This window comes from Trachemys scripta, chromosome 1, assembly GCF_013100865.1.
Source record: "Trachemys scripta elegans isolate TJP31775 chromosome 1, CAS_Tse_1.0, whole genome shotgun sequence".
In the NCBI taxonomy this organism is placed as follows: Eukaryota; Metazoa; Chordata; order Testudines; family Emydidae; genus Trachemys; species Trachemys scripta.
In genome coordinates, this window is record NC_048298.1 from 168,224,583 (window position 1) to 168,368,761 (window position 144,179).

The following is a 144,179-nucleotide window of genomic DNA, read 5'->3' on the forward strand; positions in this document are numbered from 1 at the left end:
TCTCTGCTAAGGGTGGCCCCCCCATTGGGAATAGGTTAAGCACAGCATTCCCTGCATTCCCACAATAATCACAACATTGATACCAGCATTTCACTACTCCTGCATTCAGTACTAACATGATTTGTGACCCAACACCAGCCACGTTGATTACAAAGAGCAAAACACTGCACCATCTGCTGAAGATCTAAGCAAATCTAAGCAAAGCAGGCGCAAACTGTATTTACATAACCACACCCAGCGTCTCTCCCCCTCCCAGCTATCTGCCAGAGAAGCATTCATTCAGACCCTGCTTACATCTATTATTAGAGTTCTGATGCTGCATGAAGATCTTTCAAGACAGCAACACACACACTGCTCACAGGCCCCTGCAAGGGATCACTCTGATAAGGGTTGCTAACTTTACAATTTCTCAAAACCAGACACTACAGCTATGGTCAACATTTTCTGCACCCAATGCTTAACCAGCATATACACTATCAAACAGGCACAATGCAGACTTGCCAGTAGCAAAGGAGATACTAGCAAGATACAATTACAAATGGGATGGATAAGTGGGACCAGGGGAGAAGGGAAACTGGCTTTGATTTGTCATTGTTGGTATATACTTCAGAGCAAACAAATCCTTCCAGTTGTTGCAGCACTTGCTTTCCAAGGCAGAATCCAAACACTGGGCTCTAGTCCTACATTATCCATAAGATCCTGCCCTGAAGTGCCACTTTGATAGAATGGCTTCTGATAGAAAGCACAGGGGCTTCCTTTAGCAATCCCACTCCCCGCCAGCAAAGCAAAACAAGGCTGAGCTGCTGGGACCAGCTAGGGGGGCTTTCCAGCACACAAGGAGCTGGTACCTTTGCCATTCACCTGAACCCCCACAACTGAAGTCTCAACTCACCATAAAGAGAAGAGGGAGACTGAAGAGAACAATGTCTCTCCTGCGCCATCCAGCAGTGGCTCCGAGGCAGGGAGTGATGGGGGCAGGAAATGGGGGAGCGCTTCCTGCAGCTGTGGGAGGTTCTCAGAGGTGGCTCTACCCCAGTCCTTGCAGGGGAAGAGGAAGTGTCCCTGGCCAGGACTAGCACCTGGGGCATTTCCAGCTCTGCCCCTCCCCAGCTCTGGGGACAATGCTCAGGGATTAAAGAAGCCTTGGGCTGGCTGGGATGTGAGATAACAGAACTGCAGTAACTGGACTTTTAGTGTCCAGTCAATACTTCTGACTGGAGACTGTGCAGATGCCCTTAACCGGACTTTTTAGTCAAAAACTGGTCACCTGGCAGCCATAACTTTGAATGCCCCAATCCTATTTTTAAAGGGGCAGCTCCCATTTATCTAAGTACAAAATTAATGTCTATTCACAGAAATACAAACAATAATGCAAAAATTCCAAATTACTACTAGATATTAACAAAAACTAATTTATATAACTTGATCTATTCCAGGAGCATACATGCATGTATTTTTCTAATAAAAGACACTTGCTCTTGTACACTATAAACTTAAAAATACTGAAAACATGATCTGTGCTTGTGTCATCTCAGTCTAAACTGCTCTGTGCCTGGGGACCAACTTGTGTTCCCATCCATCTTTCCTAAGCCTCTCTCCATATACACATTGCTAAGGAGAGGAAGGTAAGGAGAAGTTCTTGACTGAGCCACTCTGTTTCTTGCATGAAGCAAGAGGCAGATAGGGAATTCCCAGCTCTGACTATTATACTTCCAGCATGTTCTCATTTCCCCAGCCTGTGAAGATGGGAAGAGGTGGAGATCCACAAAAGCTGAGCATCTCTAAGCACAGATAAGAGAGGCAAAGGAAGAGGAACGCTCCCTTTATGTTGTGTTGTTGTGAAGTTGTAACAGGGTTCAAAAAAGAACTAGATAAATTAATGGAAGATAGATCCATCAAAGGTTATTAGCTGGAATGGGTAGGGATGTTGACCCTAGCCTATGTTTGCCAGAAGCTGGGAATGGGCGACAGGGGATGGATCACTTGGGGGAATACCTGTTCTGTTCATTCTCTCTGAAGCTCTTGGAATTGGCTAGTGTTGGAAGACAGGATACTGAGCTAGCTGGACCTTTTCTCTGACCCAGTATGGGCGTTCTTATGTTTATTTTTAGCAGAAGAAGTGTTGCTGTTCTCCCACTGGCTCCACTCTATTTTGATGCCTGTTCAGCATCATTAGTTAATGCTAGGACACAGGCCAGTATGAGGTGTTTTGGATCATACCTCTAACTTGATGAGATAATGTTAAGGCACAGATTTTTGTGAGGTCTATCATATAGCATCTATAGTTTTCATTGCTGATGTCAGACTATAGATCTTGGTGAGGTCCATGGCTCAACACCTTTAGCTGTCTGGGATGGTGCCAAAGTACAGAGCTTTGTGAGGTTAACAGCTATGTATCTCTGCCTTGCTGGAATAATGTGAAAGGATAAGCTTCTTTGAAGTTCTTAGCTCAGCATTTCTCTCTTGCAGGGCTGATGTCAGGATCCAACCATCTGAGCACACTCGTTTAATTATTTTATTGCCCTGGACTGAGGATAATACTAATCATAAGCCTTTATGAGGTATGGAGGGTTATAGTGAGGTTATCTCTACTGTGCTGGGATGAGGCCAAGACACAGGCATCTGAGGGTACTGGGCCAATGTCTAGACAGGGAATGCTCTGAGTTTACCTACTCAGTATCTCTAGCTTGCTGGCATTATGCATGTGGGTAGTAGTGGTGGGGCTGTGTGTACATGCACAAAGTGTAGAACTCGGTAGGAGAACATTTGTTCTCCCCAACACTCTCCCCAACCCACTCTTCTTCCACTCAAACACCAGTATGGAGAGCCAGGAAGGGAGAAAGACCTAATAACAACTCCCTTGGACATGGAGTAAGTAAGAGGAAACCAGTGGCCAGGTCACCATTTTCCCTAGAAGAGTTCAGGTGGTGGACTCTGCCTCTTTATTTTATATAGGGTAGCATGGTGCTTAAAACAGCAAGAGGATAGCATTCTCAAAAAATCCGGAGGCCTGGCCCAGAGGCAATAACATGAACTAACAAGGATCTGAACTCACCCTTCATCACTGGAACTATGCCTGTACAATTACTTTGTTTGAAAGTGACAAAATTAAATTAACTTTAAGCTCTGTAGTCAGTGACTCTTACAGCAGCCTAACTTTCTCTAGGGATGTCATCTCTGGCAAAGCCTGCATAGTACAGAAAGGGAAAGATTTAAAACTGAAAGCCCTCAGTCGTCCCTCAGCCTCTCTCTAAACGACTTCCTTCCCCTAAGAGATCCCACAGATCCACTTCCAGAGTATGTACCTAAGGTGCAATGGCTGTTGAGGGCGCTCATCAACTTGCAAGATCAGGAGCAATAACAGTTATGGTCAGCCTATCGGGGAGAGCAACAATACAGTACGACCAACAATAACTACCTAGGACAGCTCAAATTCCTAATATTGAATACTCACTGTGAACTGTTCAAGGGCAATGTATAGAATAAAAAAATAAAAATGATTAAATTCAAATAAATTTGAGGAGATTATGATCTGCTCGCAATATTCTGCAAGCAGAAAGAAGCTAAATTCATATTTGCTTTACATTATGCAGTCCAGCTCTGTTTTTAATCTAAAATTATCTTAAATCTATTTTAAAAAGCAACCAGCCAATGGCAAAATCTTCAGGCATAATTCAGATCTTCAGTGTAGATCTGGACTCTGATATCTTTCTGTCACTACATATGCAGACATTGCATTGATGTGAAGAGATCTGTATAGGTAGGGAGAGAAGGTTATCAGGGTTATCTACTGTGTGGATGTGAAGTGGTATTTTCCCCTTAGGTTAGATGTACTGCACTGTCATGCTAATACCCTCAGTTTCTGGATGTGCTAAATTATATTGATAGAACTGTTGGTTTATACAGAAATGAAATTCATCAAACCCAGGATTGTCTGTTCTGTCTTAAACAGTATTCAAAGGCTTCCAGAGATTGAAACCTTACCCATACTGCTTTGCCTCAGAATTCCTTATCAGAATCTTATGCAACTATGGAGCTTGTTTTCCCAACTGCGAGTCACAGGACTAAGCTATAGTGTTTCACTACTTGGTCACTAGGGTAACAAGTTGGAAAATGCTAACTGTTTTTGCCACTGCATATTGTTGGCTCATTTCATCACATTGTTATATTAGTTCAGGCCGTTGCATCTGTTGTTTGCTTTTCCTTCTGCATTTGCTCAACTCCCTGAAAGAACTGTAAACCTGCTATAAAGCTGCCAAAAAATCACTGTCCCACTTCACTGGTTGTGAGTTGGTGCAAATTGCTGCTGGATTGTTGTATTTTAACTTAATTTTTAAATGCCCCAAGGGAGAGTCTAAAATAGTTTATTTGAACATGCTTTAGAGCTTCAAACAAGTGAAAAGAAAGCACACCAGATGCCATTTTCCAGTCCTGAAAGCTCTATGGCACCAGAAAACCACCCTGAGGAATGCCAAAAAGGCAGATCAAGAAATGTCAGTTCACTCCTGGACAAGACAAGGATAAAACAATTTTTACAATATCCATAGACTGTGCTAGCCAGACTAGAAAAAGTGACATTCCAATTTCCTGTCAGCAAAGGTTCCACAAAATGGGAGGTAAAACAGTATAGTGAAAACTCAGTTACAACTGTTGGAGCTTCATGCTTTCTCCTGGGGCAGAGGCATTCCTCTATATGTGTGGGATAGGACTGGATGTGGCCTTCAAGATATGAGGTATCGAAGAGCTCATGAAAAAACCTGGGTTCTTCCCCCAAGAATCTGTGCAGAAAGGCAATTCCTTTCATGATACTTCTCTGGCTCTGCATCCAGCCCATGTGGCAGTACAGCTCACTCAGAAGCCATGCTGCTTGTGCTTTTCCCACTGAAGCATCACACCAGCCTCCTGCCTGAGGGAGGTAGAAGCCCCAAAAGGGAGAATTAACGTTACAGTTTAATTTCTGGATAGAAATTAACCAGAATTCTGCTTCACCAACCTTACATGTCCCCTCAAACCTATAGAGCTCCAAACGTGTAGTGTTTGTGCAAGCAGACATCTGCAGGTGATGGGGTAGTGAAGGAGAGGAGGAGTCTGCTGTAGAAGATCTACTACGTTCCACCATGAGTACAGGACTCTTTGTGCCCAATTCCTTTCTCCCATCTCTAGCATTCAGCAAAGAAGAACACAGATCTGTTTTTAATACTCTTTGCATATGGGGCCTGATTGATAGGTTCTCATTGACTTCAATGGCCTTAGGATAAGGCCCTTTGTGAGTATGTAGTAATTTCTGAGTCTAGATGTGATGGAGTGTTAATCCCTTTGGAACTGGTAGAAGGGGCCAATTAACTTTAAAAGTTGTACCCGATGGGAAGCCAATGGATTTATAATTACTAATTGCTGATGAAGTCCAGTTGGGGGAGAAGCTGGGCAAGGATTATAAAGAAAGGACATTTGTAACATCAGGAAACTCTAGGGAGAGAGTTTGTAGTCACTTGCTGGGAGTAGAGAGGTGGAGGGGAGAACTGGTAGGAGAATAAGCACTGGGGTCTTAGCTCTAGAAGAAGGGGCAATATCAGAGGGATTGTGGGGAAAGAATGCCTGAGATGGCAAAGTAGGAATAATCCCAGGGAAACAGCAGCAAGGGGGGGACTGTGTGGACCACAGCTACTGATTATAGGGCCTCTGGGCTGCAACTCAGTGTGCAGGGAGGGCCTGGGTTCCCTCTACTAGCCACTGGGAAATGGTGCAGGATCGTTGGAGGTGCCAGCTGGTCTGGTGAGATGTTGATACGCTAAAGGGAGGTCTATATAGAGACCTAGCCAGAAGATGGAGTTTCAAAGAGGGAGCACTGTGAATTATGGGAAGAGAAGCCCCTGCAGCAGTGAAGTGACCATTGGCAGGGGGCACAGTACAGGAAGAAAGCTACTATGCCACATCTGGCCAGGAGAAGGTACTCCTGTGGTGAATGAAACTTACACTAGCTCTAAAGGGAGGTGGGCTGCCTAACAGAACTAACAAACGAGGTGCTGGTTTAATTTTGGTATCTTTATAACAGAATAATTTATGTGTGTGCGCTAAAAAAACTCCTTGCACAACTGTTCAAGTCATTGCCTTGAGTTTTGAAATGAATATTTTATTGCTCACACTTACAAGACAATATCATAATTAGCTGGCTCTGAACCATGAGCATGGTTTTATTGCAATTACAACAATTGTAGTTAAATGAGTTTGTGCATAGGGGCCTGATCCTATGAGGTGCAGAGCATGCCCTCAACCCCCATTGGATTAAATGGGAATTGAAGGTGTTCAGCAATTACCTTTCAGGATCAGTCTGAAGTATTTGTATTATTTATGGATTAACCTTTTCCTTTCTGACTGCATTTTCCATATTAACAAATGTTTTCCCTTCTGTAACTTCTCTATTTTATTTCTTGAACAAAACTTGATATACAGACAACAGTCCAGAAATTATTGTATCCTGCATTGAACCACTTGAACTTAATTAAGCATAAGTCCTGATTAATTGTGTTTAAATTGGCCACCTTCCCTGGAAAAAAACCCAAATGTCTTATGTACACTACATATTGGATATTGTTCATTTCTGCTTTGGCTTCTAAAGTAACCTCTCTGATCACAAACCTCATTCAGCCTAAACATAATATAGTAATTTCTTGCCTACTAAACTATCCATTGTAAATAAAACTGTTACTCTTGCACCATGCAAATAATGTTTTAAGAGCTCTTGTGAGCATTCTTCTCTTTCTCCAACTGATACTGGCAATATATTAGGACAGAAAAAAGAAAGCCATGAGAATTATGTTCATATTATATTAAGTACAAACAGCAAAAGGACACAATGGGTAGGGAAATTGATTTTTTCCCCAAGTGTGTCAGATGGTATTATAAGCAATGAAGATTAAAAAGGGAGAAAATCATTCGGAAGCAATTTCCTTTAAAAAATGCTTCTACCCTCCATTGCCACCCCATGATCCGGTTCCCTTATCTCTTTAAATCCAAAGTAGCATAGGGCCCTATGTTTCCTTTGGTAGTAAAAGAAAATAGAAAGACTAAGATCAGCAAAAAAGGAGGGAACTGAGCTGCATAAATTAATATGTATCCTTGTACCCAGTCAAGAGAGAAGGTCTGCAGTAAGTGGTAGTGATCATGGCTCAAAACACCTAATCAAGAAATCGATTAAAAATACTATGTTCTGCAGTAGGGAAGATGAGAAACCCTACATTACTGAATGTAGGTGGTAGAAGGCTAACTTTAGAGCAATCTAGACAGTAGAGCATATACCAGACAAACAGGGCCGCCCGGGGGGGAGGGGGCAGTGGGGCAATTTGTCTCAGGCCCCGCAGCGGCCCCCATGATAATATAGTATTCTATAATATTGCAACTTTTTTTATGGAAGGGGCCCCCAAAATTGCTTTGCCCCAGGCCCCCTGAATCCTCTGGGTGGCCCTGCAGACAAGTACCCTAAATTCCAGGTCAGACTCTCACATACTATTAGGCATATCAACATCTCTTCCTGAATCAAAAACCTACTCTTCAACACAATTCCTTGTTCATTAGAAGGAAAATAAAACCTTTCCAAGACACAATTAATTTTTTTTGACACCTTGAAAACGGCCATAAAATGGAATTGTCATCTTGGGATCTGTTCTAGCTCACATATACAGCAATGTGCAGCAAGCCTTTCCAACTCCCCCACCTCCCTCAGAAGTTTCAGAAGAGAAGAACTTTCTGCACCTCACCCCTGCCACACACCCTATTTGTAGTATCTAAAATCACAGCATTTAGAGAGGGAGAGGATCTATAAAATCTGCCTGTGTCTGCTTTGTGTGATATTATCCCAGCAACATTATGATTTTTTTAAATTCTCCCTTATAAAGATGGAAACTTTAATCTGATGCCATCTGACGCTGCTTGGCCAGGCTCGATAGAGATGGTCCCAGTACTCTTAAACATCAGTTGAAAGACTTAACTTTTTTCTTACATTGAGGAGCACATTTCTTCCGATACTAAAGTTGTTCCCACTACCTTACTGGTGGTTTACTTTATTTCAATAATTCTTCACTTTTCTCCCAGAATCACGTGTCACATTTTGCCTTTGTCTTGACTGTGCCCACACTCTTTTGTGAGTTGGACCATTCTTGTTGTAAGAAGTTTATAAAGTAGTTTACATTAGCAACAAAGAAATTTTGTGGAGGTTTTGGCGTGTGCTGCTCTTTCTTGGTGCATAAGTGTTGAGAGTATATGCATGCATACATATAATTCCTACAATACCATTCAAGTGCAACCCACAACCTATTGTGGGGCGGAGGAGGGAGGAAGGTCTTTCTTTCTACTTGGCTACTTCAATATATGGTGGTCTTTTTTTTTTTTAATATGACAAAGCAAAATAATTGTCTGACTTGAAGGAAATTCCCCGTCTGTTTAAACAGGCCAGTGATTACTGTTCTACGCAAGCCAAGGTAGAACCTATTAATGAACACTGTCTCCCAACTGAGCCTTCAGTGACTTTTTTTTTTTTTTTGTGCAAGGATTACCTTGTGAAAAGAAGAATACTGTTAAGTTTCCTTTGAGTATATTAGGAGACTATTAAAATAACTATCTTTTCATAAGGGTCATGTTGGAACAGCTCCAAGAGTATGTCTATAGCAATCATACTACAATATGCACAATACTGTAAGAAATGCCTGCCTGACTTCAATCCCATTAGCAGCATTCAATGTGCTGAAGGTCTGTCAAGGGTCTTTAGCAGGTTGCTTTGAGCATTGTTTCTTATTACACCTGTCATTAGCTCTTGAGACTTTAGATCAAGAGGTCCTTTCAATCATTTCAAATATCGGAGTGTCTCTGGCATGACATTAATTACTTTATTCCTTATTTATTCCACTGATGCCTGGTTTTTTGTTTTGTTTTTTTTGCTTTTATTTAAGATTCATTTGCCCTTGTTCAAGGTAGTTATTGAGTTGCATATGGTGCTTGTTCAAGTCTCATCATCTTTGCGGTTTGCATGATTCCTTTGGCGTCAATTTTTAAGACTCTAAAATGTGAATTATTGCTGTTAAATGCTTGCAACATTCAGATCTGTGCCTCAGCACAAGTGTGAATGTGGATGTCACAGAATTTATTAACAATTAATGCTTTTTAATACAGAAATGTTAAAATTTGGCTCAAATTCATTAAAATCTGCTCTTGACTTTAAAGCTGTCTTTTTGGCAGTAATCAGATCGAATAAAACCAAGAGTACTGAGGGTCTTAAGAGACCTAGTTTTGTGATTAAAAAAAGCTCATGTTAATAGTGTTCATCCCTTTAATTAACAAGGAAGAAATACTGCTAGGCTATTAAAATTTTTAACATAGCCTGATGTCACATGCTTTTAGGACTCTGATAACTGCAACTCCTTCCTTATTTGACTTCCTCGATTAGATTCTGAAATCTCAGTAGATGGTAAAAATGCTGCTAAGAGTTTATCTTATACAGGTTATCTCTACCCATCGCTCTTGCTTTGTGCTACTTATTTAGCTTTCTGTTTGAAAATTGCTGACTGAACATGTTATTGCTAAATTGTAACTTGAACCTTATTTGGGGGAAAGGGAGGGAAGGGGGAAATGGAAGGGAGAAAAGAGCTCCTGAAAGCTTATGCTCAAATAAATTTGTTAGTCTCTAAGGTGCCACAAGTACTCCTGTTTTTTTTTCTTCCCTTATGTGGCTCACATAAGTGCTCCTCAGAGTTGCAGCCACAGTGCCATGGGGAATCACAAAGGTTGCTATTTGCTCCACCCAGGTACAGCTCAGAAAGAAGGATGATTACCATGACAGTAGCATCTAGTGGTCTGAGACAGGGATGAAGGTCTGTGAGTTAGGATTGTACATGTGTATGACAAAAAGTTGGCCCCTTCTCAAAAGAGCTTATAACTGATGTTGGCTGGCATGCGGGGAGGAGGGGTGGGAAAGGCTGATGCAAACCACTTTCCCCTACCCTGAAACACATTCGAGGAGCTTTAGGAAGCATCTGCCTCCAGCACAAATGCTGTGGATAAAACCATGGTCTATGCTCTAGGAATTTCCTTCATAGACTCCATTCAATCACCCCTTGATCATTACAACTTATTAATCCTTAGAAGTGAGTTTTATTAGCTACCATGGTATTGTTTCCACTCCCTTTCCCATTGTATTTGATACTCACTTGAAATGTGGAATGCATCTTATTACCTTTGGGAAATATTTTTGTAATGAATAATAACAAAAACAAAACAAAAAACCCTCCTATTCCATTTTGACTTTCTTTAATCATTACTACTTGTTCTAAATTCCTTTTCACCTTGTGCAAAGTGCTGACCCAAGAAAGTGATTGGTTGGTTTGCTAGCTGCTACTGCTACCAGTTATTGGTGGTGGTTTACTTTTGTCTAGAACCTAATTGCTCTATTTGCTATTTGGTTGTCATATGTGATCTGAATACATTTCCATCACTATACTCATCCTCATTCTCATTTAATCTGAAATGACAGGATTTGTCAGTTTGCCACCAGGTTCACAATGTCCTTAATTGACAAGTGTATTGAAATGTGTGATTCTCACTATCACAGGGAAGGGAGAAGGGAATATTATCTTGCATATCCTCTTTGCCATTTGGATCTTGTGCAGTGAATCTGTATCTTTCAAAAGACTTCACAGAAAAGTTTTTCCAATCTGCTTCCTGTGAGATCACTGTCATGTGGGATGCATCAAGAAAATCCAACCAATGATCATTCTCTCCTGTTGAGCAGTCTTTCCACATCCCTGGAATCCAGCAGTTTAGTTTGAAGTGAGTAAATTTTCTTGAATGATTATCTAAAGCACTCCAGAAGAATTTGTGTGGCTGATTGTGTTTGCTGATACAATAAACTTGTTGTTACACAGACTGAATTCTGCATTGTGCCCTGCTAAACTCTCCAGTATGCAAGTGATTTTGTTTTCTTTGCTATATTCACATACTCTTGGTTTCCACTTGCAAAGATCCTTGGAAAATTCCATGACACTCATCCAAGCATTATGCTTGCTTTAGTACTCTAGTGAAAATTTTGATATTACAAAAGTATATGGGATTGCTGACTGAGCAACTGGTCTGCCAATGTCAATCTCACGCTGAAGCCCCACGTTAACTCATTTGTGTATTAGTATAGATAAAAGTAATTGTTAATGTATAAGACATAAGAGTGTACTTCGTGTTTAAACTTCATGAAAACTAGTGGGTTGTTACTTGCATTATTTTCAATTTATCTGTATCCTGTTGCAATGTAAATGTTTGCTATTACATTATAAATTCCCCTGTAATGAAATAACCCATCAAACAGGATGAGGCCTTGTGGAATGCAAATGAAGAACTTAACATTTTTTTTTATTTCAAAGCAAGTGGTCATTATGTGATGATTGGAGGTTAAAGACTCCAAGTGCATTCCTCACTCTGTCATCAGAGGAAAATCCCATGTGAATAATGACTTTGTCATCTTGTTTTCTGTGTGAAGAAGCTATAAGAATGAATTCATGGAAAGATCCTTCATCTTTGAACTGTTAGACTAACAGGGTGGAATAACTGAAGGAGAAGACTGTGATCAACAGTTATTCTGGGTAGTCCTGAGAGACTTTTGGGAAACTGGCAGATTACTACATCTCTGCTACTATTTGGAATTATAAACTGTGACTCACCTATACATATATTTACCTACTTTAACATCTCAATAACTCTCTTCCTTTTCTTAACTAATGAACCTTTAGTAAGTTTACTATACAATTGGCTGCGGGCATTGTCTTTGGTTTAAGATCTGAGGTCAGGGACTGGTCTCTTGGGACCGGGAGCAATCTAATGTATTATGATTTTTTGTTTTTTTGTTTTGTGACCTTTTATCATAAAGTCCAGTTTGTCTGGGTGGCAAGATAGACTGGAGAGTCTAAGGGGACTGTCTGAGACTCCATGGTAAGATGGGTATTGTGATCCAGGAGTTGACATTTGTTACTGGCTTGATGAAATCTAATTATAGAACACACCACTTGCTTGGGGTCTCTGCCATGTTTTCTGACAGGCTGCCCTGCGGTCGGCACTCACAGTTGTGAGCCACTCCAGACAGCATGACTCTGACTACCTAGACACTGCTGCATTTGTCTTGGCTTGCTTACCCCTGTCACATTACAACAGAAGAAAGTGGTAATGAGATTCTTATGTCCCTCCCTCCTACAGTGGGAATGTCTTCAAAGGTCAATGTTCCATTGCATTACCACTTGCCTTTCAACAGAGGCTGGTTTCCATATAACTGTAGATTTCTGTGGGTTCATAATCTCTTAACATAAGGAAATGTTTCTTCTCTGTGCAGTGGAAGCATTTATATTCTCTACGTGGACTGTATTACCATGTGCATGTAGTTTGTTTTTTGTTATTTTGATCTATTTTTTTCCTTGAAATAAATAAAGTGGCTTGAGACTTTGAAATCTGCCTGTCCCAAAGCAATATGATATCTGATGTCTTTTATACTAACAAGGTCCATTCATTATAGCACAATTGACAGACAATTGTTTTGTTAATGTTCCTAATAAACTTCCACATCCGAATCCTAACCATTCCCTATTGTTTGCTACCAGGATCTTAGTTGCTCTTCCAGTTGCTTATGAATTGAGTGTTCTGTTTTATAATGAGAGGGTGGGGGAGAAGCAAATGTCTTTCTCCATTTAGGATGAACCTCAGCCTCATTTTGAGGGCTTAAGTGGGATTTAAGTGGTGCCTGGGCCTTGCTCTGGCCCCCTGCACAGGAGTGAATTTATTCCAGATAACACAGAGTGAAGAACTTTGAAGTGCTAGATCTCATTGACCTCTTATGGTATCTTCTCCTCACTTTTAAATTTCATACTTTATGGTGGTATCACTGACTGTCTGTAGCTTACATAGCAACATCTTTCAGCACAGAATGCAGGTAAATCTACACTAAATAAACATCAATCAAATCTTTATAAAGGCAGACATTGCAGAACAGGTGCAATCAACCAGAATGTTCTGGAATGGAAGTGAAATCAGGTGAAGAAAACTGAGAATTAACTGGAATCTGATTACTACAGCTGAAGCAATTTAAATCACTTCAGGCAACCACAGTCTCATGGGTAACATGTCAGGTGGTGTTTAGAAATCCAGTAATGATTGTTACTTCCATGTGCTTTTTTTAATATTGATAGACATGACTTTAAGGATCTTTCTTATGTATATAGTATCACCTGCTTTACTTGTTACTGTGTCTCTAAATATCCTTTTAGGTGCTAGGGCTGTATTCCCTTTCACCATATTGTTTTATGGCTATATATCACACTCCTAAACTAAGTAAGGAAATAGAAAGCCTAAGAGTTGCATTAATCTAAGTAAATATGAACTGTGCATGGTAACTAAGGCTTGAAACAGATTCATGTGGTAATGAGACACAGGACCAAGCATTGGTATATCTACATTCTAATTGTTCTGTTCCCAGCTCTACTACATACCCCTTGTGTGTTCTTGGTTACGTCACTCAACTTCTCTGTTTCCTCTCTGTAAATTGAGGATAAAATCTTACTGGTGCACATTGTACGGCTCAATTAACTAGATTTGTGATGCTTTGGAAATCCTCAGGTGGGAATACTATGGGAATACTAAAGTTTTTTATTCACCATTAAATACAAGAGATACGGTAGTAGCCATGCTATCTCAAGCTCTATATAACAGCTTATACCAATTACCTTATGTGTCTCAAGCAAGACACTTTTTTTAACAATAATCTGGGACAGAATTGCAAAAGTATTTAGCTACCTAAACATGCAGATAGCTACCCAGGTCCCAAACTCCAGATCTTTCTAGAAGTTCCGACTGACTTAACTGGGATTCTGCAGAGACTTATGTGGAGTGTGCTTATGTAAAACTGATTGCCGGTTTGGGGCCGGAGTGGCTGGAATGGACCTAGACAAGTCCTAGACAGACAAAAGGGCACAACGTTTATCAATTACAGTAATCCCGTAAGAAATTGGGATAACTTGCATATCAGAGCACTTAATGTAGACAAGTTCTAATGCCACATATTTCTAAAGGAGACTGCTGGCCTCAACAGGAATTAGACACAACTAATATAGAATTGTGCAAAAATGCAGAACTAGAACTAAAAAAGATAAATTTCCAGAGCAATGAAGGGGAACAGGAAAAAGCCAGATATGCAGATATCAGTCATAGGAGTTCTGTGCCTACTCTGGATTGATTTATTACACACTTCCAGCATTCAGTTTTGAGAGAATGTCCATCGCCATCAATCATTTAAGAGGATTTAGTCAGAGAAGTGCACAGATATACATATTGCTATAAAATGTTTCAAGCCTGGATTGCTGTGACTCAGCCCATTTATGCAGTTTTTTTCTTACCATCTTTATTCTGATCTATGTTCTCTAGCATTTTTCTCCCTATAGTAAATACTAAATTCCAGCAATTTATTTGTAGTGTACATTATAAAAAGCCCTTTTGGGATACAGGGGATTACACCTCATGATGTGTAAATGGCCTACAACCTTTTCACAAATCAAGCTGCTGTATTTGGGCTTACTTTAGTGTATTCGAGTTTTTAGTGGAATAAGCTTCTGTTTCCTGCCATTGGAAGAGTCACTGATTGTTTTGTGTATTTCATCTATGTACTCAGTAATGACCGATTCTAAGGTCACATGATAAAGGATATTATATAAACTATCTTCCTTTGATAATGTAATATTAAAGAATAATGGTTGATGTGTTACTAACCACTCATGTACAGTGTAAAACATTTACTAACGTTGGTAAGCCATTGTATAATTATGAATTGCCATGTGCCCCCTTCAAATATAAATGAACTAATTGTCAGTAACTTGTATCTAAACTCTGCCTGTTACTTTAAAATAAATGGCTAGCTAAAAGCTATGGGGCTATAAATCCATCCAGTGACAGCATAACTCAGAAAAGCACAGCTCATATGGTTTATGTAGTCACCAGAACCTAGAGATGGAATTATAGTGCCATAATTCAGTTCTCTTATATTTCATGTAATACATGGATCCAAGGTCTACTTCTGTGCTCTACATTGTCTTATGCATCTGCCTAGCACTGCTGCCAGACAGCCATTTCCCCACTGTACCCTGAATGGCCCCAGCTGATATCAAGGCAACCCATTACTCTGCTTTGGACATTTAATAGTGACTTTTGCCTCTTGTCCTCGTAGCCTTCTACTCCCTTCCAGATAGCAGTTGACTATCCTACTAAAATAGTTCTCTGTATATCAAAACAATTAATTGAATTGGTTAAATCTCACAGGGCTAGATTTTGACACCCTTACTTTGTGATTAGTCCCGCTGAAAGCAATAGGACTACATGTAGAGTAAGCTACTACTTAGCATGGTCAAGGGTGGCCATAATTCATGGTTGCAAGATTGATGTTCCACCCATAAATTACAAGTATTTTGTTTTACTTGGATGCAGTACCCTATTTTAAAACTGCAATCTATGCAGTTGTGTAATCTGCTCCTTCAAAGTATGTAAATACATTTGCTTTGTCCTCCCCCTTTTTTTTTTTGTTTACTTTAGTTCACATTCAATATTTTCCCTAATTTTTCTTCGGTCGCTTTCAGTGGCCACAGGATTGAAGTATTGTCACTGGAAACAAATACAGAATTATAAAATAGAGTACTCTTATAAACAGATTTTGTTGCCCTTGCAAGATAATTTAAGAAAATGATGTAGTGCAGGAGACCCACAGGAGCCTCATTGGTATATGGTTTTAGCATTCAGGATAAGCTGCCAGAAATAAAAGCACAACAGAATCAAACTGTACATCAGCATACTGTCACCTTGTTTAGTTGAGGAGACAGTGAAACTCTCAGCTTCAGGTAATTTTGGCAGACAATTTTCCTTGAACTTTAAGAGTAACTAAAATCTATACCCAGAATAATTAAAATATGCAAAACATCTATTGATCTCGAGCATCTGGTGCCTTGTCAGTAACCACAGAGACACAAAAAGGCTGCATAAGTATACTGTCAATTTTCTGCCTTTGATTAGGTAGATATTTTTGGTAAGTAACTATGTCTTTGCCTAATGGCTACTTTCTTCAGCTCTGCCACTCATTCCATTCTTTCTAGTAAACATCCTCAGCTTTCAACCCAGCAGGGAGGTTTGCAATAGTGAAAGTTCCTGTCAATTGAAAATTGATCTTTTCCAAGAGCTGTTCCATTTCTTCAGAAATGAGATTTGTAGGTCACCTCCATCCCACAAGTAGCATATCCCACTACTGGTAAGAATAGTATCTCTGACACAATAGTACATTGCCTCTTCCACTTATTTATAAGTAAGTATCTAACTCAGAAGTTCAACAGATAGATGGCAAAGCTGAGCAAACAGTGGAATGTAGATGGATAATGAGTATGTTCAAAACACCTGGAAATGATGATAAAATTATTCTATATAGAGATGTTTTCATATTCCATGTTGTATTGATCCTGGAAAGATTTTTTTTTCCACATAGTCTTAAAAGCTGTGGAAAACTGACCTATTTAAAGAAAATAATGATCTCATCAGAATGATGTTAGCCAAAACACATTTTACTTCAACTTTATTTTTTAAGCTTGAATCATAGTATGGAATGGAAAAAATAGTGTCTTAAAAATGAATAATTGTTGAGTTAGTTACATGCTAGGGATCCTTTTCATTTGAGTTGGGAACATCAAGTGATGAAAAAGCTTCAAACTCTGGGATTCAAAAAGTAACTGGAGCTGTGCAAGATATCTCACTGGAAACTTATCCACTTTAAGATTTTGTTACAAACGTGGAATTCGGAACAAGTTCACTGAAAGTTTGCATAGGTTCACAAATCTAGCAAATTTGAGGCCTTGTCTAAACTACATAGTTTTGTCAACATAACAGTGGAGGTATGCACGCAACAATGCTCCGCCTGCTGATTAAACTCTCCTGCAACACCAACGAAGTAAAACCACCTCAATGAGAGGAATAGAGCTTTTTGTGTCGAAGTTAGATCAATGTCAATGTAGATACTGAGCTTGGTTATGTCACCATAAATGGCCTCCAGGAGGTATCCCTCAATGCCCATCCTAACTGCTCTGGTCGGCAGTTCAAACTCCACTGCCCTGTACCTGGGCATCTCCCTGCACCTTTAAAGAACTGGGAATATTTGAAATTCCACTTCCTGTTTGCTTGGCATGGAGAGCTCACATCGAATCTTCTCAGCTGACCAGGGCAGCTCCACACACTGAATGATCTCCTGTGTGGAGTGCACCAGAGCTGTTGGATCTGCTGGCTCTGAGGGGAGAGGAGGCTGAACAGTCCCAGCTCCTCTCCAGCTGTAGGAACTTCAATACCTATGGTCAAATTTCTCATGGCATATTGGATAAGGGCTACAAACAGGACATGCATCAGGGCTGTAAGAAGATCAAGGAACTGAGGCAGGTACACCAGAGTCAAAACATCACTGCAGCAAAGACTTGCTGCTTCTATAAGGAGCTGGACGTCATCCTTGGTGGTGACCCCACCTCCACTGCCAAGAATCCTATGGATACTTCAGGAGAGGAGGGCTGGAGAAAGAGGCCAGGGGCCTCAAACCCGAGGATGAAGTGGTGGATGAGGAAGGGGAGTTGGAGGATGAGATGGGACAAGAGGGTCATCTGGTACCATGGTGAGTCAGGACCTCTTCTCGATCCTGAAGGGTTCAAGCCTGTCCCAGCACTCCAGCTCTGGCACACGTGATGTGAGAGAGAGGAGCACAGGTAAGTGCTCATTTTGAATTGATACTGCTCGGTTACATGAGGTAGAGATGTCCTTTGCTTTGTTATATGCTAGAAGTGGATTAAGGGATAGAAATGTACAAGACTAGCTCTGTTTGCATCTGCTTCATAGTCTCCTGTATAGCTAAGCAGTGGGGGCCCTACAAAAAGTATGTTTAATGCACACCGAGATTTCACAGGAATCCTCCAGAGAGATCGCTAGGAAACTTTCCGGGAAGTACTCACCCAACCTCTGCCAAAGGTTCCTTGGCAGAGCTGATTTGTTCCTTCCCACACTGTAGGAGACTTTTCTATGCCAACTGGCAATCACTTGTGCAGGGAACAAAGTGGCACACAAGTGAGCTGTATAAAGACCATTCTGAAACCATCTTCCCACAGGAGGTGCACTCTTGCATCCTTACTTGCTTACCCTTGGGAGTAAGATATCAGCATCTTCTGCCGCCACTTTCCACAAGTGGGGATCATTTTTACAATACTGTCCCTAATCACTTGCAGTGATTTCCCTTAAACCAACTAGAACCTTTGCCCCATCTTGAATGCCCCCTCCCCGAAGCAGAAATTTCCATTTTTAGGGTGCTTGCTGAGCTATGTGTTTGCCAAGGGACAGTGAAAGAGGTGGATTTTACTATTCTGATTGAATGCTGTGAGTGTACTAACAATTATGCCTCTGTTTTCTTGTGCTTCTGCAGATGTGCCCTTGAGGGGAACTTCCTACACAACAGCGGAGCACATCCGCCAGATAAAGAAGCAAGCAAGGAGCACATGGAGCCCTCACGCAACAATCCTCTGACACCACAGATCAAGAATACACAAATATTATGGAGTGCACAGCAGGCTGCTATGACCAGGGGAATATTTTCCTCATTGAAATCTAACCTGCCATAAAGGCAGTGCCAGCAAGTTCTTAATCTACCAAACGCACATTCAATGGTCATTCTACACCTGCTCACCCTACTGTTGAAGCGCTCCTTGCTGCTGTCCAGGTTTTCCCATGTAAGACTTCATGAGACATGGGAGTAAGGGATACACTGGGTCTCTCAGGATCTCTACGGGCATTTCAACATCCCCCCACTCCCACCCTCCTGGAATTTTTTGGTCTGGAAAGAAAGTCTCTGCTTACAGCTTTCTGTACAGGCCTTTGTTCCTGAAGATACTTGCACTGATGTCACTGAAACAACCCCGGTGATCCATAAGTGCCTGCAATACCATAGAGAAATATCCATTTCTATTGATTATACTGTCGCAAAATGGTCTGTGGCCAGTACTGGGATGTGTGCCATCTATCGTCCCACCGCAATGAGGGAACCCCATTGTTACATAGCCATCCACTGTTTCACATACATTTCCAAGAGCCACAATCCTTCATACCAGGATGCAATTAATCGCCCTGCATGCTTGGATGAATGCAGTCCCCACAATGGACTTCCTGACTCCAAACTGATTTGCGACGATGGTAGCAGTCTGGAGTTGCCAGCTTCCACAGAGCGATCACCACGTGCTTCTCAACCAAAAAAGTAGCTCTCATTCTGGTGTCCTTGCACTACAGGATAGGGGTGAGCTCCACATACAGTTCCTGGAAGGTGGCTTTGAGCATCTAAAAGTTCTGCAGTCACTGCTCATCATCCCAGACCTGCATAATGATGCAATCTCAGAGCTTGTTTCCCGAGTCCGAAAGCAATGGTTCACCGTGTGGAGCTGCTTCAAAAATTCCAAAAGTAGCCTAGTGTTTCTTTCCATGGCACATAGCAACGGCAGGCACCCCAAGTTCCTGTTCAGATTCGAAGCTCATGAAATACTGCGGGATCAGCCTCACTGTGTTCATAATACTGACCACAAAACTAGAGAGCAGTGCAGGATCCATGCTTTCAGGCAGAGAAGGTGGGCACATAGTATACAGGGCCCATGGAATGATGGGACAGGAAACACTGCATCATGGGATATTGAGCCTGTACCTATGATGCACTGCAATCCACTGTGACTTGCCACCTCCTGGAGCTAGGAGTTGTGGGGATTTACACAGTGGGATAGCTACCCACTGTGAATTGCTCACGCTTAATGCTAGAGCACCAACTGTGGATGCACTCTGCTGACACAAGTAGTGTTGTGTGAATCATAGAAGATTAGGGTTGGAAGAGGCCTCAGGAGATCATCTGGTCCAACCCCCTGCTCAAAGCAGGACCAACCCCAACTAAATCATCCCAGCCAGGGTTTTGTCAAGCTGGACCTTAAAAACCTCTAAGGATGGAGATGCCACCACTGCCCTACGTAACCCTGTGCTTCACCCCCCTCTTAGTGAAATAGTTTTTCCTAATATCCAACCTAGAACTCCTCCATTGCAACTTGAGACCATTGCTCCTTGTTCTGTCATCTGCCACCACTGAGAACATCCTAGCTCCGTCCTCCTTGGAACCCCCCTTCAGGTAGTTGAAGCTAATCCAATCCCCCCTCACTCTTCTCTTCTGCAGACTAAATAAGTCCAGTTCCCTCAGCCTCATAAGTCATATGCCCCATCCCCCTAATCATTTTCTTTGCCCTGCACTGGACTCTCCAATTTGTCCACATCCTTTCTGTAGTGGGGGCCCAAAGCTGGAAGCAATATTCTAGATGCGGCCTCATCAGTGCCGAATAGAGGGGAATAATAATAATCACTTCCCTCGATCTGCTAGCAATGCTCCTCTTAGTGCAGCCCAATATGCCGTGTGAACATGCACAAGTGATGTAATTATAGTTCCTTTTGATAGTCGATGTAACTTTTCAACTTAACTCTGTAGATTTGTGTGTGGGGTTTTTTTTTGTTTTGTTTTTTACTGAAGTGTGGGAAAAAATTATTTTGCCTAGTTATAGTGAAATACCAGGTGAAAATCTGTATTTCCTTTATTTAACAACTGAGTTTTGTGAGAGGCCCACATTCATTTGGGCTCATATAGGTTTCATGAACCTCCATGGAGCTAAATTTTGAATATTACCAAAATCTGTAAATGATCTGCTGCTGCATGCTACCCAAATGATGAATTCCGAATAAATGCCTCACAGAGACTAACTGGAGTTCTCAGTGAGAAATTTAATCTTGAAAAATTTAACACTGGTGAGTGTCTTTATGTAAGCCCATGGGATCTGATTATGTACCAAACAAATTTTGTGCACAACCCTTACTATGGTGGCATACAAATATTTGCAGAGGATATGCAATTCTTCACCAGATTCTTGATCTCTGTTTTAATTGCAGTTGTCAAAGCAACCTTAACTAGTGTGCCTGTGTAACATATGATACTATTTCATCATAGTATCTAAACCCGCAGACCAAGAATGTTCTCTGCACTATTCCAGTTCTGTACCAATCACAAATACAGAAGTCTGAAGGCTAGATTTGTCCCTGGATCTGTGGCAAGGCAGAAGGTTGGACCCCCAGTGAAGCATCAGATTAACAGTATTTTGACACACATTTAATTTGGCTAGTGAATACCCAGCTGTGGGAGCTGGAATGCTTATTGCATCAGTCAAGATTCTAGCTAGTTGGCTTCCTCAAGAGAAGTGACTAATTTTTTGTTGTCTTCTGTTACAAAAGAGTAGCAATTATTTTACTCCATCCAACTCTAATTCAAAGCACATTTTCTCAGTCCTCTGTACAGCAGTCTTCTGGGCTTCAATTACAGCATTAGTGTTTAGCTTTCCAGATTTGATAATAGTCTAATTTTATCCCATCTGGTTTATTGTGAGGATTTTTTCATGCCTGGAGGTGGCTTTTTCTTAATCATTATTTCTGTATGGGATTGCTGGTAGGAGCTTAAAAGGTTTTGTTAGCTACAAAGACCAACTGCTGGTTCCTTCTCCACCAGGACAATGTGTCAGCAGTTGTATGTACGAATTGTCTAGAAGGCAATCATTTGGAAGCTCTTGCCATACTAGGAAGGTCATAAATTGTGGAGAACTAGCTTTTGATCTCTTTTCTTAAATATAACTGTAGTTACATAGACATTATAGCTCCACTGAGACAGGTAGTGGTACAGAATGCCACTTCGTTACCATTGAAAATATATATATATATATATATTTCTCTAAATTGTGACATCAGATAAAACATATGACATTTCCACTGAAGTCAAAAGGAGGTGAATGTGTATATGAGGACAAACTGGCCTTAATGACAATGTAGAAAATTGCAAGAAATTGGAGAAAGGGGAAAACTTGATATTTTGTCCAGATTTTTATATTTTTCATGTTTAACCCTTTTTTCTTCTTTTGAGATGCCAATAGAAGTGCTAGCAGCCAACATTCTTGACTTGGACTAAGATCCAGTGGATTAATCACTCATAAATTTATATGGATAGACCAAAATGTTCAAACTTAAATGTTTAAGGTTAGGCCCCTGAATCCATAGTTAGGTATTTAAATAAAAGTGGTAATCAAAAGGTAACCTTTTCAAGGATATATTTTAAAGAAGAAAGACAACTCCTTATCCGTGCTCTGCTGGCTCACTCATCTCCTTAAGCTCTTCAGCAGTATGGCTTCAATGGAGTCTCTCTGTCAATTACTCCTCAGCATTCAGCTGTCAGGCAAGGACCTCTGCTGGAATGTTAATCTCTCCCATTGCTGTTTTAACTTCCCTGTAAATTCCCAATGAGGTTGGGGGACAAAGGGATAATATGCATCTGCACACACAATTTTCACCCACAAATGTTGGATCTCATAGAGATATATCTTTAGGAAACAGGTGGTAGGATGCATCTATGGTTCAGAATAGTCAATCTATTGACTATTCTGAATTATGTGAGTACAAGGATTTCTGTGTGGCGGATCCCCTCTGTAGCCAGGCAGGATCTATGTCTTTATTTTAATTTTGACTAATTGTGTGTGGAAACCATATATTATTTTAAGATGTCATTTGAATTTACTGCTTATGAATCAGAATGGATGCAAAGCCCTGAAGACTGAAATCCTACATTTACCCACAGGATAGGAAGAGCATAACCCTCAGTAACACAAATCTCCTGACATTGCTGCCCAAATGTATATTTTTTTTTAACCTGGGAGTACCTTATCAGTCTGTATAGATACATGGTCAAAAATGATATCAATAGAGCTGGTCAAAATTTTCAAAATTTAAATATTTTGAGGGGGGAAATCATAGAAATTTGAAGAAAATGTTGGCATTATTTAAAAAAAAGTCACTTTTTTTTAAACCAGTTGCAGACCTGGTTTTAAGTGCTCTGGAAAATAAGATATGTTCAGTTTTAGTTAGAAATAAGGAACACATTTCATTAAGACTTTTATGAAAAATAGTAATTTTTTGACCAACTCCAATTGGCAGAAATTTGAAAACTGAAAAGGTTTGATTTATAAATGCTAACCCTGCTGCATCTTAAGAGTTCTCCTCTGTGCACTGAGCTATCTGGTCAAACTTCATCTCTCATAATGCACCACAGTCTTGGATAGGACAGGAATTGCATCATGAGAGTCCCTGACCATGGTGCATCATGGGAGATGGTTGACTGGGAAAAGGAGACTGGGATATAAGTTCCCTTGCAGCACTGTAGCAGAATTTTCTAAACAAAGTATTTGCCGCCAAAATATTTTGGGTTGGAGGCATTTGGTTTTTTTTCAATGGAAAAAACAGCTTTGACAGGTAAGCTTTTGACCATCCTTACTCATTTTACATAGTTTATGACACTGAAAAAACAATTTTATTAATTGTCCATCTCTGTTCTTCCTAGGGAATTCAAGACACATCACAGTTGTTTCATTTAAATTCCTTATGTCATCCACAGCTTGACACACACTCACATTTCTTTCCTTTCAAAATGCAGCTATAAAAATGATATTTCTCCACTGTTTATCAGACTGAGCTCCTGTGCATCTCTCCATAAGTAACTCCACTGGCTTCATACAATTTCCCATTACTTTTCTTGTGCAGTCTAGTTTAAGATGTCCTCTTCCAGGGGATGTCAAACACTAAAACCGTGTATTACATCCTGTAGTCAAAAATTTATTTTCTGAGATTCAGTTTAATTTTCTCCTTGCTTTACTATTCTTAGAGTAAAATCACCTTGGACTGCCCTTAACCATTCTTGTTCGTCATGAGATTTATATTCTTCAAACACTTGCAGATTATTCTATTCTCTTTCGTAGTCTAGTTTGGTACATATTTTGTACAAATTAATGCCTCTGCTACTTCAGCCATTTTCTGAATTCCTTCCAATTCAGGATTGAGGTGCCCAGAAATAGACTATTCCAGATGTGGTCTCACCACAATTTTGTAGAGCGATCCATGATCATCTGCTTATCTAGCTCAAACTTTAAATTTAGTTATTGGTTTTTAATGCCACCTCTCATTGCAAGCTCATATATAATTTGTTCAACACTACCTGAATCTTAGCATTATGCTGTCCAAATTTCATCTTCCAAAATATCTGCATTTTGGATTACTATTCCTCAAATGTATTAGCATGCATATTTCCTGGGTTAAATCTCATCCTATTTCTGTCCCAAATTTCCCTGTAACACTTCTCCTTATTGATGTCCCAATTTAGTATCTCCTGTTAATTCATTACATATGCTGATTTCTTTATCTACCAGATTATCAATATGGTAAATAAACTTCAAACATGACAGTATTCCACTGGCTATCTACCCCAGATCAATAAATTGCCCTCTCCATTGGCACCACAGGTGGAAGGGAGATTCCTCTTCACCATTACTGAGTCTGACATTCTTACTCAGAAATGAGCTGTCCTTCATATGGACTAGGAGTAGTGCCATCAAGAGACTATGGGAAGCCTTCAGAACCAAACTTCCATCCCAACAGGACTGGCATTAGTCGGCCAGCAACACATCAGCCACCCATATTCATATGGAATGCTGAAGTGGCCGTCTAGGGCTACTGGGTCCACCACCTCACAGCCTGAGGAGCTGGTCATCACTACCAAGGAAGAGTAAAAAAAAAGTTGAGTTTCTCAAGGCTAAAAAAAACTTCCTCTCCAGCAGCATCTCTAGCTCAACCACAGATGCTGGAATAACAGGAAGAGCCAGACCCAGAAGTGCAGTTCCAAGAGGGCATCGCCTTGCCAGCCTCCAAAAGACCTTTGGTCCTCATCACAAGACAAGGCACTAACCTCAGCATCACTACTAATGGTAGAAGATTTCAAAACATTTTTAAGAGCTCCTGGTGATGGTTGCTGATGCCTTGGAGATTCAGAGTTCAGTTCTCTGGAAAAATCCCATAAGATGTTTGATATTTGTATCAGCTGCAGTGCCCACCAGAATCACCCTCCCCAATAAAGATTAGTATTAGGTCCAATGAGAACTCTGTGGCAAATGCTTGACAATGAAACGCCAACAGTTCAACATATTGAGAAAAAGTGCCACCTTCCAAGTTGGAGTACTTTTAATTCACACTTTAATCCCAGATCCCGAGTTTTGTCCTATAACAACCAAGATATTAATGGACCACTTCACATTGAATGGTCTCTTTGTTTAGCATAAGTAGTTTGAATATGTGCAATATATTCAAACTTCTACTGAGCTTTGAAACTTAATACTTTTTTCCAGACCTGGGGAAGAGCTCTGTGTAGCTCAAAAGCTTGTTTGTATCACCAATAGAAGTTGATCCAATAAAAGATATATCTCAGAAAAATGTGAACTGGATATCAGTGCCTGTGCCTATACCATCCAGGTTTATTTCCTAACTCCTTACCTCCACCCATTCCTCATTCATCTTTGGAGCTCCTTCTCAAAAGAGCCTTTTACCGGGGGGGGGGGGGGGGGGGAGCCTTGTTGCTCTGTGCAGCAGGGTGGACACCTGCTCCTGCCTGGAAGGGCCTGAGATAGCCCAGGGAGCAGGCAGTGTGAAGGCTGAGCTGATCGGGGGAAGTGGCTGCAGCTGGGGCCACGCCCCAAACAGATTCAGCTAGCCTGTATAAAGAGGCTGGGAGCCAGGAGCTCAAGAGTCTCTCTTTGTGCTTAGGAAGAGAAGGGCCTGGCTGCAGGGAGCTAGACATGGGCTACCTGTAGTGGAGCAGGGCTGGGGAAGGCTGGGGAGCTCCAGCCTGGAAAGCCCCAGGCTGAGAGCTAGTATTAGGCCAAGGGATACTAAGGGTTGCAGAGGGCAGCCCAGGTCTAGTCCAAGTCAGTGGGTCCAAACCCCCCTTGCCAGTGATGAGTGGCCTATACTGCAGTCTGCCCCAGGGAGTGGGGGCTAGTAGTTGACTGGCAGTGGCCTACTACTAAGGCAAGGTAGGGATAGTGGGTGAGGGTTCCCCAGGGAGGGGAGACCCAGATCTGTAGGGTACTGCCAGGGGGCAGCATCCTAGTAAGAGGGGCACTGGATCCTGGGAGGGACACAGAGGCCAGAAGTAGGGACAAGGTGGATCACTGGCCTGCAGAGGGCGCTCCAGACGCAGGGAGCTGATTCCCTGAAGCAACCAGTAGGAGGTGCCACAGGGGTGAGTCTGCACCCTTACACTCTGTCTTGGGGGTCTTAGAGGAGGTTCCTCAGGTATATAGGGAAAGGTGTTTACTCTTGGTATTTCCTCAGCATAAACAAAAAGTGGCTCTTTATCATATCTGAGACTAGAGGAGACTCAACAAACAGATTCAGGCTAGCAACATCTGCCTCCATTACTCAAGAGGAAGACTGTTTTTCTAGCTGCCTACTTTCACTTGGTTATTCACCCATATTATCCCAGGTGACAAAGTTCATAGGAGCCCTACTCAACTTCTGGTTAGAATATGTCGGTCTCCTGGAGGAAAGATTCAAGTCCCTTCAGTTGCTTGTATGTGAAATAAGGTGCATATGCACCTACAGTAGGATCCACACTGACTAAAACTTCTTGCATTAGTTACTGTAGGATAAGTGAATATTCTTTATCATTACTTTCTTCAGGATTCTTTAGCCACCTTTCAAGTCTTATTACATCTGTCTGACCTAATTTTGAATTATTTTTTAAGTAAACTTTGTGGCATTATATCAAATGTCTTACTGAAATCCAGATATATTCATTTACTGCATTTTGCCGCTAATTGTTTGACTGTCTCTTTTTACATTTGCTTCTTTAGTTTGCATCAACTATGGAACATCTTCTGCAAGGTAGATAATGAGCATGTTTCTTTTAATGAAACATTTCAATTTTGAGAACAGGTGGTCAAGCATCTATTCCACTGCCAGCAACGATGAAGCTGTCTTGACTAGAAAATAAAGCTGGAGATAAAATACTATAGCTGCCCTATCAAACTTAACAGTAAGTGCAGTTATTGGCCACCTTCCCCTCTGTAATCAATAAGCAGACAGATTCACTTAGGCTGTGTACTCTAATTAAATCATGTGTACAGCTTGTTTTGGAGGGGTGAGGGGTGGCTTTTGTTTTTTGGTTGTGAAATTAGATGGAAACCATTTCAGTGTCCTTCAGTGTTTCTAGCTAATAGAAACCACCCATCCACTTTATACACAGCATCTGGCGGCTTTGGGTGCAGGTATGAAATATGAGCTTGTGCAATCACATAAACAGTGATTAAGGCTGTTTCTTGCATTAATACCCCAAACTGGTCAGATATGCCTCACAATACTTGTCATGTCATCCAACAATGCACTGCTGACTTGTTTGGCCTTAATAGAAGTGAGGAGATTTACCTGATTCAACATACTTCTAAGTAATTATCTGAATCACAGTGAGGAGGTTAGTCATTATACTCATTAATGGGGCATCATGCCTCCTCCCATGTAACAGTTGCCCTGCAAGATATTTGTCATAGGTTTAAATCATCGCCACAAAAAGGCAGCCATTGAAAAACACCATCCCACCCCACATTTAACTTACCAAGACTAGTCAGTTTCATTGCTACTATTCAGAATGTGTGGGCTCTAACGAAATTATTTTTATAATTTATCTGTGATGACTTACTGTTTTGTAGGAGGGAAAACAAAAATGGAGAGTGGGGGGGGGAACCACAAAGAATAGCAGAGACCTATCTGCCAACAGGTGAGAGAGGTGGAGCAGCATGAAGAAGGTCCTTCTCTTTTTCCAGCAGATGGCATATGGGGTACTCTGTCTTTAAAACTTCACGTGCAACAGCATGGGGAATTTGGTAGAAGTCTTTGTGTGGAGGTAAAAACCAAGGAAGAACTTGGATCTAACAGACACATGCTCCTAATTTCTGATAATAAAGAGTTAGGACCCTATCATCAGCTGGTATAAACTAGCATAGTTCCACTGAACCAGTGGTGCTAACTCTAGTGACTTTTATCATTGTCTCACAATATTTTGGATCTGCTGAAGGATTCTCACTCTATTCTGACTTTTTGCCTTCCAATTCATTTATTTTTTGCCCTTATTAAAAGTGGTTGCCCTGTCCCTTTTTTTGTAGGTGAAAGTCAGGTTACCCCAAGAAAAGTCAGTGACCCTTATGGTTTCAATGTAGCCATCTGTCTTTCTAGTGATTCTTCCAGAGTTCCTAAACTGAAGTGACAACACCTCAAGCTGTAGCAATCCAAATATGTTAGAGTGTAAGGGGTAGATAGGACTTCAAATCCATCACACACTTACTAGCCTGAGGATGATATGGAAGAAGTTAACAAGCAGGGTGCAGGGACAATATCCTGGAATAAATGTTTATCCTTTCTATCTTTCCTAGCAGCTGTAGGATAGGCACTGGCATGGGACCTTATCTCTCATGTCACGTTGGCTGGAATGGCTCACGAGTGAGAATATCAAACTCAGGCCAGACTTTTAAGAAGCAGGGCACAAACCACATGCTGGTTGAGAATACTATACTTAGTTGGTGAAATCTAAGCAATAAGTGAAAACTCCACAACTACTGAACAGACACTTTGTGTGGGCCAATCTATCTTGCTACCCAGGCAAGCTTGATTCTGTGACAAATGGTCACAACTCACTTCACACCAAAGATCACAAAATATTCCAGTGATTCCCAGTCTGAAAGGGCCAGTCACTAATTCCAGGTCAATTTTTACCTTAGATCTCACACCGAAGACAACACTTCAATAATATGCAAACTCTGTATATCCTTTTGGGTTAACCTGAACTAAACAGCAGGGGATTTCGTGCTTATGGTTAGAAATCCTCACCCCTTCAGAGTTCAAGCAGCAAAGCAATAATAAGTTCTCCTTAACAGATATTTTTATGCCCTTCATCCAGCATTCAAGCTGTGATGGGATAAAGGCAAGTACAGTAACTCCTCATTTAATGTTGTCCCGCTTCAATGTTACGTCCCTGCTCAATTAGGGAACGTGGTCATTTAAAGTTGTGCAATGCTCCCTTATAATATCTTTGGCTGCCTGCTTGTAAGATTCTGTAGAAGAGCAGCAACTTTACAAGGGAGAATTGCACAGGTTCCGCTTCTCTGCCTCCTCCCCCTCCCTCCCACCACCAAACAGCTGTTTAGCAGTGTTAGGACTTTCTAGGAGGGAGGGGCAGGAGTGAGGAAGCGCTGCGTCTCTGCTCCTCCCCCTCCCTCCCAGAAAGTCTAAGTGCCGCCAAATAGCTGTTTGGCAGCCCTTAGGACATTGGGGGTGGGGAGGGATGTGGCATGCTCCGGAGAGGAGGTGGAGTAGGGGTGGGAAGAGGTGGGCCTGGAGTGGAGCGGGGACAGGAAGAGGCAGGCCTGGAGCATTCCCGGCAAAGTCTGAGCCTGTTCTTCTCCGGAGAAGCTGCTGCAAAGGTGCTTCCTAGCGTCCTTGCCTGCAGCTGGCTGTGCCTGTGTGGGGTAAGCCAGGGGCACTTCCCAACCACAGTACAGTACTGTACAGTGTATATAATACCTTTTGTCTGCCCCCAAAACATTTCCTTGGAACTTAACCCCCTGCATTTACATTAAATCTTATGGGAAAATTGGATTAGTTTAACATTATTTCACTTAAAGTTGAATTTTTCAGGAACATAACTACAACGTTAAATGAGCAGTTACTGTACCCTCTTCAGGGCTGTGGGGGAAGCAATCCATAAAGACTGTTTGACAATGGCCCATTTTAATTCTTGATGTGCAGGAGATAACACTTGTAGGAATCCAGCATTAAGTGATGTGTTTTTCCTCCCTGTTAAGTGAGTTACATGGTTTTAGAACAAACATTTTACAGTTATAGAGCAAACATGTAAATATTACCTTCTAGTATGGGATATAGACATAAGTCAAATTAATGCATGCAGCAACTTACAAGCATTCTATAAAGTCTGAACACGTTCTTATAATACTAGTATCTATTTTAACTATGCTAACTCACAGGTAAGCCAGATGGATTTCCAGTTCTGCATGTGTCAGTGTTCAGTTAGGACTGGGGCCTTGGCATGAGCTGGCAGCTGGGCCACCAGCATCACAACTCGTCTGTCACGTCAACCTCTGACTAGTAGATTTTTGGAGACACAAGGTGAGTGAGGTAATATCTTTTATTGGACCAATGTCTGTTAGTGAGAGAGACAAACTTTGGATCTTACACAGAAGTCAGAAGCTGAAGAAGAGCTTTGTATAAACTCAAAAGCTGCACTCTCTCTCACCAACAGAAGTTGGTTTAATAAAAGATATTACCTCACTTATATTGTCCCTGTAGTATCCTGGGACCTACATCGATACACCACCATTGCATATTGTAGGGTGTTTTTCTTTTTTCTATGCATTAGTAGGTGTGCATTATATTTAGTTTTCATGTCCTGTATATAAAATATAAAGTTCTCAAGATTTTCTCGGCTCACTCAAAGTCCACAGAGAAGAAAAAAACATTCAGTTGAAGTCAGTAACTTGAAGCTTCCTCTTTGTTTTCCTATTAGGCTCGTAACTACATTGTAAAGGTATTGAAAAGTGCTGTTGTGGGGTTCAATGCATGCATTAATTTCTCTCCAGCATGTGTCTTTGCTTTGTAATGCCCCCTTTTACAAGAAAAACCAGCAGTGCGCTCATTATGAACTCCACCGTAGCTAAGAGAAGTGATTCTGAAGTATATTAACCCTTTGAGTAACCTAATGGCATGCAGCATGCCCTGTAAAAAATGGGCACTTAAAAAAAGTGGTGGTTTTCCCATGAGAAACACTCTGTTCTGCTGCCATGCCACAGTGAAAGACTCCAAGATCACAGTAGCTGTTAAAATGGTTTGGCACTGGGTCAGCACTCAGCAATTTATTTTGCATGGATTTTTATTTATGAGAGTATACTCTGGGAATGCAAACATACAGAAGCATTTAGCCTTTCTTTTTTTCTTTCTTGTATGGACTAGGCTAATATTTAATATTAAAATAATGGGGTCACATATGAAAAATTAAAGGTGGTACAAAGCGACATAGCAGCAGTCTAAGGTATTTACATACTGAGCTTAGAAGTATTGCAGACCTGGTACCTTGAGTAATAAATTCATCCTAAAATGAATTTGTGTGTCATACATTTTGGTGGGCGTGAGAGGGAGGGTGGTGTTTTCTCTTAGTTGTAGATCGTTGAAGTATTTGTGATGCAGAAAGTTAGTTTTACAGCTTGAAGACTGCACCAGGGTAAAAATTAACTGGCCAGATTATAATGCTGTTAAGAAGCTGGTTACAGCTCCCTCTTTCTCTGCCTCTTTCCAGGCCCCAGGGAAGCCTCCAGGCTGCTCTAACAAACTGCATGTTTAGTAGTGGCCTTGCAAGTGGAATGGGACAAGAGAATCTGCTCCAACAGGTTCATGACTTGAGATAAATCTCTCTTCTATGAAATGCCATTTAAAAAAAAAAAAGAGGACAAGACTTGCTTCCCAAGAGCAGCACATGCAATGGACAAAGGTCTTTCATTTAGCTCTTTTTATTCACATACCAAATACTCAAGCTAAACTTTAGAATATAATTGTCACAGATCCTAGTGAGCATCCCTTCATGGCCACCCCAGGACTGCTGTGAAAGGAACCCAAGCTTCTGTTCTGTGGATTCTCAAGGGTGTTTCAAGCTCCTGGACAGTGCTTCACAGTGCTTCTATATCGTGATGCCAACTTTTCTCAACCTAGCACTAAAAATTTCCCAAATCTAGTGAAAAATTCCCAGATAAAGTTTTTTACAGTGCTTGTATATCCTGGGAAATTTCCCAGAACCTGGGAATTTGTGAGTAAAATGTTTCAACTTGGGAAATTGGGAATTTTCATTCAAAACATTTTACTCAAAAATTCCCAAATTTTGGGAAACTTCCCAAGATATAGAAGCACTGCTCCTGGAGCCCAAATGGAGTCCTCCAGTACCCCAATCTGTGCACTCAGTGCACAGACCTTTTGAGTGTGAGAACCGATAGTCTAGCCATGTTGGGCTCAGCGCTAACCCTTCATATTCCCCAGTACTTGAACACACCTCTCTGCTCAAACTCCATCTAAAGGTGTGAAGCTTTTGGTTGGCAGTTTAACTCTCTCCGAGGCAAACAGCAATTGAGAAGCAGCAAAAACACACAGGTACAAACATTGTCTGTCTTATGTCTTTATGCTCTTTACTTACAGAGAAAGCATGAGAGAGTACCGCTCACCCAAAACAATAAAACAGCCTATGCATGATGTCTGTCACTAGCTCACCCTTCCCTTGGGACATTGAATGTTTGGTCAGGCAGGCAGAGCCCACTCACAGTTGCTTAACCTTCACCTGCAGCAGCCTCCCTCATCTGAGGGAAGGTCTACCTATCCGGGGACATGTAGAGTACAGACACAGAACACAAAGCTAGCACAGGTATAAATAGAAGTGTAGATGGTGCTTAGGGAAATAAAGTACTGTCAGAACCCTAGGATATTTACCCTGCACAGCTGTCTACATGCCCAAACCGTTCCTCCCACATTTACACTGTTTAAAGCAGTAGAGTCCCATTGCCTCCCTGATGCTGGAGCCTTTCCTTGCTGGTGTGAAATACTCTGGCAGAGGAGAGCTGCCAGAACCTTTCCCCATGGCCTTACCCCTCTCAGAGCCTTTCGTTGCCACAAGTAGCTACGTGTACCATACACGTTGCCACAAGTATAGACAAAACCTGAATCTGATGCAAAATGGCTCTCTCTCCCCCAGCTTTCCCCCTGTGAGTCCATTTATAGACTCCTGCTGGGGCCACCTGCTTCTTTTGTTCTACCATTTGGTAATTTTCCATTACTCCCAAACCTACCTTCCCTTCAGAGAAGAGGAAGTGTCTTCTTCTACGATGAGCAAATCTGTTGTCCCAAACTGTTTTACATTGAACAGATGATTGTTCAGTGCTTCTCATTCACCACTGTCTCTAACATGGCGGAGACAGGACACGATCCTGCCTGGCCTGGCAGAGACATGATATAACCCTGTAAATTCTTTGTGTTTGATGCTCTGGTGTCGTGAGCAGAAAATATATCAATATAATGTGGTGATGAAGTCTGGCACTCTTATAAGTAGCTCTCAGATTAGGAAAAGGGTAGAACTAATTTATAGCTTACACCTATTTTGCAGTGTATGGATACTGTTCCTCACAAATCCTTTTAGAAGTAGTAAGACCATTTTCTTACTGAACAGTATATATAAAGGAATTTACATGTTGGGGAGGATCTTAAGTTTACTGAAGAAATTTCATGGGCTATAGACTTTTGATGATATGCTATTTCAGACTGCTTTTAGAGGTTTCTGTGATAAGAGTTTCTACAGTAAATATTGTAGTTCTCACATTTTTATGTTCAAGATAAAAAAAATCACAAGGATTGTCTTAGACCCTTTTTTAATGGTTTGAGATGCTATAATTTTTTCAGGAGTCATCTGGGAGATACATGCAGCTTATTCAAGTCTTTGAAATTATTCACAGAAGTCATTTATTACTACTTTTGCAGAGGGGTACTAGGAATCTCCCCCTTTCTTTTTGATTGCTTCGTTTCCTTTTTATTATTATTCCCCTGTTGTACAATTTTTCATGCTGCTATGAAATATAAAGCTATTTTTATCACAGAAGAATATGCATAATGATATAAAACATATTTCAATTTATTTAGCCTTTTCTGGGATAAAGTCCAATTACAGTCTTTAAAGTATACCCTAGTTGATATTCTTCTTCTGCAGAATTTTCAAGAAACATTTTAACATAAAAAGGGATTTAAATACTGTATCTTGGTGAGTAAAACATACTGTAGTGTTTTGTCAGTCATTGCTGTGTAATCATCATGTGCCTTTATGCCCAAGCTGCATTTTTTTTAATCAGATATCTGTGCATTGGTATTCATGTTTTCATATAAATGAGCTCTTCACACCCAATAGTGTGTTCCTGCTTTTCATTGGTGTTCACTAATTTTTAATTGCTCAGAACATTTGAATCCAGGTTAGGCCTGAATCCAGGAAAATACTTAATCATGAGCTTAATTTTACAGACATGAGTAGTTGTCCAAACTCTGATGGGACTAGTCATGTGATGAAGTGCTTTGCGGGATCTGTGCTTTAAAGAGCAGTTAAATTAAACAATGTAGTATTAGGTGCCTGAAAACTTGAAAATCTTTCAGTTTGTGCTAAAATGGAAAGCAAACCTAACATTTATGTTGCAAGGTACTGATATTCATTATATCCAACCATCCATAGGTAAATATGTACCAGGAGCCCCAGCTAAAATACAAAACAAAACATGCTATCCACACCTTGGATCAAAAGACAATATAGATGGCAAGCTGCCAGTCAGTGCTAGAAGAACTTGAAACATTTTGAAAAGGTTACAATAAATCCCCACACATTTAGATTCTCTCCGGATTTCATAGTACTTCTTATACTATGTGTAAACTCTACAGTTGAGTTTCTCATGGCTAAATAAGGGAGTTAGCCATACATTTAGCCATACAGGAGTTTGGTGGCTAAATCCCCAGTTGACTTTGAAAGTGTCTATCTATACCTGTCTATCATATTTGGTATTTGTATAGTACCAATGTATATATCAAGGAACAATATAAAGTTTGTGTATGGATCTATAATATTTCCTGATCTTCTTCTTCTTCTTCAGCAAACATATATGCTTCTGTATTTGGTCTCCCTGGCTATATAATTCATAAAAAAGTTTTCTGAAATACCTGCTGTGGACTAATCTGTCTACCATTCTGCCTTTGTTGTGATTGTTTTCCCCAACATAACTTTCCTTAGTCTCATCCATCTTGCTTCTCCTTATCTATTCTGTCTCCCTGGAGAGAGCTCTACTTTTTAAGATTCATCTGAGCCCAGCCATGCACTTCTAAATCTCAAGTTAGGCGTCCTCTAGTCCATAATATCTCCAGAATGGAAAATGCATACAGTAAAAAGAAGTACCGGTAAGTAAGAAGTTGACAGAGTGTGAACTCAAGCATAAGATGCTGGACAGGAGCAGTTTCTGGTTCAATAGTTTTCAGCTTAAAAAGTTAGAGCCACATTCGGGTGGACAATGCATTTTAGGGCTTGCCTAGTCAGTCAGGAAATTTAAGATGAATCAGCTAAAGGTCTGAAGCTAATGTATGTGTGTATGTTAAAGCACATTAAACTGCTACGTGGACATTCTCATTCAGAAGTAAAGTGGTCTTAGTTCACTGTAGCTTAATCCCCCTTGAAGGAGAACCAAACTAAAGCCACTTCACTTCTAAATGAGTGGCACATGATGATTTCATGTGCTTTAACTTATTCACATTAACTTCATATCTTTGGTTGAGTCATCTGAGTGTTCCCATGTAGACCGACCTTTAAGTATGTACTGTAAGGAGGGATAAGGTTAGAGCTGCTCTTTAACTGGCTAGGTGTTAGGTGGAGAGTCCCACTTTATCAAAATTAATCCAAACTTTTGAAAAGGTCATATTAGAAACCCAGGATTTTGGGTGGGTTTGGAGTGAATACTTGTTCTGAAAACCTACATCCAAGCAGAGTTCAGCTAGGGTTAAGTTGAAGCTGTTCTGCAATTGTAGCTGCCAGTTGACTATTAGAACCCACATGATGAGAGGAGGAGGAATTCTTTATGGAAAAGAAGTGTGTTGTTTTTGTTTTGATTCAGGTAGGGAGGGTGCAAAACCATTTTAATGAATATTAAATCACTGTGAACGCCTGTGGGATGAAGGAGAGTGGACACCTCACTGCTACTCTTTATGTCTAGTAAGAAGTACAATAAATCTAACTTTCAAAACACAAATATTCCTATCATTTAAGAAAAGTGGTTAAAGTTAGGAGAAGGGGACAGGCTTGCCTATTAATCTTTATTTTGTTGTTCGACTTGATCTATTGTTTCAGTCCATTAGTCAGTTAGTTGATACTAATTATAGAAAAGAAAAACCTATTTCAATCAAAATAAAACTGAAATGTTTTAGTTGGTGGGAGCCCATAGTTGGTACTTGACAATGTGATAGCTGCCAATGCACTGAATGGCTCTTTGCTTTATGGTTACATGCAGCTGGATGGAAAAGTTCTAACTTTGTTCTTCCTTTTATAATAGGCTTAGTTTTGAAAGAGATTTCTTAAGTAGTTTGGGTTTTACAGTGGTCCTTCCTCCTTCCCCCAATGCAAGAGCCTTCTTTTTCCATTTTATAAACAGTCATTTTTTGCCCCTGCTTGGTGTCACCACTACCCCCATCCATATTTAAAACCTTTTGTGTAATAGGATCAAGAAGGTGGATACTTTTTGCTCTCTCTGAGTTTGTGATTGGGTGCAGGGGACAAGTCTCTCAAAAACTGATGCTGCTGTTCCTTCCTGCTGCTTTCATATTTTTTTTCCTTAATAGGTAGATTTAAGTACGGCTGTTAATATGATCAGAGCTTGACCTCCACAGCCAAGTTCACTGAAACATTTGCTGAGGTATGGGAACCTGTGCTAATTTATGCTATCAGCTGGAAGTCAGCCAGTGAATAATGACTTCTGCTAAAGATTGCTTTGAGATGTTTGATTTTCAGACTAAAACTCAAAGGGTGCAAACATGGGAGAATAAGACCTAGAAATAAGTTTCAGCTGAGTGTTTACTAAAAAGAAAAAAATTCTTCATATAAAACCTGAATTAGAATTAATATTGATAACCTATTATATTTACTATGGTAGTGTCTAGAGGCTCAAACCAACACTGAAGCCCCATTGTGTAGTTACACATAATAAGGCAATCCCTGACTTCCAAAAAAATTACAATCTAAATAGGCAATACTCAAAAACAAAGGGCAGGTGAAGGCAGCAGATGTGAAATGAATCATCCCCAAAGTCAATAACCAAACTAGGATTAGAATTCCATTTGCCTGACCCCCAGACCAGAGCCTTTTTCACTTGGCCACACTGTCTCTCTGAGTGTCTTCATGTGAACATTTATATAAGTGAATTTTGTTTGCTCAACAGTTTGAAATAAAAGTATCCTCAACACTGTTGCAAATATGTGTCATATGAGTATGCCAGTTTAAAGTCTCCCCACAGCCTTCTTTGCAAGCTTGGGAATCAGTCAGTGAGCAGAAATAATACCATGTAACTATCCACATAGCAACTACAAACGTCCTAGAAATCAGTGGAGGTAAACAGCTCATCAGAATTGCTATACTGGTTCAGTATAATGGTCCATCTAGCCCAGAATCCTGTCTCCAACAGTGGCCAATGACAGAGGCTTCAGAGGGAATGAACAGTACAGGGCAAATATTGAGTGCTCCATCCTCTGTTCTCCTCTCCCAGCTTCTGGCAGTTAGAGGCTAAGGACACCCAGGGCAAGAGATTGCATCCCTGACAATCTGGATTAATAGCTCATTGATGGACTTATCCTCCATGAACTTATCTAATTACTTTTTTAAACAGTTATAGCTTTGGCCTTCACAACATCCCCTGGCAACAAGTTCCAGAGGTGGACTGTACATTGTGTGAAGTAGCACTTCCTTTTGTTTATTTTAAACCTTCTGCCTATTAATTTCACTGGGTGACCCCTGGTTCTTGTGTCATGGGAAGGGGTAAATAATGCTTAACTATTCACTTTCTATAGACCATTCATGATTTTATATACCTCTAGCATATCCCCCTTATTAGTCTCTTTTCTAATATGAACAATCCCAGTCTTTTTACTTTTTCCTCATATGGAAACTGTTCCATACCCCAGTCATTTTTGTTGCCCTTCTCTACAAATTTTCCAATTTTTTGTGATGGCGTGACCAAAACTGCATGCAGTATTCAAAGGGTGGTTTACCATTGATTAATATAATGACATTATGAGATTTTCTGTCTTATTATCTATTCCTTTCATAATGGTTCCTAACATTCTGTTATCTTTTTTGATTGCTGCTGCAAATTGAGCAGGTGTTTTCATAGAAATACCTACAATGACTCCAAGATCTTTCTTGAATGGTAACAGCTAATTTATATCCCATCATTTTGTATGTCTGGTTGGGATTATGTTTTCCAATGTGCATTATTTTGCCTTTATCAACACTGAATTTCATCTTTCATTATGTTGCCCAGTCCACCAGTTTTGTGAGACCCCTTTGTAATGCTTCACAGTCAGCACTGGACTTAATTATCTTGAGTAATTTTGTATTGTTTGCAAATTTTGCCACTTTCACCCTCTTTTTCAGATAATTTCTGAATATGTCGAACAACACTGGTCCCAAAAAAGATCCCTGGGGGACACTACTATTTACCACTCTCTATTCTGAAAACAATGTATTTATTCCTATCTTTTGTATCCTATCTTTTAACCAGGTACTGATCCATGAAAGGACCTTACCTTTTATCCCATGACTGCTTACTTTGCTTAAAAGCCTTGGGTGAGAGACCTTGTCCACATGCTTGTTGATCCTCTCAAAGAATTCTAAAAGATTGGTGAGGCATGATTTCCCGTTACAAAAGCTGTGTTGACTTTTCCCCAACAAATCATGTTCATCTATATGTCTAATAATTCTGGTCTTTACTATAATTTCAACCAATTTACCTATACTGAAGTTAGGCTTACTGGCCTGTAATTGCCAGGATTGCCTCTAAATTGGTGTCACATTAGCTATCCTCAGTCATCTGATATAGAGGCTGATTTAAGCTACATGTTACATATCACTGTTAGTAGTTTCGCAATTTCATATTTGAGTATTTTCAGAATTCTTGGGTGGATACCATCTGGTCCTGGTGTCTTATTACTGTTTAATTTATCAATTCATTCCAAAACCTCCTGTGTTGACATATCAATCTAGGGCAGTTCCTCAGATTTGTGACTAAAAAGAATCTCCCTCACATCCTTTGATTGAAATATGTGCACACAACCCATGCATAGATATATTGTGAATAACAACACATTTGTAAAATCAAAGTCTATTTCTGGATGATTCTGCAACAGAAAAAAAAAGATAATTTTACAATTTAACCGTAATTTGTTAGCTGAAAGAGGATGGAAGGTAGGCAGAACCTAACCTTTCTGACTATCTGTTTCCTAGTTATGGGTCAAAATCCAGGGTTGCTTTTCATTATGCAAAGCCTCTTTGACCAGGTTTTGTTTAATCAGCTGAAAGATCAGGGGTAAACCTCCAAAATCCTGGCTGAAGAAGGGTTTGGTAATGCTGTCAGTTTCTGTGTATGTTATTGAAGCAGGTTTGGCTTTTGTTTGTAATATTTAATACTAAATTAGTGATTTTACTATGAGTGGTGATTTTCTTGAAAATCTTAAAAATATTCTTTCAGACATGTAAATTCATTCATAGTATTTCAAAAATTAAACTACTTTCAGGTCACTGTGGTGCCAATAATAGCTTTGCTGTAAGATATTGTGAATAATTCATAAACATAAGAATAACATTCTGACATTTACCTAATCTAACCTAAAAGATTAGAATCCAGTGGGAAACTTGATAATATGCATTAGCTGTTTGCTCCAGAACAGATTCTAAGAGACCCTGTATGGGGAGCAAAGGAACTTCTCCTTTGAGTCATCCTGGTGTCAGGTGCTTGAACCCTATATAAGGTTGTAAGGTAATTACCGCTGAGTTATAGTGGCAGGTGCTTCTAGTTAACTTCAACCAGGTTATAAAAACAGTTGGAGCCCTTTGTGGGAAAAACTGAGTGCATGAGACTAAATAAAAGCTAATAGAAACATGTAATAAAAGCTATAGAAACATTCAAGCTTGAGGAGAAAGTCAACACTTGGTCAAATTGCTACCATACCAGCCAACAGTTTTGAACACTGGCTTGCAGAGTCCTGGCTGATGCCCTAAGTCTGTTTGTATATGTCCAGGAGACCTGTGCTTATAACACTGCACTCCCACTCCAAGCCTGTGCAGTTTTATCCCAGCTATTGGGACTCTGTGCAGACTGAGGTCAATTAGTCTTTCTCTTTCTTCCTCCTCAGAGATTGGCAGAGTGTAGGTAAGTTTGAACTATATCTAATTTGTATATCATTTATTCAGAGTAAGGTAAAACTGGACCTGATTTCACTGTTTCCCTCATTATAAATGGGCTTTATGGGATGTAGACAGATTTCTCCCTTTCTGCATTTTCTAAGCCTTAATGATTACCTAACTTGTTATGTTTTAGTGTTTGAATGAATAAATAAATCAATAATGTTGCACTGTTAATAAATTGTCTGATGGTCCTATGCATTATAATGGGCTATTCCCTCCCCCCATTTTAGTACTCTGATTCTCCTTATGAAGTGTTTAACTGTCTCCATGGTTCTTACCCCTTACATAGCAGAACACATACTGTGTCTTCCTCTGCATGTCTAAGTGCAGAATGCTTTATTTTCATTTATGTGCCTTCATGTATTGTTAATTACACTAAAAATAACAGCTCAGTTTCATAATAGCCCCACTGTGTAAGACATAATTTCACTTAAGCCTCCATTCATAATGGAATGACTAAAAATTCTAAGGAAAAATAAAAAACAAACAAACCCTTTTTCTAGTACTAGTTTTTTATTTGGAATTTGTCTGGCATTTTTTTTGTTTTTGTTTTATCCAACTATAATGATCCATGCAGAGGGCTGCAGGCCTTGGCTCCAGGGAAGGCCGACCTATTTAGCAGGAAGATTGGGTAACCCAAGGAAGCCATTTTTGAAGTAGATTGAGGTCGCTGAGATCTGCAGGGATATGAGAGCTCAAACTAATAAGCTATCACCGTATCTGTGACACTTGCCTCCTGATTGTTTTGTTTTAATTCCAGCAAAAGCAGAACAAAGTCCCCCAAGAGCGTCTGTAGTTGACCTGCTGGATTTATGGTCCCAAGTAGCTGAACATTTCAAACTACTTTAATACACATTACTGACAGGATGGCTGCAGGAGAAAAAACTAAAACTTGTGAAGACTAAGGGGAAAGGAAATATGCAAAGATAAAACATTAGTAGGATATTTTGACTTGAAATAACTTGTTGCAACCTACCCAAATCTATCCAATGGAAGTAATTGGTCTGTACAGCAGACAGCTGCTGCTTTCATGCTCCTGTGGCTGTGACATTTCTGTTATAAATGTCCAATCAAAATGATCTTGGAATCCACCATATTTGCTCTGAATAATAATTAGGATTTTTAACGTTTCTCTATTATATTGTCGATTCTGTTGTCTTCTTTGAATCTGAGGACAAACCAACAAATAAAAACTCTGAAGTCTTTCAGATTTTTTTAAGTGAAACAAATACATTGATTAAGACAACATTACTTCTTCCTCTACCCTGCCACCTGTAATTATGCATATTATTGTTGTTTTGTAGTCAAGGAATGCAGTATTGCCACTTTTAAATTTATTTAATTAAATTATCTTAAATTTCTATTACATTTTAAAAAGATTAATTCCTGATCCCTCATCATGTCAGTTAGTGAAAAACATACACAAATTGTATGGAACAGAGTTGCATAACATTTGACTGCTTCTTCACCAAAAAACCCCCCCATAAACATTATTCGTAATACAAAACTATCCTGTTTAGAAAAATTGCTGCATTTAAATCAGTATAATGGTTTCTTTTTCAGAGTGAGTATAAAGAAATGTTGGTGCGAACAAGAATAAAAATCCTTCAGTTTCCTCTACCTCTCTTTCATGTGGCAGAATAGTGCATGAAAAAATCATCATGACAATTGTACTAATCTCACACTCTTTATTATGTGAAGTTTAGAAGAGTGTAATGTAGAAGCTGGAAGTCACCACAAAGGACTTTTCAGCCTGGTGGGTTAACTCTGCATGGCTATATGTAGTATAACCACATTTATGAGAACGTGAAGTGGACGTGCAAGGGCCCTTGCTGTTTCTAAGCAAGTAGCTGTTATTACATGCAGTTACACATACCAATAACTTGTGAAGTACAATTAACTTAGGGAGTCTGCATGCTTAAAGTACTTCTGGCTCATTTGATGTTATGTAGGCCCATTTTCCACAATAATTTTTTTGTGGCAAGAGTGAGGGGCAAAGATTAGTGGACCTGTCTAATCTTCCAGGAACAGGTACTAACTAGTTTATACTGAGTACAGTATATTTACAACAAACAGTAAATATTATTGGTGAATTCACTCAACTAACTCAGAATACATCTTCATATCTGACTTTTTCAATATAGCATTTATAGAGTTCAATGAACATAATGGAAGAAGGGTTAAAAAGATTGTATTTATTTAATCACCAAGTGTCTAATTGTGAATTTTAGCATGTCTTTTTTTCTTTTAAAATATAGTAGTTTACACATTTTTTTTCTGACATTTCTGTTACATTGTAAAAAAGGGGGACTCTGCCTACCGTCTACAACTGCATGTCTGATTTCATTTTTTTCAGTCTACATGATCATAAAATAATGGATATTAGAGATGGAAAAGGGCTAGTAGATCATCTTGTCAGTTTTTCTGCCAATGTAGGATGGTTCCTTATAATAATGTCCAGTTTTAAATGCCTCAGTATGGGGGCTTCATGCTACTTATCTTTGGAGGCTATTCTACAGTTTAATAGACCACACAACGACCCTAAATTTATCCTCACTCAATGTAATCCAAATTCTTTTTGTTGCACCTCTTTGGAAAAGCCTTAACACTTTTCTTCCTTATTGGTCCCTTTTTTAATACTTACAATAATCACCTTACTCCTCTTCCTTATTTGTTGTTTATCACATCTATATGTGTTTAGTTCTCTTAATCTTTCTTTAAACAATCCCCCTTATTTTGTGTTCTCTTCAACTAATTTCTTACAAGTTGTTTAGATCTTTGTAGAAGTGTAGCCTAGCATGATGTGCTAGATGTGGTTTCTCCATTGACACTTAGAAAAGCACTATAGCAATTCTTTTATATAAGCCCTGTGCTAAGTTTAGATATATTCTGTTTTTGCTGTCATTGAAAACACTTTCTATTCTTTTGGTATCTATCTGTATACTGTAATTTGAAATAAAAAGAAAAATATCTACAAACTTTCAATAGACCCAGCATCTTAATGTGAAGGGTGTTGGTTGTGCTGTTCTCCACAGGTAAGTGGGAGTGGCAGGGTTTGGGGGGAGTGCTTGGGATAGTGATCTGAGCAAAGATCTGTGTATATACAATTAGGGCTAAATTCAAAAAGGGGACTTAGGTGATGCAATGCTGAGATGGGAGCTGCCTAAGATAGCAGGAGTGAAATGCAGAAGAAAAGGGAGGGACTTAGGGCCCAGATCCACAAAGATACCTTAAATGATGAACTCTCAGTGATCTGTACTTTAGGCCCCTGACAGAGTGGAGGGAGATGCCTCTTTCCACTAGTGATTCTCAGCTGTGAATCCTGTCTTTGAGTTAGTCACCTAAGCCAGCTTCAGCCCTTCCTTGAACACCCCCCCCCCAAAAAAAAGTGAGGGGGCGCGGGGGGACCTCGATCCCATTGTCGCAAAGAGTCAGGACACACCTGAAATATGGGAAACCTGTGCCCAAACCCCTGTTCTGTCTAATTTGGAGGAGAGACTTTTACCCAGCTTTCTCATATTGCAGGTGAGTACTCTAACCACCCGGCTATTGGTCATTCTGAGCTGGGTGTCTTTCAGTCTTGCCTGCTAAAGCCGCTCCACTTTTTATAAATAATTAAATATTCATTGGGCCAGAGAAAAAGTGAGAGAGCAGGAGATTAACTGTGTAGCCTGGTGGTCATGTCCCTCACCTAGCATAAGGAAGAACCAGATTCTAGTCATTGTTGCAAATCAAACAGAGTGGGGATTTTAACTTGGGTCTCCCACATCCCAGATGTGTGACTAAATTCTGGGATGCTCACATGCCAGCCAGCCCCCAGTATTTTCAGCCACTATCTTTTGTGGAGGTTAGGCATGCTCAGAGCACACCTTCCAAATCAGGCCCCATTAGTGAGATAGGTGGTCGAATCCTGCCATGCCATAGGCATGAGCTAGGACTCCAAGCAGCTCATTAGCTATGGGACTTAGGCTACTTTGGGAACATCTAGGCACTTGTGGGAATTTAGGCAAGTACAGGGTTAGGTGGCATCTGAGTCCTGGTTTTGTGCCTGTCAGTGGCACCTAAGTTTTGGATTTAGGCTTGTGAAGAGACAGTTAGATACCTAAGCCCCACTTGTGAATGTAGCCCCTGGTCCTTTTATAGAACAACACAGTGATTAATTCCTATTTTAATTTTTTCGCCGTGACTACTCCAAGTCTTTTCTCTATGATTTTCCCAAATCCCCTCTCACCAGACTCTGGAACAGGTCATTACCTGGTGGAACTTGTCAGAGCTACAATAAGTTGGAGCTATGACAATTTCTGAGGTTCTGCCCCGTTTCACACAGAAGGCTGGTACTAGCCTTCTCACCCATACTGAGAAGTGTAACAACATCACCAGTCTGACAAGCCTTTACTGGTTTGCTGTAAACTTCAGTATCCAGTTCAAAATAAATTCTCCTTGTTTTAAAAATTTCTCAGCCGACTTAATGAACCTTGTCACAGTATCCTATCAACATTCATTACTCTTTCTCAACTAATGTCAACCTTATTTTTGTCCCTTGTTCAATCTTGTTGTTTTTGATCAAATATCTGTCTCCTTTGAGACTTCCATGATCTGGAATAACCTTATTTTATCTGCCCTTTATCATTGCTTTTCAAATTTCACCTACAGACACAACTGCTTCCCTCTGCCCTATTTATTTTTTTCTCTCCTCCTCTAATACATTTTAATTTTTGTTATTGATACCGTTTCTATGGATGATGTTATACTAGGTGGTTATATTACATAATCTGGTCATTATAAATTTGGTATTAATATACTATTCACTCCTTGTATATCTATACAGATGAATGGACTTTTATGGCACCATATGTAGCCATGTCAAGTTACACCAGCTGACGATCTGGCCCTTTTTGTGAGTGGAATGCTAGTGGGGGGATCATTGGCTTGTTGCTTTATCCTGATTTATGAATCATCTAAGCTCTTTGTACCAAAATAGCTTCCTTTAAAAGAGTTAAAAAAAAATAACAGCAACCCTTAATCTGACTCTTACTGAGTGCTTTGTCCTAAAACATGACATCCTCTCAATCAATCATTTGCATTTATATAGCACCGCTCCTGCAGAAGCCTTAAAATCCTTTACAAATCAGAACAAATTAAGGCATGGCCAACTCAAACAAATGTGTTTAATGTGGATTTAAATTGTGGTAGGGAGTCTGAGAGTACAGGCCCAAGAGGAATAGAATGAGGGGCATAATGAGCAAGCTTTTTTTTTTTTTTTTTAACTAAATAACGCTATTCAAATGCTTAGCATAGCTTTTACTAGCTTTACTAGTGATGGTCACTTGGGGCTGAGTCTTGAAAGATGCTAAGTCTTCCTGTATAAACCAGTGTTATATTTACTGCTACTGTAGCCCAGTGGGCTAACTTGCCTTTATTTTAGTCACTGCTTTGCATTATATTCAGCAGTAATGCAGGAAACCTACAGGCCTGTAACACATTAGCTTCAGCAAGTTAGCATAAAGCTTGAGGCCTATGAACTTTGAACAGATAAATGGACCAACGAAAACCCACTAGCTTTCTCATAAGCGATCCTTGGCTGTTGTCTTAAATTACTGCAACCATCATTATTGGCTTTGGAAAGTATCTACCGAGATGGGATGGATCTAAGTAGTGAGGCTGTTGGACTACTTTTGCTACTAAGTTCAGAGAAGACTTTTTTTCCCCCATTCTCTTTCTTGTATGTTTACTGTTGAAACCACTTGGGTTATTAAACAATGCCATCCATGCATCTGCTACACCAGTAGTGGATCTTTGTCCAACAATAGAAACTACATTTGGATCAAACAGAGAGAGAGCCATTGAAAACATACCAGAAGAAGCAAAGACTTCAGTTCATTATTTTTTTTAATTATAATTTAATTTATAATTAATTAAGACACTTATATTGACTCCTTAAGTGAAGAGGACAAGAAGCATTTGTTAAACCAGCTGAAAAAATACACAGACTTGATTCTTACAAATCTACAACAGCAACTTTTGAATTCTACTCAACCTTTATGTAGCTTTTACAGATGCTGTCTTATAAAACACCGACAGTTGAGTGGAGAGAGGCACTACCAGCAATGGGGCTGCTTTGTGATCAGGACAGAATAAATAATTTGAACACAGAGGGCAACATCATACAATGAACGAATTAACATTTGAGTTCATCGCTAGTGGTTCAACCCAAACTTTGTGCTATGATTCCTGGGATGAAAGAAATAGGAATTCATCTCTTGCTACTCCTAGTCACAACAGCTACAGTTGAGCATTCTTCTTCATCATTGAATAGAATTTTGTGTTCTGAAAGGAGTCGTCTTCTGCCTGATAATGAACATATCATGAAGGACTGGAAGTACCAGACACATGAGAAGCCACCAAAGATGAATGCACTGCATTCAAGAAGCTCATTAATAGAATTGTGAAAAAGAAACCAAGAAGGATATAGAGCTTCATAGTAGGCTTGAGTAGCCAACTTTAATTTGTGTGATGATTTTAAAACATGAGTTAAATCTAATAAAATGATTGTGAAACATTTTTCAGTTTTTACTATGTCACACAGCCCACCTTTGCCCTCATGGCCTCAACCCTCATCAGCCATCACCCCCATATGTATTTAACACACACTCCCAATTTCAATTCCTGGGGAAAACACTGCCTGAGAGGTGTCTGCTACATTCCAGGAAGGGCTGCTGGAGTCTGCATGGAATTGTATGTAACTCAGGGACAGTGCTTGAAGTCAAGGAAAGGTAGAATTTTCAGCCCCAGTTGAACATTACAAACACAAGTGGCCCAGGCCCTGGTGGAATCTTGCACATGGATTTTTGCAGTGCTGCTAGTTTCTCATATGTAGGGTAAATTCCTGTCCTGCTTTGAAGTAAAACCTCCTATAAACTTCAATGGGGCCGGGACTTAAGGTGCTTGTACTGAAAGTGAGATTTGTCTCTGAGACAGTTATGAATTGAGTTATCATGTGGATAGTGGAAATAGTCTAAGACAATATTAAAAATATAGAACAATTGTAAAGAGGCTTGCTTTTAGTATAGTACATAAGATTGTCAGTACCTTTTTGCTCTATTTGTAACTGAAAAAGTGGTAAGTGATTTTTTTTAAAATTCAAAAGTAGTATCCATTTGGAATCAAAATCAGTATATAAAAAGATCTGTTATCAAAATGACATTGCTGTGATGACTTTCAATAGAATAGGTTAATCAAATCACTGCTCTATAAAGTGGTGGGTTACTTTACAATAGACTTATTATTAAAATATTCATGGAAACTGAGAGTTTATTACCACAAATATTGTTTAGTTTTACTTTATTATTTGAAGCTTTATGTTCTTCCACTGTAACAGATTTAAGTTTTAGTAGAGTATGCAATATGTATTTAACACACACACACACACACACACACACACACACACACACACACACACAAAGACTCTCTTGTAAATGTAAAATAATATTTATCTACAAAGGAACTGCCTTGGACTCTGCTGGGAGGTTAGCGTGTGAAAAAATGATAGGCTCAAGTTGGTTGCTGCTTCGTATAGGGATAATTATTTTTGGCCCACGAGTAGATAAATTAATTAAGAAAAATGACTGGAAAACTCTTATTTCCATCCCACCACCCCACATGCTCATCCTAAACTGGTGTTTTTATAGCATTCCATGAGCTTTATTTTTAAGTACAAATATCAGTATTGCCAACCCCAAGAATTCTACAGTCATGACATAGAACCCAAAACAACTATGAGATTGGCCTAAAAATCATGAACATTTGCTGTGCACCCTGTAATGTGTGTGTGGAGGGAGTGGCAATTACAGGCTGAAAATTCAACCTTAAATGCATATAAAATATGCACACTAATATGGAAGTGCTGGCTCCCTTGTGGGCTTGCTGTTCAGCCTCCCCCTTTCCTATCTCCATCACTGCCCAGAGCACTTCACTCGCGCCTGTTCACTCTCCAGCAGCCCCTACACCACTCCCTTGTATGTTGTCACAAATGCCCCATCTCCAACTTGCCTAGAAAGAGGGCTGTCCCTGTGTTCCTGCTTCCATTAGCTCCCTCTGCCTGGATTGGAATTGGGGTACTGCTGCTTAGCTCAGGGAGGGGGGTGTTCCTGGTGTGCTCTCTCAAGGAATCTGTCCTACTCTGAGCATGCAGGGTCCTCCAGTACTGCATGAGCTGCTATTGCTCCAGCAGCTAAAGGGATAAGCCCTGGGGAGGTCATGGGAAACATGGTCTGAAATTACTATGCTTGTGATATCAGGAGTGTTGACAACACTGAAATTTGATGGAACAGTACCATTATTAAAGAGGCATGAATAAAATTTGAAGTCAGTGCTTATGAAAAGTCTATAAGCAGATGTCAAGTATGTTGTTCATACTAACTGGCTAAAGAAACTTGAAATCAAACTAAATCTGAATGCACTAAAGTGCTCCTTTGTGGGATTTGAAACATACCACTTAAGGAATCTATAAACTAATGAAATAAATGTTTGAGAGAGAGAAACGTGTTGTCAACATTACTTGATCAGCAGTTGAAAGGATAAATCACAATCATATTTCCATTGGTAGCAGATATTGGTAGCAGATAGCTACTGGTGAGGATGTCATTACTCTTATTTATGTTTACAGGAATATCCTCATCTGTAATATTTTCTTCTTCCTGTGACTTTGAATCAAAAGATGCATAATGTGCAATTTCTGATGTCCTTAGTCTGATTCCCACAGAAAAGAGAGAACTTTTAATAAAGAGCTGAAGAAACTGTAAGAACTTTAACTGTCGCAGCCACAGGAAGAAATGGTGGTGCTCCAGTTAACAGGGAATGCCAAATAAATAGCAGAGATGGTATAATATTAGTCCAGTGTTCTCAAAAGCAAACAGCAATAAGCCAAGCCTTTGTTCTTTGTTCTTAGAATACGTGTTCTAAGTGTCTTTAATTTACATTTTGTGATGAGTATTTCCTAGATTCCCTGGAGGGGGAAACTTAGGCAGAGAGCTTAAGCAACTTGTCCAGGTCCATAAAGGAAGTCAGCATCAGAGTCAAAGTTATGACATATTGTCCATGCTGATGTGCAGTTACTTTCCATAGTGATTAACAGACTTACTCATAATTTTGTTATGAATCAACTTGATTATTGCAAAGGCATTTAAGAATGACCGTTTGATCTGTAGCTATGGTTCCTCTAAAGAAGGTTGAAAATGCATCTTAGATTCTCTGGTTTTTTGATTAACATTTTATGGAATGTTTTTTATTAAATTCAACTGCATAAATATTGAATAACAATATCCAGTATGTCAACTTTCAAAATAGTAACATGCTTGCCTTAGCCATAGGCCAAAAAAGGTACACAGGATAAAACAATCACTTTATATCATTCAGTATTAAAAATGATGTGGAGTCGCACAATGATGCATACTGTGTTACCTAACTGCTCAGATATGGTTTGACAAATATAATACTTTATTTGTCTTTGAATACATATTAATTTTCCATATTAACATCAAACAGTTACCAGTACCCATACACATAGTAAAATTGCTCTACCTCTGCAGATTGTCACCAACAGCAATATCCACATGAATAATCAGAACAGATCCTTTTTTAATCATCTCCATAATTGGAGATCAAAATTAAGTGGACATTATATCACCCATAGCCATTAATAAACAAACAAACCAGGATGATCACTATGCAAACAAAAATTTAAAAAACGTAACATGCATACACTAACAGGAGGGAAAAAAATCCCAGAGACTGCACTGCGTCAGTCAAATCCTCCTACACTCTAATTTTCCTTTACCTGTATGTCAGTTTCATGTATAATGAAAACCAAATAATTAAATATGGGATTAAACTGATTCAAATAATCATGTATCCTTATATATTAAGCTTAATGATACTAAATGGTGGTGATTGGTGCTTAATTGGGATGATAATTCCTTTTAATTGGAACACCTTCAGGTGCTTTACTAGTATTTACACCTATTCTCAAGCTTGTGTCTGCTCTCCTAATAGCTCTCAGTCCTTCCATTGCTGTGATACATACAGAGAGCCTAAGAAGTCATGTTAACTTATTTTCTTTCATGATCACCTGCTTCAGGGTTGCTAGATTGCTCTTTCTATGTAATGGCACATAGCGATCTGTGCCTTCCATGATGGGAATCTAGATGCTGCTCTTGACACTGAAGAAGCAGAAGGACACAGCTTAGGCTTTATCCCTGAACACCTTGGTGGAAGAGCTTACCTGTAACTCTGTGAGCATAACCAAGTAAGTGATCAGCATGTTTCAGCCTTGAGACCAAAGCAACACTACTGTCATGGTGCCCTCTGTAAAATGGAACAGCCTCTTTACTGGGATAAAAGACTACTAAGTATGTTCTAGTGTGAAACTAAAAAAATAAACACAAAAAAACCCATATCAAAAAAGTACTTCTGATCTAGGGGTCATCAAATGAAATTAATAGGCAGCAGTTTTAAAACAAACAAAAGGAAGTACTTCTTCACACAACACACAGTCAACCTGTGGAACTCTTTGCCAGAGAGTGTTGTGAAGGCCAAGACTACAACAGGGTTTAAAAAAGAACTAGATAAATTAATGCAGGATAGGTCTATCAATGGCTATTAGCCAAGATGGTTAGGAATGGTGTCCCTAGCCTCTGTTTGCCAGAAGCTGGGAATGAGAGACAGGGAATGGATTACTTGATAATTATCTGTTATGTTCATTCCCTCTGGGGCACCTGGCATTGGCCACTGTTGGAAAAGCAGATACTGGGCTAGATGGACCTTTGGTCTGACCCAGTATGGCCATTCTTATGTGGATCAAACAATATTAAAAGAAATATATATTTTTCATTAGGACAGACTGGTTTGGTTTCTGTCAAACATACCTATTCCAGTAAATCATAAGGGATGGCAATCCGATTATGCATGCTCATGCACGTGCACACAAACACAAAAGAGACTAGACTCCGAAAGTAAAAGCAATGAGTCCCAAAGAAACAGCTCTGGTACTTAAAATGGCATAGGTTCAGGGACAAGCTACATTGCTGTATGCAAGCTTTAAAGGGATGTAGAGTATCCAAACAAACCTGCAACAAGTTATCCTGCAACAAGTTATTTAACTTGTTGCAACTCACACCTTTAGTTTAACAGATGCAACTTCTGTGTGTGGACAAGCTGTTAAATACTTAACTTCATGCATCCCTGTTTGGATATTGGAAAATGATAAGTAACCCACATGAACATTGTTTTCTAATCCTAATAGCTTGCTATAACTCTGAAAAACCTGTTCAGCTTCCTCCTGAAAGACAAAAATGTCCATCATTAGTGGGTAGCAATTTTGTCTCCTTCTTTATGAATGCCATCTGCCCATTTTTCTCATATTAGCAAATCACTTTGGATTTAGTCATTTGATTGGCTTTTTGTTTTAAACTATTTATTGACTGATTTACTGAAGATGTTTCCAGTGAATTTTACTGGATTACAACCAATCAGTATACTGCAGTTGAGTCCAGTCATTCAGTGTTCATCATAATAGATGTATATTCAGGCAAAATAATGCAGAACCACAGAAATGTAGGGCTGGAAGGGACCTCAAGAGGTCATAGAGTCCAACTCCTTGCATTTACGCAGGACAAGTATACTTAGACCATCCCTGACAGGTGTTTGTCTAACCTGTTCATAAAACTCCAATAACAGGATTACCACAACTTCTCTTAGAAATATATTCCAATGCTTACCTATACTTATAGTAAGAAAGTTTTTCCTACCACCTTACCTAAATATCCCTCTGCTGCAGATTAAGGCCATTGCTTCTTGTCATATCTTCAGTGGACATGGAGAGCAATTGGTCACCATTCTTTTTATAGCCTCCCTTAGCATACTTGAAGACTGCTATCAGGTCCCCCCAATAGTCTTATTTTCTCAAAAGAAAATGTGCCCAGTGTTTTTAACCATTTCTTATAGGGCAGGTTTTCTAAACCCTTTATCATTTTTGTCTCCAATTTGTCCATATTGGTGGTGCCCAGAACTGGACACAGGACTCTAGCTGAGGCCTCAACAGAGCCAAAGAGAGTGGGACAATTGCCTTTTGTGTCTTACATACAACACTTCTCTTAATACACCCCAGAATAATATTAGCACTTTTTTCTTTCCTAACTGTAGTGCCTTGCACTTCTCTTTATTGAATTTAATTTTGATTTCAGACCAGTTGTCCAATTTATCAAGGTCACTTTGAATTCTAATCCTGTACTCCAAAGTGCTAGCAACCCCTTCTACCTTGGTGTCCTTCTCAAATTTTATATGCACATTCTCCTCTCCACTCCACTATCCAAGTCACTAATGAAAACATTGACTAGTACTGGACCTTCAGGACTCAACTAGATTTCCTCCCAGGCTGACAGTGAACCATTTGAGTACAGTCTTTCAACCAGTTTTGCTCCCATACCCATCTTACAGTAATTTCACCTAGACCACATGTCCCTAGTTTACTTATGAGAATGTCACAGGGGACTGTGTCAGAAGCCTTAATAGAATCAAGATATATCACTTCTACAACTTACCCCATCCACTACACCAGTAACTCTGTCAAAGAAAGGTTTAGTATGATTTGTTCTTGACAAATCCATGTTGGCTATTCCTTATCTTCTTTATGCTGTAGGTGCTTATAAATTGATGGTTTGATAACTTGTTCCTGGATCTTTCCAGCTATTGAAATTAAGATGACCAGTCCTAATTCCCTGGGTCCTTGTTTATTTTTTTGGTTTTTCCCTTCTCCAGTCCTCTGGGACTTCCTTCTTTGTCCATGAGTTCTCAAAGATACTCACAAGTGCTTCAGAGATTGCTTCATCTAATTCCTTAAGTACCCTATTTCATCAAGCCCTGCCAACTTAACTTATCTAAATATTCTTTAACCTGTTCTTTCTCTATTTTGGCTTGTGTTTCTTCTGCCTTGTTGTTACTTAACACAAATAACTATTTACCTTTTTAGTGAAGAGTGAAGCAAAATATGCATTATACCTCAATTTACTTGGTGTTGTCTGTTACAAGCTCTCCTTCACCACTAACTAGAGGACCTACACTTTCATTCATCTTTCTCTTTCTCCTAATGTATTTAAAGAACCTCTTCTTATTGCCTTGCTTATTTTGTGCCTTAGCCTTTCTGATCTTGTCTCTACATGATTGTGATGTTCATTTGTACTCCTCCTTAACAATTTGTTCATGTTTCCACCTTTTTGTGGAATTCCTTTTTGATTTTTCAGGTCATTTAAAGAGCTCACAACAGAGCCACATTGGCCTCTTACTATTCTCTTTCCTTTGCATCAGGATAGTTTGCTCTTGTGCCTTTAATATTTGTTTCCTTGAGAAATGTCCAGCTTTCCTGAACTCCTCTGTCCCTTAAATTTCCTTTCTATGAGACCACACCTACCAGTTCTGAGTTTGTTAAAATCTGTTTAAAAAAAAAAAATCCATTGTCCTTATTCTGCTGATCTCACTCCTTCCTTTCCTTATTAATATATCATTTCATGATCACTTTCTCCAAAATTGCCTTCAACCTTCAGATTCTGAATCAATTCCTCCTTGTTGGTCAGAATCAATTCTAAAATGGCTGTACCCCGTTTACTTCCATCTTCTGAAACAAAAGTTGTCACCAACACATTCCAATAATTTATTGAACATCTTGTGTTTTGCTGTGTTAAAGTCCTCCATTACTTCCAGGTATAGTGTTTTGGATATTTCTGTAATTTTTTTCATACCAGTCTTTGAAGTAAAAATAGTCAAATCTTCCCTCCCCTGTGAAAGGGTCTTTTAAGTACTCTGCAACACAAATGTTTTTAAAGCTGTTCCAAGAATGAAGCTACTAGTGCCACACAAGAGGCAAGAAAAATCTTCAGTTTGTGGCATGCGTTAAAGTTTCCTATTGTGGTGAGTGTTTTAATTGTGAATTTCATCTTAACACTTTACACCTGTCTTTTTTATCCTACCTGAAAGCTCCGTTGTCTTTTTTTTTTTTTAATGCTCCTTCTGCAATATAATCCAGAGGGAGGATTATTTGAAAAATGTGTTTTGAAGACAGATTTGTAAAAATATATAGATCTTTCTGCAACAAAGCAAAATGTCAAAAATCTAGTTAGGGAAAACAAAAGGAAAAAGTTTAAAAGGTAGCTTGAAGAGTGTTGTCATGAACTATCCGTTGTAGGAAATGATCCAATTGTGTATTATATTTTTGTTTCAAGTTGCAGATATGTGCTGCCTCTAACAAGGGCAAATATATGGATTTTCTTGACTGTAGAAATTTCGCTGTTGCTCTTTGCCACTTCATCACAGTAAGTATTTTAGGAACCTATTTGTCACCACACAGGGTGACGACAACCCCAAACTATTTGTCACTCAATATGACAAATAATATCCACTGCTGGAGACTTGGAGGTTATATTTCATTTGTAAATGTAAAAAACTGGAAGAAGACAGTCGAAATTCCCCCCAGAAAAAACAAAAAAATGCTGTGCCATTTCTTGTACTGTGTAAATGCTGTACAATAAGTATCCATAATTGCGAACAGGGTGGCTTTCAGATTTCTCCTGCCTGCACTATAACCAGGTTGTGAACCTTTTGTTACAATTGTGCTCACAAATCTACTGAGAGAGATGTGAGATTAAGCTTTTTACTCTTGATTGAAGTACTCTGCAAAAAAAAAGTCTGTTTTCTACAACTAGCAGCAGAAACTCCCAAAAGACTACTTCTATTTCCTATTGCCCTGAAAAAATCTGCCTTATAGAAATAATATTACAATACCTACAGTATACAAAAAGTTGGGGAGAAAGCACAGAGGTTTTACCATGCAACTGGCAGTAACTTTCTCAGGAGTGTTACAATTACACTGAGTACATCACATAGTTCAGAATACAGAAGTTCTTCTATTGTACACTACAAAAAGCTTGCAACTCTGTCAAAACTAGCAGTTTACCAAAAACATATTGAGGTCTTGTTTATGTTCTCTTTAATCCATGGGTTTTCTTTAAGTGACCTTTCTATGTCCTGCATATGGCTGGGAATGAATTTTGTCTACACATGCTGTGATGCAGCTACTTTGGTAATTATATGTAGAAATGGCTCAAACTTTAGAAGCAAGGTCTGTAGACCTCTAGCCTCTACAGCAGTGGTTCCCAAACTTGTTCTGCTGCTTGTGCAGGGAACCGCCTGGCGGGCCGGGCCAGTTTCTTTACCTGCCGCGTCTGCAGGTTTGTCCAATCATGGCTCCCAGTGGCTGCGGTTCGCTGCTGCAGGCCAATGGGAGCTGCTGGAAGCACCGGCCAGTACGTCCCTCGGCCTGCGCCACTTCCAGCAGCTCCCATTGGCCTGGAGCAGCGAACCACGGCCGGTGGGAGCTGCAATCGGCTGGACCTGTGGACGCAGCAGGTAAACAAACTGGCCCGGCCCATCAGGGGCTTTCCCTGCATAAGTGGCAGAACAAGTTTGGGAACCACTGCCCTACAGTAAAAAGGGTGTGTCATCCTACAGCATTTTCACTATCAAAGAAATATTTAAATATAAAGATATTAAAATCATGATTTTTATTAGATGACGTGACTTTGTGCAGCATTGACAATGGTGTATTTTAAAACTAGTATTTTTTGTAAAAAAGCATTAAGCAGTCATAGTAGTACTATTCATCTAGAACAGTCATGAAGGATGGACTGCAGTCCTTTTTTTAATCTCATGTGTGTTTAGATTTTTTCGAAAATTACCTCAAAATATTAGGCAGTTATGGGCAACCAGTTTTTTCCTTTGTGCTTAACTGTCTTGCCCATGCTAAATAGCTGTCTTGTATGTATCCATGTTTTGTGTCTATGTGTGCTTTTGTGTAAAAACTCAATGATACAAACTCCATGCCTCTAAAGTGGAGATTTGATTTTAGAGAGACAAATATAGAGAAAGTTTTGAGGTCATTTAAAACTTTCTGTCCATTGCTTAGTTCAGACAAGCTCTGTGAAATCTTCTCCACACAGCTCTACCAATGAACCTCATTCCAGCTATTCAAGTCCTTCAACTTTTTAAAACCGAGACTGTCACCCTTGTTAAAGTAGCTTATTAATTTTATATTGTCAGCCTATCTACTTTGGGATGAGATCACCAAAATAGTTTTTGCTTGTGATCTTCACTACCGTTTAAACCACAGCTCCAGAGGTGACTGGCTAGTGCACTTTAGCCAGTTACACATTAGCCTGGACATATGTGATTAACGATTAAGAAGTAAATTCATTTTTAATAAAAATACTCCTATGACAGTGCTGCTGATAGCCCTGTTGGCACTCCAGAGCATTTCAAGAGGCAATAGCTCCTATAAGTCACTAAGAGGAAGCTTTATTTCTGAAAAAGTCATATGTTTTAGACAATATCTGGTGACCTTCTGACTAAAATTGAATCATCCTGTAATGTTTGCTTCAAAAAATATTTCTGAGACAGTCAGATAAACCTTCACAAGAATGGCCATCCTGGGTCAGACCAAAGGTCTATCAAGCTCAGTATCCTGTCCTCTGACAGTGGCCAATGGCAGGTGCCCCAAAGGGAATAAACAGGTTCTCATCAACTGATCTATGCCCTGTCCCCCAATCCCAGCTTCTGGCAAACAGAGGCTAGGGACACCATTCCTGCCTATCCTTGCTAATACGCATTGTTGGACCTATCTTCCATGAATCTATCTCCTTTCTGAACCCCATTATAGTATTGGCCTTCAGAACACCCTCTGGCAAGGAGTTCCAGGGGTTGACAGTTCCTTGTGTGAAAAAAATACTTTCTTGTGTTTTTGTTTTAAACCTGCTACCTATTAATTTCATTTAGTGGGCCCTTGTTCTTCTATTATGAGATGGAGTAAATATTTCCTTATTTACTTTCTCTATACCACTCATGATTTTATAGATCTCTACCATATCCCCCCTTAGTCACCTCTTTTCCAAGCTGAAAAGTCCCAGTCTTATTAATATCTCCTCATACGGAAGACATTCTATATCCCTAATCATTTACGTTGCCCTTTTCTGAACTTTTTCCAATTCCAATATATCTTTTTTGAGATAGGGTGACCACATCTGCACACAGTATTCAAGGTGTGGGCATACCATGGATTTATACAGAGGCAATATGATATTTTCTGTCTTATTATCTATCCCTTTCTTGATGATTCCCAACCTTGCTCATTTTTTTGACTGTCGCTGCCCATTAAGTGGATAATTTCAGAGACTATCCACAATGACTCCAAGATCTCTTTCTTGAGTGGTAACAGCTAATTTAGACCCCCATCATTGTATATGTATAGTTAGGATTATGTTTTTCAATGCGCATTACTTTGCATTTATCAACATTCAATTTCATCTGCCATTTTGTTGCCCAGTCACCCAGTTTTGTGAGATCCTTTTGTAGCTCTTCGCAGTCTGCTTGGGACTTAACTGTCTTGAGTAGTTTTGTATCATCTGCAAATTTTGCCACCTCACTGTTTACCCCTTTTTCCAGACCGTTTATGAATATGTTAAATAGGACTGGGCCCAGTACTGATCCCTGGGGGACACCACTATTTACCTCTCCCCATTCTGAAAACTGACCATTTATTCCTATCCTTTGTTTCCTATCTTTTAACCAGTTACCAATCCATGAGAAAACCTTCCCTCTTATCCCATGACTGCTTATTTTGCTTAAGAGCCTTTGGTGAGAGACCTTGTCAAATGCTTTCTGAAAATCTAAATACACTATATCCACTGGATCTCCTTTGTCCGCATGCTTGTTGACCCTCTCAAAGAATTCTAGTAGATTAGTGAGGCACAGTTTCCCTTTACAAAAACCAGGTTGACTATTTCCCAGCAAATCATGTTCATCTATGTGTCTGACAATTTTGTTCTTTATGATAGTTTCAACCAATTTGCCTGGTACTGAAGTAGGACTTTTTTTCATTTGACTTTTTTCTCATCAGATCCTGCCTGTATTTTATCATTTTCCATCCTCTCCTCCTTATTAGGACATAGGGAATCTCCATTTGAATATGTTAGTCCTTTTCTACATGGGAAAATTGCGCCAGTTCAGACAAGGCCTTGATCAATTTATAAGGCTAGGTCTACACTACGGGGGGGAGGGGAGTCGACCTAAGATACTCAACTTCAGCTACGTGAATAGCATAGCTGAAGTTGTGTATTTTAGGTTGACTTACCTGGCTGTGAGGATGGCGGCGAGTTGACTGCTGCCGTGCCGCCATCGACTCCGCTTCCGCCTCTTGCTGAGGTGGATTTCCGGAGTCGACGGCAGAGCCATCAGGGATCGATTTTTATTGCATCTTCATTAGATGTGATAAGTCAATCCCCAATAGATCAATTGCTACCCGCCGATCCGGCGGGTAGTGAAGATGTGCCCTAAGTTATAACACTTTAGCTATACTGCTATAGTTAAACTGGTATAACTCCACCCATGTAGATGCAGTTATACTGATAAAAGGGTGTCTTAAACTTGTATAAAGCAACAGAGGGTCCTGTGGCACCTTTGAGACTAACAGAAGTTTTGGGAGCATAAGCTTTCGTGGGTAAGAACCTCACTTCTTCAGATGCAAGTAATGGAAATCTCCAGAGGTAGGTGCCTCTGTAGGGTGTATATAAAATAATATACCCTACATATCACAAGTATATAAAGTTAATAGGAAATCAAATCAGGGTGCTAAAACAAAGCCCATCTAAGTCACAGCAAGATGTGCGCTCATACAAAATGAAATGCACATGAGTCTTAATGTGGTATATAGCATTAGTTTTGTTTCTTGAATGACATTTACATATTTTTGTTAAAAGTAATGCAATTTTTTTATTTAAAATATTTTGAATATATAAAAATCAATTTGATACTGTAAGTAAAATGTCTGAAGAATTTGTAGGAAACATAGAACCCTGTAACATTATATAAGGACATGTCATTTGTAACAGAAAATAGATATTTTATCCACCAAATCACTGTTGTGATTATAATATAACAGAATTTGCAGATGTTAAAGTAGCTTGATAAAATGTTCCCCTATCGTTCCCTGAATGTCATAGAAATATATTGAGAATAACAAGGGAAAAAACACTCATGCTTTTTATTCAGCACTGCTGAGTTAGGAGGGCATTATTACCTGTTAAAATACTTCTCCCATTACATTCCTCATAGTTATCTATTAGTTCTCCCTTTTTCAAACAAGGGGATTATCAGAATTTATCTATTTCTTGTCATTAATTTGTAGTTGATTTCTAATGGTATTCCAGATTATTCCATTACTCTGAGGCACAGCTACATCAATACTATATAAATCACAATACAAGTGCTAACCAAAAATAAGTTACGCACCAAAAAGGACACTGTCAGTTACTTTTTGTTCAGTAGTTTTTCAGACTTTATTCTCTCTCCACTGCTTGCAGTACTTTGAACTTGAAAATGCAATTTATTTTGCTATTGATTTTGTCCATTTCTATTTAGCAAGCATGGGGATGCATGGAGATCTATGCATGTACCTGCCCATGCAGTGAGCTGAGAATATGTTCTATTGTGTTGCTGGAAACTTTGTTTCCTTTGATTTGCTTCGCTATCTGTGCATCAGTTTCATAATAGCGGAAATTTGTATAGCTGCAGGAACAGTGTTGGCCTGATTCTTGCTTAATTTCACTTCTTAATTCCTTTTTCAATTTACCTGGGGTCGGATGTGCTTGCAGTTCTTTGCCACTACTTCCAGCCCATAGCACGAGTTCATAGATCTTAGAGCTCCAGTCCTTTTTTCCCTTCTAACGTCTCTTGACAGTGTCTTTCCATTGTAACCTCAGTCTTCCATCTCCTTTCTTGCTGTCCTCTATCTTTGATGCTTTCTTTGCTGGTCATCATTCTTCCATTCTTATGACATGTCCACCACAAATATGTACTCGCCAACCTATCTAACACCAAGAGTGCCAAGTTCTTCCTCCTCCTAATTTATTCCATGTCTTCTCTCTGCTTGTCTGGCATTCTTCTCCGTATATTATTTTCTACTACCTGGATCTTCTTTTCTTCCATCTCCATAAGACCCACCATTTTCAAAATGTAGGTAGCAGATACTTTCCTTTCCATTTGTTACTTAATAGCCGAGTCTACAGTACTCCTACCACCTTTTTTCATGGCCACCCATTCACATTCGGTTGTTCTTCTTAGCTGTCCAGTTCTTTATCTAATGGCAGTAAATATACTTCCCAAGTACACACATTATTTTTTTCTGATTCAGCTTCTCTCCTGAAACTTCAATCAACAAATCTTCTGTCTTTCCTTCTTGCATAATTTCAGTTTTCTGTGTGTTTGCCTTCAAACCATGGTCTTCAAACACAGAAGCCCACTCTGATACCAGCTAGTGCAAATCATTATGGCTAATATAAATCTTTGGAGATCCATTGCAGTCAAATTCTGTTTATGCCTGCTGAAGATCTGGCCCAGTATATGCTGAACGGTATAGTGACCGCATATGCGCTCTCTACATATATCTATATTCAAAAGGAACTTAGTTGTACCAAGGTTTTTGTTCAATTATGTTAAATTTTAAATTCCTTACAGTCAGAATGTAGAATTTATAATTAAAGTGATTATTTAAAACTGAAAGAACATGATTCATTATGATAGTTTAGAACTAGGTGTAATATGCATCCTAAACAAGCTGATGATGTCTTCTTAATTTGTCCGAACTGTTATTTTTTGAATACTTAATTATATGAGAATGACTGTTTCTCAGCAATGACTGTCAGCAGAGGCAGGACAGGGGAGGGAGCTACCTGAGTCTCTTCTTTCTCCCCCATTAATCCCTGGCTTGGACAGTTGGACTAAGCAGCTCTCTTCCAGGAGTCCCTTGTTAGCTGGAGCCTACTGCATTTCCCACTGGGAGCCCAGACAGGCAGGCAAGGCCGTGGATTTGTCCAGGAAGGAGACATGTGAGGAAGACAATGCTGGCACCTTCTACAGAAGAGGAAGAGACCCTCTGATGTAGCAGATCCTGAGTGTTGTTTTCTTTTTTTCGGGGGGGGGGGGGGATTGGGAGATAAAGTGCTGGGGAGCAAGCAGGTATGGAAAAGTGTTTGTGGAGTGGCAAAGGATAGGTAACTGAAGAGAAAGTTGACTAATTGGTAGGCCCTGGGTATAGCTGAAGGCCAAGGGTTAAAGTAAGGACAGGAAGGAGCACAAGCTGTGATAAAGCAGAGGGAGAGTCCTCCCTCCCCCTTCTTTGGCAGGTGCAGTGAGATTCCTTTCCTGTTTGAATCAACTTTAACCATTGCAAAGGCTAAATCATTGGGTCTGAGGATGGTGAGGGCTACAAGTAGGCAGGCAGTGAATGGCTGAGATTTGGAGGAAAAACATGGGATGAAATCAGCAAGAGGAGGGGTGAAAAGAGAAGTACAAGTAGTTTTGTTTTTAATGTAAATAGGGTAAAGAAAGCTGCACATAAAACGTGGACATATATTGCTGAGAACTCAGATATGCAAACGTGTTATTTTGCTATTGTAATGTTTGTTCTGCCTTCTTTTTATGTCCCCATTCATAGGTCCACCCTGTAGTGATGCCATAAGGGGGAGAGGATGGAGAGGAAACCCAAAACTCTAATGTGTCTTTAAAAAATCTGTTTAATCTAATCTGACACTACAAATGCTAAAATGTTAAGAAATCATAACCTTTTGATTAGTTCTCAGTGTCACTACAGGGCAGCATTAAGGTTTTGTGTTTCCTAAGTGTGCTCTTCCAGATGTTAACATGTTTGAATTAAAGTTTAAACTTAAATCTGAATTTTGTGAATGTGCAATGCTTGTTTTGGGATAAGTACAACAACCCTGTAATGCATTTTCCCCTACCGCTATAGCTACATCTGACATGAAGGTGTAATTGTATGGGTATGCTTACCTATGCTACTAGCTTAATCTAGGTAGTGCAGGTAACAATAATAGTAAAAATCTGACAATCTGGGCTGGCAACCTGAATACACATCCAGGGTCACCAGTGACCTTGCACTGAGGCAGATAGGCAGTGCTGAAGCCCATGAAATTTGTACATTATTATTGTTACCCATGCTAGCTAGATTAAAGGTAGTGCAAGTATGCTATTCATGTGATAACTATACCTATAGGCTCTGACTCCATGGATGCTCCAGCCCTGGAGCACCCACTGAAAAGAAATGGTGGGTGATGAGCACCCATGGGCAGCCCCCCTTCTCAGCTCCTCCCCTACTCTCCGCGCGCCTCCTGCCCACAGATCAGCTGTTTGGTGGCTGCAGGAGGCACTGGGGGAGGAGGGGACGGAACAAGGTTGAAAGAGGTGGTGCAGGGGTGAAGGAGGGGCGGGAAGAGGTGGGGTGGGGATGCAGGGGAAGGGGTGGGGTATGGGCGGGGTCTGGAGCAGAGAAAGTCCCACATTAGAAAATTGGCACCTATGATTATACCTGAATTTGCAATATAGATAGGATATGCACTTGAAATCTTAACTCCATTTCAATGTATATTGTCTGGGCATACACAGTTTGACCAGAATTGGAACTTTGGATCCAGTCCAGACATGCCAAGTCCATGAAAAAAAACACAGACTTGGGCTTGTTTTTGGCTTAACTGGCTTGTGAGTTGCTTGTTGACATGTAGCTTGTTGATTATTGCTGCTTTTTTTTTTTTTTTTTTTTTCCCCCCCCCGCAAGCAGGGGGGATGGGCAAGCAGGGGGGGGGGGGGGGGGGGCCAAGCAGGGGTAATGGGCAAACAGGGGCAAGGCGGGGGGAGAGTCAGGGGTGCACTGTGGACCTACCAGAGTCCCAGACTGCATGCCAGGGGGATCTAGTCACATAGAGCATTGGGGTTCTTAAGGATTGGCTTGTTTTGGCCTTGTTTTGAAATGGGATTCACTTGATTTTTGGTTTATTGTGAAAGTCGGGGCGCTTATTTACTGCGTGAAAGTTGGCAACTGTGATCCAGTCCCCTAGGCTTGTGTTTATAGCTGATGCTCCTCTTGAATATAGATCACAGGGTTGTTATCAAGATTTAATGAGTCCCAATATGCATTCCTTGTGTTCTCTAAACTTACTGAACTCAAGTGATCAGATGATTATATTAATACATGCAAGGGGACAGAGTTAAGGGTGTATGTTAAGCATTGGCCTTTCAGTCATTAACTGTATAACCTTAAAATTGCATTAATATAACTTATATACTTTTTAATTATGATATTCTGTGAAAATGTACATCACACAGTATTGCTGTAGGGGTTACTTCTGTATTATACAATCGGATAGTACTTTTTTAATGTGAAATTTGTGCTAATAGAAGTGAATCCAGGCATAATACATGATTCCCCATATAGCTCTATTAAATGCAGAAGTATCCTGACCTACAAGATTCATGCTATTTTACCCCTGGGTATTTCTGAAGTAGAGAATGTCAATCATTATAAGCTGTGGTGGTTTTTATTAACTGGAAAATGAGCACTTGAATGAAATTGTGAGAGGTGCAAAATAGTTTCAAAACACCAAGTTTAATGAAAAAAAGATTATAGGAAAATTTGAAGTGTTGCACATCCCTGTAAATCACCACACTCCCCTTCACTTATGCTCAAAACTTACCTAGATTCAGACTCTAGTTTAGGGAAGCTCAGTGGTTTGAGCATTGGCCTGCTAAACCCAAGCTTATGAGTTCAATCCTTGAGGGGGGGCCACTTACAGATTTGGAGCAAAATCAGTACTTGGTCCTGCTAGTGAAGGCAGGGGTCTGGACTCGATGACCTTTCAGGGTCCCTTCCAGTTCTACGAGAAGTCAAAAGCAAGTCCACTAACTTGCTGTATTACCTAATCCTGGTGTATTCAGGACTAAGTAATGCAGTATTGGCATAGTTACCCTGACTTAGACCATGTTGATTTACCCCATTGAGAATCTATCCCATAGATGTCTTTAAACACTAAAAAAAGAGACTCTGAGCATGCAAAATACAATATGAGAGTTCAAGCAACACTTCTTTTTGGGTAAGTGGAACATCTTAGATTTCTTGTAAATAGTTTCAGGGGAAATAGTAGGGAATATCCATGCACTGCTGAAGCCTCACCATGACATGTAGATATTCTGATTAGAGTGGGTTGATTTATTTTTTTTTCCTACCAGAAAATGCTGTTTCTTCAAAACTGATTTTGACAATGCCAGACTTGATGACAATACCATTAGGAAGGTTTCTCTGGTCCAGGTTTGGGGCGGGTGGGGGAGAAAGAAACACATACACCATCCCCAGAATAGCCCTGTGGTTAGGGTGTTTACTTGGGACATGGGAGCTGAAGATTCAATCCCTAATCTGGAGCAGATACTTGAGCCAGGGTACCCCACATCCCACGTGAAAGCACTAACCATCAGGCTATTAGCTATTCTGAAGTGGTGGGATCTTGTTCTTGTGAAAATTTTTGAAACATCTCATCTTCGTTCCACATCAAAACAAAAAACAAATTTTGAAACTGAATTGTTTTCTGGCCAGCCCCAATTCTGATACAGTTTGATATTCACTCTATCTAGATAATACACTTATTAATTTTATTATTATTAAGATTACTGGTATTCTTAAACTCTGTGTCATTTCAGGCAAGTTTACTGTCATCAGGCAAACATAGCAGGATATAATCACATCATTTCTAGATGCTAGGTAATCATCAAATGTTTTGAATCTTTCCAGAACACAAAAACAAGAACAGAAATATCTCTGATCTTTGGAAATTTTTTTATGTTTGAAGCGATGAACTTCATTCCTCTTACCCTGCACACAAGCGAGCAATGGGGTCTATTGTTACTAGAAACAATGAGTACCAGAGTTGTACAAAATGTGCCAGATTCTGAGCCTCTTTCTCACTGTGAGTAGCATCTGTCCCCAAAAGTTGCTCCATTGGAGTTAATGGGAGATACTTCTGGAGTGTGCTGCTATTCACTGTGTGCAAGGGGATCAGCATCTGGTCCACCATAAGCAAGGATTTAAAAAGTAATTTAAAAGTGAGAATCTATTGCCAGAGCATGATAATTGCTGCATAATGCAAAGCTGCCCTAAGAAATATCATATGGGAATGGGAGGGAGTAAAATAAAAAAACATGCAATAACTAATGCCCAAGCAGAATCATTTTAACAGCAGCAATTTAGAAATAAATGAGAGGAAAAGAGAGAGAGTTGTTAACAAGAAGAGGTGCAGGGCAAGAAACTGTCAGCTACTCTATAGTTTTGACTGAAGACCGTGAAGTTATATAGGTTACTGGAGGTCAGGCATTTCCACCAAAAATGGAAACCTGGGCTGATTGCATCTTTGCAGACGGAGGTCCCAAATGTGATACTACAGGAGAGAAAGAACAGGTATTTCAGCAAATTTACCCTTGTAATATATATCCCACAGCATAGATATGTAACACAGTTTCAAAATGTAGTCACTGTACATTTTATAGAGTTGGATGAGTGTAGTATTGAGGTGGAACCTGCCCTACTTTAGTCTGTTGAAGTGCAGCCGGGGAGAAAATGATCTCTGCTGAAAGGAAAGAAACTTTCATTACAGCATATATTTTATCTTATCTTCTCAATAGGTGGATACTTTGCCATTACTCGTTTAGTTACAATTTAACAAGAGGAAACCTGACTTAAATCAAGTGTATAAATAATAATTAGGAAAAGCATATACTTTGTTTCTACTGTTGTTGTTGTTTCCATATCCAGATCTCCAAGTATTAAAACACTGAGTGCTTGATTGCACAGTCCTTACTCAGTCTGGCAGGTACTTATTCATACAAAGCAGAAGCTATGCTTTACCATTCACAAGTTGTGTAAGTGCTCACCGGAGTGAACAAACAGTACACATTGTGCCTAATTTATTAAACTTCACAATAATCCTAATGAGATAGATGAGTAGTATTCCCTCATGCAGATGAAGTAGATAAGATGCCTACTAGCAAAGATAAACATTTAGGCTTACATAACCTACATTATTAACAACTTAGGTTCCTATGTGACTTTTATGGTTCTTGGGGTACCCAGCACAGTAACTCACCTTGTTACCCCCAGCCTCCACTGTGTGGGAGATTTGCTTGGGCTTAATTGGGTGTCACCTCATGGACACCACCAGCTGTTAACCACCCAAGCACTCTCCTCTGGCTAGAATCTGGGTATGCTTGTAACCCTTGTCGGTTGACACCGAAGGAACCACAGTGAACCCCATCATAAAACTGTGTGGACAGGAATAGAATGTTCTAAACATATCACAATTTCTGAAGTACAGCTGTTTAGTTGTATTCTTTGATGATTTACCTGAGAGAAATTAAGTGATCTCATTTACATAGATGTTGAGCAACTTCTGAAGTTGTTTTAAGTAGGTCATCCAAAAATTGAGGCAGCTACAGTGGACACTTTTGAAAATGTTGGCCTAAATGACTTTCTCAAGGTAACTTGGAAAATCTTACAGAGCTAGGAATAGAATCCAGATTTATAGAGACCCAGTTCAGTGCCAGAAACACAAGGTCATCTTTATTTTCTTTATCTCCTGTGCAGGTACTCCTGAAATAGGTATCACAGGGCATAGAACAACTAATGATACTGTGAACAAAGCTGAATTCTTCCATTTGGATTTTTGTGTGCTAAGAAAAGTAAACATTTTAAAAAATACCTGTATCTGGGCATATGTCCTTTTTCCACACATCCATCAGCCACTCCTTTTAGCTGAAGAGGAGAAAGTAGCTAGTTGTAGGCAGAATACGCTACCATTCCCATTTGTATGTGCTCCCCGTGTGTTTTCCCACAATTTTTGTTTCCATCCCACCACAGTGGGGGAATTAAGGGGACCCAGGACAGACCCCTATAATTCACATGTTCATTTAGCAAAAAGTGGTAGATGGTACTTTCAGGTAGAGAATAATCTCCCTAATGGAAATTTTATGGGGAGTTATGGGCAGGCAGAATGTACGTAAGTGAAATTTGAACAAGATTCTTGCAGAGATACTTAAGATGCTTTAGAGGATGCATAATACTGGGATTGATAGCTGTCTTCACTGTTTCAGTTCCATGGAGTAAAGTGAGAAGGCTTTGCCAAGCTCTTTTGCTTGTTATCATTTTGCTAATATTGTCAAAATGGGACTTAAACCACAGTTCTTCAATTTTGTTAGCAGCTTGAAAGGAAGTTAAGTTGTTCTTAGTGTACTATATAGGAAAGCGTATGGAAAGATACCATTTGGAGAGCTAAACTTCTAAGATCAGGACGTGGTGTAATGAAACTGCACTTAGTACAGTTAATTTGATATCTGAACAGTTTACCAATGATGTTTATGGAGTCTAGAAATAAAGATGTTCAGGTACAGTAGTCACATTGTTAATTAGAATGAGGACATCTTTAGCATACATATTACTTAACCTATTATTCTTTTTTGCTTTCAGATGTAACTTGCATCTGCAGATTGATTGTGATCATTGTTGGCCAGTATAAAATATTAAAAGTTTCTCATAAAATAGGTAAAATCAGCAAAAGTACCAGGGATAATTAACATCAAGAACTTTGGAGGTTTGTCTTTCTAATAAAGTACCTGATAGGCACACAGTTTGTTTAAACTCCAACACAGAGGAAGTATATTCAAAGTATTATTGATGCTGCCTTATGGAAGCATGTTAGCCACAGTAGTACACATTAAGCACAATGTAATCACATGCATTATAATCAGTCTATCGGTATAACAAGGCAAGAGGGGGAAAATAGACTAAATCCACGAGGGGAAAAAATACACTAAATCCATGCTGTCTAATGCAAAATGTTTCTGATTGCCTTCTATTCTGTGTAGTGATACATAACTGCAAACAGAGTCAGTAGAGGTCATTGGCTAGCCCTTTTGCCTTCATCCTCCATACAATTACATATTGCTCAACATAGGCAAACGTGTCTTCTAGCATTTGGCATTCACAACTAAAAAATAAAATAAAAAATTTAAATTTTATTTGACCATTCTAGCCTTTACATTAATTATTTCATTGATTTCTTACTTGTTGTTAACAACATATTTCTACTGCATTCAGGGAACAATAAGGAAAAGCCCCTCGTGCTAAGCCATTATAACATTAGTAAATATCTGTGTATTATAATCAAGGACATCAGCTTAATTGGATAGAACTGTTTGCATCATATTTGAATGATAAAGAGTTCAAAGCATAAGACTGTACAATCCCATTATGGAAATTTCTGTTTTCTTTTAACTGGTTTAGGAGACATCACATCTTTATGGGTGAACTCTTGGGGTCTCCAATTTGATTTTTTTTATTTAAATAATATGAAAAGTGTTGGTTCGGATAAATTTATGCTAACTAAACATGATTCCCACTGTGACACCTTGGCACCCCAATATTCATCACTGTTGTGTAATTAGGATATGTTTTGTACCAAGTATGCCTTGTGAGGTATCATTCTAAAAGTCTTGATTTGCTAGACAGTAATATCTTCTTGGATTGTATGTGCTATCGTCATATGTGACGTTATGAAGTTTGGCTACGTATGAGTTACTGAAAAATGTTGTGAGGCTGAAAACACCCATAAGCAACCTTTCCGTTACAAGAGTAAAAAGGCCGAACAATGTCAATGGCTTATTGAGGAAATGTGTGCAAGGATTACCCCATGAACTGTGTACAATAAAAAATCTTTCAGAGATAGCACTACACAATGGGAACTGTTTGACCCAGGCAAACAGCAAAAGAGCTGTCCAGCCCGTGGGAAGATATAAAAGGGGCAAAATGATATCATGGGTGACGGCAATCTCCCTAGAACAACACACCTGGAAACACCTGAAAGGCAAGGACTGAACTGTGGGAAGTGATGATCCCAGGCTAGAGGGAGTTTTAGCCTGTGTATAAAAACCTGGGAAAGCCAAGGCAACTTGTGCCTTAAGACTCTGCCAGCCTGTTTATCACTCAGGTTGAAAATTTGCTAATTCATATCCTACCTCTCTAGTGTGTTAAGTTTTGTTTATTTACTAAGGTAATCTGCTTTGATCTGTTTTCCATCACTTATAATCACTTAAAATCTATTGTTTGTAGTTGTTAAACTTGTTTTTGTAGTATCGAAAACTACTGTGTGGAAATTATAACTCAGGGCAGAAAGCTGTTGTATATCTCTCTCCACCTTGAGGGAGGGTGCAAATGTTATGATCTTAAGCTGTACAGTTCCTTGTGCAGTGCAAAATGGTATAATTTTAGGATTTCTCTCCAAAGGGGGGGTGCATGCATTAGCAACTGAGAGGGCCTTAGTTGAGCCTTCCCATGCAGAGCTGATCTCAGCATCTGTGTATGAAGCTGCAGTTGGGTGTGTCCCTACCTGTGTGTAGGCTGGTGAAACAGCAAGCTTGGAGAGCTTGGCAACTTATCACAACACCACAGTGTGAAAAGGAGCCCAGGCTGGCGGGTCAGGTGGGCTCAATGGTACCCCAGTTCCAAATATCCATAACTCACTTAACAGGAAAGGAGATGAATCAATCCAACTGAAACATACTCTGCAACTCGCAGTAACCAAAATGGCAAATGCCAGTACTTCTGGATAAGACCCTCAGAAGAAAGAAATGTTTTTCATATAAAAATAGCCTTATTCCATGCATCATAGGCATAAGATTTATCTGCCAACATACTTTAAGAAATCCGTCTAAAACTAATTGGCAATAGCTTCAGCCTGAGTAAAATGGCATTGCTTTATTGCAGTGGTGGGCAACCTACGACCTGTGGCACTTCCCGCAGCTCACATTGGGTGGGAATGGAGAACCATGGTCATTGGGAGCTGCAGGCCGCCTTTCCTGCGGATGGTCAAACAGCTGTAAACAAACAGCCCACAGCAGATTACGCTGATGGGCTGCGTGTGGCCCACAAGCTGCGTGTGGCCCACGGGCCACAGGTTGCCCACTACTATTTTATTGACTTCAGTGGAGCTATATCAATTTAGATCTGCTAAAGATCTGGTCCAGTAGAAACATGAAGATTCTCTATTTGATATAAGGACCATGATATAGCCAAGTATTCCAGTCCATCCAGGATGTCAGTATCTCAGAAGTCCTTTCCAATCCTACTCTATATCACAATAATTTTAATTGGCTTTGCAAATAAATGCATCATGTGATTCAGCTTTTGTTTGGTAGCATGCAATTTGGAATGTATTAGCAGCTCCTGTGATTCTAATTTAGTGGCATAGTCTCATTTCAATGCAAATGTAATTGCCATTAGTGGATAATCATTCCAATAGGTTATCCTATTTTCTGCCCTGTTTATCTTCTGGTCTTGCTTTAAGTGTCTTGTTTTCCTCTTTCTACTTCTGTCTCAATCTCAGCTCTCTGACTCATTCTCAATATTTTTTCCAGCCATTGTTTAATGGCACAATCATCACTTGATAACATCTGTATGTCTTCTGCAATTCTGTCAAATTTGCTGGTATGGAGAGATTTAAGTACTGCAATTTCCCCTCTGAGATCCTGCTGCTGCATCATTTCAGCACATGATTTTTGTCTTTCAGCCTTTTTCTTTCAGCTTTCTCTTGTACAGCTAAATGTATTTTATGTTCATTAGAGAAAGTAACTTTTGCATAAAGGACATACAAATGCACCAAAAACCACCAAACAGCATATGATATCAAACTGAAAAGGAGCCAGGGAACAAACAGATGAAGGCAACCATCTTCCATTTGATGTCACTTTACATACTCTGTGAGCTCTTAAAATGCAAAGGCCCACAATCTAATCTCAGATGTGCAGTCCATCACCATAAATTTGGAATCATCCTTATCTGCACTTTCTGCTTGATTTAAACTCTGGCTCCAAAACATTCACATCTTGAACAAGAGATTTTTTTTTTAAAGGAAAATCTTGAAAAGATTCATACCTATTTGGGTTGGAGTAGAACAAGACTTAGCTTTTAAAATTCTCTTTTTAAAAATAATATTTCAACTTGAGCGTAGCTACTGTCTCCTCTTAATGAGACAATGACAGCTTCTCTGGAAAATCTCTTATTATGACCACACATCTTGCAAAAGTAAAATCAGATTTGGGTTCTTTTTTTCCCTAAAGACTCAAAGATTATGATGATTAGTAGCATTAGGAACCCCCTCTTAGCAGTTTCCTAATTCCAGCCTCAGACTCTGAATTGTGATTGGCCCATTCCCTTTCTTTCAGATCCTCTTTTCAAGACCATTTCTAAAACCTACATCCTTGCAGAATAAATTTCTTGGACTCTACAATGTACTGAGCATTCTGGCCCTGACCTAGCAAACCACTTAAGCTTCTGCCTAACTTTAACATGTGCGTAATCTCATTAAAACCAATGGGTGAGATGAGAGCTAAACTCTTTGCAGAACTAAGCCCTAACTGCTTAGATTACTTGAATGCTATAGAAAGATAAATGCAAGAACTGAACAAATAGATCTGGATGTCCATGGGGCTTATACACAAAACAGAGCTAAGTGACAAATGCCCTTTATCCTGAACCCATGGCGGTAACTAGCTATTCTTCAATTGAATTCAGTGGATGCGACCTAAACAATTTTTTAAGAAGAGCATGTGTGACTGGCTGTATTATGTAGACCATACCTCTCATGGTTCACTATGGGCTAAACCGCTATTCAGCTCTGTTAGAGCACTACCGGGATTTGCATGGGTTTCTGTACAATCCTATTCATAATTCTACCAAGATACAAAAACTGAGCTGATATATAAAATTACAACCCTCAAACATGTAGTTTACACAGAAATCCAGAATTCAAATGGTGTTGATCAAACTAAATTGCTTCATTACTTTCTCTGTTTTATAATTTATTTTGTGTTTATTTCATGTATGGTGCATTGAAAATTCTATTTCAAATTTATTTAGCCTTTATTCCTTGCAATTCCTTTCAAAGAGTCACAGGATACTGTTGTGCCACCCTTTTCCATTACTGTGTCATGAGTGTTTTTCCCCCCACCCCCCAAGTTCTGCTGCATCTTGTTTTCTCTATATAGTATTGATATTCTATTCATATAATGGAGTTGCTTACCAACTTGCTATTGTTCATGGACAGTATGTAATTTGGGCACAACACACTATCATTTCTACTTCCAGTACATCTCCAGATACTTATTTGATACAGATTGCCTCCCTACTAAGAAATACATCTATTCTATTGCCTATTTTGAATCTGAATTGTCTTCATTTTAAAAACAAAAAACATTACAGCTATGCAGCAAATTTAATGAATCATTCTTCTAAATCATTAGGGTAAATATTCTTGGAAAAATAAATAAATAAAACAACACCCCCAACTGAATTCCTTCCAGCTAAATAGAAACACCGTAGGCATATTCTATTAATACAAAATAAAAAGTGAACTTTTTTCTTTAATTTAAACAAATAAATGTATTGCTTAGGAATGTCACAAGAGTATTAGCATTGTAGGCTGATCTTCTGAACAGGTACTCCGTGATCAGTTGCCATATTAACATCCATGAGACATCCCGACATGAAGATCAACTGAGAGAGATGTTTGGTATGTGCTGATTTTGTTTCTTTGCCTTCCAGTAGAGTGCCAAAAAGGTAGAGGTGGGTGCCAGGTATCCTGATTGTTTTAATGGTGTGATCTTCTGTCTACTAGGAACTTAACTAGACCTTAAACTTATTTCATGATACGGTAGGCCAACAGAATTGGCTCTCAAGTGTTAGCATCTCTTTGTCACTATAACCTGTGCTGTCTCTGACATGGCAACCTAGGCTGTAGATACAGTACCTTTCCCCCAAACCATCTACTTCCTCCTGAGAGCATTGAAACAAAAGATTAAACTGCTCTTAAAGGTAATGGAAAGTATTGTACAAAACTAGAATTAGTTTTATACACATGTACATTCAGTATTTGTACATCAATGTACTGTACTCTGTGTTGCCTTCTGTGAAAGTCACTATCATAGATGGGCTGGGGGAATAAATAAGGCAGTGTAGAAAATTAGAGGGGAAAAAAGCTCCAAAGTGATGTAATGGGCCTAATTCAATTCAATATAACCTAGTAAAAGTGCACTTACTTCTGTTGAGTTACTTCTGGCTAATGCTAGTGTATGACCAAGAACTGAGCCAATATTTTAAGGGGCTGAAAACTACTGCACGGCTTTGGGAATATTAAATAGATATTGACTTTAATTGAAAAACCCTTACAAATTTAGTTGATTAAGAAATTTGCCCTTTAGATTATATTTTCTTTCTCTTTAATGATGTGTTTGCATTTTTAAAAATTCATTTTGGTTTCCTTGAGATATTTATTCTAAAAACATTATTGATATGAACTTCTGAACTTGCTTTCATGTTCAGAATAGGTATTTATGTCATAGTTTAATTCTTCATTGCCCAAACAGTGGGCCAGATTCTCTACTGCAATACAGGTCTCCTCAGCATATGAATGGGGTCTGAAGCTGATAGCTCCCTGATTTGGAAGATCAGCCTTTGCCCTGATGAAACTTAAAGCAACTACTGGGCTGCTCTGAGTTCTACCACTGGCATATTGGTGTAGCAGAGCTCTACTTCACCACCCTGTCTCCCTGCTCCCCATACAAAATCTCTCCACCCACAACAAGCCCCATATACTGGAGTTTGACGGTTGCTGCAGGACCTAGTTGCAGCACCTTTTCTCCAGAAGGGAACTGACCTGCACCAGGAGAATTCCCTGCTGGCATTCAGCCCTTTTTTGCCACCTGAGTAGCATAAAGGGACCCAATCTCAATAAAGTATCTGGGTGAGTGTTTTTAGGGTATGTGTTTTGAGGGCAGCGATCGATCCAGCGGGGGTCGATTTATCACATCTAGTCTAGATGCGATAAATCGATCCCCGAGCGCTCTCCCGTTGAGTCCTGTACTCCACTGCCGCAAGAGGCGCAGGCAGAGTCGACGGGAGTGGCAGCAGTCGACTCACGGTGGTGAAAACCCCATGGTAAGTCGATCTAAGTATGTCGACTTCAGCTACATTATTCACATAACTGAAGTTGTGTAACTTCAATCGATTTCCCCCCCCTCCTCCTCCTTCGCAGTGTAGACCAGAGCTTGGTATCCTGGAAATATATACATTTACCATCCTAGCTCATTTAATTTATTCCATTTAATTGATTAATTTTTTTTCAGTGCTTGAGAAAAAGTTTCTTCGTTTGTTGGACAGACGCTAACCTGCACTTATTGGAGGATATCTAGCAAAGGGATATATGATGGATGCATAAAATAAGCATAACGTCCTTCTTGTGAGCCATTTAGTGAAGAGCAAGATAAGAACTCCTATTTAATGTCACCATACGACCCAGAAAGATATAGTGAACAGATCTTTGATAATGATAAATAACTATTAAAGGGTCAAAGGGACAGCGGCCCTATGATTGGGCTAGACCGAAATCTACCACTGAGAAGGGCAGTTTTACAGCTATGAGAGTTTTTGCAAAAACTAGCTAATGGGGATGAGTCCACCAACCTGGAGACTGATCTGTATCTTTCTTGCCATACAGTTTTTTATGGCACTAGACAGGGCTTATAACTGTGTGCAACAGGTTGCCTCTTGTGAGTTCTTCAAATGCCTGAATTGAAAAAGACAAAATACACATGGCCAGTGGAGGCCTGTCAGAAATATCAGACAGTGGATAGATGAAACTGGCATATTAGAGTGCACTCAGAGCCAATTTAGAGCAGCGGGTAACAATCTTAATGTATCTGTGTCCAAAAAAAAAAAAAAAAAAAAAGTATTAGATGTAGTGTATGCTGAGGCTCCTCCACTGAGAAGGGTGTCTGTTGTCAGAGAATGAATGAAAGAGTATATTACTGTGTCTTTGCTGTGTTCTCTATTTTGGACAGTCTAATGGCAAGTGTGTAGACATTCTTTAGCACTAATAGAGATGTATGGGCTGTGGGAGATGTGTGATTTCTGTTCTGAATACTGGAAAGGTATGAATCCTGTGCTAAATACCAGAAAACACAACAGGCTGTTTATTTGGTCAAGTTGCACAGTAGTCTAAAACCATTTTAATTGTTCTGGCAGCAAGATACATTGTTCCACTTCTCTAAAGTGGCTAGCAATCATCTTCTTCAGCAGCTTGTTTTTCCATTTTAGAGAATACCCAAAGAATAAAATCAGGTAATATAATGAAGTAGCTGTTCTCTCCCTTCCTCTCTGTATGATCACAAATGCCAGAAAGGTGATGCTTGATGGTTCTGCAACCTTGACCACTTTATACCTCAGCCAGGTTTTTAAAAATGGAAATATAAATGTGTGTGTAGGGGGGAAATGGAACATTTCAAAAAGAGAATTATGATTCATTCAAGCATTGGTGTGTGAGAAGGAGTAGTGATAAGCTCCATTCGCAACCCATGCAATACCCACTTGAGAAGGCAAAACAAAATGACAGTGCAAATATTTATATATTACCTCCCTTTTCCCGTTTGTGCTCTGAATATAGTGACATCGTCTGATTGTCAACCAGTCTCCTCCTCTTTGCATACTTTGATCAGCACTGAAGACATTTAAGGAGTCTGACTTCTTCATTTTCACCTGGCTTTGAAGCCAATCAAAGGACTGGATGGGACCTTGAGAGGTAATCTACTTCAGTCCCCTGCACTGATGGCAGGACTAAGGATTATCTAGAGCATCCTGAATACCTGATTCAGAGGAATAGGGACCGTTCACACTTACCAAAATTAATGTTTCAGGCTGTCTGCAAACTCAAACAGAGTTCACTGCATTGATTTACATTAAAATACCCTTCAGAATGTTATCTTCACATCCGCTGGAGCTGATGGGGAGATTTTTCAACTAAACTTTTTCTGATGGAAGATGCTAATATGTCAAAACCAGACTTTTTGTTGAAAAATATCACTTATGATGAAACTTTCATTGGGAAGGTTTCTCAGTTCCAAGTCGGGGGTGGAGAAGGAGAGAGAGAGATGCTGACCTACTGATCCCTACCCCAGAATTGCCAAAAGCCTGATGGTTAGTTCACTCAGTGGGAAAAGACTCAAGTTCAAGCTCTGAATCAGGCAGAACAGGGACTTGAATCTGTGTATCACACATCCCAGATGAGTGTACTATCCCCTGACCTATTTGCTATCTGTCTTTTTTTTTGTGTGTGAAACATTTAGGAAGGTCTCTGCTTCATCTCAGAAGCAAAAAAAAAAAAAAAAGGAAGAAGAAGAAGAAAAATGTGGGAACCCAAACCTCTTTTTCAAAACAGAATTCTTGTTTTCTGGCATGCCCTGCTCATGACTAAATTCTGTTACTTATGAAATCTTAAATTATGGAGCACAAGGTGCAGCCAGTAGGGGAAAGGATGGGTCTACTGAACCCTTACAAGATGGCCCAGTTCAACCACTGTCTTTAAGCATTGGGAGAACATATAGTATAAGGGGAAGTGTAATGTAATGAAGTTAAAGACTGACTTTGTTAAGAGTTTTGACTGGCTTGAAATAAAAGCTAAAGCGATGGAAAAAAGGCTATAATTATTGGAAGAACATAATGTGATGCTTAGACAGGATGTGAAATCCACTGAGGAACATATTGCAGCTATAATTAGAGACAATGTTTCACTCACTTTAAAATGAGTCATTACTGAATGCATTAAAAAGTAAAATTTTGCGTCTGCTGGGTCTCCCAGTTGGGATGGAAGGGAAGATGACAAAAGGAGATGTGAATTTGTTCTAAGAAGCTCTGGAGTTAAACACTGAAATGGAAGTGCAAATAAAATGTGAAGTGTTTGAATTTAAAATCCTAGGCACCAAAGAAGGGACATGGATGGCTTGCAACATCTGGTATATATAATGCCTATTGTGATCATTATATTTACCCTTACTGCACAAAGAATTGACACTGATGGCTAAATGTTGTAAAAGAAAACTTTGTCATCCAAGATACAGAACAGACTAGGTAATGCACAGCCCATAAGATGAGAGCAGATGAATGTCTTGAAATTTGATTTCTTCTTCTGTGTTCATCTTGAGTACAAAATGAGCTGGATTGAGAATAGTGTTTCTATTCATTACTCTGATATAACAAACAATTCATATTTTTTTCTAATCAAGATATGGCTATGGGTGAGAAGCACAGATGTCATTTTCTGATTGCATTGGCTTTGCAAAGAATTGAACTTTCGGGGGAGAAAAAGTTGGTGGGAGTAGGTCAGCATGTGTAACTGGCATTAATTTCTCCCCAGGCTATTTGCATGAGGAAATGTTCTGCCATAAAATATATGTTATGGCAGTTTTAACTGCAGTGTGTTAAAAGAAAACAATATTACAGTTGAAAATAATAATTCTAGGAGCTGGGTGTGCAGCTGGCACTTTCAAACCTTCAAAACAATTTCCTCTATAGAAAACAAATGTTTTCTGATTGCTTTAGATGATCATAATCCATTCTGAATGTATTCTTAGTCCCCAGCCCTGCAACTGACCCTGCACCTATATGGACCTCTAGTGACATAAGGGTCCTCCATGTGACTGGTGTCATTGACAAGATCAGGGTCTTAAATACCCATATAAGCAAAGTTAGCACAAGGTGATGAGGAAGCAAGTCAGTGCAGTATAGCAGTCTGAAATATTGACTGAACAAGAATTAATTAAGGCAAGCTATAGGTAATAGCTAAAGGTATGCTCTGTATTTAAGCCTAAACATTTTTTTCATTTTACAAAATGTTATTCCTAAGTCCAAAATCTGAGCATCCTCTGGTCCTCAGAGTTTATAAAGTTCCCCATCATAGTAATAGTAGGGAACTGAATAGATAAACTTGAAGGCACTTTTGTGGTCCTTGTAATCAGAGTTAGCTGGGAATTTTCTTTTGAAAAGATTTTCTGACGGAAAACTCAGTTTCCACAAAATGAAATTTCTCATGAGACATCTTTGATTTTGCTGACTTTTTTTTTTTATGTTGGGAAAACCCATTCAAAACATTGCATTTCAGGTCAGTTCAAAATTAAACTGCATTTCTTAATTGTGGTGCATTGTCTCGTGGGGTTTGTAGTTCATGCCACCCTGTGGGTTGGATTCCTTGGTCGGACTACATTTCCCATGATGAAAAAGTATTCCCTTTGAGTGGCATGGTAAATCATGGGACTCGTATAGCTGCAGATGTATCACAACATATGTAGTCTGGCCATGGGAGAATGGGTCACCAGGCAACCCCGTGAACTTGAATGTCTGTGAAGTATTGCACCACCATGGGAATATTACAGTCTAATGTTAAAATGATGCAAAACAGTCAGTTCAAGAAACGTTTTGATTTAAAATGCAGGAACAAAATATTTCATCCTTTCTTAATCAAATTTTTTGGAACTATTAATCTTGGGGAAAAAAATCAATGTTTTACCCTCCCCAATTTGGGACAAAAATATTGAAACACTGGAATTTTCCATGAGATGGAAAGTCCTCTTTTCAATCAGCTCTGCTTGTAACCTAGACATAGCCAAAAGTTCTATCATCCATTTACCTGTGTTCTACACCCATTGAGAGCCTGGTCTAACTCCCATTTAAACCAATAGACTGACTGCAATTTAGTTTGGATTGTGCCCCTAATGGCTTGGTGAAAATTTTGGCCATGAAGATTACCATAGGAAATGCAACATTTACTTTCAAAGGCTGCTTTTAGTATTCTGCACAGTAAGCTTTCATCTTCTGCACTTTCTGGCATTTGAATGATTATATAATATCCTAACCCTGATATAGAAAATGCTATATTAGACTTTTAAAGTAAACGTTGAGAGGAGACTAAATTGTGGTTTTAAGCTATGAAGTTATTAACCAGTAATCTGACAATCAGAAAGACCCTGAATCTAGAGTCCTTATTCAGATAAAACTCCCAATGAAATCAAATAGAGATTTTCTTAGGTAAGGTCAATACTTCAAGGCCCACAATTTGAAACCTTAATTCATCAATTCACATGTTCCCTCTGCCCTACTTGTTTTCCAAATATTGCATAAATAACATTCAAAAGTCTATGTTAAATGTCAAAATCCAGTTATGAAAAAAATCCATAAATAAAAATAATTTAATAAAGGTTCACAGGTTGCATTGCTCTTTTCAAGTATTTCCCATGCATGCATGAAAGCTAAGACTAGAACATATCCTTTTTATCTACAGAAACAAGGACAAACCAGGGAGCAGCCATGACAATTTCCTTCACCCTGCCATCTGTCTTGACTCTAACTTTCGAAAGTAGCTAATTGACTTAGAAGCCCAAGACCCTAAATCACTTTTCAAAATGGGAATTGGGTGTTTTTGAAAATTTTACCGATGACTGTTTTGGAGTGAGAGGTTAAATATCTCCAAACTCATTCATGTGTAAATATATCAGTAAAACTGTCAGAAAGATACCAATTGTGATAAGGACACTTATCCTTTAAGAATTGAATGGAAGCCTTAACTACCCCAATCACAAAGGTCACCAAACAGCCAGTGTATAAGGATTTTTGGTCACCACTGACATGGGCCAGATTTGGATTGAAGTTAAAAAGCTCCTTATCTTTTTACCAGTTTTCAAAGCAATCCAGCCCTTCTTTGCTTTCAAACAGACATGTACTTGCTGGATTAAAATCTCTTTGGAAAATGAGATAAGTCGAAGACTAAAACCACATTTTGTTTTTCTCAAGAGAATATAAACTGGAAACTCTAGTCGGCCAGCCACTGCAGATGTTTCCATACCAGCTGTCTACAAAACGGTGTTGGCTGTGGTAGTGGAAGGTATTACATATCCTGTTCTTCCAGCTGGAGAACTAAAGATAAACAACAAAGTGGAAATAATCCAATTACAAATAGCTGGGAATGGTTCAGAATAAAAGACTTTCTCAGGAAGAATGTTTTCCATGCATGATGTTTATCAAACTGATTTGAGACAAATTATCTACGCCTTCCTAGAGCATATGAAATATCAATAGCTTGTGTGTGTGCACATGGGGGGGCGGACGGGTAGCAGTATGGGTGCAGGAGTACGTTATAATGAGGAAGGATGTGATAACTGTGTGCCAACTTGGATCTCAGATAAGGTCTGTATGTTTGCCAGGAGGAATTGAAATCTGATGCAGAATAGAAACATGTGAAGTTCAGAACATAGGAGAACTGGAATGCAGTTTCCTTTTTGAGCTACTCCATAAAGAAGTAGCGTCTAGGAGCTATACTAGAGAGATGCTGCTTTGAAGAAGAGAAAGGGAACAAAAGTTATTGTGTTGATAGGGATTTTACCTTATAGTAGTGATGAGGGAACATTTATAATGCAGTTTAAACCAATCCCTGTTTTTGATTTAAAAGAAACTATTAATTATTGTCTGAGTTACTATAACTGCATAAATTGTAATACAATCTCAATAACAAAAGTAACCCCTGGGCAATGGTTTATGACTAGTATATTTGAAGCCAATCAATATTTCTATAATATACTAAAGATGCAGTCTCTGCAGAATGAGGATGACTGGCATGTCAGTGCCTAAAAGTGAATTTTGAGTATCTGTGGTTACAGCCTTTTTAAAAAAAAAAAAAAAAAATCCAGTTCAGGTTTTTATAAATGGCCGGAGATGTAAAGTATTTAAAAAAAAAATCCGTTGTCATTTCTGAATTGAGGAATACAGAAAAATCAGGAAACTTATTGATAAGTATGTGTTCATATCTTCTCACTATGGTGAAATTATAGTAGGCCTTGCATTTGAGTAACAAATGGTCCTTAAAACAAATACCCATTGTTGTCCATTAAATTTATGGATTAAATTTTGGACATGTCAAAAACAGTTTAAGCTCAGGTTTTTCTTTAACTTACTCCTAAAATCATAATATTGAAGGAGTAAATAGTTTCCTTCACTGTCACCCTCTTCCAAACAGTTCAGAGCCTGGACAGTCACCTATCTGGATCCTGGAATAAAAGGAAATCAGAGAGCAAAAGGGATGATTTTTTTCCCTCCAGGTCATCTCTGAGCATAGAGATATGTTTGTCTGGTCCTGAAGAACAATTTAAAGTAGTATCGAGATCACAGTACCATGTTGACCTCCAGCAACACAGCACCAATGCAGTTGTGAGGATCTTGCCTAATGTCTCTGAAAACATGACTTATGGAATTTGTAGGTGGTGGACATGGTCCTGGCTTGTCCTCCTTCTTTCAGATGCTAAATTGTATTCAAAGACTCTGGAAAATACACTAAATGCTTTCCTAAGATTAACATTACTTGTAATCAATTGCTTTCATTGCCACAGGTATATTGAACAATTGGAAATGGGGTTGGGTATGTTTTCAAGGTACTAAGGAGTGGGCATTCAGGTGCCCCATGTGACTATCTCTACTCTGAGGTGTTCAAGTAATCAACAGGTTTGAGGACCTCTGATATATGTTACCCAACACAGCACAAATTAAAAATGTTACAATTAAACATCCAATTCAAAACCTTTCTGAATGGTTTGTTTTTCATGTGCAGTTATGCTAGGAGAGCAGAGCAATTGCAATGTTTTCAAAAAAGAAATAAGAAAAGTCTATAAACACAGACTAATTGAAATTTCCTTATGAATTCTCACACAGCTGCAGAAGCTCCATGATCATATGTCCTATCAGTCAGCAATTCTTGTAGAGTCTATGTTTTTTCTCTTCAGCATTGTGTTAGACCAGTGTATGAGTAGCCTGTCTCTGACATGCTATGCTATATAAAACATGTTGGGTTAAACTCTACTGTGAGTTATACCTCTGCAGCCTTACTAACCATCTGAGAACCTGCTTAGAAGCAAGTTAAGATGGCCTGTATCTCTCCCTTAGGGAACAGGAAAGGACAAAGTAGACAATCGCACACCAAAATACCTCAAGGTGTGAATTAAAACCAATTTAGTTATTTCAGTTACTGCTCATATACAGACAAGCCTTCAAATCTGTTCTTGAAAATGCACGTAGAAAGAAGGCAGAGAATTGCAGAGTTTTTGAAAGTTATGCTCTTTAAATCTAGAAGATCAAAATGTAGTTCACAAGTGAAAATGAATAAACATTATTGGAGATTGGAGAGCTGGGTATAGAATTAATTTGTTGGCAATTTTGAAAAGTCATGAAAAAATTGTTTTAGGTTGGACCAAAAAGGAAAATTGACATTTTCATTGAATTGAAAAGAAAAGAAAATTTTGTTTGAACTAAAACTAAACATTTAGTTCTGTTTTTTTGAATATTTTGGTGTTTCTGCATTTTTTTATTTAGAAATTTCCTTTAACTTCTTTTAGATTTTTCAATTTGAAATGACTATAAATGTACCATTTAAAAAAATGTCAGAACAAAATGTTTCAATTTTAGATTTTATTTTTGTGTTTGTTTCAAAACAAGCAATTCAGCAAAATCAATGCAAACTTGAAAACTATTTTGGTGTTACCAAATCTGCATTTTTCACCAAAAAAAAAGTTTCAGTAGAACAGTTTTTCCCAGCTATATTTGATTGTTGACTTTCCCTACCCTAAACTGTTCAGTAACGTGCTATAACACAGCTAGTAAAGCAAAATAACTTCATTACTGACTTATGTTTCTGCGTGTTTTTCTAAGACAGGTTAACTGTCCTTCATAAAATATTGAAGGGGTAGTAGGATAAAAATTGTGATTTCTTTTTTCCTGTGTTTCACCACTGTTACTCAAGTTTTGTCACTCCATTGCCCTTGTTGCTTAGGAGCATAAATTTGAACATAACCATTACCTATACTAGCAATACCACATTTATTAAAACTGCAAGAATTTAACTGTCTAATGTACCTTTCCTTGTTTACTTTCATTGTTGTATTAGCGTCAGATGGCACAATAAAACTAACATTTTCACTTGCTCGTTTTTATGCAATTGCTAAGTGCTACTGCACTTGGGTTCAACCCAACCCTGCAGGGGAAGACTGACATTAAAAAAAAACATTTTCTGTTCAGAGGAAGACTTTCATTTAGGCCAAAATGCATTCATTACTTCCCTTTAACCCAGTATCTATTTTTCAGTTAGACATTCTTTTCTTACTCTAATCCCTTTTTATCCTAACATCCTCTTTTCACTCCTCTCCCCACCTATTTTGCCCACATTTTAGGAATAAACAATGGGAATGTGACAAAAGGGTCAAAAGTCCAGCAAAAAGTAGAGCAAGCTGAGATTTATTGGCAGGAAGGAGATGTTAAGGACAAAGCAATAGAAATAAAACCATATTCAGGGAGAGAAAGATAAGGTAATCGTAAAACATAGGATGAATGATGATAAAGACTCAAAGATACAAAATTTGAACAATATATGCAGAAGCCGAACAGTCAGCATGTAATGGATGGAAAGAGTTAGTATGATATGATGGTAGAAGTGGGTTATAGAATTTTGTGAAGGGAAATGGAAGCAAGTCACCATGCTGAGCTAGACTACGTAATGACAGAGAGGATATCTGTTAATGTGTTGGTAGGGGTCTGCTGTAGGGGGGAAAGAAGGAGATTGATGCAGTGATTTCATAGGAAAGTAATACGGCAAAACACTGTGCCACCTCTGTTGAAATTGGAGTTTAGATCTAAATCATATGTGGTCATCTTGTAATCTTAACAAGCTCCTTACTGCCCTGAGACTAACACTTTGATTTCCTTTTGATTTGTGACAAATTGGAGAACCTATCTCTATCCTATAATTGCCTGTGACCATTCACTACTTTTGGATCCAGTCTCTGATACCGATCATTAAAGCCTCTTTCCTACAATTTCCTCTGCTGTATTAATTGCTGTATTACCTCTCTTTTGTTTTCCTTTTGATCAGCCCATCCACTGCTCTTTTTGCCAGCCTTTGAGTTTAGAGATATGTCCATTGCTCTGGATAAGGTTTGCACCTGAGAAACCAGATGGAAACAGTTTATTTAACAAATTTAAGGAGCTCCTTTGGGAGTTTATTGCTCTTGTTACAAGATAGCTATGTTGAAACTAATATTCCTCACCATAAGGACACAAACATACTTTTCAGACAACGTAAGATACATATTAAGTGTACTGAGAACAATTTTTAATCTCTCTGAATATGTTTGCTAGGTACTGTATGTATCTGCTGTTCATGTTCACTGTTGGCACACTATTTTGTGCAATTTCCAGAGCGGTACCTATTCTTTGAATGGGAGAGATATAAAGTGGTCATATCAATTTGTACTAGTGACTAAGAGCCTATATATATATATATATATATAATCTCCCAAGATATACTCCTGCTTCTTACTTAAATATTTTGACACTTTCAGTGCACTTTCAGGATAGTTTTATTTTTAAATTTAAGTATCTCTAGAAGTTAAAAGCACAAGTCCCATTAACTTTCAGTGAGGATTGTGCTACCGGAACAGGTCATAAATTCTCCAATGGAATGTTTTTCACAGAATGCTAATTTGTTGAAATCAAAATGGTTCATGGAGATTTTGAGAAAGTTGCACCAGAACCCAAGGGTTTCCTGCAGCTCACCTGCCTGGGCTCTCACCGGACTGGTGGACCCGTTTTTTGTGTTAGGTGATTTTAAGTTTAGTTAAATTTCTAAATGAAATGCCATTTTAAAATGTTTTGACATTTCTGAAAAAACAATCTACCAAACTCAAACCAAATTTTAGTAGTTTAAATGCCCCAAAATATGCATTTGTATATAAATTAATCATGCACTGAACATAAATTACCTACCTCTACCTGAGAAAATTTGCTTCTGCACTTCCAGGCTCTTCCACATCTTGCTTGGCTGCAGCAGATGGGGGCTCCCAGAGTTCCCAGGCTACTAGTTCCCTGTCAGCTCCCTTTGTGAAATGTCATGGAGCTGGGAACCTGGAACTCATGTGAGCCTGAGCTCTGAGGCTCCCAGGTCCTCTACTGCTTGCCATGTGGGCAAAAGGGGAACTGGAAGCCTTGGGAGCACTGATTTCCAGGGTCTGCAAGTGTGGAGCAGCCTGCCATGGAGGTTGAATCAAGGATTCCAGGGTACATGGTTCCAGGGGAGCCCATGCAATGGATAACCCCAGAGTCGGGACTCAATTCCCTTTCACAGAGAATTTTGATTTTTTTTTTTTAATTTCATTTCACATTATAGTTAAGCCAAATTTCAGAATATTGAAATCCTCTGCAAAATGGAAATACCTTTCTCTTCATAGCTCTGCTCTTAAGTCTCTTCTGTGCTTTTTGAAAATCCCACTCTTACTTCATGGTATACTAACAAATCTGCTTGGTATATTTTGTTAAAATATTGAAGTCTTAAGAGTATGAGAGCTCATTACAGCACTTTGTTACAAACTTTTCATTAGGAAATATTTATGTTAGGTATGGAGTGTATGGATTAGTCAGGTTATACTGTACTGCAATTACCCCAAGGTGAAATCAAGCGTTCAAGGGGAAGATTTGATATGGAGTTTTTATTGTGCTCTGAAATGCATCTGTAAGCAGGGTCTGAATTAATAAGCTCTCCGCTGATATCTAGTGATGAGCTGGGGGGGGGAGAAGATTTCAGGAATTGATCTTGTTTGCATAAACACACCCACTCTGCCTAGTTGCACAGCATGATGGAACTGCTTTGCCCAAATGATCACTTTTGGCCAGTGTTGGATTGAAAGTCACTTTGTTATTGGGTGCAAGGATAATAAAGTGTTGTTATCTTTGTTGTGTGAATCAAGGGGAGCACAACTGTGCTTGGCATACCCTGATTGAGTGGTTCACCCTCAACTTAACTGTTCTCTCTAAGCATGGGGTAGGGCCAAAGGAGATAAGAGGGGGTGGGGATAGGGGTTTCTTTCCGGTGGTTTGGGCTCTGTCTAAGGGATATAGATGACATTTGCCTTCTTCTCCACTGTGTAATGACAGCTGATTAAGACTCAGTTGAGAGATTTTTGTGTGTGGTGGATCAACTGAGATGAAATCACTGATAACCAGGACTAAAGCGTAGACCTGATTATGGGACAGTGCCTCTGGTGAAAGAGACAGCCCAGCCTGCCCTAACAGTGAGGTTCCCCCCCTTAGCAGCTGAAATTGCTGAGAGCTGTGTTAAGTGGTGGGACCTCAAGACATCCTAGAGGCTTCAGTGGAGCTAGGAGCAGATGGCAGAGCAGCTGACCAGCAGGGCAAGCAGTGTGGTGAGCAGCTGGTGGAGCAAGTAGCTGACATCTTAGCAAGTTGCTGGTGGAGCAGGAGGCTGATGGGATGGGTGGCTGACGGAGCAGGTGACCAATGGGGCGAGTGGCGGAGCAAGCAAGGTGCCTTCACTCTCCCCCCACCCACGGTGGAAGGTGAACTCAGGTGAATGAACCTCTGGGTCTTTGCTGATCAAGGACAACTGTGAGTGGAGGAAGAGGGGAGTGCCACGTAAAAGGAACTTTTGTTTGTTGGACTTCCTCACCACAAGGTGAGAACCCAAGGCAAAGAACACTGCCCAATGTACTCTGGGGTGGGTGTTGTTTTGCTTATGGTCATGAATCATGCTTCCAGCATTTTCTCAAGTTAATGCTGGATTACTTTCCCCTTTTTATTAAATATTTTTTCTACACACAGACTCAGTGCTTATGAGAGGAGAATTATTGCCTCTTAGAGGTAACCAAAGAGTGGTATGTAATTTTCTTAGGTTACTGGGTGGGGGCTTGAGCCCATTCTGTCGTATTGTTAAAAAGGAACCCCTAAATAATGAACCCTACCATTGTTGCTGCCAACTCCACCTGGCAGAAGGGTTACACATAATTACTCCTTCTGCATGATTATTTAATATCCACTACTTGAGGGTTTTTTTAGCACATGGTCTTACACAGGCTTCCCTTTTGCAGCTGCACTTATGGAGGTAAAAATGTGTGTGAACACAATTGTGCATCCTCATCATTGGCAGGCACAGATGTATCAATTAAATTGCTTCTAAGTAAAGTCCCAAGTGGTTATGCACCAGATCCTCAGTTGGTGTAAGTTAATATTGAAGTTAATGGAGCTATGCCACCAGTTGAAGATCTGGCCCATCAAGAGTGCCTGCAAATAATTGCAGGTGTAATTTAGTCTTAGCTATTTTTGTATCCTAAATTACAGGTGCACAAAGGAGGAAGGCTTAGAAAAACATTTGCAAAACATGAATGTCCACAGGCTTATTCTCTGCAAAGAGGGTATTTTAAAATTCCAGTCAGGAGAGAGAGAGAGATGTGGGTCTCTGACCAAGAGAATTACAGCTGAGGAGCTGGGAGCATAGAGTGGGTTCCCTCCAATAACCATGGAGGGGTAATACAGGTGCATTTGCCCTGAATTGTGTGAATTATATATATAAATATATATATATTCATTTGCACTTGTGTATCTCTCTTACTGATTGACTGTATTTATGTACAAATGGAATTCCAACTATACTAACAATTTAGGACTGTTATCATAGACTTAGCTGAAGCCATGTCACTTGAAAATATAAAATTAGCTACCAGAGTAAGAGTATGATGAGAATTTAATGGGTTGTATTAATAAAGTGGCCATGTATGGATAAGAGTAAAAATGATGTTATAATCAGGAGTATGGTGTTTCTTAATTGTATATCCCAGATCATTCAGGGGAAAGATGCATACAATTCAGACTCCCAGACTTATTTAGCTTTACTTAATTCTAATAGGTCAGACACATTTTTAAAAAAGTATTTTTGGTGCAACTGCAAGAAGTGGGGATAAGAAGATAGTGAATTGTTGGGTGCATTATTTCAATTTGGGGTATGTTATTGCAGGTTTTATGTTAATTTCCGATTGACTGTGTTACTGTCATATGACACCAATTTTGTCCCTGATATAAAGTTTATTGAAGTTAATGGTTTTGTGGAAGGGATAATTTGCCCCCTTTTTTTATTAGTTACTGTGAACAGATATGGCAATTTCCTGCAATATAATTGGGAGACCTTATTGAATTAAGTGTCTTTGGAGTCTATTGTGTTAAATTAATGGCTTCTGTATTATTGTGGTCAGAGACTGTATGTAACCTCTCTCTGGGCGGAGATGGGATTTGAACCCTGGGAAGTGTTATGAAATCAAAAGGGCTATAGTGAGCCATATGCTAGACAAGAAAGATCTTTGGTCACAAAGAGGGTCAAATGGTTTGCCTGGGGAATCCACATTCCCACCTCATGTTATACAAAAACCCTGCCTGTTGAAGATACACCTGAACAGGGGACCATTGTATGGTAATTACCTATTCCTAAAGTTTCAAGATCAGAGGTCCAACCTGTATAAAGGAAAGACTTCCCCATGCATGGATGTGTTTGTTCTGCGGTAAGGCTGTTACAAACTTGTAGCCCCTTTGTGGGGAATGGAGAATTTACTCCTACCAGAGCCCTTGATGGAGTTAGGGGGTAATCTATAGTTAGCTTATTACCATGTATGTAGATTCTTTTATTGTTTTAATGTTTTCTCTGTAGACCTTTCACTTTTAGAATAAATGTACTTGCTTAGAAAAAAAAAAAACTGTTAACTTGTAAGAGGTGGCAGTTACAGCTATTCATAGCCTTTGAACAGAGAGCAAAGAGCAGATTCTGGCCAGTGTAGGCAGGGTACTGTGTAGCCTGGAAAAAACCCAGTCAGGAAGGAGAGAGATGTGGGTCTCCATCCAAGAGAGTTACAGCTGAGGAGTGTAGAGTGGGTTCCCTCCAGGAACCACGGAAGGGGAAAGCAGGTGCATTTGCCCTGAATTGTGACATAAATATATATTCATCTGCACTTGTGTATATCGCTTACTGATTGACTGTATTTGTGTTGTGTGACCTTGAAGTCTTTGTGTTAACCCACCAAGAAAAATAGATAAAGTCTCTGAAACCATAACACAGCTGTAAGCTCATTAACAACAGAACATGTGTTTATTACTTCAAATGGGGAAAGAGGCAGCTCTGCTCCTGTTGCTGCTGATGCCACAAACATTTTCACTTTCCCGCAAACTTCCTCTCAGTGTTACTTCCTGAATCAGTGGTCCTTCCCTTGAGGAGTCATACCCTTTAGGGATTATCTGTGGAAGTACCACACACACACACACACACTGCCAGCACAGTAACATTGTTACAGTATCTTTCTGTAAATTAAATTAACTAAAACCCAAACTTAAAATGGGGAAAAGATGTCCATCAAGTCAAGCTTCACTTTTTTAAAGGCCACAATCACTCTTTTTTTTCTCTCTCTCTTTCATTTTGTCCCATTATCACCTCTTGTTTCCACTCTCTTTCCCCTTTTCATTCCCTTGCTCCCTGACTTGGTGCTAAGCTTCCTCAAACTTTTGCATGATTCTGATGCTACCTGTGTTAGATGCTTGTTGTGTTATTCCTAAATAACCAGTCTGATTGCTCCTTCTCAATGATATTCTGCTACCTAATCTGCATAGGCTGAAAGCTCTTACTTAGATGAATATTCCCAGTGAACTCAAAGAGAGCATGCATCTGAGTAAGGGATGTAGGACTGGTTCTTCTGCAAGCTGGAAAAACAAACGGCTGGCATGTTGATTTTTAGACCTTGAAAAATCATGTAATTTACATCTCCATTCCAAGCTAAGCAAATTTAAACAAAACCTTTTAGTACTTTACTCATTGTTTCTTTCATTATCATACAGGAAATTGCAGTTTTAATTATTGCAAATTATTTCACTTAGTGGCTTAACAATAAAGTAAAGGGGGAAAAATACATGTTACATTTAGCTTGATTGTAATATTGGAACAAAACTCTTAGAGTGAGTAAAGTTTTAAATAGCTCATGCTATTTTATAATGTGAATATCACTAAAATGACTCAGAGTATGTGAATTTGAAAATATAAATGCTATGTCAAATACATTGACGATCTCTCTGCCCACTCTCTTAGCAACGCCATTACCCTCTTTTGTCCTCTTTTGCGCATGTGTGCGCTCTCTCTATTTTCAACCATGGGGGGAAAATTACATACACAAAATGAACATTGCAATTACAGAAGTCTGTACCAACCTTCATGAGTGTGTTTGGTATTTATCATTTAAACTAAAGCACATCATCTTCACATCCAAACCCACACAACTAGTTTCTTGCATTTGCTTTCAATGTGACAAGTTAATTTTATTTTGTGATTGATACATATCCAGCTACAAGAAGTAAAACAATACATAATTTGGTTTTTATATCAGAAGATTTCAGCCTTGTCATTGTCACTTTCCAGACACATTACCAAGCAGTTTATCTCTTCCAATTTAGTTCCTATTAAATCCTAAAACTATCTCAGATCAAGTCCTTAATATATTTGTTAAAATGCCAGACAACACAATGTCCCTTCCAGGTTGCGTTCCTTATGAAGTGAAGTTTTGCAGGAGTCAGATGTCATACACCCATTGACTTTGTCAAGATGGACACTATAAGTCTTGTGTTCCTTGTGCTGTCAGTTCTCATCACACAGAACTAGTTGATTCTCTTTTCCCAGTAGCATCAGATCCATATTGTCAGACATTTGCAGACACAGTGGCATAAACCAGCATAGTTATTCAGCTGGCATAAACCAACATAGCTCTGGCCTAATGTCTTTCTGTTACTATAATCAAATAATATGAGATCTCACTGATTTTTAACTCTTTTCCTGTGGCAGAAATATAAATTTGAATCAAAGATTAAAAAGTCAAGGATCTGACAATTCAGTCTTAATAGTCTTTCTAAAATTGGTGTAATGGAGCCAGATATTGTTAATCTATGTTGCAAATCATGTCAGTCACCTGTGCATTTTGGAAGTCTGAGGATGAGTAAGTGTCAGTGGATGTAGATGAGTTATTTTTTATTTAAATCTTTAGTATTTACATTTGTGTGGCATTAGAACTGATCTGTCTTTGTATGTTGTGTGTTTTCCCTTCATCATATTTCTTGACTTTAGAGTTCTTATTGGTTCATTGTCATATCCAGATCATGCTCAAGGATGGAATTCCACTGGTAATGGAAATTGGGTCAGATATAACAGTGGATGGGATAGTTCCATGAAATGGAGAGTTCAGAGTGAGGCAATAGAAAATAAATATTAAATGTGGGTGGGCAGTTGTGGCAGGATGAAGATTAGTATGCATACCTGTCATAACTATAAGGGGAAGGGTAACTGCCCTCCTGTGTACAATACTGTAAAATCCCTCCTGGCCAGAGACTCCAAAATCCTTTTACAGAGATTATTTTTAACCTTTTTCTTTAATTAAAAGCCTTCTTTTTAAGAACCTGATTGATTTTCCTTGTTTTTAGATCCAAGGGGGTTGGATCTCGATCCACCAGAAGTTGGTGGGAGAAAGGAGGGGGGATGGTTAATTTCTCCTTGTTTTAAGATCCAAGGGGTTTGGATCTGTATTCACCAGCGAATTGGTGAAGAGTCTCTCAAGGCTACCCAGGAAAGGGAATTAGCACACTGGGAGTGGTGGCAGAGGACCAGATCTAAGCTGGTAGTTAAGCTTAGAAGTTTTCATGCAGGCCCCCACATCTGTACCCTAAAGTTCAGAGTGGGGAAGCAGCCTTGACAATACCCCTCTTAGATTTCCTTTTAAAACAGAGATTAGGATAAACCAAACATATAAAAGGATTAAGCAAATTTGCCTGCTGCTTGGACTGCTGTTTTAACTCGGGAATTAAGGAGGTTATAAGCGCTGAAGAGACAGATTAGCACTTGTGCCACAGCTCTGTTTAGAATAGGGGTGAAGGCATCAGGGAGATGGTTCTGGCACTCTTATTACTGGGGCCCTGGTCCTGAATTTTAGACTGCTGACAGCTCTATGATCTATCTAAATGTGGGTGGGACAAAAGGTATGTTGATATTGCAGCTGGAAGTTAGCACAGCAAAAATATCTGTGTGGATATTGCAGCTCAGGCTATCAAGCCCACCTGACTCCCTAGGCTTGGGCAAAGGGACAGTTTAGTTGTGGTGTGTGGATGGGAGGCCTCAGGATGGAGCCTGGGATCTAGGACCCTGTGACGTGGGAGGGTCCCAGAGCTCGGGCTGCAGCCTGAGCCTGAACTCCTATATTGCAATTAAACAGGCCCAAGCCCTGCAAGGCTGAATCAGATGGCACAGCTGCAGGTTTTTAATTGCCAGTCTTTTTTCCCTTTGTTCTCATCCACAAACACTTCGGAGAAGTATTATGCCAAAAAAAGTAGAACTTTCACAAAGGCATCAGCATAACTCTGAATGCTAGGAAGGCCAAAGCAATCGCCAACCATTTCAATTTGGAGACTATGGAATTTGTATCTCATTTTAAAAATTCTTAAGTAATTGGGGGAAAAACACAATTTATTTCCTTAAAATATTTAGATAGAACTGCATTACATAATGCTACCCCTTTTGACTTGAGCAGTTAGTCAATATTTGGGGATAGTGTGGGTTATTTCTGTTAGGAGAAGAAATTGATGATGGAGGCAGGTATTTCTTTATTACAGTTCTGTTTATTTACAAAATAAGCTCCTGCTTTCCTGAACACAGGAGGAATCAAACAGCAGGAAATAGTTCCTTTGCTTGCAGTTCCAAGCCTCTTTTAGCCAGCACTCCAACTATAAAGCTCTCTAGCCTTTTTTCTCAGGGCCATGCTCCCAGTGTTTGTTCTGGCTGTCTCTTTGGCTTTCTGCTGCTTCTCTGGCAGCTTCTGTGGTGTTCCTCTGCTTCTACACACATACACATATACCAAAAAATGTCCAGTCCTCCTGCATTTGTATCTAGCCCCCAGTGAAAACCCTCCACCCACACCGCTCAAACTCCTGACTGGCCTTGCCTGTGATTTGTGCTCGGAGTGGTGGCTCTTATTGTTTCACCTGTCTCATTTCATAAAAGAGCTTAACGGTTTCTTACCTTTACCCTGAACGAAGGGTGGCTGTTACGACTATTGGTAAAAATGGTTTAAAAATAATGTAGCCCCTGAGGAATGATCACACTTTCCCATTATATAAGAAAAAAGGGAAACTATTAAATTCAATTGCAACAGATTTAAAACAGATAAACAACATGTCCTCTTTGCATAACTTAGTATTATTATGGCAAATATTTGAATAGACACTTTTAATAATAAGACTTGACATAATTTTTTGCCATGAAGGTAAAAAGTACTAAAGCCTTCAATCTGTGCTTCAGGGCAAACAGAAAATGACCTAATGTTAGGAAGAAATTCCCTTCCCTGTCTCCTAGCACTATATGAGTGGCCTGGTGCAGTAGGAAGCATTTTTTCTATCCTTTGACACATCTTGGAAAGGCCACTTCAGAGGACAGGGTCTCAGAGAAGAGGACCATTCAAAATTTTGGTATAGCATATTGTGTTTGTAATCTGTGATATAATCTGCCTTTTTCTGCAAAATGTTTGTTATGGGAACCATTTCAATTCAGTTTATAGCAACAATGTGTTGTATTTATAGTACATGGTGTAAAGACTGTGGGCTAAATCCTCAGCTGGTGTCAATTAGCATAGCTCCACTGAAATCAATGCAGTTGGCACCACCTGAGGACGTGGCTGAGTGCAGTTGTGAAAACATGTATGTGTGTACATACAAAAAAAGTACATTTGTATTAAATATATGTGTGATTGCATGATATGCATGACTCATGAGCAGATGAAGTGTCCACCCATTGTCTGGGTATACCGCAAGAAGGACAGGAGACTTGTTTCGGGTTTTAATCAGGCCGCAACTTTATTATATAGATGTCTGGGGCTACCCGACAGATAAAGTGTACAGTGCAGGCAAATCTATGCTTATTCAGATCAGTTCCCCGGGGCTTCCACCAGCCCCCCTTTGTTTCCATCCTGGTCCCCCAGCCAACCCATGGCTTGGACCTTACCATCCACCAGCCTCATAGGAGGGTTAAGGAGGGCTATGAGAATGGGGGGCTTGGGGAAGGTTTGGATCCCTGCCGTACCAATCATAGGAGTCCCCAAACCCTGTTTTGTTCCTTTATCCAGTACCTCCTTTTAAGTCCTTTACCAGGCCATTTATCTGGTCACTGGCTGCCCTACCTATGGAGTACCTGCACTGAACATCCGCTCAACCTTACAAAGTAAGTTGCGACATATGGCCTACCACTTAACCAGAAAAGGTCCAGCCTCACACCCGGTGTGGGGAAGGCAAAAAACCACACTCCACTGAAGCCAATTCTGGTGGTGTGGGAAAAATTCCTTCCCAGCCCCCCTTTAAAAGGGGCAACTAGTGTAATGCCCACAGCAGGTCCTAACCCAGCCTGCCATTTGCCTCCACTAGGGGAGGAAGGGTGGGTGCTGGCTTCCTTGCTGCTTGGACATAGAGATTTGCTCCACCCAGGTTTCGTACCTTTATGCACATTCCGGGGGGAGAAGGGGTGAGTCATTGCTGCAAAGCTGACCAACGAACACCTTATACATACGTTTCTGACCTTCTTCCTCTCCACACACACCCCCGCCCCCACTCCAACCACAAAGCAGAGCTGCCTTTCTTTGGGTAAACCCAGACAAATTCTGCCTCCCTTTAGTTGTGTGCAGTCAAACTGGTGGTTGACAAAGCCATGTATTCTGTATATTTATGTATTCTGAATGTGCCACATTTAACAAAATCTGATTTTGAAATGTTTTATAAAAATATTCTTCTACTTCTAAAACAAGACTTCCCTAATATCATGAATCAAACTGTAGATGTCTTGGTTAATAGAAAAATAACTAACTGTTAGAAACTTCTAATTTTTAGCACCTTTAACATTGTCAACCTCCACCTTTACTCCTCGTTCCCCTCCTCCCACAGCAACTCCATCTGGAGCTTGAGCTCTGTGCCTAACATAGGGGCCTGGGAGCATATTAAATGTACTTGGAATGTAGAAATTCTGGCGACATGTTCAGCGCAGATGGACTGTTCAGAGACTTTAGCAGCAAATCTCTAACAAGCTCCATTGAACATGAGCAAATGGCAATTTACAGACACAACTTGGCCAATTCTGGATGAATATTCAGGACAGACTGATCCCCTTGCCAAATTTCAAATTCCTGCTCCAAAATATGGAGCATTAGAGTTCTTTATATTACAACAAATAAACCATTTTTCTGTTTAACCACTGTCAAAGCTACCTATCTTTTCCTAACCTTATTCCCAAATAGTGGAATTGCTTTAGCTGAAACAATCCAGTAAAAATTAGCCTGAGACAGACAAACTAGAATGAAAAAAATCACTCCAAATAGTTGAAATTCAGCAAGGTTATTGGCAATTCAATTAGAATGGAAAGTGCTATGCCACCTTAACAATAGGCATCATTACCAGCTCCACCTTTACTACACCTTTTAGCATCTTATTTGGGATATTAACTGCATAATAATAATAATAAAACACCACTACTCCTTTCTGTAAAGACACCAAATCATTTCAATGTAGGCCAAAAAGAGAGCTGAACTAAAACATGGATTACGATTAGAGCATATCTAATATGCATTTCCAGACAACAATACGAGAGCACAAACCATAATCAACAAGCATTGCTGAAGAATCAGGAATGTTATCAAATGCAGTGCAGCAAGTACCTCTGCACATCCTCAAATACGACAGAGTAACTCAAGCACATGCCCAAAACACAAACTAAACAATGATCTCTATTAACATTGTGGTTGAAGGATTATCTGTTATCCCTTTATTCTTTTACCCCAAAAGCTGGAAGCAGATAATAGTCTGAAAGCAGATGGTTCTGTACTTTAAACAGCTAATGTTAACAACCCAAAACACCCCCAATACAGAGGATATTTATTGTGGGTATACAAAACTCAAAAAATAAGATTAGCCTCAGCCTACATCTGGCACGTCTTCAAGGGAATAAGTCAGATGGTTTAGTTTGGCTGAACTATCTGTATATGAAGACAACATTGCTGTAAATGCTTATTAGTCAGTGCTGGCTGGCAGCCATACAGTAAAAACAGGTGGTCACATCAGGTAGAAAAATATCAGAGTAGGAAAAATATTTGGTAGTCATTTATTGAATGAGAAGTGGTGTTCACTGGGAGGAGCAGTTATTTTCCTAATTTGCCTAGGGCTGCAAAAAAGCCTTGAACCATATTGACAGTAACTTCAGTAAGGCCTTGTCTACACTACGAGAGTAGTTCGATTTTACTTAAATCGAATATTTGGAATCGATATTGCAAAGTCGAACGTGTGTGTCCACACTAAGGACAGTAATTCGACTTTGTGAGTCCACACTAACGGGGAAAGCGTCAACATTGGAAGCGGTGCACTGTGGGTAGCTATCCCATAGTTCCCGGAGTCCCCGCCGCCCATTGGAATTCTGGGTGGAGCCGCAAATGCCTTCTGGGTAAAAAAAAAAGGGGCCAGGGTGCTTTTGGGTAACTGTCGTCATCCGTCCATCACTCCCGCCCTCCCTCCCTCCCTGAAAGCGCCGGCGGGAAATCATTTCGCGCACTTTTCCAGTCATTGACAGCGCGGACGCCACAGCACTGTGAGCATGGAGCCCGCTGCAACCATCGCTGCAGTTGTGGCCGCTCTCAACGCCTCGCAGCTTATCATACAGGTTGCCCTGAGGCAGATGCAGAAAAGTCAGGCGAGGAGGCTACGTCAACGCGGTGATGGCCTGAAGTCTGAGAGTAGCACAGACCTCTCAGAAAGCAGGGGACCCAGCGCCGAGGACATCACGGTGGCAATGGGTCATGTTGATGCTGTGAAACGGCGATTCTGGGCACGGGAAACAAGCACTGAGTGGTGGGACCGCATAGTGCTGCAGGTCTGGGATGAATCACAGTGGCTGCGAAACTTCCGCATGCGGAAGGGAACTTTCCTTGAACTTTGTGAGTTGCTGTCCCCTGCCCTGAAGCGCAATGACACCCGGATGCGAGCAGCCCTGACTGTCCAGAAGCGAGTGGCCATAGCCCTCTGGAAGCTTGCAACGCCTGACAGCTACCGGTCAGTCGCGAGCCAGTTTGGGGTGGGCAAATCTACCGTGGGGGTTGTTGTGATGCAAGTAGCCAAGGCAATCGTTGATGTACTGCTGCCAAAGGTAGTGACCCTGGGAAACTTGGAGGCGATCATAGATGGCTTTGCAGCGATGGGATTCCCAAACTGCGGTGGGGCCATAGATGGAACTCACATCCCTATCCTGGCACCGGACCACCAGGCCAGCCAGTACATTAACAGAAAGGGCTACTTTTCCATGGTGCTGCAAGCACTGGTGGACCACAGGGGACGTTTTACCAACATCAATGTCGGATGGCCGGGCAAGGTTCATGACGCTCGTGTTTTCAGGAACTCTGGTCTGTTTAGACGGCTGCAGCAAGGTATTTACTTCCCGGACCACAAAATAACTGTTGGGGATGTGGAGATGCCTATAGTGATCCTCGGGGACCCAGCCTACCCGCTAATGCCCTGGCTCATGAAGCCCTATACAGGTGCCCTGGACACTGAAAAAGAACTCTTCAACTACCGGCTGAGCAAGTGCAGAATGGTGGTGGAGTGTGCTTTTGGACGTCTCAAGGGGAGATGGAGAAGCTTGCTGACTCGCTGTGATCTCAGCGAAACCAATATCCCCATTGTTATAGCAGCTTGCTGTGTGCTCCACAATCTCTGTGAGAGCAAGGGGGAGACCTTTATGGCTGGGTGGGAGGTTGAGGAAATTAGCCTGGCTGCTGATTACTCACAGCCAGACAGCCGGGCGATTAGAAGAGACCAGCGGGAAGCGCTGTGCATCCGGGAGGCTTTGAAAGCAAAGTTCCTGAGTGAGCAAGGTAACCTGTGACTTTCTAATTTTGTGTACAGAGAAGCCTTCACCCCACTTCCAACACACGTTTCAAAATAAAAATAGTTCTACTTTGTTAAAGCACACCGTTTTCTTTAATACTGTTTTCGCGGGAATTTTTTAAAACTGGGACGCAGACTGTGGTGCGGAGCGGGTGTAGTGTAGTCGCGCGAATGCAGCTTCTAAACTCAAGGACTGACAGGCTCCGCTGCGGTGGGATGGTTCTTTCAACGGAGCCTGTCACCCCTCCTGATACGGACTGTGTGTATGGGGGGTCTATGTGAGTTTGTGGCAGGGGGGGGACGGTTACAGATCCCCTGCTGTGTGGCTCTGTGATCCTGCCTAAGGACCGCCGCTTAAGATCTCTAACTGCCCTCCCCTGACACAAAGTCACAGAGCAACCCACCCCCCACCACATAACATGAAAAGAACCTCCCAGACTAACCAGGGTAAGTAGTCACTGCATCACTGCACTATGTATGTGCCCTGCTGCTGTGCCTGCCCCCGACTATGTACCCTGCCAAAGGTGACTGTCCTGTCCAATTACCAACTCCCTTCCCCCCCCCCCTCCAAAAGAACATGATGGAAACAGTAGTTAACAGAAACATATTTTTTATTATCAACTACACATGGGACTGGGAAGTGAAACTTGGACGGGGGCTTGTGTCAGGCGGGAAGGAAAGAACTTGTCAAACTTTGGGGAATGAGAGCCTTCTGCTGCTCGAGCTCTCTGCAGGGGTGGAGTGAGAGTTAGCAGGGACTCTGCCGCCTCTCCTTCTGTGCACTTTGGGTGAAGGGAGTATGGGACTTGGTGGCGGGGGAGGGCGGTTAGAGATGGACTGCAGCGGGGCTCTGTCCTCCTGCCTCCGTTCCTGCAGAACATCCACAAGGCGCCGGAGCGTGTCCGTTTGCTCCCTCAGTAGTCCAAGCAGGGTTTGAGTCGCCTGCTGGTCTTCCTGACGCCACCTCTCCTCCCGATCCATGTTGGCTTGGTGCATTTGGGACAAGTTCTCCCGCCACTGGGTCTGCTGTGCTGCCTGGGCTCGGGAGCAGGCTATAAGCTCTGAGAACATGTCCTCCCGTGTCCTCTTCTTCTTATGCCTAATCCTCCCTAGCCTCTGGGAGTGTGATGACAGGCTAGGTTGTGAGACAGTCGCAGATGGGGCTGTGGGAATGGGAAAAAGGGAGTGAATTCCTCAGAAAGATAAATGTAGTTGTGAACAAAAAACATAGTCTTTCTCTGTGAACAGGACCATGCACAGCACCTATCACATGCGCACTCAGCACAAGGTCGAATTCTCGGCCTTCGCATTCAGTGTCTGGGGTTTTGCAGAGCACTTTTGAGAACCCTGTCAGGACAACGGAATTGCTCTTGCACGCAGACATGGTAAGCCGTAGATTCGTGGCAGCTTAAAACTTTAATATTAGCAATGGCCTCATTTCACATTGAAATCAATGTCGGTCCCTGCTGCCAGCAATCCGGCAAGCAGGAAGTCTGCTCCTGTCCCACACCCTCGCGGCTGTCCCCGGGAACGATCCCTTTCGGCTGACCCTCTCCCGCCTCCACCGCGTGGCTGCAAACCAGCGGTTACAGTTCTGTAAAGGAACGGTAAAGCAGTCCCAACACTAACATTCCCCTACCTCATTCAAAGCAGGTCATCATGAGCGACATCACCCTCATGAGGATCTCTGAGAGCGACAGACAGAGAATGCTCCGGGAAAGCCTTCAAAGACCAGGGCCGTATGCCGCCATGCTGTGCCAAGCAATGATTCCGGAGTACTTGCTAGTCTCGTGGCGCGGCAACGTGTCCTACTACGGAGGACCCAATAAGGCCGCTCTCCCCAAGAACCTAATGCAGCGGATTTCAAATTACCTGCAGGAGAGCTTCCTTGAGATGTCCCAGGAGGATTTCTGCTCCATCCCCGGACATATAGACCGCATGTTACTGTAGCTGCAGTAGCAGGGACTAAACAGTAGAGCGGCTTGGGCAGGACAATCATGCAAAACCGGACATTGCTAGATTTTTTTTCAATAGTTGCACTGCCCATGACTGAACCGTAAAGTTAATCAAACTAATCATGAGAAACCCATTTTTTAAATTGTTAATAATCATGTTCTGTTACAAATAAATGTTTAGATGTTTACAACACTTACTGGATGATCCTTCACCAGATTCTGTGTCCGGGGTAACGGCTGGGGAGGGTTGGTAGGGGATCTCTGTAAGGGTGATGAAGAGATCCTGGCTGTCGGGGAAATCAGCGTTGTGAGCGCTGTCGACTGCCTCGTCCTCCTCATCTCCTTCCTCATCTTCCCCGTCCGCTAACATGTCCGAGGATCCGGCCGTGGACACTATCCCATCCTCAGAGTCCACAGTCAGTGGTGGGGTAGTGGTGGCGGCCGCACCGAGGATGGAATGCAGTGCCTCGTAGAAACGGGATGTCTGGGGATGGGATCCGGAGCGTCCGTTTGCCTCTTTGGTCTTCTGGTAGCCTTGCCTCAGCTCCTTGATTTTCACGCGGCACTGCGTTACATCCCGGCTGTATCCTCTCTCTGCCATGTCTTTAGAGATCTTCTCATAGATCTTTGCATTCCGTCTTTTGGATCGCAGCTCGGAAAGCACGGACTCATCGCCCCACACAGCGATGAGATCCAAGACTTCCCGATCAGTCCATGCTGGGGCCCTCTTTCTATTCTGAGATTGCACTGCCATCAGTGCTGGAGAGCTCTGCATCGTTGCCAGTGCTGCTGAGCTCGCCACAATGTCCAGACAGGAAATGAGATTCAAACTGGCCAGACAGGAAAAGGAATTCAAATTCAAATTTTCCCGGGGCTTTTCCTGTGTGGCAGTTCAGAACATCCGAGCTCTTACTGCTGTCCAGAGCGTCAACAGAGTGGTGCACTGTGGGATAGCTCCTGGAGCTATTAGCGTCGATTTCCATCCACACCTAGCCTAATTCGACATGGCCATGTCGAATTTAGCGCTACTCCCCTCGTCGGGGAGGAGTACAGAAGTCGAATTAAAGAGACCTCTATGTCGAACTAAATACCTTCGCGGTGTGGACGGGTGCAGGGTTAATTCGATGTAACGGCGCTAACTTCGACATAAACGCCTAGTGTAGACCAGGCCTAAGAGACAGAAGGTAGAGAAATAGACATCAGTTGGGGAGTAGTTAAACTTGTTTGGTGAATCTCTGAAAGGCAATGAGTGTTTCTGGGACCTCAGATATGTTGGGCGATATACCCCATCAAAACAATGTGAACCACTGGATATTGTGGCAGAACACTAGTTGGAAACAATGAAAGCAAACTAGCTTTCTTCAAAATACTGAGTTTTCCCTTTCTGTGTGCAGGATTCTTCAGGATCTGCCTTCTGGTGCTTCCTGACATAAATATTGCTGCTAAGGCAATATTTTTAGTAACTGAGTACTAGACTTTCAATGGAACTTAGGCCATTTCAAAAACTTTACTTGTGGAGAATAAGGCCCTGATATTATTCCCCTGAATTTTAACTGGGATGATGATTACTATTTTTTTTAAAGTGCCTTAATTTACAACCAGCACTGTATAATTTATTTCAATTTTGGCAGAAAAAAATTCCCTTTCTCTATTGACAAGCCTCCTTAGTGTGTAGCTTATACTTTGAGAATTCCTTTAAATACTAATAATAATGTTGAAAGTTTGTCTCCAGTCATCTGATGACTGATTTTAGGTATATTGGAGAAGAACAGCTGTTCTGATGAAAGTATATAAATCTAAACAAAAATTAGCATTACTCCACTAAACTTTGAGCCTGTTCCCCAGATATCAACTGGGGTGGGATTTTCAAAAGCGCTTAGAGCTGGCTGACGTCTCTGCTTCCACTGAAGTCAGATTCCTAGTGACTGAAGTGGGAGCAGAGATAAGCCAGTGCTAAATACTCCAGATGAGTCTGGTAAACTCTTATCTTTTCTTCCCTTTTACTTCTACAAAGTGGCAACGAAAGTATGAAGGCTTTATATTCTGATTACTATCTCTGTTTTTAAAGTATGAAAACTCAAAAATCAGATATCCACTTCTTTTCAAATTTCGTAGAAAAATGCTAACTTGCTCCCTGGTACAAGCTGTCATGTTTGATTTTTCTTTGTTTGTGGATTTGTTTTGGACCAGGATTACAGTGGAAACTCAGTTGCAACTAGACTTGATTTAAAAAAAACACCCTACCCCAAAAACCAATGAAACCTAAGGCTTTAAAGTGTTGGTGAGAAAATGTCAATTCTGACAAACTTTAATTTTCCCGCAGTAAACTTTCAAACAAATTTTCATTTTGATAGACACTTCAAAACAAAGTGAAAACTTTTCCTTTTGTTTTGACTTAAAATATTTTGTTTCAGTTTATTGGTTTAGAAGAAACAAAATAACACTAAGTCAAAATGACTGTTGGAATCAAACTTTCCATGTTCAGTGAATCAGGTTGGAATTTTACACAGGAATTCTTTTTTTTTTTTTTTTAACCAATTTTATATTCAAACCATCTCTAATTGTAACCTTAACTAGTAGGGTTGTCAAGCTATTAAAAAATAATTCCTGTTAATCGCACTATTAAACAATAATAGAATACCATTAATTTAAATATTTTTGGTTGTTTTCTATATTTTCAAATATATTGATTTCAATTACAACACAGAATACAAAGTGTACATGCTCATTTTATATTTATTTTTAATTACAAATATTTGCATTGTAAAAAAACAAAAGAAATAATATTTTTCAATTTACTTAATACAAGTACTGTAGTGCAATCTCTTTATCATGAAAGTTGAACTTACAAATGTATAATTTTGTACCAAAAAAAACCCTGCATTCAAAACCAAAACAATGTAAAACTTTAGGCCCTACAAGTGCACTCAGTCCCACTTCTTGTTCAACCAGTCACTCAGACAAACAAGATTGTTTTCATCTGCAGGAGATAATGCTGCCCGCTTCTCGTTCACAATGTCAACTGAAAGTGAAAATAGATGTTCGCATGACACTGTTCTAGCCAGTATCACAATATAGTTATGTGCCAGATGCGCTAAAGATTCATATGTCCCTTCATGCTTCTATCCCCATTCCAGAGGTTCTGCTTGATAATGATCCAAAGCAATGTGGACTGACGCATGTTAATTTTCATCATCTGAGACACCAGCAGAAGGTTAATTTTCTTTTTTGGAGTTTCAGGTTCTGTAGTTTCCACATCGGAGTGTTGCTTTTTTAAGACTTCTGAAAGCATGCGCCACACTCGTTCCCTCAGATTTTTAAAGGCACTTCAGATTCTTAAACCTTGGGTCGAGTGCTATAGCTGTCTTTAAAAAGCTCACATTGGTACCTGCTTTGCATTTTATCAGATCTGCAGTGAAAGTGTTCTTAAAACAAACAACATGTGCTGGGTCACCATAAAAGACTGCTATAACATGAAATATATGGCAGAATGCAGGTAAAACAGAACAGGATACATACAATTCTCCCCCAAGGAGTTCAGTCACAAATTTAATTAACACATTTTTTTAATGAGCATCAACATGGAATGATGTCCTCTGGAATGGTGGCTGAAGCAGGAAGAGGCATATAAATATTTAGCCGATCTGGCGCATAAGTACCTTGCAATGCCAGCTACAAAAGTGCCATACCTGTTCTCACTTTCAGGTGACTTTGTAATTAAGAAGTAGGCAGTATTATCTCCCGTGAATGTAAACAAACTTGTTTCTCTTGGCGATTGGCTGAAAAAGAAGTAGGATTGAGGGAATTTGTAGGCTCTAAAGTTTTACATTGCAACTCAAAAACAAAACAGTTATGTAACAAAAAAAAATCTACATTTCTAAGTTGCACTTTCATGATAAAGAGAATGCACTACAGTACTTGTATGTGGTGTATTGAAAAATATGATTTTTTATCATTTTTACAGTGCAAATATTTATAATAATAATAATAAAGTGAGCACAGTACACTTTGTATTCTGTGTTGTAATTGAAATCAATATATTTGAAAATGTAGAAAAACATCTAAAATATTTAATAAATTTCAATTGTTATTTTATTGTTTAATAGTGTGATTAAAACTATGATTAATCGTGATTAGTTTCTGAGTTAATCACATGAGTTAATACGATTGACAGCCCTATTAACTATAAATTGGCTACCATTAGACAGTTTTAATTAGGAGTCTTTTGTTTACACAGTCCCATACAGTACTTGCAACCCAGATGTTGCTACTTTGGGCTACTGTTTGACAAGATGTAGAGGACTGTAATCTGATTGAAAATAGCTTCACTCTTCTTTTATTGACTAAGATGAATGTTTACTTTTTACACTACAGTCAGCATTTGCAGTGAAAATAAGGCTACTTTTGATTTTAGTCTCCTTAATACAGGTACCATATCTTCCTTAAATAAAACAAAACAAAACACAGAATACAAGATAGGGCTGAAACAACAGGGAACTAAAACATATATGGAAGTGAGAGTTTTTTCAGACTCTTCAGTACTGACTTTTAAGCTGATATTGTCTGTTCTTTAACTGATGTGCAGTGATAACATTTGTGAAAGAAGTTCCTGGAGTAAAGTCAAAGCATAGATATCCTTTCAATTATTTGGGATAACCTTAGCAATCTGGTTGTTAAACCCTAAACTGGCTCCTATTGAAATCCTTGGCAAAATTCCCAATGGAGGTAGGATTTGGCCTCTAACTTTAGTGTTGTAGTTTTTAAATCTTCCCATGTATTAGAGTATTTTGAGGCCAACCCCAATAAGATATGAATATTAATGTTTTAAATATCACAGCTAAACAAATCATCATTTAATTAAAATCTCAGTCCAGAACAGTCTATACTAAACCAATTATTGCATTTGGAGGGTTCTACCCTCCATTGATATATGAAAGATTTATGTGGGCAGCTAATCATTAAGGTTCAATAAATGGCTGTAATGTGCTTAATTCCCCTGCATATTGATAGGAGTGTAGCCCCTTTAATAGTTACTATCATACTCCTCTACATTCAGAGTGACTGAACAATATAAAGACACAGTTTGTATAAAAATGTCAGGCCCTCTGAAATTTTACAGCCTACTGGGCCAGTGTGTGTGCCAGGAACAAAAGGAATTGTACAGCAGCTTTTTATCAGTCCTTTGCCATTTCTTCAGCAACGGTGCTGTGTGCCTGCTGATTCCACTGCTGACTGCTCAGCTTCCTACACCCGAAAGAGCATCCACATTTGACTGCTCACCATCCATTGCTAGCTTCTAAAAAAAAATTCTGTGTTCTCTGAGGCATATTTTATATTCATTCTATATGGAATTCTCCTTGCTATCAATGGGAGTTTCTTATAAGGAAAGAGGGTAAAATATGCCCCTTTTTGTGTGTTTATATGTATTATAGTAGAGCTGGTCAAAATAAGTTAGGAGGGGAAAAAACAGTGTTACACTGAAAAAAAACCAGTTTTGTCAAAAATTAAATGTTGCATGGAAAATTGTAGATTTCAATTAACTTTTTGATGGGGAAAAGTCAAACATTTCTTTTAGATTTGTACATATTACAGTGTGTGTGTAAGTAAAATATCTAAACAAAATGTTTCAACACTATCAAAATGAAACATTTTAGTGGTCCCAAATATTTCATCCTGTGGGAAAGTTTGTCTTTGTTCTAATTTGGAACAAAATATTTTTAAATTTTGAACTATTACAATATAAAACTTTAAACATATATATTTAACCTTTCTATGGCAATTTTTGCTAAACTAAGTCAATCTGTTTGCATCAATGACTGATGCAGAGTTTTAAACTGTCTGGTGCTCTCTCATATCTTTGGAGATGGATAATCTGAGCACTGTGAGCCTGATCAAAAATCCACTGAAGTCAATGGAAGGATAGTGATCTGGGCCCATAATCAGCTGGTTGAGGTTCCCACTATGCAGGTATTAAGTCTATTTCAACCTGTTTTACTAAACTTTTCCTGAATCTGTAAGCTGTTTAACGTTCCTGTCCTTTTGCCACATTGGTAGAAGATAAACTAGGGCAACTTCATGAGAAGTTCTAGAAACTTGGTTGCTTTTCCCCCAAATGTCTTCAATTCTACACTAAGGTAAAGGAAACAAATCAGTATGCAGCTGTTCACAGAAGAAATAAAAAAATGAGAAAAGAAACAAGGAGCAAGATACAGAGAAGCCCTGAACAGTGTGAATGATTGTCTCCAATTGACATTTAGAATAGATTTCCAAAGCATCCCAAATACTGAACGAAAAGCCATCTTGAATTTTAAACAGGATTTATTTTACTTTGAGAGAGTAGATTGATTACAATAAAAACAGTTTAATAACGGATTTGATTCTTAAACTACTTGATAAAAGTAATAACACAGGACAAGTTGTATAGTTATAAAAGTGTTACCATGCTCCCCTTGCCTCACAATTCACCAGAGATATTTGAGTATGAATGGAGGGAGACAGCTCGGGTGGAAGTGGTGTGGTGGTAATACAAATTGCACCAGTAGAAGTTAAAATGTGGTGCTCCCTCTGCATGTCCAGAATTTTAGAAAAATAATTCCTTATGAAGAGTGTAATAACACTCACAGCAGCTGTTTTTTACCCTAATCTTTTTATTGTAAAATATGACATTTTTAAGCTTTTCAAAACCCCAAACTAGGCCTTTTGAATACAAATTAAAAGGTTGAGAGTCAGATCTTCAGCTGATGTAAATTCTCGCAGCTCCATGGAGTGATAGGCACCAACTCTATGGGTGCTCTGGGGCTGGAGCACCCACGGGGAAAAATTGGTGGGTGCTCTGCACCCACCGGCAGCCAAGCTACCCATCCCAGCTCACCTCACCTCACCTCATCTCCGCCTCCTTCCCTGAGCACGCCGCATCCCCGCTTCTCCTCCCAGCACTTGTTGCCACAAAACAGCTGTTTCATGGCATAACAAGCTCTGGGAGGGAGCAGGAGGAGCGGGAATGCAGCACGCTCAGAGGAGGAGGTGGGGAAGAGGTGGGGCCGGGGTGTGGATTTGGGTAAGGAGTCCAATAGGAGCGGGAGGGGGGCAGTTGGGGCAGGGACTTTGGGGAAGGAGTTGGAATGAGAGCGGGGCAGGAGGGGCGGGGCAGGGGCAGGTCGAGCACCCACTAGCGCCAGTAGAAGCCGGTGCCTATGCATAGAGTTGTCATGGAAGGATATGTGAAGCTTTTTGGTGGTAGGGAACCTGGTCTAATTTTAATGACTTTTTTTACAAATGTAAAGACGCTTTCCAGCCCTTCAGTTGACCAGCTCTCACCCACGCACCCTCCTCTCCTCTCACACTTGAACATCCTTCTGTTATTTCAAAGTTAAAGGTGTGCCAAAGGGAAAGTATTGGAGATAAAGAATGCTGCTTAAAAGTGCTCATTGTCATGTTGGTTGTTGAAGTATTCATGAGGATTTTCACTGAGGTATGGACCCGTGTGCCTGTGCGCCTGAAGGCTGGGGCCATGCAGTGCTTCAGTAGCAGAGGTCAGAAGTGGCTGCAACAGCTACAGAGCAAGAGACTTGCATGGATTCCCCTTGCTGTGTATGCTGTATCTCAGCAGGGAGAGAGAGGAGCCCTCAAAGCGACAGTTCCCATGCTGCCTGAAACCCCCACATTCAGAGCACCCACATGTTTGGGGGGAGAAAATGTGTTTTGGGTTTTCCGAATTGAAGACCTCCCTTTACGCAATTAGTGAGATAAACAATCCTTCACTAGAAATGGATTTCTATGGAATATGCTATGGAATTTCAGCAAGGGTTGGCCATCTTTGAAAATACCATAAGTATATGAATGAGTAGCTTCCTCCTACAGAGAGTTTTATATCCCTTGAGGTCCAGCCTGGTAATAGACCAGTAGGGTCAAAATCTCCATTAGTGTATACTGGTGGAATTCCATTGACTTCAATGGAGCTGTGCCACCTTACACCAGCAGAGAATTTGACCCTTAATGTTGAAAGGTCTTGTTACTTACACTTATTGCTGTGTAACACGATATAACTTACAGGATTGACCTGCATGGTTTGATATATCAGTGACGAAGTGTTCCTCTATCTGGTTTCCAGAAAAGGAGGTATCAGTAATTTTAAATAATCTCAGATTAGTTATAGGCTATTGGTTTAGGGAAAAGATGGAGGGATTGAAAATGACAAAAACAGTGAGTCATCATAATTCGTTTTCGGGATAATCATCCAGATTTTTTTCTTCAGAATAACCTCTCCTGTAAATATGCCACATTGTCCATGAAAAGATGCGGGTAATTTACCAGCATGTAAGTAGGCAAGGATGTTAGTCAGATATTGGTCTAGAAATTTCTGAAATATGTATACCATAATTCTAAGCATGGAGGTAATAGGCCTACATTACCTACAGATATATCAGACATATTTAAAGACAACTTACCTTTCAAACCCATGTGAGCAGCCACTTTGAATTGCATTACTATCAGAACATATCTGAAAGAGGAACTACTTGGAGTGCCATTTGCATGTCAAGAATCTTCTCATGTCTGACATGGTATCACCCTCAAATACTCATCCGAGAAGTTAAATGAATGTTTATGGTTGCAGAAAGCATCATTCCCAAAGCTATACAGCTTTGGGCTTATCAGATTTCACAAGCTAAGCACAGTCTGATTTGATCAGTACTTGCATGGCAAACCTCCAGCAAAAACACAAGATGCTGCAGGAAACATTGTTGGGGAATGATTAGGTGGCACTTTCACCTGAACCGGTATCGATCAGTCCCCCAGCATGGAAATGTGCTGCTGAAGATGCTATCTATCAAATGAAACACAAAACCCTAAGTCCAGATGGAAAAGATAAGCATACTATTTCTTTAAATTTGCAGCCTGAGGCCAGGCAAAAGGGGTCTGGGAAAGGTTCTAGGCCGAAGTTCTATAGAGAAGCAGGAACACAGTCAGTAGCTTAGGGATAATTCTGTCTTCTATATTCTAATAAAGTTCTTTATGTTTTGTTATAAGAAATGAGTTTTTCTGTGATGTTTTTCCAATTGTATTTCAATTGGGTACAACATTTAATAATAAACTATGTCCATATTAATAATAAATGAAGTGCTGTAAACTACATTTTAATGGCCTTTATAGGCACTCTTTTACCACCGAGGCAGCTTTGTTTCACTGCTGGGCATGTTCGATGCTGTTTATATTATAGCCCTGATGGGCAGCGGATATTATAGTTAAGGTTAAAAAGTATTTCCATTCTAACAAGGAGTATACCTACACATACACACACATACAGGTCATGCTCACGCTAGCAGCTGTGCTCAGGCAGATCCTCTGTTTATGCAGATCCCCTCTGTCTTAAGAGCTATGCAAGATCACAGGGATCAGCCCATGTGGGTCAGGCCCATAGTTTTGTGAAATGTTTTGTGAATATACAGTGAGATATTAGGCAGGAATTTTTAAAGGAGGTGCTTGGGGCGGCCCAGGGAGAGGGGCGGCACCTGCGGCAATTCGGGGGCGGCAGGTCCCTCACTCCCTCTAGGAGCAAAGGACCTGCCGCTGAACTGCCGCCGCCGATCGCGGCTTTTTTTCTTTTCCCCCCCAATTGCAGCCGCCGATCGCGATCGCAGCTTTTTTTTTTTTTTTTTTTTGCTTGGGGCGGCAGAAATGCTGGAGCCGGCCCTGCTAAAGGAGTTAGGCCCCAAATTCCCTTAAACTTGATTTGAAATCCCAATCTCACTTATTATTCCTATACCATACTTTGTGGTGGCAAGCAAACAGGTGTATACTACTATGGATATTTTCTACTTTTCTCTTCAACATATACCACTAGTGAGTAGCAAACACTAGAGGATTCTGAAAGTACTAAGGTCAGGCTTCATAATCAGACAAGAAATTGACTAATGTTAACATGCAGAACAGCTTATGTTTGAATATGACACCAATTTCTTGTTGCCTAAAATAATGCTTCACTGATTCCCAAAAGGGAATTCAAAGCTGGTTATGTAAAAAAACCAAAACCAAAAAAAAAAAAAAAATTGTAGAAACTGCATTGTGGGTGGGGAAGGAATTGTTCTAAATTGGATTAATCAATTGTTACGTCCAGAGACAAAGTAACTGATATAAAAGTATAAAAAATATAAAATGAGTCACACAATGGGAAATGCACTACCTTGCAAGAGTCTGAATTTGAGATTCTAGCTCAGTACTTCATTCTTGAGCTAGCAGCGGCCCCATTATGGAGGTGGCAAACTAGGCCACAGGATGGGGACAGGTGCTGTGATGCTCTGAGCCCTTTGGGCAATGCAAAAGGAGCACTGGTGGAGCTCAAAGGGAATGTTAAGAGTCTCAGAACTCTGAGAATAGAACAGTAGATTGCTACAGGAGAAAAAGTAAGCTTACCTATAATTGGTAACAAAGTATATGCAGAGGGTGCACTGCAGATATTTTTATTTGAATCAGACATAGATTTTGTGTTTGCTTATGGAGACCAAATCCAAGCCCTAACCCCCTCCCCCCAAAATACCCAGAAATTTAAGAATATGTGGTCTAAAACGTCATTTAAGATAATGTCTTATGAGACACAAACTGTAGCCTAAACAAACATCTCTGAACTAAAGAAATTAGCTGTCTCTGAATGGAAATTTCAGTGTCTAATTTTGTTTTCCTATTAACACAGTTACTACAGAACATTAAAACACAATTAAAGCTATAAAAATCCTTTTTTCCCCAAAAGGAAGTAGTAACATCTGTATAATTTAGGATCTATGTCTTCCTTTCTATTCGTTTATAAGCTAGTTGAGCATGCAGATCCATATACATTAAGATGTCAAACCTTTTTAAAAATGTAATAGACTAAACCTTAAAGTGATATACTCTGCCAAGTATAATATAGGGAGTATTGTCAAGCTTTCCCTTTGTCAGGGCCTACATATGAGAGAAATTCAAAATAAGGGGCAAACTGTAGCTAAAGAAAATGTGTAAATATTTGAAATGGTGTGGTTAATTTGATACTCCATAAAGCTGTTTATTGTAATGAGATAAATGATTTTTCATAGATTCCAAGGCCAGAAGGGACCATCTTGTCAGACTTCCTGTATAACTCTGACCATAGAACTTCCCCAAAATAATTCTTAGAGCAGTGGTCCTCAAGCTTTTGTACTGGTGACCCCTTTCACATAGCAAGCCTCTGAGTGTGACCCCCTTTATAAATTAAAAACCCTTTTTTAATATATTTAACACCATTATAAATGCTGGAGGCAAAGTGGGCTTTGGGGTGGAGGCTGACAGCTTGCGACCCCCCCCACCATGTAATAACCTCGCGACCCCCTGAGGGGTCCCGACCCCTAGTTTGAGAACCCCTGTCCTAGAGTATATATTTTTAGGGGGAAAAAACAATCTAGATTTTAAAAAGGTCAGTGAGAGAGATTCCACCTTGACGCTTGATAAGTTGTTCCAGCTATTAATTACTCTATTAAAAATGTATGCTGTATTTTCAGTCAGAATTTGTCTAGCTTCAATTTTCAGCCTTTGGATCATGTTATACCTTTCTCTGCTAGATTGAAGACCCACTATTAAAAATTGGTTTCCTATGTAGGTACTAATTGACTGTAATCAAGTCCCCCCTTAATCTTTTCTTCCTTAAGCTAAATAGATTTAGCGCTTTAAATCCATCAAAGTAAAGGAGGTTGTCTAATCCTTTAATCATTATTATGTCTCTTCTCTGATCCCTCTCTAATTTTTCAACGTCCTTCTTGAATTGTGGGTACCAGAACTGGACACAATATTCCAGCTGTAGTCACAGAAGTGCCAAATACAGAGGTAAAATAACCTCTCTGCTCCTACTCAGATTCCCCTATTTTTCCATCCAAGGATCATTTTAGCCCTTATGGCTGCAGCACCACAGTAGTTCACCTTCAGACAATTATCCAGCATGACCCCCAAATCTATTTCAGAGACACTACTTCCCTGGATAGAGACCCTCAGCCTATAAGTATGATCTATAGTCTTTGTTCTTAGATTAATACATTTACATCTAGCCATATTAGAATTCATATTGTTTGCTAGTGCCCAGCTCACCAAGCAATCCAAATCGCCCTTTACTAGTGTCTTGCCCTCTTCATTATTTACCACTTCCCCAATTTCTATGTCATGTGCAAACTTTATCAGTGATGATTTTATGTTTTCTTCCATGAAAGACTTTCAGTGATAATCAATGAAATGCAGGATGAAATCCTGGCCCGATTGAAGTCTTGGGAGTGTTGCTATTGATTTCACCTGTAGAGTTTAAAGTACATTTCTGCTCTGAACTATGAAAATAGCATGGTGAGGGTCTATCTCTTAATGATTCCAGACCAAATGTGCCCAGTCAACCACAAGCATATGTTTCTTCTAGCTACCAGACCTAATCAAGCCTCTTTAAGGTGTCTCAAGCTGAACACCCAAATACTGAGGCCCTCAAAAATCACTTTTAAAAATATTGGTCCTTGGTTTTATTCTTACCTAGTTGGTATTAGAAATATTTACACTTGAATAGGAACCAGTCATGTTAGTATAACTCTATTATTGCCACTAAAATAACGTGTCTTCATAGCTTATGTTCTTAATGATTTGCATAAATATCTCCAAACTGACTCTCTTTAAAAGATATTTCCTCCACAAAACACCAGTTGCCAGTGGCATGAAGAAAAGTGGGTCAAATGGATCACATATCATTAGAAAAGAAGCAGCTTGATTTTTAACAAGGCTATTCATCTGGTCATCACACCTTCATTGACTGAATGCTTGCATGGACCTTAGATCTTTTAAATTGTTTTCCACAGTCTGCCCATCAAGCAGAAAATTTTACACAATCTGATTAAACAATGCAACAAAGCATTAATGCAAACTGCTACCATAATTTCAATGTACCATGCCCGTTCCACTGCCATTATTACTTTGGAGATAAGAAAAGGCTGTCACAGAGTAAGTTACACATCAATTATTTGTTAAAGAAATTTTAAGATCTTGGTAGCTATATGTTCTTTCTCCGAGAGTGAGATTGAAAGAGCAGGGTACAGCTTAAAACTGTCGCTGCCAGTAATGATATTCAAGGGACTAGAGAAAGAAGCTTTTCTTTTTAAACAAAACAAAACCCTGTAGGCAGTCCCAGGCATGTAACCAATTACTTATCTACTTGTCCATCTACCTTTTGTTGTATGAATATTTTTCACAGTATGAATATCTTAAGACCTTCATAGATACTTACTGTAGATTGTCAAATTGCTGTTACTTAAAAAACAAATGTGATAGCAGTTCATAATGGGGGCACTGCTGTCTCAATCACAGTACAGCAACCACTGTGCAGCACAAAAGAGGTGAGGCAGATATCCACAGCAATTATTTCGGCTTTAACGATAATAAACTGTTGGGCAATTTAGTAGCTCTGTGTGCAGACAGAAATTTGGTTTTATAATGTCCTCCTATGAGCGCTGTGAGCTGAACACAAATGCTAGGCATCAAGCGCAAAGATACACGAAGTATTTACTTACTTAAACACCTGAAGGGAAAATCTTGGACTTCTTTCTGTAATCCGCGTTTCTATAGTAAATGTGAATATGGTAATTTCATCTCATTTGCACTCATGTCCTCTTTTCTCATCATGTTTAGGGTCTCAGAAACCCAGCTCTACCACATAGATGGCCAGTCAAGGTTGCTTTTTCAGGGCAGACATTTTTAGCTACTCATTTATGGATTTCATTCACTGTCTGTCATTGTTCCTTTCAGATTCTAGACAAGCTGATAAAACCTTGTCAAAGCTTAATGGCTCCACATGACAATTGAGCCTTTCCTTCTCTCCTTCTTATCCCTTTTCATAACTCTGGTCTTTACTCCTAAATTATTCTGCATTTATAGTCGTGTAAGAACTGATTTGGACACTTTTATAGCAATTAAGTGAAAGGAAATTTCTTACCTTGTTTGTCCTTATGTGTGTTCGTCTCTGTCTAATCAATTACCGTATATTTCTGTTCATGTTAAAACAAACGGTTCTCCTGTGAAAGTGCTGTAGCCTGATTTGGGGTGTGTTGGTAATGTTGATTTGATTTATCAATTGAATTGTATTTTAATTACTTTTAATTAATTAATGCTATTAATAATACTTAATCATTTGTATTAATTACTATGGGTTTAGGCTCGCCAATTTGTTTGATTAGAAGATAAAAGTTAGTGTCCCAAATCAGGCTCCACAGAAATTATAAAGGGACCTTCGGGGGTATGACAGGAAGCTCACACTGAGACAGATATAGTCATGAAGACTTTTTTTTTTTTAATAAAAACAATGAAATAGTAAGTAAATGGTAAAACAGTTAGAATTACAGAGGTACAATTGTATTACTGTTATTCAAGAGATATATCTGATAATACAATATTATGTGCTGCAAACTTTGGTTAATACTCGCACCCTGTTTTGATAACCTGGTGTTGGAAGATACGGGACCTCGCCTCTGGCGGTTCCGGTTTCACACCTCTTGCAGAGGAAACTAATGAGAAGAGCTGTCAAAGATACTTTAGAATTTACTCTCTAGCTTAACTAAAATAATCTGATACACAAACTAAAATAAAGTTTAGAGAGACCAAGCTTAGCCGAGTCCCTTTTGAACTTAAAGTTTGAAAAGAAAATAAGTACGGCCTATTACTGGTTAATAGCCGTTGTAGATGGATAGCATCAATATGTAGTTGAAGATGAAGATAGTGAAGTGTAGTGAAGAAGGAGGAGGAGCCCTAGGTACCATAGTGAGGTAGGTTACCTCTTTTTATAGGAATAAATGCCGGAAATCCTTCCTCTTATGCCCAAATTTCACTCTTCCCTCACAGAAATGTTAGGGTACACTTATCACATAGGCTAATATGTATGTGCGTATGGATGACAGGTATGTGTGCACTTGTGGTGTACTTGTTAAGTCTGTGGGTATAACTTTGAAAAATCCCCTATGCCATCTTCATTGTCTATTGGTCTAGGTAAAGGTTTTAGACTTAAGTGTAGGCATTTCATTTGGGTATAGGAAAAACAAGTTTAAAAGGTCATCTTTGCTTTTCTGGGTAAAAGGGCACAGGATATAGACATCCTAACTTTGCTTTAGCTTAACATGCAGGTTTTCGGCCTGTAGGTTTCTTGCATTACAGCATTAACCTATTACAATACAATACTTACAAGAAAATATATATTTATGCAGACAAGCAGATTAATCCTGAGGGCTACAGTGCCCTGAAATATCTGAACATCAGTGTCTTCTTCAGACATGCAGACTAAGCATTTTGCTTTCCCTTGCTGGACTTGTATGTGATTTTACCCATTCCTGTACATTGTCTTTGAGTGCACTTTTTTGTTTCACATACTCACTTTCAGGTATCGCCACCTTCCACTGAATCTCGGGAATCTCCATAATTCCTTTGGGCAGTCCAAGAACTTTATTTTCTATGAAATCTTATTTAAAAATCCTGGTTCAGACCCAGACCCATTTAATACTTTCACTTCATATTGCAATTAGCAAAACGGTAACAGAGCATAGTCTCTAATCTTCTCCATTGAAGTTACTGGTAAAACTTACTAGGATCAGGCCATGGAAGGCTCATTCTACATGCCCCTTTCCTCTTATAAGAAAGAAGCTAATCCTTACATGGCGATCTCATAATTTCCCCTAATATCTCTGGTTTGTTGTGGAAGCTCAAAGCTTTCATTCTAAGTGTGTACGGTGCCTAGCACCATGGGGTCTCAGACTTGACCAGGGCCTCAAGGCATCACTGCAGTAAAAATACATAATAACTTTTAAACCTGCATAGGCAAGTGCTTTATCAAACTCAGCTGAGGATTTTTTTGGTGTTTTGGGTTTCCAGTAGTCATGCTTTCAGTATGGGAGTTTGAAGTCTCCTGTCACGGATGTATTGTTTGGTTGTTTCCCTAGTTTTCCTTGTTCTTTTAGGTAAAAGCAGGGTAGCTGATGAAGAAGAGGGAGGTGTTTCAAATCTGAAAAGTTTTTCTTAGTACTAAAATTACTTTTTCCCTCTGTTTCTAGAATATACAATAGAATAAGCTTCAATCAAGGCAGAGTTTTAAAATTACATCATTATTTTATAGCTTGGAAGACAGAGATATAGGTATTGGCAGAGGCAAAGGAAAAAATTGGCATTGTCTGATATCAAAGGCTTTCAATACCAAGCCCCAAAAGGGGAACACAGAAAAATATTGCTAGAGTATACATGGCACTATTCTGGGTATGCACCATTAATCCTGATAAAGACCCACAATATGGGAGGGTTTTGGGTTAACAGGAATAATGTGATATTTGGTGGAGTTCTCCAGTAGTTTAGTAACAGCTTGTAGAAGAATAAATTTGCCCAGATCACAGGAACCAATCTTCCTTTGTTTACAAAAGTGGATTTTTTTGCTTTCTTATTTATTTTAAATTTATTGTTGAGTTATGGCTTTGTTTAGATTTAGGAGAAGCAGTCACAAACCTAATTGCAAAAAATGGAGCAACTGTTAATCTTCCTAGGAACAGTGGGAACACAGTGGGAAAGTGTGCAGCATGTATACCATTAATATGGATTGTGTGGCATGATGGGAAACTATATAAAATCCATATTAATTGCTTGTTTGGGTTCTAATTATGCATAATGGCTGTAGGACTGCCCACCAGCCTACTGCTAGTATGGAATGTCATGCATATGCAGACAGACTTTGAAGAAAGCAGGCGTTAACATGGCAGAGAAGCTCTTGTACTTCAGCATACCAATCAGCTGTCTCTGGCTGCAGTGGGGACAAGACACACTCTGCTGATTGCCTCTCTTTTGTGATTGCAAGAAATCTCTCTGTCAATTCTTCTACCCCGTTGCCCCCTTTTTGAGACTAACTGGACAATACTCAACGTAGTTTAGTTTAAAAAAAATTGCTGAAGAAAATGTGGTGTCTTTTCTAACTTGAGCTTTCCATATACTATTTTTTGTGTTATACATAGAAAGAAATTTGCCTAGAACTGAAAAGAACCTAAAACAATGAATTTTGGATGTAGGGTTGTACTCATAGTTGAACACAGTTGAGTCAGTAAGTGACCTCTAAGTGTGTTTTGTCCTACGAGAGGCAAATCTAACCTGACATAACTGTGTTCTGAGTAAAAGCCTTTAATAATTGCATTTTCTTCTAGTTTCATGTATATACCCATCAGATCCTGAAATAAAAACTGTATAAATTCTTTAAAAATACTAGCCCTGCCCCTAAAATGAGTCATATTCTGTTCTTGATCGATTAATGGAAAAGTGGAGTTACACTATTTATAAAGAGAAATATATCACCATAAAATGTATATTTTTTTGGCAAATAGAAGGGCCAAATTCTTACCTGTTATGCCACTTCAGAATTTGGCCCATTGCCTACATCTTGCATGTGATATAAAAATATCCCCATTAAGGGCTATGTGTTTGTTGCTCTTAATTCCCTTTTTTCAATAGGTTTTTCACATCAGGTCAGGATCAGTTTATAGCCCACAAATAATAGTGGCAGGACTTTTGTAGGGTCTTTATACAAACATTAATTCCAGGTCCAATGGGGAAACACACAACCAGAAGAAAATGCAGCTATTAAAGGTTTTTATTCACAACATGATTATGCCCAGTTAAATTTATGTCTCATAGAAAAAACACTTAAAGGTCATTTACTGACTGAAAAGTGTATGATTGTAAATACAATCCTTAGTGCATAATTCTTCTTAGACTCTGTTCAGTAATAGGCAATTTTCTTTTTCTAGCATCTAAGGCCTCTTCTACACTGGTGTTGTTGAGTAGTGTACGTGTAGCTACACACTGCAATGAAAAGCGGGCTGTGTCCATGCTGCAGTGTGTAGCTACATGCTACCGTGTAAGACTATGGCAGGAGAAGGCAGTGGGGAAAGGCTCTGCCAGAGCATTTTCTTGCAGACTTCCCCTGTCAGAGCCTTTTGCTATTGCTGGGGCTTTTCCTTCTAGGGAAAGGCTTCAGCAGCTCCCTGTGGTGGGGAAAGGCTCCAGTAATGGGAAGCTGCCACAACCTTTCCCCTCTGCCTTTCCTCGCCACTAGAGCCTTTCCCTAAACAGAGGAAAAGCTTTGGCAGTGGGGAGACAGCGGGTTACTACATTGCTAAAGAGAGTAGTGCCAATGGGGGAAGCACTCCTTGGGCATGTAGAGAGCTGTGTAGGATTTATACCCTAAGGTTCTGGCATGTGTTTACTCTACTCTCCTAAGCAGTGCCTCACCATCTACACTGCTATTTATACCTGTGCTAGCTGGGTGTATACTGTCTGTACCCTACATGTTGCCATAAGGATCATGCAGTGTTCAAATATCCTAACACACAAAGTAAAAGTATGAGATAGAAAAATATCCAAAATGTGTGCGCGCCATCTGGACTAGTTCTTTAGTGTTAGGCCAAAGACTTCAAGTATTTTATATAAACTTTACATACAAACAATCACAATAAAAGAATATTAAGGTTGAAAAGTCAAGCACTCAAAAGCTAGGATATGCCAAAATTAAGACTGCCTGTGCAACTTTAATTTGGTCCCATTATAATACAATCTATAATTACATGATCACTACTCTTTGTTCCACAGGACCCTTGACACATTCACTGCACAAAATGGATGGTACTCACTGAATGGGTTGTTCAATATTTTGATGTTCATGATTCAATATGTATCCCCATCCAAGCACTACATTCTGCACACAATTATTAATTTGCCTCATGGGTTTTTTTTATGACACTGAGTGATTCAGAAACGTTTAATGAAGTTATCTTCACAATATTCCTGTGAGGTAAGGGAGTAATATTTTTCCCATTTCACAGATGGGGAATTGAAGCACAAAGAAATTAAGGCCAACTTGAGACTCCCTAGAAACCTCTAGTGACTGATTTTTCAAAGTACTTTGCCATTTTACGACACATTTTATGTTCAATACAGTGCTCCCATTGACTTCAGCTGGCTCTGTTAGCACTGAACACTTTTTACAAATATGTGACCTCATGTTTCTCAAGCAGGCATCCCTAACATAAGGAACACAAAATTAGTGTCCACATTTTGAAAAGTTTGATTAAGTGATTTCTCCCACATCACGCAGGAACTCTGTGGCAGAAGCAGGGAGAGAATCCAGTTCTCCAGAATGTCACTGAGCTTCCTTAAGCATGAGGCCATCTTTCTCTTCCTTCAGACTCCTGCTTCATTCCCTACACATCTTTTATGAGTAAGGCAGGTGTTCTACAGACAACAGACTCCTATAAAAATCTGATTCATTCCCTGAACCATCAACCTGTACATTTAATGAGGATGGAACCTGTGGGATGGGGAGGAAAGTATGTGATCATGTAATTAAAGACAGGTATCCTAATGCATACACAAAAGGGGGGGGGAATTTATAGTTGCATTGCTAACCTTAATTCTGGCATTTCCTGACCCTTGTGTACTTGACTTTAGAACCTTAGCTTTCTTTTAAAATAGTTTTGAGGGAGAAAGGCCTTCTATGTTGAGCTGCCATATATGGAGGTCTGAACCAAAGTTTTGATATTTGCCCTGAAAAGGGTCATTTAGCTTGAGATCATCACTTGAGTGGCTTTTATTAGACCACAAGACTGTCAGTAGGTGGTGGGTTGCTACATTGATGGTGTGACACTGCACCCATATTCTTCAGTGATATTATTATGATATGATTATGGCATAATTATGATGCATTTTGTACAAGACAGGTCATGTGAGGTGTCATTGGAAAAGTTATGATTTGCTGAATATGATTATCCTATTTGTATGTATGCATCATTTTTGTTTCTAAAGTTAGGAATATTAATTATGTATCTGTGTTTCAATCCTGCTTACTCCGGGTGACATCCACAACTAGCCTTTCAGGTACAAAAATGAAGAAGCCAGACAGTGCTGATGGCCTATCAGCAAAGACAATGGACCCTGGAAGAATTTAACCTTCCTGTGAATGTTCCAGACAGCCTGTAAGTAGTGGCTGCTATGACTCATCAAGTTATGCAAGGGCATGTGATCAGGCCACAATACTCTGGACTCCAACTTGGGATATCAGTGTTTTTCCACAAATTGAGACAGGGAAAAAAGGGTTCCTGCCATATGTTAAAGCTATATAAGGCAGGGAGAGACATCATCTGTGGTTCTTCACTCCACACTCAGAGGACTCCTAGAAACACCTGAGGAACAAAGACTGAACTGGGGGAAGTGCTGGACTCAGGCTAAATGGGATTGCTAGCCTGTGTATGAAAACCTGGGGATTCCAAACTGCAAAGCAAGTGTAGCTTGTGCCTTATGAATCTGTAGCCTGCTTGTATCATCTGCCAGGGTGAGAATTTGCTAATTCATGTCATATCTTTCTAGTGTCTTAGGCTTAGTTTGTGTTTTTGTTTATTTACTCAGTGATCTGCTTTGATAAGTTTGCTATCACTTAAAATCTATCTTTTTGTAATTAATAAACTTATGATTTAATCTAAACCAGTAAGTTTGAAGTGAAATGCTTGTGAATCTTGACTCACGTGGCTGTTGCTTTTCCTCTCCACATTGAGGGAGACAAACACTATAAGCTTACACAGTATAGTTCCCTGTGCAGCACAAGACTATATAATTTTGGGTTTATACTCCTGTGTGTGGGGGGGGGGGTCCTAGGCTGAGAAGATGGTGGTTATTTTGGCTATAGTATCTCTATTGTTGGTTCATGCAGTTGCTAATCAGAGAGCCTGCATGTAACTGCAGCTGGATGTGTCCCTAACTGTGTGAATGCTGGAGGAAGTATAGGACCGGGAATGAGTCTGCAGCTTGTCACAGCAGCACAGTGTGAGAGGGAACCAAGCTGGTGGGTCAGAGGGCTCATTGGTACCCCAGTTCCAGGTGGCACCCTGGGGGGGAACCCATCACAGATGGAATTGGTCATCCTGAAGCACTTAGGAAAAAATGTGTCAAAGATACCAGTCAACAAAACCCAAAATGTGAACTGGAAATGCCGTCACAAGGAGAATTGGTCATCTGATGATACCAATATCTATATGCCACCAAATGTTGCCTGTCCCATACTGGGGGTTCTACCAACTCAGAGCCACCCTTCAGATGGGTGTCCTGCTGTCTGGAGCGGTTCATGACAGTGAATGCTTACCTCAGGGAAGGCTTTCAAAGGGAGGGCAGATGCCCTAAACTGGTGGTATATTCTATAATTAGATTTCACCAACCCACTAGCAAATGTGAACTCCTGGATCACTATAACAGTTTAATAGTGGAGTTGCAGACAATCCCCTTGGGATCTCCAGTCTATCTTACCACCCAAGTAAGCTGAACTTAGTGATAAGGGGGTGGGCGGAGTGGGGGGGGTGGGGGGAGGGATAGCTCAGTGGTCAAAATATTCAGGTTGTTCCCAGTCCCAGGAGACCAGTAATTTACCTCAGATGAATTTGTAACCTATCCTAGGGTAACCTGGTAACCTATCCTATAGTAAACTAATTAAGGATTTATTAACTAGGAAAATGAAATGCGTTATTCACGGGCAATATAAATATACAAGTGAGTTCAGTTTATGGTTCCAAAAAGTGCCCACCACTGGTCTAGCATCATGCTTGTACATTTATTTAAAAACTTTTTGGCAATTTTGCCTATTGCATTTTTGAGATGCGCTTTGTTGTTTCGTGTCTTGGTATTCAATTGTTCATCAACTGACAAACAACTTCTTGAATGGACCTTGATTCAAGGCAAACATTTACTGTTCAAGCCTAAGCAGCCAGGAACACTCCATTCCACAAGATAGAGAAAAGACAACTCACTGGGCTTGTGTTTGACACATTGCGCCTAGAGAACAAACTGTCTTTGAGAATTTTCCGCATAGCCAATACTGTCCTGCCATCATACATGTTCCCCTAATTACATTGCTACCAAATCTGCGTTGGAACTATAGAAAAACTGATTGGAAGAGCAACATGAAAATCATAGAAAAAGTGTCAAGTATCAGAGGGGTAGCTGTGTTAGTCTGAATCTGTAAAAAAGCAACAGAGGGTCCTGTGGCACCTTTAAGACTAACAGAAGTATTGGGAGCATAAGCTTTTGTGGGTAAGAACCTCACTTCTTCAGATGCAAGAAAAAGTGGTTTGTCAAATACCTGTGAACATAGTAAACGCTGACAGGTTCCTCAATCTCCTTAATGTGGCTGTGAAAAAGAACATCCTCTGTGGCTACAGAAAAGCCTATCCTCCCTGCTGGCTGGCAGACAGAGGCACCCCTAAAGAAGTAAAGGACAACAAGTAATTCTACGGCTACAACAGCACTCCTGGAATTGCTGAACTCTGCTAGATGAGAGTGATGGGCAAAAGCTAGGCAGAGCCTAGATTTCATCCACTCAAGCAGGAAAGCCTGTAGACTTCCCCATAATCTTGGTGGTGCTAATCCTCTCCAACACAGAGTGCTGTATGTTTCATCAGATACTGCCATCACCACCCAAATGCTACTAGGCTCAAACGGATCATCATCACAAAAGCGATGTGAAGAAAGAACTTCATGGCTCTCTACCAGACAGCGCAGCAACATCAAATCTAGCAAAGCCATTTACTAGAGAAGAGGACAAGCCAGAACACTCAACAAATATGGCAAGGCTGTAGGCTCAGATGGCATCTTTCCAGAATTTCTGAAAAACCTAGCTTAACATAGTTGCAACTGGCTGATGCATTGCTTTATCAATATATGCCATTGTCTAAATGCCGAACATATGGCAACAGGCAAAGGTGTCTGCTATCCCGAAACCAAGCAGCTAATTGCCGATATCATTACTATGCATAACACACAAGTTCTTGGAAAGGATGCTACTCCAGAGATTTAAGTCCATCTTTGAAAATTACAATCCTAAAGAGCAGTCCAGGCTCAGACTGTGATGAAGCACTTGAGATCGGGTAATCGCACTGATGACCTAATTGAGGCAGGTTATCAAAGTGGGCTCAACACAGTTTGGCAGGACAGTCTGCTTCTGGATGTGTCAAACAGAACAACACTGCACCTACTGATGGTTATGGTTACCAATGGAAAGTTTCACATGCAACAAATGGAACAGACTAGCAGACTTTATTTACTGAGCAACAGGCTCCCAAATATCCATCTTGGCACCATCTCTCTTTAAAATTTATATCAATAACTTGCCATTTTCACCCAAGTGGAACGCATCCTCACAGAAGAACGGGGGGGGGGGGAAGGGAGTACTACTAGTTATGGTGACTGATTGAATTCTTTATTTTGTTGTTTTAAACAGATGTCTACATTTTCCTCCAGAGCAACCAACATTCAAATAAGCACCTGAATGTCACCTTCTACAATATCAAACTCAGCCACAAGGATAGTAATAAGTGGTTATCCTCTATGTGTACCAGCCACTGAAGGAAATGAGGCACAGGTTTTGCCAGTGGGTTTCACAGCTATTTGCTAGACAGTGGAGGAATGATGAGACTTGGGGAATCTTGGGTTCAATTCCAAGTTTTGGAAAGGATTCTACTCTACTATTTACAGGCCTTTCCTTCACTGTCTACTTCACTACCTACTCTGCCTCTATCTTCCATCCTCCTCCACGTACAACTTGTCTCCCTCCAACCCCCATGCTATTCTCCCTTCTGTATTTCAGGCAAGCAGCTTCTGCCTTCTCCTGGGCACCAGTGAGGGGAGCATTTAGAGCACAGGAGAGACAGTTACTTTGCTCTCAGTTCCTGTGCCCTTCACCAAAAATGCCTCCGGCAGCTAGGAGGAACAATTGTAGGAAAGCTCCTCAGCCCTCAAAACCCTGGGCTGGAACATGCTCATTAACGACCAAATCTTTGGTAAATGTAACTGCCAAACTTAACAAATCTCTACTGAGTATATGTGAAGACCAAAATAGGCGGATTTTAATAGAGTTAGCAAAAGGCACATCCCTGACATGAGGCCAACCCGCCATGGAAATCACCGTTCCAAAGCATGGCAATACCACAGCTTCTTGATGAAACAATTGTGGATTCTTTTTAACTTGGGCAAACAATGTATTTTTACCTATCCTTGTTTTAAGAAATGACTGAACTCTTTTCTCTGAAACATTCCAAAAACTAAACAAGATTTCAGTCTGATGCAGGCAGCAAACATGGAAAATTTCAGGCTAAAAACAAAGTTTCAAGCTACAGTGGAAAGTGTTGGCCTACTTTAACTATGGCTATTGAAAAACATAATACCTGCAGTCAGTAGGGTAGTACAGGTACAATTAAGGATAAATTTGTCCCATTGTGCAGCACACATTTACACAGAGAGAACCCCTTTGAACTTTCTGTTCACCATGTTTACTCTTTATTACTGACTTTATGGAATATATATTGTTTCCTATATTTATAAGAAGATTTTTTTTTTCTAAATTACAAGTAAGGTTTAAACAGTCTTATCTGTAAATAGAAAGATATTATGAACCTGATACAAAGCCCAGTGAGGCCAGTTCCGAGTTTTTCTATTGACTTTCATGGGCCTTGGATCAGGTCCTACGTGCTGTATTTATTTACATATATTTTGAGATGAAAAGCAGAGCAAAATGATACTGCTACTACTGTATTTAGAAAGAGGGAGCCTGCAGATATGGGGGGGAAATGGGTCTAGATGTCGTCTATTGGAGAGGGTATAAAAACAGTGTTTGGAGCAGATAACAGCTTATTATTTTGGATTTAACTTTCTTGCTTTTCAATCTGAGATGCACAGCTGACATACTATGGGGAAAAATTATATTCAATACAGTCACATTTTGTAAATATAGTGTTCATGTTAAAAGATCATTTTTCCATTGAGCTATTGCAGAAGTAAAAGTACAGTTCTTTGGAAAATTGAAATTGCCTGCTATGATACATTTAAACATTTAGGACTCAGTCGTGTTCTTTGATATGCAGGTGCATGCTGCTGCCTGTCTAGTTAAAAATCAGACACCATGCACCTGTGTAACTACACTTGTTGCTTTTTTTTTAAATTGTTTTTTTAACCAGATGCACAGTGATTTATGGTCATACAGAATATCAGAGGAAAGGATCAAGACATTAATTGCAGACTCCTTACCAGACTTTTTTATGGGATTATCTACACATGAAGCTATTCAGAAATAGCTAATCCTGAATAATTCTCTTCTTCCACATGTGAATGCTCTTCTTCCAGAATAAGAGCACCTTGCTCCTGTTATGTTTAATCCAAGTGATGGGTACATAAACCAAGTGGGTTAAGGTAAAGAACAAGGCAGTAGGTTAAGCTAAACAATCCAAGCGGGTAAAATAAATACAGGCCAGGTGCTCTTATCCTGGAATAAAAATGTTCACACATGGAGCCAAATCAGGATTAGCAGTTTCTGAAGACCTGCATGTGTAGATAAATTCTATTTAATAACTCCTATGCACACCAATAGAATATGCCTGCTCTGAAAAAAAAAGTTTGTTTAGTTTAAAAACAAAACTCAGCATTGTTAAAAAAAAATCTTTTACTGTTGATACTGTATATCTAGGCTCACAATCCTCAACTGATGTAAATCTGTAAAGCTCTATTGATTTAAGATCATGCTTAAGTGCTTTGTTGAGTCTGTACCTAGAATTGCTGATGTGACTAAATAACTAGTTTTCCTTTATTTTGACGAAGCTAGACTTTTAGCTTCTCCTTTCTCTCTTTTTAAAGTTTCATAAATTAACTTGCACTGAGAGATAAATAAAAGGAGTATGTGAATGTGACTATGAAAAAGTCTGAAGTTATGAAATTTAGTACAACAAACTTTAAGTATGGTGTTAGACTTTTAGGGTTATTTTGTGTGTGTGTGTGGGGTGGGGGGGAATAGACAATATTTTATTACCTGGAAATTATTTAATATAGCTCATGAATAGCACCAGGAGGCTGTTTCTTTCTGTTTAAGCATTGTGTAATTAATCTTGTTGTTAATTCCCCCTTTTTCTTGTATTTCATATAATTGGCCTCAATTATTGGCCAGATTTTTTTTTTTAATGTTTGTTAGTGAATTGTGAGCTACAGAATTACTTGATCCTTTTTCATGGGCTGATCTAAAGCCCACTGAAGGATGCGGGGAGAGAGACATTTACAGTTTATAACACAACACACAGTGTTGGACTGCTTGGCTTTCTGGAAGCATCTGCCTCCTTTTTTTCACCATTTTTGATTGTAGAAACATATTCTTCACCCCAAACAGTGATTTTCTTTTGGTCAGATTTAAAAGAAATTGTCTGGCTATGCCGAAAGAATGACAGGCGACATTAGATATGGGTTTAATCAGGCCTCAACTTTATTATTAGACGTCTGGGACCAACCCGGCGGATAAAATATGCAGTGCAGGTGAAAACCCCCAGAATTCACTGGGGGAGGGAGTGCTTTTTTCAGCTCTCTTCCCCCCCCCTCCCCTTTGTGTTCATGTCCCTTCAGCAGATCCACTACTGGGAACCTCCAATTCCAGCCAATTCTGGGGGGGAGGGCTTCCACCAGCTCCCTCCCCCCCCCTTTTCATCCAGGTCCCTCCAGCAATTTCCTTGCCAGGACCTACCCACCACCCCCACTCGTAGGAGGAATTAAGGTGAACTATAATGATAGTTATATGATAGTTGGCTCCCTGCTTACCAATCAGAGGAGTCCCCAACTGCCCCCAGCTTGCTCAATTTCCAAGCACCCCTCCTTAATTTCTTTTCCAAGCCATTTATCCATTCTTTTGTGCCTTAATTTATGGAGTACCTACACTGAACATCCACCACAAGGAGGCACCAGCCATTAGCTTGGCTGCCTCCTCCCCACACCCAGCCAGGTTCCCAGACATCTTCCAAGGCCTTATTTTTTATATCAGCCAAAAATAGGGCAGCACCTCAGTCTGACAGGTGCACCCCATTCTCCCGAAATAACTCTGGTGCCCCATAGAGTATGCCAGGATGTGAAATTACTGTCCCCCACCCCCCAAGGGCAATAAGAATTTGGCCACTTCCTTGTTTACATACTTTCTGGTTTTGTCCACCCTGGCGGGGTTCATGGCTCCCCGCCAGACCCTGGGCTGAAGCTTATCTGACCAGACAATGTTAACACCCGGAAAAATTGTCAGGATCTGCATCAGGTCCCTTCTAGTTCGAAGCATTAACTCCACCCCTTTAAGTGTTCTCAGATCATTTTCTCCCAGGTGTATCACCAATATATCTGGTGGCCGCTGACACGCCCGCACAGCTTACAACAGCAGTATCATAGAACCCCCATGTGGAAGCAGTCTGGGCAATCAGCAGGGGCTGGAGGGGAACAACCCCTTCTCCCATTGAAGGGAAGCAGGGAACCTGTGCCCACTCCCCGCTGCCACTGTGTCCAATTCCTGTCTGTTTTTTTATGTTCTGAAATGGGGAAGGGGTTCCCCATCCTGCTATCCCCACTCACCTTTTGACTGCAAGTGGTCCTGCAGCAAGCCATGCACCGGAGCCTCTGCTTGCCTAGTCTATTCCGAGTGAATGAGGTGAATATCAAAGCTGAGAAGATTATAAGATGTCAATTCAGAATTTTTGTTTTAATTTTACTATGTACAGTTTTATCCTCCAGAATGTAGTATCTATTTATAGAAAAAAATATTTTAAAGTGGAACAGAAGTAACATAAATGTGTGTAATAGATGACATTTTTCATTACTTGAGTTCTACTTCCCAAAAACAAGTCAAAGTTGCAGAAACTATCAGAAGCCTGCATCCCAAGAAATGGGGAAAAAATTCACAGGCAGGAATTGTAGACCAAGCTGGATGAGCAACTATCTCAGGGAGGTGATTAAGAAAAAGCAGAAAACCTACAAGGAGTGGAAGATGGGAGGGATCAGCAAGGAAAGCTACCTTATTGAGGTCAGAACATATAGGGATAAAGTGAGAAAGGCCAAAAGCCATGTAGAGTTGGACCTTTCAAAGAGAATTAAAACCAATAGTAAAAGGTTCTATAGCCATATAAATAAGAAAACAAAGAAAGAAGAAGTGTGACTGCTAAACACTGAGGATTGAGTGGAGGTTAAAGATAATTTAGGCATGGCCCAATATCTAAACAAATACTTTGCCTCAGTCTTTAATGAGGCTAATGAGAAGCTTAGGGATAATGGCAGGATGACAAATGGGAATGAGGATATGGAGGTACATATTACCACATCCAAAGTAGAAGCCAAACTCAAACAGCTTAATGGGACTAAATCAGGGGACCCAGATAATCTTCATCCAAGAATATTAAAGGAACTGGCACATGAAATTGCAAGCCCATTAGCAAGAATTTTTAATGAATCTATGAACTCAGAGGTTGTACTGTATGACTGGAGAATTGCTAATATAGTTCCTATTTTTAAGAAAGGAAAAAAAAGTGATCCAGGTAACTACAGGCCTGTTAGTTTGATATCTATAGTATGCAAGGTCTTGGGAAAAAAAATTGAAGGAGAAAGTAGTTAAGGACATTGAGGTCAATGGTAATTGGGACAAAATACAACATAGTTTTACAAAAGGTAGATTGTGCCAAACCAACCTGATCTTCTTTGAGAAGGTAACAGATTTCTCAGACAAAGGAAATGCAGTGGATCTAATTTATCGCAAATTCAGTATGGCATTTGATATGGTTCCACATGGGGAATTATTAGCTAAATTGGAAAAGATGGGGATCAATATGAAAATTAAACGATGGGTAAGGAACAGGTTAAAGAGGAGACTACAATGGGTTATACTGAAAGGTGAACTGTCAGGCTGGAGGGAGGTTACTAGTGGAGTTCCTCAGGGATCAGTTTTGGGACCAATCTTATTTAATCTTTTTTATTACTGACCTTGGCACAAAAAGTGGGAATGAGCTTGTACAAGGGTTAACCAGGGCTCGACCCTCTCCGGGGCAGCGAGGAGCCACGTCGGCTCACTACATACAGTCGTTGTTTGGGGGAATTAGTCTGTCCGCGGGGGGCTCCCTCGGCAGCCTTTGAGGTAACTGAACAAAACACTGTAAGCCCAGGCCCTGGGTTAGGGCAGGGCAACAATGAGTTGGGGCTCAGGCCCGTAGTCAGGGCTGAGCAACAACAGTACAGGAGTCAGGGCTCAGGCCCACAGTCAGGGCTGAGCAACCACAGTACAATTAATAGCAAGCCCAGGCCCTACCCTGGGTCAGGGCGGGGCAGTGCAGAGTCAGAGCTCAGGCCTTCAGGCAGGGCTGAGCAACAACAGTAGGCCCCAAGCCTCCAAGGGCCTGGGAGACGGGGAGACTGCCATCCACGAATTGGGTGGCAGGGGGGATGCAGGCCCTCCCACTCCACTGCATCCCAGACCAGGGCCCTAGCAGCGGCAGAAGACTTGCTGCATAGTCAGTGGCGATCCTGGTCGCAACACACTGACATGGGCTCTGCCAGTGCTGCAGCCAGACTAGGGTCGGTTGTCCCCAGGCTACTTCCAGACTCCCCCTTGGGTAGTAGCTGGGTCAAGGTGTTGTCCTCTGGGGGGTTCAGCACCATAGGTTCCTCTGGATTGCGGGCAAGTGGCAGGCCCGGCAACTCCTCCGGGTAGCGAGCGCAGGGTAGGTCCAGCAACTCCTCTGGGTAGCAGGCGCAAGGCAGGCCTGGCCAGTCCTGGTGGCTGCCTTGGGCCACAGAGTTTTCCCAGCCACAAGCTAGGATGTATTCTGTTTTTTGTTTTTCTTCTCTGCTTGATGTCCCAGAGATGATGACCATGGCTGGAGGTCATCTTGCTAGGGTTATCTAGGTATATCTCATTTAATCTATTCCCTGTCATTGCAGGAGTCTCAGGCACTGGTTCTCCTCAGTCCCTCCTACTCCTACAATAGTTCAGTCTTCTGAAGGGCAGAATACTTTGATCCAATTCTGGTTGTTGGGCTTTGTGCGGGGGTGGCTGGCTGATGCTGGTTGCCTGTGATGTACAAGAGGTCAGACTAGATGATCTAGTGATCCTTTCTAGCACTAAACTCTACGACCCTGTGTTTCAGCATGGATCTAGCTCAGGGGTCAGCAACCTACGGCACGCATGCCAATCATGGCACGCGTGCCAAACACGGCACGCAAGCCGATTTTGAGTGGCACACCGCCTGCCCGGTGAGAGGAGGAGGCGGAGGGGCCGGAAAGCGCCACGCTGGGGGAAGAAGCGGGGGAGGAGGGAAGCTTGGCTGCCACAGGACCAAGCTTCTGCCTCCTGCCTCCACAGGGGAGAGCGGTGGGGGGGGTCCCGGCCCCCAGCCCCAGTCAGCCTCCCCGCCCACCGCTCTCCCCTGCGGGGGTAGGAGGCAGAAGCTTGGTCCTGCGGCAGCCAAGCTTTCCCCCTCCCCCATTTCTTCCCCCAGCGTGGTGCATTCCGGCCCCTCCTCCTCCTCCTCCCCCCCCTCCCTCTCCCTGCCGGCGATGGCCCTTGAGATGGTGAGGGGGAGCGGAGCAGAGCCGAGCGGCAGCGTGCTCGCTGCTCCGTAGAGGAGGCAGAGAGAGGTAGGGACAGGCCTTGGGGAAGGGGGTGGAACAGGGCATAGCCCTCCCAGCCCCCCTGCCATGAGCCGCTCAGGGCAGGAGGCTGGGAGCACCCCCACGAGCCGAGCGCCCCAGCCTTCGGCCCTGCACCCCCACAGCCCCATCTCTCTGCCCTGAACCCCCCGACACACACACCCAGCCTTCTGCTCTGCACCCCCCACACCTCCTAGCCCTCTGCCCTGACCTCGAGTCACCCCCAACACCCAGCCTTCTGCCCTGCACCTCCACACACACCCCAGCCCTCTGCCCTGACCTCGAGTTGCCCCCAACACCCAGCCTTTTGCCGTGCACCCCCCACACCTGCCAACCTTCTGCCCTGACCCCTGAATCCCCCTACACCTCCGGCCTTCTGCCCTGAACCCCTCACATCACCACTGCCCTCTGCCCTGACCCCTGAACCCACCCCAGGTCTGGGGTCCCAGCTGCTGGCCCCTTGCCAGCCAGCATCCCAGCCACAGGCCCTGCTCAGCCCACTGCAAGCCTGGGTGAACAGAACCCCAGGCTGGAAGCTGGCTGAGCAGGCTGGCGGCGTAAGATCGGCATTTTAATTTAATTTTAAATGAAGCTTCTTAAACATTTTGAAAACCTTGTTTACTTTACATACAACAATAGTTTAGTTATATAATATAGACTTAGAGAGAGACACCTTCTAAAAAACGTTAACATGTATTACCGGCACGCGAAACCTTAAATTAAAGTGAATAAATGAAGACTCAGCACACCACTTGTGAAAGCTTGCCTTCCCTTGATCTAGCTTATGAATGTGCTTGAAAACTAACAACTGGAAGTGTCTGGGCTTTTTCAAGAAAGAATGGATGAAATGCTTTACAAGATAAAGCTCAATGTATAACTATAGTATAACTGTTTATTTTTAGTGTCTTTTCTATTGCATGTAAGAGAATTGTGTCTATTTTGTAACTTGCTTTCCACTATTTAGCTACTGCATAGGATTTTTTGATAATTCCATTTGACAGAAATGAGACAACATTGGTCAGTGAATTAGAGACCATCCTTTCTTCACCATTCTACATTCAAAACAAGTGAGCACCTGAAAAGCTCCTACAGCCAGGCTGGGCCTTCACTTACTCAGATTACCTTTTGTGTAATTATATTAACCCTGACCCTGGTCTTTAGATGACAAAGGATAACTTTATTCACTTCAGAGAAGGGAAACTATAGTGTACTCTACAGTGCCTTCTGTTGTAATGTACTGGAGAGCTGTGTCATATTTACTTAAGCCCATTGCAGAATCTTTTACATTTCTGTTATAACAACATCTTTGTTACCAAAAAGAATTGTATACACAATGCACTTTACTTATTATACACTTGAGTTGATGTATATTTTTAGGAGAGTGGCTATTAGATTACACATTATTTACAACTTGCATATACCAAATATCAATAATCAGAATGAACTTTATTTTCCTCTTTCCTCATTGTACAGGAGTGGGCAAGCAAATGTGCTTAATTGTGTTTTCATCTGAGCTACTAGAAACTGTGCCAGATTGTTAGACATGGAAGACTGCTTAATACCAGTTTTGTCCCCAACAGGGGTCTCTGAAGACCTGGTTGCCAGGAAACACAGAGCCAAAGGTACCTCTACAGGCAGTAACAGAGGATGGTTGTTTTCTGTGGAACTCTCCAGATCTTTAATTGCTCATAGAAGTCAGTGATAGTATGCTTATCTATTCTCATCTATGTAGTGTTTACTTGTTTTTTTCCCTTTTTATTCTTTCAGCTACATGAAGCATTTGTACTGCTCTGCTGGGCACTTTATAATCGATTCCCTTATTTCTATTGTCCTGCAATAATTTATGCAGTGTATCCAATTAATATGCACCCTATTAAAATATCTTAAAGTGAAACTGTTTCACTTACTTTGAACTTTTATTTGATATCCCAAGCTCATTTGAAATTAAATGAATCCTTCCCCCTTGATCAAGTGTAGATTCTTGCTGAAATTTGAACACCGTATATTGGAGCCATCCACAGATTTTTTTGACAGCTTGAGTACATTTCCAGATGGTGTGTAATCACCATTCCTTTTAAAATCTGTTTTTATAATGGTGATAATTAAGAATTATTTTCTAGGACTGAATAGACGATAGACACAAATTGCAAATTGGTCAAGAAAGTGGTTGGCGACAGAGGTATGAGCTAAAATCTATTTTAGTAGGACAGGAACAGAGTCATATGCTACCTGTAGCTGAAACAGAAAAATGCTAATTAGTTGCTTTTGGGGGCAGAATAACTCGGATCTGTTTTCACTGATATATGAGCAAAATCATTATTTGACGGTCTGGTAAATCATTCATCAAATAAAGTTCAGCATTTGTGAAATGCTATTTTCACCAGTAAAATGACTCTTTGCATAATATCAAGTACTATACAGGCAAAATATAAATCTCAAAGTAGCAAAAAGCTATAGTCAAAGCCTTTTGGAAATGTAATACATTATATACGCTCAATTCATTTACAAGAAAAGTGCTTCAACCTTCTCTGTGTTTCCCAGGCTTCCTCAATATTGATTCCAAACATCATATTTATTCAATCAGACTCATAGTTATTAATTATAGAGCTGTAATTAAGCATTGTATTTAATTGCACAATGTTAATTTCACGTACTTAACTAAATAAAATAGTTAACTTTTTTTGTATGCAAATAACTGTTATAAGAAAATAACCACTCCAAACTATAGCTGTCAGTTTCATCTGAAACTATTATGATTTTACATCATGGTACCCATTCAAAATTTATTAAGAGACATAAGGATATGTCTATACTGTTGACTCTACATGTGTCCAAAGGCGCTATTGTGCATAACCCTCTCAATTGTCCACACTCAAACCCCTCAAGTATGTGTCATGGGAAAAGTAGATGCTGAGATTTCTAGATTCCTTGGGGACTGTGGGTATGTGCTCTGGTGAATTGTGGCCCGCCCGCTTCCATACCTGCCCCACTTTGTGTGGATCTGGTGAAGTGACGGGTACTAGGTCTCCAGACATGAATAATCCTCCACTCCCATTCCTACAATTCTCTGTGCCCATATCTTCCTGCCCTATATCAATAAAGTCACCCCCCCCATGCCACGGAAATAGCATGCTGCAGTCTCCAAAGTTCACTAGTGTCTTGTAGTCTGCAGCACTTGTTACTACAGCTGAAGGTGGTGACAGCTCAGTGAGCAGCTAGCTAGTCTGTGCACGATTCTAGAATTTTAATAGATCTCTGATTGGACTACAGTCAGCTGCACCATTTTACACAAAGCAGAAAGACTGTCTAGACAGCTGGGGAAGATGGGCAGTAAGTGCACCGCTGTTCAGTGCTGGGAACAAATGAAACAACTAAAGCAGCAGTACAGGAAGGTTCATCCTCAAACAGGCAGTCAGGGATTGCACCTGCCACATGCCCTTTTTACACTGAACTGAACCAAGTGCTTTCAAGGGCCTCCAATACTGAGCTTACTGTGGCTCACGATGCCCTGCTGAATGCTGCTGGGCTTATTGTCATATGGACTGTGAGGGTGATGATGCAGCTGGGAACAATGAAGATCCCACAGAAGACCAGGAAGTGATTCTGTGCTTATTTGTGGAGGAACAGATTGCACAAGACATGGTTGAAAACCCAGAATATGGACCAGCTCCTGGCCAGGGACTGGAACCCCATGTTGGTAAGCTACCTTGATAAAACAGAGAAAAGCCCCACCTTTTTTATAGTGGCAAGTTTTTACTATCAAAACTTTGGTCATTGTAAGGTATGGGCAAATAATTTTCTTCCACGAATAACATGCCACACATTGCTCTATCTTTGTGTTTATATGAGGTATAGTGCAGAAGCCACACTACTGACACACACCATCTCCATCTCCCCTTCCACTTTCCCTCCAATAATAACCATTTGCTACAACTGACCCCAAATGGATCTTGATCACAGAAAATTTCTTAAACACTAACTTCCCTATGTTCTGATGAACTACGAGTAAGGTTATGAGTATGTTTTGCTGTGCAGAGCACATTGTTTAGAAACTTGGAAAAGTATAATTCAGTGTTCCTCTGTATCAGTTCATTTCACAGTCAACAGGTAGATAATCAAGGTATTGGAGATGTGTGTGTGTGTGTGTGTGTGTGTGTGTGTGTGTGTGTGTGTGTGTGCAAGGAAGGTGTGGTCCAATCTCCAGTTGGATCACAGCTCTGGTCAGCATAGACTTATAATCAGTTGTCAGCTAGGTTTTTGTTGCAGGCCATGGAGTTTAGAAGGTTAGGGAAGTTGCAATTTATGTCTATCTCTCTCCATTTCAAGCCTGGCAGGCAGGCAAGGTGGTAGGGATACACAGAGAGGGTGAGGTCGGTCCGATCTCCAATGGATTCAAAGTTCTGGTCAGCATAACTTCATGGTACTTTGTCAGCAAGGATTGTAATACAGTCAATGATCTTTAAAAAGTTAGTGAAGTTACAGTCTTTGCCCATCTTTCTCCTTTTCATAGCTGGCAGGCAGGCACCCAGGCAAGGGTTGCAAGGACATCCGGGTGGGGGAGAATCAATACATCTCTGCTTGGGTGAAAGCACTCTATCTTGGTTTGGGATTTTTCCAATTTCCATAATTATGTTATTTCAATCCTGGAAGCTTATTCTAGCAAATTTATCATGCAGAATGAATTCTAGCTGGTCTTTGAGGTTTAGTGGGATTGCAAAACTGGGCCACCTTGGTGGCTCACCAAACACCTCTATTCATTGACCCATTGTGTAGTGACCGTTCACTTAAAAATTTCCTTGGCATAGATTGATGGATCCCCGCCACTGCACTGAAAAGCTACATCTTTTTTCCCATTCATGTACTTGGAAGGCAACTATATCCTCTATAGGTTGTCCACCCTTAAAGAAAGGAAAGAAAGAACTGGTAATTTAGCCCAGCAGAGTTCCCCCATCCCCAAATCAATGCACAATGGTGAAATTAGTGAAAAATACTATAATATGTATTTCACCATTCCATGTGTCTAGTCTGTGCATATTAAGAGCTATAGTCTTCTGAGAAGCCAGGAACAGAATGTAGAGACAATTCCTTATATGTTTAAAAGTAGCAAAATGTATCCTTCTGGTCATGTATAGTCTTATGTGGGAAGATATCACACAGGTATCACATAGCTTTTCTTAAGTTATTTCATGACTCTCCCCCCCCCACAGACACACAATTTACCTGGTGAAAAAACTATTGTACATTTGTGCCTTACATTTCCTTGTCTGATTCATTAAAAGCCTCCAGCCCTTCATGTGTTGGACTTGTATCCACTGTGTGAGACAAGGACACAGTACAGAAGAGACACAGGCAAATGAGGACATAAACAACCTCAAGCAGAGATAAAATGTACATGCATGAAAACAAAATCTCACTAAAGGTTCAGCATAAATTAATGCAATCCCAGGGTACCACTGGAACCCAAAATACAGCAGTCTGTTAATATCTAACATTGTCCTTCACGAGCAATTATACGATATTCAGTTTGAGGGTATGACTAACTTATACCTCTTGGATTTTCCTTTTAAGTAAGTTTTTGAAGGAGAAAATTCTCTGCTTCAGGAAAAATGAATAAGATAAAATGAATACACAGTAGGGGCAAAGAAAACACTCAGAAGAAAACATATGAATAATATTGACTCCAAAAAGCAACGCTAAAAGTTTTTGTTTAGGTTGTAAAGTCAAACACTCAAAAGTTAGGAAATGCCAGAACTGGCATTGCCTCTGCAACCATATTCAGCTTTGGTTTGTGTATGCATTATGATACACTCTTTAATTACGTGATCCAATACTATTTTTCTGTCTCAGGATCCCTGCCTCTCTAAGGACACTTTCTTAAACTGTCAGGTGGTTTTGAATAATTGCTATGTTTTCTCCCAGAGTTCGTATCAGTTCAGGAGTGGTTGACCTGATCCCAAAATAGTTTATCAGTGTGTTAAATTGGTAATTGCCTGAGCTTCTTTCATTTTAAAGGTGTTGCATAAAAGGAAGCAATGCAGGGGAGGTTATCTCTCTTAGAGGTTTGTTCTGGCACCCATCACCTCCCAGGTTAAGAAATTGTCATAACCAGGTCTCTCTATCCATAGAATCTTTGGCTCAGGATTCTCCCTCATGTTACATGCAAAAATCTAGGGCACTCCACCTATACCCAACTGAGAGCTCAAGACGTGACCCAATCAATTTAGGCACCCTCTACCTTCTGAGGGCTCAGGGTGTAAGGCATCTATCCTTACCCACAGGGCTGCGGAAGAAACCTGGTCAATGTAAGTACCCGCCCTTTCCCTTGGGGCTCAGGGCTCTATGGGTTTCTGGAATCTTTTCCCAGTGAAAGAGCCTTAAACAGCTGTACTCTAAAGATCTACTTATTAACAACACACACAGAATACATATACCAAGAAAATCTCTTATGCTCACCGCTCCTGCTATACAGACAAATTTCACCTGATGGCCAGTCAGCATCCATTCATCTGGGGGTTCCCGGCGATGCCTCTGCACATCACGATGCCTCTGTAAAGGCCTACACTCTCTTGGAAAGTGGCAGTATGTTGAATGATGTACATAAACTGGACATATAGAACTAGCTTCCCTAAAGATTTAAATTTACGTGTTGTATACTATTATAAACATAGTATTAGCCTGTAGGGTAGTGCAGTGTGCAACTGTACTTTGAGATAAGGAGAGAGCAAAAAAAGGATGATACTCATAAAACCATTGGATGAACTGGAGACATAAAGAGGACATTATTGTTTTGTATACCCTTAATTAAAGGGAATGACCTTTAATTCTCTTTTGCAGGCAGAGGGTACATGTGTTGACATATTAAAATTAGTCAATAGTAATTATACGGATACTATGCAGACATGGAATATAAGGTATAATCAGTTAAGGCACAGCAAAGATTTCATATCTCTTTATAATTACATTTGAGGCCGAGGATAAGTGTCAATAATTAATGTTATGGGATCATTGTCATTGAGCATTGTTATTTGTTACTGAAGATTATCAGGACTATGATTCATTTTCAGTATTTACTCTTGCTTCTTAATTTTTTTTTCTCTTTTTGATTAGTGAATTCTTTTAACTCTTGGGCTAGGCGGTGGGAAAAATAAATCAAATAAAACAAAACAAAAATAAAACCCTTCAATGTACTTTTTGGAACACTGGAGAGCTTTGCAGCAGCTTTGTCTACTAATCTTTAAGAATTCATGGCATAACACAGTGCTTCATTTAGAACTCTAAATGGAACACATATTCCCTTAAAACTTAAAACGTATATACTAAGACACTCAATCTATCAAATAGATAGAATAAGGCACATAATTCAGCATATCTGGCATTAAAAAATAATCACTAGAACTGAGTAATAAAAAATGTAGTCCATGCACTTTAGCCTTTACTTCAGCTGCACATGTGACCTAAGTCAAGGATGAAACAAAAATCTTAAATTATAGTATGCCAACATTATCTAAGGCCTTGATCCTGCAAAGACCTATGCATGTGTTTAACTTCAGTCATGTCAGTAAGCCAATTGAAGTCAAAAGTTATCTGCTGAAATTAAACATGTTGTTCATCTTAATGGGACCAGGGCCAAAAATACCCTTCATGAGAGTCTAATTTCCAATAAGATTATGTATCTTTTAAAAGTTTATAGTACTGGAGATAATGTAGTAGGAAACACATTACAAACATTTTTAGGGATATTATTAGCCATTTTTAAAAAAATTCATATTTATATCAGAAGACAATATCAAATTTGATCAGAAAAGGATGTGTAATGAGGTGGAGTAGCTTCATTCCAGTGAAGAGGGGGGTTAGCTCACCCTGTTGGGCTCAGCAAACCCAGCCCCATCCCCCTCACAGGAAGTGCGGGGGCAGGACAGGAAGTATAAAAGCAGGGCCCTGCGGCTCAGTTGGGGCCAGACCAGGAAAGGATCCAGATATTCTTCCCAGGGAGCAGAACCATCAGTGGAGCTCATGGTCTGCTGGTGGGCAACGACACTTCTGAGCCAGCCTGGAGAGAAAGTAAACTGCTGCCCCGGGAGACTGGAAAACCCAGAGAGGGAATGGAACGTGAGCCACCCAGCAAAGAGACTGGGAACCAGGCTCCAGAAGCCATGGAGCAGCCCCCCAGATGCTGGAAGGAAATAGCCCAGAGAAATGAGAGATTGATCCTGTTGTGTTGCCGGGAAGCACGGCAGCAACCCCATGACAGGGGGGTTGCTTCTAGGGCCCTGGGCTGGGACCTAATGGATCAGGGTGGGCCTAGGTCTCCCTACCCCCAGCCCTGCACTCTGGGAGGCCTGAGCTATGGACTGTTTGCTTGCTCAGTCCCCACCCTGAAAGCCAAGACACCTGATAGACGAATCCGACATGAGTGCTGATTCCCTGATGCTGCTGAAGAGGGTGCCTTGGCCCTGAGATGCAGTACCCTTACAATATGAATATGGGAAGAAATTAGCTAGTGAAATGGGTTTATGTTGTATTTCCATATTACAGAAGCACCAGTTGCAAACTCATAGTTAAAGCTGATTTCTATTTTGCATTTAAAGCAAGGGTTCAACATCTTTATATATTAAAAATACAATATATACTCCCCAAAGTTGGAACACTTACTCTGAATAGAAAATGATTTTTCTGAGCATTTACAAGCAAATCTGTTAATGAGTTTGGGTTGAAATGAATTCAAAACTTGGTTCTTTACAGAAATTGAGCACTTTTGTCAATCTTTTCTTTTCTCCAGATGATCTTAACAGATTAGCACAGACACTTTGCACTTTATAGATAAAATGTATTGAAATTGTCTGCGTAGACTTTTTGTGACAGGGTGCACTCACCCCGCACCAGACAGAAAGGGGTTAATGCCACATTTTGGGCTGAGGAAGCCACACCCCCTTCTCCCTACTTGGCATGCTCCAGCTGTACCAGTATAAAAGAGAGCAGCCCAGCTCAGTCAGGTGGAGACGCCAGTGGGGAAGGACGTGTGCCAGGAGTTCCTGCTGAGGATGGCCTCCAGCCTGTGCCAGAGGGGAGCGGAGATGTGGACCACAGCCTCAGGCCCCAGCAGCCCACGGAGCCCCAGGAAGCGGCTGGTGCTGGAGAACTAAGAGATCCCAATGCCTCCTGGACTACAATGCCTGAGACTGCGGAAGGAAGTTACAGCAGTGTTGGAGTGGTATCTCCCACTGAGGGAAGCTCAGCGTGTTTCGATGGGACTCCCAGCTGTGCTGGTAGCTGGTCATTCCACTGCTACTAGGGCCCTGGGTTGGGGCCCTGTGGCGTCGGGTGGTCCTGGGCCCCCCTACCTGGGTCATTTCAACCCAAACTCATTAACAGATTTGCTTGTAAATGCTTGTTCGTCGGCCCCCATGAACTCTGGCCATTGGGCTGTACTGCCCTGACAATAGGGGCGTGTTGTATGGACTCTGGCCGCTAGGCCGTACTATCATGAATGAGTGGGGTCATTTGCATAGACTCTGGCCATTGGGCCACTCTACCCCAGAGCTAAGCCCAGATGTGTGGACTTGAGTTGGAGGAAATAGGCACGTAAGGCTTGTGCACCTTCCCCTATTCCCCGAGGAAGGCAGGCCACTCGGCCTGCACCGGATGGGACCCACCTTAAGCTGTCACACTTACTTTTGAAAACATTTGTAAATACAGATAAGTTATTAACAATTGTATCTAATTGTTAGGATTATATAGATTAGTGACAGTCAAATCAACATCTCAAATAATTATTAAGTAGATCCACTGTGACATCAGAGGTAATTCAACCAATCATTACCCTTCCACTGCACAAACTAATGTAAGTGTAGCTAAATTTGCATGCAGCTATTTTATTGAATGTAATGAGTCAGTGGTAGCAATAATACTGGGCAAATGCGTCAAGAATTCTTATTGGTAAATTGCTTGGTCCAGCTGTCACTGCTCTCTAAAGATTCCTTGGCAGTATGCTAGCTTGGGCACTAGTGCTTGAAAAGCGCTTCTGCTTCAGCTCCACTGTGCATAGAGGCAGCATTGTTGGGGGAACTCAGGCAGTAGTTCAGAGGAAGCCCTTAAATAACAGACAGATTGAGACTCAAGACTGGGCTTTCCCTGATGCCCCATCACAAAGCACCATTCTCACTAACACAGCCCCCTAAATCAAGAAGCCAATTACAAATGAAGGAGCAGAATCACCAATATCCTTTGGCAGTTTTGTACTGTTCTGGCCAAACAAAGCTATTATAAACCTGGTTCAATTATCCACTGCCCTTTGGTTAGTTAGCACTGCTCTGGTTACCAGTAAACCTGCCCTTCAAAGTTAAAATTAAAAGGAATGATTTAAGGATAGCATTACATATCTTCAAATGATATCACATGATAGGATTCTTGGGGATTCTTGTTTAGAGTTCAGGTCTGAAATTTAGTCTTTAAAAAGATAAGGAAATTTCCAGACCAAAAACTATGGAAAACTGGAGTTAAGGTTGAGAGTATGTATCAATAATTTAATTTAAATGGTAAACTATATTTACAGGGATCTTGCAATTACACTAGAATCAAGCATGACAAACACAGTAAATTCAAAGTTAAGATTCCACTTAAAAGAAACATGTTAATGTGGGGAGATGAGGGCAATATGACACCATGATGGGATAAAATAAGAAGAAACACTAATGTATTTTAAAAAATCCATTTAATCTAATCTGGGATTACAAACGTTAAATGCTATAGTCATAATTATATAGCTAGTTCTGTGATGATTTGGGGAATCTGTATAACCTATACATTCTGGTTTATACCATGCTGTTCTTACGAAACCATTGTATTTTCGCATGTCTATAGGGGCTGGTCTACGCTGCAAATTTACATCAGCGCAGCTGCACTGATGCAGCTGTGCCACTGTAGGGTATGTAGTGAAGATGCTCTAAACCGATGGGAGAGGTGGTAGCTATGTTGGCAAGAGAAGCTCTCCCACTGATATAGCGCTGTCTACACAGGGGCTAAGGTCAAAATAACTACGTCGCTCAGGGGGTATGGATTGTTCACACCCCTGAGTGACATAGTTACACCAAAGTAAGTATGTAGTGTACACCTGGCCTGTGTGTATGTGGAATTCATTCTTTGCTGGCAAGGGCTGTGTCATGTCATTTGGTTCATTTAGTATTTAATGCTTGCATACTCAAGTGGAAGCAACTGGGGACAATAGATTAGGCAAGCCTTCTAAAATCAGTCTTTGCTATCTCTCTGCAAGGGGCTGGTGTTTGAATTGTGGAAAATCCACAAATGCAGGTAAAGGAACCAAGTTGGTGATGCTGGCATTCAAAAGCCACAGAGTCTGGGAGGGTCAGGAGAACATTCACACAGGCACACAAAAACCTTTGGGCAGGAGAGGGGAAGAGATAGGTGTGCTTCGTCACAGAGAGCTTCTGTTTAACTGTGGGCCTGCCCAGGTCAGAGAAAGTTAGCTGATATAGGGTGTGCCTTAACTATAATCTAGGGGTGTAATTCTAAGATCATGTACACATAGTCATGCTATCTCTCATATGGTCTAGCATGCTAAAAATAATGTAGCTTCAGTTGCAAGGGAAATGCAGTGATGGCATGAGCTAATCACCCAGAGTACACACCTATATAGGGTTTGTACTCAGGGAGACTAGCCTGTGCTCCTGCTGTCTGCACTACCACAGCTACACTACCATTTTTAGCATAATAGTTGAGCTAAGAGCTAATGTAGATATGTGTATGTGAGCTGGAAATAACCACACAAAGAACTTTCCAGAGCAGTGAGGAAATTGAGTCAGGGAAATGCATATAGGTGTGTTTATTATTTTGTCTCGATCTTCTATTTCTCATTCTATTAATTATAGCCATGGTGTTTTAGAAACCTGTGCAAATTGGTCAGTGTGTCTGTTGACTTTCCCTACTGCATGTCCCTGGAGAGTTGAACTGTAAACCCTGAGTGCCTACCTGTCTTGTGTTCTGGGTGTGGCTGAGAGCCTAAGAAGTCAGCATGGGTTCCAGGGACTAGGCAGTTGGAGTCACAACTCTCCGAAGGGGGTGATAAACGACCTGAACCGTGAGAGTGTGCCTAGAGCTCCCAGCCCAGGGTGCTTCCTGAACTCTGTGAAGATTCTGGAGGCTTCAAGGATAGGGGGGATTCAGTGGTTGATACCTCACAACTGTCTGGTGACTGTCCAAGAGGTGGAACTCACCTAGATCTTTGCAATTGCATGGCAGAGCTACAAGGAAAAGTTTAGATTGTTTGGATGTCTTAGGTGTCTATTTCTATTCCTCAGCATGTTTGTATTTCTTTCAGTGAAACCCTAATTCTCAATTTCCTCAGTTTTTCCTTAGAAACTATATGAAGTGTCTTCTATTCTTCTTTGGCTGGTCCCTTGAGTCGGGATTGATGCCTTTTGGTTTTCATCTCCTGTCAAGTGCATCTTCCAAGTCAACACCTACCTTCTTTATGTCCTCCTTCACCATCATTAACTACCTTTTTCTATGTCTTCCTCATGATCTTTGTCCAATGATTTCTAGCTTTTGTACGCTCTGGCCAAAAGATCCCACATCCCATTGTCTCACATGACCCAGCCATCTCAGTCAATACTCCCTCAGCATTTCCATAACGGGGTTACCTGCATCATGGCTCGTACCATTTCATTATGTAGCCTGTCAAGTCTTGTCTTACCCAGTGTCAACCTGAGCATAAACTATCCATTCTGAAGCAAAAATCACTGCATGGTTTTTTATTTACATAACTGGATAAAATATGTTATTGTAATGTTGCACTGAAAATGAGTTTGATGACTGAGATTGGCAGAAGGAAGCACACCATTTTGAGTTTTATTTTGCTTTGTTTTTTCAATTGTAAAAAAAATTGCCCTAATAAATATCATATTATATAACTACAGGCTGTGCTTTCTTTACATGTCAATTTACATATGTAGTGTAATATTGAATTTCACTATGCAGCCTCTTCCTCTAGTTTTCCTCAAGTTACTTACTGTATTCTAGCATTCTTGTCTGCTACTTCTCTAGCTAATTATCTATTCTGTAAAGATGCTATCAAGGCATGAACCATCTGCATAGACCTTCATATCCAAGAGCAAACTACTCCCAAGACTGGCTCTGATCAATTGATGGATTGATAATTGGTTTGCTGATCTGTGCTTCTGAAATACATTTCACCAGACTTAATTTCCTGTAGTCCCTTCTGATAGAGAGAAAGGTTATGATGTAGGCCATGCAAAAACATCACTTTATAATATGGCTGAAACATTCTTGTTACTATCATTCCTGCTAACCTTCCTATCTGAACTTTGAAAAAACCTTAATATGTGCAGCTAAATCAGACAGAACCAATTCTGACTGATTAACTTAGATAATGGAGTGATGATGGCTATTTCAGATATCATTTCTGATGACCCTAGGGCAGATTGTAGAGCCCTTAGCACATTGCTATATCAGGGGAGTAGTCCCATTGCACATAGTGGGGCTATTGCTTAAAGAATCACAAATATAAAGGCTTCATAATCGGGCATGCTAAAAGGAGTTAATAATAACAAATGCTGAAAACTATCATACAAAACTTGCAGTCCAAGGGCCAGATGTACTTTCTTGGTAACTATAGGGAAAAGACATAGCAGATGTAATGCAACTTTGTATTGCTAGTGAACTGAATTAATTTATATTTACCAGTGAAGTACAAGCAAATATTTTGTTGTGTACATTTAAAAAAAAATTAAAACATTTACAAATGAATAGTAAATTAGGTATAACTGAGTGTTCTTCAAAGAGCCAATCCATAGTGGACATTAATTTGAAACTTTTCAACTGGCCTTTGCTTTATCTAGCTGGTAACTAAATGATCAAATTCAGCAGCTAGTCTGTTGGTCTGCAGTTCCTGCAATTACTGGTTTTCCAGTAAAAAGCTGGGTGAGTAATAACTTTATTGGACTAACTTTTGTTGGCA